At 40.8% G+C, this 144,179-nt stretch overlaps 1 protein-coding gene across 1 annotated transcript; it reads right to left on the bottom strand.

The window, feature by feature from the left end:
* Positions 1 to 44,321: 44,321 nt before the first annotated feature.
* Positions 44,322 to 112,729, bottom strand: LOC148033843 (uncharacterized). The gene is made up of 11 exons (XM_087681848.1): positions 112,580 to 112,729; positions 112,397 to 112,486; positions 94,504 to 94,582; positions 93,570 to 93,638; positions 71,497 to 71,541; positions 71,249 to 71,290; positions 70,843 to 70,955; positions 49,394 to 49,436; positions 49,224 to 49,286; positions 49,075 to 49,119; positions 44,322 to 44,583 (listed from the first exon to the last, which is right to left on the bottom strand). Exons 1-11 carry the CDS (start codon positions 112,666 to 112,668, stop codon positions 44,521 to 44,523), a joined length of 741 nt encoding a protein of 246 aa, XP_087537974.1. The 5' UTR covers positions 112,669 to 112,729; the 3' UTR covers positions 44,322 to 44,520.
* Between the last annotated feature and the right edge of the window lie 31,450 nt (positions 112,730 to 144,179).

Below are 144,179 nucleotides of genomic sequence, written 5' to 3'. Positions count from 1 at the left end.
CTAGTAGGATAATAGCATTGAGCCAAGATGATTACTATTATGCTAAGCATTGCACTTAGTTCAATGAGAATGAGAAATGAGGGGTAAGTTAAGCCTTGACCCTTCTGCCCAATATCACATAGATTCACATTGGCCCTTTGCAACAGTGCTAAATTGGTTCTAAGACTCAACCCTAGGATGGTCACAATTCATAACCCTTTTCCTAAATATTTGGGAGAAGCCACCCAACTAATTGGATCTAGCCAACCATAGGATAGTTTTGTCAACAAGACCATCCATCAACTTCCCATATTTAAACATGGTGTATTTTTGTTTTCTAAACAAGTATGCAATCCACACTATAAAATATATAAAGACAACCTCCTTAATATCATAGCCTAGAATTATTTAACACATTTCTTATGTACAGATATAAAAACATCCCTTTGGAAAATAAGGTATTTACATTATTGTAATATTTACATCCACTCCAAATAGAAAAATCAACCCAAAACTCATGTTTCCACCATATCCCATTCATCCTAGGCATTCTAATGCTAAACCATGTCAAGCTCATACATGTTTTCTTTTCTATCAAAGGAGTGGGCATGAGAATATATCATCCTGACTAAAGCCCTGCCAGTTCTCACCTAGCATAAGGATGAACCTTTCTATACAAACAGCCTTACATATCCACTTGAAGAGATATGTTATAGCTGACTCTAAGTACCTTGTAGGGGCCCATCTAGTGCTATTGGAGCTTAATTAACAACTTTTCAAAGTTTGAATCATATATGCGATGAAGTTGTCACTATAAACTTGGGCTTGTGGGGCTTCCATACACTATAAGGCCATCCTTTGAATCTCATCCAAGAATTTCAAGTGCAAGAGATGGCACTGTAGGGACTCATCATCTCCTAACCACTCTATGAGAGCCACTCACAAATAGGGCAATTCCAAGTCAAAAGGGAAAATAACTTCTATATTGTACACAAATTGAAAGGGTGTCTATCCTATAGTGACCTTGTGGGAGCCTTGGAATGCCCAAAGGGCCTCTATAAGTTGATCGTGATAATCATATCGATGAGCAATAATTATCCTTGGTAGGTTTGAACAAAGGATACGATTGGTGACTTCAACTTGGCCATTGGCTCCGAGGTAGTAGGAAGTTGACTTGTGATACTGGATCTTGTAGATCTTAGTCACCTCTTCTAATCCTTTTGGATGTTAAAATGCTGTAAGGGATATCTTTGATTTGGTTCAAGGAATAGTTACTTCTAGACTTGAGGACTCATCTTCTTAGGATGCATCTAGAAATAACACATAACAAGGACTCATTTAATTTCTCTTTTGTTGTGACACTAACACTTGTTGATATGGTGCATCATCATCATCCTTTCGTGGAAAGGTGGATTAGGATAACACTAATCACTAGTAAAGGAAATATGCTTTTTTTAAATCCCTTTTATATACATCTTCTACATGCTTCACAGAGCATTAATTGACTAGAAGGGTACCATCATCATTCCATCCAATAGCATGGGATCTTTAGGTTTTGAGGCCTTTGGAACTTAATTTTCATTCATATCCTATTTTGATCGGATATATTCTTTCTTTACTATTAGATTCTTGATTTTTTACTTTCGTAATCTTCATCTTTTGATTTTGTTTCTACGTTTGTAGGGGCTCTATAAGAGAAGAACATGCTATTTATTCTATGGCTTTGCATTGGCCATATAAGAGAGACCAATATAACCATTTCTATCTCACTGTCTGGGTTGATTGCAAAAGTCATTTCTACTTCAGGTAGAATATATTTACCCATTGATAGCAACTTTACTTCTTTTGGGAGATGGCTTACAATACCCATTGTTAAGGACTATGCTTCAAATTTCTTTGGAAAATTTTACTTTACAACATCTTCCTCTATCGATTTGCCATCTATGGCTTCATTGGAAGAGTCAAAAAAGACTTCTATGGAAGTGGATCCAAGTCCTCTCTGTGAACCATAGAGCTTTAGTACCACTTTATTGGGTCCCCTACCTAGGGTCAAGTTTCCTTTGAACCAATCCATCATTGCTCATACTTCAAATAACCATGGTCTTTCTAGCAACAGGGGATAAGAGGTCCCATAACATTTTAGCTTCACCATTAGGTACATTATCCAGTAATATCATTCTACAACTATAGTCTTGACATATGAAAGGATGGCTAAATGATTGATTCTACTCTGATCTACTAGTCTAATGAGCCACTAAGCTGGTTGCATACTGTGTAGGCCCAAATCTTTCATCATCACATCAATCATTATATTCATTGAAGAGCATCCTTCTTTCAACACACTTGTGATGAAACAACCTTCTATCTAGATATCTCTCTCTGAAGTGTAAGAATCCATGAAGGAGTTGGCTACATCCACTTCTTTGACAAGGTTTGGGGCTTCATTGGTCTTTGTAGTAGTTGTATAGTGGTCAAATTTTTAGACCATGCCTTGCATGAGAATGCTTTTGAATCTCTTTCTACAACTAGGAGATAACATCAATAGTTGTCGAAATGTCAAATTAGAATGGAATGTATCTAGGTCTTTGACCAAATCACACTCTTTTATAGAACCCACTAGCTTCTCTAGCCAATTGGGAAATGGGATATTATCTACTTTGATTTTTTCTCTTTCTTCAATCAATGGCTACATCATTGATGCTTCTGTATCACTGGAGGTACATCCACCTATTCCATCTCTTGACCTTTGATTCTACGTCTTAGACTATCTCTATATCTTTCTATGGTAGTAGATTGACCTACATTATAATTTCATGTATTGTACTACTCAATGGTTCTATTGGAAACAAAAAACTTAACTTTTTCCAAAGAAACATTTTTTTAATAGACCTATTAGATCTCTTTTTTTGGTTGGGTCAATGAATAAGGGCCTCTATTTTGATTCTGATTCTGAGCTCCTCTTTGGACTATTGGCTATTGATTCTAGTTGGTAGGGTTCCACCATTGTTGCTAATTTTCCATTGATAGAACTATTTGAGGCAATTGCTATTATGGTAGGACCATCATTAGTGGCTACATCCACTGTGAACTTGACGCATTGTAATGAGATACTATAGGCATTTGAGGATAGAGTTAAGGGATAGTCCCTAGGGCTACATTAGGCAAATATGCCATTCCATGCATTAAAGGAGGTAGGGCTCCTCTACCTGAGGTCTTGGGAGAATCTAGTTTCAACTTCATCATATAGCCTTGCACCTTCCACTCTAGCTTGCAAATTAGCTAGTCTTCTCAATTCCATGAACTTTCAAACTTTTAGTTGTAAGACTTTGAGAAAGAATCCCTTTTGAATTCTTTCATCCAATTTATTGTTGGTCTATCTTTTCAGTATGGATTCCATTCTAGAGCATATGCTTTCACTTGTTCTCTAGAGGATTGACTCAAATTCATGAAATCATCTTGCATCCACTCTTTGAAACCTTCATGTCTAAATTTGGTGAGAAAGGCCAAAGGCCATCCCATGTGCCAAAATTTCTTGCTGCTTATATCTCATACTGCTGAAACAAGGTGCCTTTAAAAGTAGTGGGGAATATCACCAACCAATGCTCTAGGGTTCTAACATTGTTGGCCACACATGCTACCATAAACTCAACATGAAGACCATGGTCTTCATTGTATCCTCTCTTGAAAATTGGAAATGGGACTATTTTTTTGGCCTACCATCAATATTTCGAGTATGGATCTACCTAGGAAGGGGAATTGATTTGCCATTGGAACTTCTATGAAGAGTGTCGCAAGGGCACAAAGGAGTCATCTCCTACTTTCTCATTCTCAACTTTGACTTTTGCCTTCTATCTTCTTATGTACCTTTGAATTTATTCTAATGTGTGTCTCTTTATCACATCATTCATCAGGGTCTTGGCTCCACCGGTTTGTTGGTGCTCCAGAAAAGGGAAATAAAGGGGCTCTAGTCCTCGAAAGACTCTCTTTCCAACATTTCTTCCACTTCTTTATTTTCATGTCTTTGAATTCTGCTTTCATGCCATTGCAAATGGAAATGTATTTTGTTGTGAATGTATCAAAGTTTATTCTTTTGAGAATTTGCATAGTACCATTGTTTTGGTAATATCAACTTCAGAGGGTTTCAATGGCATAGTTTATGAAGAACACTTTATCTACTACTTTCAAGTGGATTGCCAATTGGATAAAGAGAAGTTTGTAAGTACAACAAGCATCCCCCACGTGTCCTACTACTACACATCTATGAATAGATTCCATCTTTTTCCATCCTTATTCTTGTGAATCTCCACCACTAACCATGACCCTTGAAGCTTCTTCACAATCTCCAACTTGAAAATGTCTAGAAAATCCTCAATGAAAGCTAAGTCTACCATTAATGATCATTCTCTCTATTCCTACTTTGCCCTTTAATTTTCTAAAAGATAATTGGTTAGAATGATACAACTTTCTATAGCCTCAAAAGATAGGGGAAACAATTAGTCAAAGAGCTCACATCAAGATAGTAATATGTTTTCGCCATTAAGGAATGAACTTCTTGTGAAAAGTGGCTTTGGCAATGAAAATTTGCAACTCTTCAAGGATAGCAAGATTCTACTCTTTCATTGATTTTCTTCATTTTCAACAATATCATTGCTTCCATTTTCCATTAGGACCAAAAATGTTTTAAACACAGCACTTGTAAGAAAATGATGAAGTTGCTAAGCTAGCTAAGGTTTTAGAAGAATGAACCCTCCAAATTTGTGAATTAATACCTAATTCATGAGAGAATATATTATTCATTTAAGAAATCAACTATTAAATGCCTATGGATGTTAACTCATGTCAGGGTCACTTTTCAACCATTATTCTTTCTTGTTGAATGGTTAAATATTCTACTGTAAAATCACATTTGTTTTTTATCTATAGTTATTTGAATTATATCTCTCTCTTTTCTTTGTTTCTTAGCTCTCAGAGAAGTTAATACTCTATTGTAAATTTTCCCACCAAAATCATATCTGATTTTTATCGCCAGTCTACTTTGGTTTCTCTTTATCTTCTTTCACAAATCCTTGAGAATTTGACCAACAATCAAAATAATCTCTGCTCTCACAGGATTAGCACCACTTACTTGAGAACTTAGCTATAGAGATATAGGGCAAAGATCAACTCATTAATTTCAAGCAGATTGGAGTGGGTCGGGACATCCAAGCCATATCTTTACTTTGTCCCCCAAGTCATCCATTCGGTAAGATTTTATTCCAATCAAATACAACCTTTTTTTTTCATCTTTTCAATTTGATTCATAAGAAAATGGTTAAAAGAGACTCATGATGTTGATATAAACTGGTAGGGATGGATATACTAATGATGAATCTCAAGCTAATAGAATAGAAAGTGAAAATTTTCATCTTAATGTTGACATGACACTTGAAAATATAAGATCTTCATCATACTATGTTGTAATGTCAACTTTTTAACAAACATTGATGGATAAGAGAAGGGCAACATATGACTACAAGAAATGAAGTACTTAGATTTTTGGGAGATACAAACATTGATTCAAACAATCGTGCTACTACTAGTGATTCTCCTTCTTTTTTTAATATTTATTGTTTAGTTTCTAGTTTATTAAAATATAAAAAAGATTAACCTAACAATAGATAAAATTATTACTGGTATTGTGCATCATATCCACTTCAAGGCTGAGAGGACCTCATGTGTACAAGATACTATGGAGGATATAAAGGATACAACTTTTTAACTTGATATTAGCTCTTGGGAGTCCTCTCATCATAACCTCAATTGTGATTCTTAATAGCACTATCAGATTTCAATATCCTCAACTATGATTCTTAATAGCACAATCAAATTTCAATACCTGAATGGTGGCTTGATATCATGGGATGATCATACCTATATTATCCTATCCTTATTAGCACTCTCTTAAGATCTCTCCCCTTTATCCATAGGAAGAAATAGAAATGGATTACTCTATTTCTTCCTCTTAGTACTTTGATTGTATAACAAAGTGGTTTTAGGATTGAAAGCATCACTACACTATTGATTCCTTATCCTTGTATATATTTCTTCAAATTTAATATATATCAGTGAGAGTGGATTTTTAGAGGTTGATTTTAAAGTGAAAAAGTGGCCCGAGTGTCAAGATTGTGGGAGAGAAGGAAGGAGTCTCACTTGTAGCTTTCTTGCTTGCACAATGGGGGAATACACACAGAGGTGGAGGCTGAAAATAGTTTTCCTCTTCTTAGTTGTGTAAGCCAAAAGAACTCTCTTACAAAGAAATAGAAGAACCCTATATATGGGTCTCAAACCAAACTCAACTAACTAAGGTGGCATACTAACTGAGCCATGAACTAGAGTAGATAAGGATAGCTGTCATGTAGCTATTACTCATGGGCGGTGTACCAACCGCATCTGCAACTTACAAGTCGGTGACACAAATACACAACGGTCACCCTGGCATATCACGAGTGGAGCTCGATATCTCAACACTCCCCCTCGAGCTCAATCCCAATTCCTGCACACCAAGCAGGTCTTTGAACTTGCGCAGCTTCTCTGCGCCCAATGCCTTCGTGAATATGTCAGCTACCTGATCCTCTGTGCTGACATAAACTAGATCAATAAGACCTAGTAAAACCCTCTCCCACACATAGTGATAATGCACCTCAATGTGCTTTGTTCTAGCATGATAGACTGGGTTATTTGCCAAGTGTATACTACTCATGTTGTCACAATAAATGACAACTGGCCCATCTGTAGGCTGATGCATATCATAAAGTAGCTTATGCAACCAAGCTACCTCACATGCAGCCATTGCTGCGCCCCTGTACTCAGCCTCTGTGCTGGATAAGGCAACTGTAGGCTGTTTCTTGCTGCTCCAAGTGACTGCAGCACTCCCAAAAGAGAACACATATCCACTGGTAGATCGTCTATTAGAAATGCTATCAACCCAATCGGCATCAGTGTATCCATGCAACTGTATCTGAACCCTAGTCTCATAAAATAGTCCATACTGCAATGTGGACTTCACATACCTGAGTATGCGTCTAGCCGCATCCAAATGCGGTTTCTTTGGAGCCTGCATAAACCGACTTACCAATCCAACAGCATAGCTCAAATTTGGCATGGTAATAGTCATATAAATCAAGCTTCCTACTATGCGTCTGTACATAGTAGGGTCTTCCAGAAGCTCACCTGCATCTGCGCTCAGCTTCACATTCTGCTCCAAAGGAACTGAAATAGGCTTACAGCCTGTCATCCCATATTTGGACAGCATGTCCAATCCATACTGCCTCTGCAAGAGCTGTATCCCACTTGGTGATCTAATCACCTCAATGCCCAAGAAATAACGCAGCTCTCCCAAATCCTTCATCTCAAACTTCTACTTCAATAGCATTTTCACATGAAGGATATCTTCATCACTGTCGTCTGTCATAATCAAATCATCAACATAAATGACAAGTAGCATAATACCTTTCTCTGTTTTTCTCACATAAAGTGAGAAATCTGCCTTGGAAATCTGAAAGCCAATAGTGACAAGATACTGTCCTATCTTGTCAGACCATGCTCTAGGTGCTTGCTTCAAGCCATACAAGGCTTTCTTCAACCTGCAAACAAACTCAGGATGAACAGCATGCACATAACCTGGTGGCTACTCCATATATACCTCTTCTTGCAAATCACCATGCAAGAAGGCATTCTTTACATCCATCTGATGTAAAGACCATTCCTTTGATGCAATCATAGCAATGACTGCTCTTACGGTTGCCATCCTTGCAACCGGACTGAATGTTTTTTCATAATCAATGCCATATGTTTGTGCATACCCCTTGACTACTAATCTTGCCTTGTATCTATTCACAGAACCATCTGCATTGTGCTTCACCTTATAAACCCACTTACAGCCAATTGCATTCTTACCTTTAGGCAAAGGTACCAACTCCCATGTAGCATTTGCTTCCAAGGCATCCATTTCTTCATCCATGGCTTTCTCCCATTTTTCTTTTCCCATGGCTTGCTCAAAAGAAGTGGGTTCTGCTTCCTGTATCACTTTGACCATATATGCATAGTGAATGGCTGTAAATCCATCATATTTCAGCCTATCCATAGGATACCTAGCTCTGGTAGACCTACGCAACGTAGGTTCACTCCCAGGTGCTCTCAAAACATCCCTGGTCTTCCTTACTCCAGGTGTAACAATAGAAGGAATACCCAACTCATCATCAATGCTCTGTTCTGAGCCACTGGATTCACCATCCACATAAGAGTGACCTACATTCACATCAAACATGGGCTGATCTACCTTCTCTTTTCCTTTTCGTGATACCTGAATACCACTATCTGCATTGCTTTGAGAAGATTCTCCTGATCTCAATCTGCCTGTCCATGGCGAAGAATGTGAACCACTGCTAGAGGACGCTCCAGGTCCACTAATATTTTGTGACTGCTGCTGTGAATTCTGTGCATCATTACCATTTTGTGCATCTACATCATCAATCACATTTACTGGTTTATACCAACTACTCATCTCATCAAAAACAACATCTTTGCTCACTGTAAACTTACGAGTAGAAGGGTTATAGCATCTATACCCTTTTTGCTACAGAGAGTAACTAACAAAGATGCACTTCTCAGCTTTTGGATCCAACTTGGATCTCAACTCATCTAGCACATGTACATAGGTAATGCAACCAAAAATCTTCAAATGAGAAATATCTGGTTTCCTACCAGTATACCTCTCCTCTGGAGTCATCCCATGTATTGCTGCAGTGGGAGTCATGTTCATTATATAGACTGTCGTAGCAACTGCTTCAGCCCAATAAAAATCTGGCAAGTCTTTTTCGTTGAGCATGGCACGAGATACCTCTCCAATATGCTTGTTTTTCCTTTCTGCAACTCCATTTTTTTGTGGGGTATGATTGCATGAATATTGCTGCTTTATGCCATGCTCTTGCAGGAACCTTGCAAACTCATTTGAGAGGTACTCTCCCCCTCCATCTGACCTTAGGCATTTTATTTGTAGGCATGTTTCTTTTTCAACCATAGCTTTAAGAGTTTTGAAATGCCCAAAAACTTCACTTTTCTTTTTCATAAAATACACCCAAACTTTTCTGCTATAGTCATCAATAAAACTAACAAAATAATGACAGCCTCCAAGAGATGCAGCTTTAGTAGTCCACACATCAGAGTGGATTAATTCCAATGGCTTCTCACTCTCTTGAACATGTCTAGGAAATGGTTTCCTTGCCTATTTTCCAAACTGACAGGCTTCACATACCTTATGCATTTCTACAACCTTGAATTTTGGCAATCTTGCAACAATATTTTGGGCTTGCATTGATTTAAGTCGCTGTACATTAACATGACCAATGCGTTTATGCCAAATATCAATATCTGCAACTACACCAGTCCCATGAGCAAACATTGCTGCACTCAATTCAGACATGTCTGCATCCAACATAAACATTCTGCCCTTCTTCTTTCCTTTTGCTATCAAGCGACCTTTATTTTTCATATCCTCAACAAAGCATCCATGAGGATTAAATCTGACCTGCAATCCCTGCTCAACCATTTGACCAACATAAACCAGATTCTTGGTGATATTCGGAACATGAAATACATCCGACAAGTATTTCTTTTTCCCATCCTGCATAGACAAGGGAATTTTTCCAATTTGCACAATAGGATGTGCAGTATCATCACCAGTCTCCACAAATCCTAGTTTTTCCATTTTCCTTGCATCCTCCATCCATTCTGCATGACCTGTCATGTGGTTTGATGCACCTGAGTCAACATACCATACATCGTTGCTTTCTTCTGCACTTGTCACATAATTGTTCATGTGCTGCACCATAAATAAGTGCTCATTTCTGTCATCACCCTGTCTACTAGAAGATGCATAATTTCCTTGTTGCAATTTCCCATTCATGATGTCATTCTACTTTTTATAGCAGTCTTTAGCCATATGACCCATTTTACCACAGTAGTAGCATTCAACATTGCTGTTTGCATTTTGGCCTCTTTGCCATCCACCACGACCTCTTTGGCTCCCCCTGCCTCTAGAGTTACCACATCCTCCTCCATAGGACTGGTTTTCTTGAGTTTGCTGCATATTCTGATTTCTACCACGGCCTCCAAATTGGCCTCCTCTACCTCTGCCTCTACCTCTTCCAGCATTTGAGTAGAAGACAGCTTCTTTTGAAGTTCCTCCTGAAGAAGATGCACCACCATTTCTCTGCTCCTCGGAAATTAGAAGAGCAATCAACTCCTCAAAATCAGGAAATCTTTCACGAACTGAAATGGATGTCCGAAACTGTGCATAATCCTTTCCTAGACCATTCAAGGTCACGAAAACTAAATCATCATCTTCCACTAGCGACCCAATGGAAGCAAGTGCATCTGCAATCTTCTTCACCTTCATGTGGTAGTCATTGATGCTCATATTTTCTCTTTGCACATTATGCAACTCTTGCTTGAGCTGCATTTTCCTGGCTTGCGTATTTGTGCTATACATTTTTGACAAAGTATCCCATGCCTCCTTTGGCGTACTTGCATCTTGAATATGCACAATCATAGAATCTGAAATGCTGATAGACAGCCAATGCATAACTTTCATGGCTCTCTCATGCCATGCTTTAAATGTCTGCATTTGCTGTTGATTGGGAACATCAGGAAGAACTGGTTCTTCTTCATTTCCTGCAACAAATTCCCAATATCCTTTTCCCATAAGGAAATTCGTCATTCTAAACTTCCATGCTTGGAAGTTGTTATTGTCAAGCTTTTCAGTGACAATCTGTGAAAGAGAATCAGACGCCATTACAGAACACTACAAAAAATTCTGTCACTGCAAAAAACACAGCTTCACCCTCACAAGGGCAAATCTGCAAAACTGGCGAAAGTGGTATTTGACCACACAGTCACTTCCTAGTGACGATTTTGCATAAACAGGAACCAAGGATGATTCTGTAACTCCCAATGTCTCTGCACATAAGCATACGATGCAATTTCTGTGGTAACTTTTCACCGACCTATAGAACAGTGGTCGCACAGCATAAAATCGGGCCTTTTCCTGAGTGCGTGCAGAAAACTTCCGTCTCCAAAACAGGCCCCGAAATGGCCTCAAATCAAGAAAACAAGGTCGCCGAGGGCTAAAGCCTTTTCCCGCAGCATATACTACTCTCTTGCTTCACCGCGAAGGGCGTCTCAACCTGAGACAATGCACTCCTGCACTTTTCGGCTGTGCTACCTGCAGAGATTTGCTCCCAAAACAGAAAATGAAAGCAACACTGCTCCTCTTACCAGAACACTGTGAGCTTGGCTTGCTTTCTTGAGCTCCTTACCACGAACAAAGGCTCTGATACCATGTCAAGATTGTGGGAGAGAAGGAAGGAGTCTCACTTGTAGCTTTCTTGCTTGCACAATGGGGGAATACACACAGAGGTGGAGGCTGAAAACAGTTTTCCTCTTCTTAGTTGTGTAAGCCAAAAGAACTCTCTTACAAAGAAATAGAAGAACCCTATATATGGGTCTCAAACCAAACTCAACTAACTAAGGTGGCATACTAACTGAGCCACGAACTAGAGTAGATAAGGATAGCTGTCATGTAGCTATTACTCATGGGCGGTGTACCAACCGCGTCTGCAACTAACAAGTCGGTGACATAAATACACAACGGTCACCCTGGCGTATCACGAGTGGAGCTCGATATCTCAACACCGAGAGGCATAAAAGATCAAATTTTCATGCAAAATGAAATGATTGCAAATCGATATGCTGGAGTTTTCCTAAATGATTTTGATGCTAGGAACCCAACACAAGTCTTCATCGATCGAAGTCCGTTTGACCCCCCATTTAATCCCTATTGTCATGAATCGCATGGTGGGGGGACTTGCTCAAGATGCTGTGCCGAACACACATAAAATGCACAAGGAGAAGCTCACTCAAGAGACAAGAAGAGAGATGGAGGCCAAAACGTTTTCTTGCTGGTTTCTTCTTCTTCTTCCACACACTTTACAATGTACACAAAGTATAGATAAGATACAACATAAAGGAAAGTGGCCTATTAAGTCAAACAATGCATAACTGACTACACTAGTCGACTGGCATTATAACTATGCCAACTAAATAGGTGTAACATCCTGAATATAATAAGTAATGAGTCAATGGCCATGTGAGAGTCATAATGACCACCGACGTGCTAAGTGTAGACGTGTGGACCCATCTAACCAGGCGGTCCATCATCAATGTCCGCATGTGTTGAGCTTGTCATCTCAACACTCCCCCTCAAGCTCAACTGCATCTTTGCAACTCCAAGCAAGCTTCGAAACTTTTGAAGCTTCTCTGTACCCAATGCCTTCGTAAAGATGTCAGCTATCTGATCATGTGTGCTAACATACACCAAGTCAATCTCACCTGCTAGTACCTTCTCTCTCACAAAGTGGTAGTGTACCTCAATATGTTTTGTCCTGGCATGGAACACAGAGTTCCTAGCCAACTGTATACTGCTCATGTTGTCACAATAAATGACAACTGGACCTTCCACTTGCACATCTAAATCAACCAATAACTTTTGCAGCCATACTACCTCACATGCTACAACAGCAGCACCTCTATACTCAGCCTCTGTACTCGACAAAGCAACTGTAGATTGCTTTTTGCTACTCCAAGTAACTGATGCACTACCAAGAGAGAACATGTATCCACTGGTAGATCTTCTATCAGACATACTACCAGCCCAATCTGCATCTGTGTATCCAAACACCTATACATCTATACCTGCCTCATAGAAAAGTCCATAATGTAATGTGGACTTCACATATCTCAATATGCGTCTGATTGCATCCGAATGTGGCTTTCTAGGTACTTGCATAAACTGACTCACAAGACCAACAACGTAGCTCAAGTTTGGACTTGTAATGGTCATGTAGATCAAACTCCCAACTATCCTTCTGAACATAGTAGGGTCTTCTATCTCATCCCTAACATCAACACTCAACTTTACATTCTGCTCCAACGGGACTGAAAGTGGTTTGCATGTTGTCATACCATACTTGGACAACATATCCAAGCCATACTATCTTTGGGACAGCCATATACCATCATCATATCTGATCACCTCAATGCCAAGGAAGTACCTTAGCTCACCTAAATCCTTCATCTCAAACTTCTTCTTCAAAAAATCCTTGACTTCAGCAATCCCACTATCACCATCACCTGTAATAATCAAGTCATCCACATAGATGACTATGATGACCAAACCTACATCTCCCTTTCTCACATAAAGTGAGTGATCAGCATAAAAAACGGAAAAGCCAATATTGACAAGATACTCTCTAATCTTGTAAGACCATGCTCTAGGTGCTTGCTTGAGCCCATAGAGCACCTTCTTCAACCTGCACATATACGTGGGATGCTCTAAATCTTCATAACCTGCTGGCTAATCCATATACACTTCTTTCTACAAATCACCATGCAAGAAGGCATTCTTCACATCCATTTGCTGCAACCTCCAACCTTTGGTTGCTGCCAAAGTAATCACACATCTGATAGTTATCATCCTAGCAAAACTGGACTGAAGGTTTCATCATAAACTATGCCATATCTCTGGGCATAGCCTTTTGCAACTAGCCTAGCTTTGTACCTACTAATAGAACCATCTGCATTGTGCTTAATCTTATAAACCCACTTACATCCAATAGCTTTCTTGCCCTTCGACAATGATAGTAGATCCCAAGTCTTATTGGCCTCTAATGCAGCCATCTCCTCATCCATTGCTGCATCCCAATGAGCATGACCAATAGCCTCCTCAAAACATGTGGGCTCAACATCCTCAATCACTTTCACCATATAAGCATAATAGTGAGTTGCATAAGCTTCGAAACCAAATATGTTAACAGGGTATCTCACCCTGCTAGACCTGCGTACCACTGGATCACTTAATGGAGTCTTTGCATTGACAGGTGCTCTCTGTACACCTAAAGTCCTCACTGAAGGAATGCCAAGCTCATCATCCAAGATCTTTGAGCCACTGGAGTCTCCATCAAGAACTGCATCAATGCCATCTGACACTTTATTATTTCCTTTATCTTTACCTGTAGTGCTACTAGATGCACCTGAAGATGTAGAGCTCCTCCTTAGTCTCCCATACCAAGGACTACCAGATGATGTCTCTAGTCCACTAAGAGTCCGTGATTCTCGCTTTTCAGCCTACACATGAGTGTCATGATCATCATCATCATCCAATGCATCACCATTAGATGCATACCAACTACTCATTTCATCAAAGATGACATCTCTGCTCACTCTGAACTTACATGTGACAGGGTTATAAAAACAATACCCTTTCTCCTCTAAAGAGTATCCAATAAAGACATATTTTTTTGCCTTTGGATCAAGCTTCTTCTATAGCTCATCTGGCACATGAACATATACAACATAGCCAAATACTTGCGTGCGATACATCAGGCTTCTTGCCAGTAAAGCATTCTTCAGGAGTCATCCCATCAACTGCCGTTGTGGGAGTTCTGTTCATAATATAAATAGCACTATGAACATCCTCAGACAAAAAATGCTTAGGCATATTCTTTTTAGCCATCAAGGCACGTGCAACTTCTGCAATATGCCTGCTTTTCCTTTCTACAACCCCATTTTGCTATGGGGTATACCTGCATGTGAACTGTCTCTTTATCCCATGAGACCTCAGAAAATCACTGAACTCATTCGAGAGGTACTCTCCCCCTCCATCTAATCTCAAGCACTTTACTTTCAAGCATGTTTCTCTTTCAACTGCAGCCTTGAAAGTTCTAAAGTGCTCAAACACTTCACTCTTTTCCTTCATAAAATATACCCACAGCTTTCTAGAATAATCATCAATGAATGTGACAAAGTATGAACTGCCTCCAAGAGATACATTTTGTGTAGGCCCCCAAATGTCTGTATGCACAACATCAAGGATATTTCTACTTACATCTCTGTCATGTGAAAAGGGTTGTCTTTCCTACTTACCAAACTAACATGCTTCGCATATATGAAATTCTGCAACTCCAAATGTAGACAAACCTGTAACCAACCCTCTGGACTGCATTAGTTTCAGCCTTTGTACATTTGCATGTCTAATGCGTCTATGCCAGATTTCAATATCTGCAACAACACCTTTTTCTTTAGCATACATAGCAGCATTCATAGTAGGAATTCCAACATCCAGAGTAAACATACGTCCAACTCTACTTCCCTTTGCAACTAACCTGCACTTGTCATTGAAGTCTTCTACAAAGCAGTCCTTTGCATTAAATCTGACTTGCAGCCCATGCTCTACCATGTGACCAATTGACACCAAGTTCTTTGTAATAGATAGCACATGTAATAAGTCTGAAAGAATCTTTGTCTTACCATCATGCAAGGACAAGGGAACTTTTCCAATGTGTGAAATTGGGCGGCATGAATCATCACCCATCTGCACATAACCTGCATTTTGCAAATCCTGCATCTCTCCAAACCATTCTGCATAGCTAGTCATATGATTGGATGCACCTGAATCAACATATCAAACATCATCATGTGTTCCCTTTCCTATAACAGCATTCATCATATGCTGCATAACAAATAGACATTCATTTTTGTCTTCATTCTGTCATGAAGACGATGCATAGTTTTCTTGCTGCAACTTACTACTATGAATATCATCTTTTTTAGCATAACATTGGGCTGCAATATGACCTGTTTTGCCACAATAGTGACACACAATACCAGAGTTGTTAGAACCTCTGTTCTTCCATCCACCTCTTCCTCTAAAGCTCCCCCTGCCTCTAAAGTTACCACGACCTCCTGAAACCTGTATATCACCAAAATACTAATTCAATCTGTTTTGCTGGTTGTCACTACCACGTCCTGTACCACGGCCTCTTGAAGAGAACCTGCCATGTCCCCTTCCTGAAGTGGAGTAGAAAGCTTGGACCTATTCACCACTTCTTTCATATGTCTCACTCTGCATGTTGATCTCTTCAGTGATCATAAGGGAGACCAACTCATCGAAATTTGGAAATGGCTTTCTGACATATACGGAAGTTACAAAAGACTTCCAAGCCTTTTCATTGTTAAGTCCACCCAAGGTAGACGACACCAAATCATCATCATTGGGCATTGCATCAATCGCTGCCAAGGCATCTGCAATGCTCCTTACCTTCAGTGCATACTCATTGATAGACATCTTTCCTTTCTTCAATGTATTCAACTCTTGCTTGAGTTGAATCTTTCGTGCCTTTGTGTTTACGAAAAACATACTTTCAAGTATGGTCCAAGCTGCATATGAATTCTCTACATTTTTTATATGTCCCAGCATATTATTGTCAATTACTATAAACATCCAATACATGACCTTTTTTTCTTTTGCATTCCATTCCTTCCGTGCCTTTGTCTCTTCTGCAATTGGAGAATCACTCACCTCCGGCTCCTTTTCTTCACCTGACACAAACTCGTAGAGGGCTTTTCCAATAAGGAAGTTCGTGACACGGAACTTCCATGAAGGGTAGTTGTTCTTGTCGAGCTTCTCAATGATGGGGTTTCCACGTTCTCTACCATTATCACAAAACTAATACCAAACACCAAGCAAATCTTTTGCAATCCTCGACCTGTAGTACACAGCAATACACCAGACAGCCTTTTTCACTGTCTGCTCAACAATACATGCAATCTGCAATAGTTTGCAGATAAACCTTGTGTTTATTCGCTAGTAAATACCTTTGAACTTACAGATCTGAAATCTGTAACCTGTGCACCTATATACAGCAGACACAGTTAAAATTGCAGGGTATCTCGAACTGCTGTCCGTAACCTTGCGGCTCTAAAACGTGGCCTGAAATGACCTCGGATGGCCAAAATAGCAACGCACTAGCCCTAAAGGGCTGTTCTGCAGAATATACAGTGCTCTTCGCGCACACCAAATCTCATTGCAATCTGAGATTTTTGCTGTGCCCTGCTTCTGGTGCCTCCACAGGCACTGTCCAAGAGAAAGAGTGGAAGAATGGGAGAGCTTCTTACCCGTGGCTTGCTTGCTCGAATCTTTGGCTCCTCTCCTTCGCTTCAGCCTTCAAAGCCAGCCTCAATCAATGGTGCAGCTCTGATACCATGTTAGGAATCGCATAGTGGGGGGACTTGCTCAAGATGCTGCACCGAACACACACAGAATGCACAAGGAGAAGCTCACTCAAGAGACAAGAAGAGAGATGGAGGCCAAAACGTTTTCTTGCTGGTTTCTTCTTCTTCTTCCACACACTTTACAATGTACACAAAGTATAGATAAGAAACAACATAAAGGAAAGTGGCCTACTAAGTCAAACAATGCATAACCGACTACACTAGTCGACTGGCGCTATAACTATGCCAGCTGTAAATAGGTGTAATAACCTCAATATAATAAGTAATGAGTTAGTGGCCATGTGAGAGTCATAATGACCACCGACGTGCTAAGTGTAGACGTGTGGACCCATCTAGCCAAGCGGTCCATCATCAATATCCACATGTGTTGAGCTTGTCATCTCAACACCTATAAGGTTTGGTATTATAAAGCAGCTATCTGATTCAGGAGCCGAAAACTGTGGGATGGAGGCCAGCATTCTATAGATTTTGACATCACGAAGCTGGCCATCCAGTCCGTACATGAATCAGAGTTCGTTCGAGCAATGAGAAACCACTTATGCCAAGTGCAAATATGAAAGGTAGAACTAGTTTTATGGAGAATTAAAGCCTTAAGCCTTGTTTAAGGCTTGAGAAGTGAAGAGCCACAAAAACATGAAACGTGGGGAGGGGGGGAGTTTTGGCGCCCTCGAAATGATTAAGAAATGGCATTTCTCAGCCTAGTGGAATTGAGAGGAATGGAGAGGGCAACAAGATACTCAATTTCTTTGCCATCCATCACGAAAAATAGATCAGAAAATTATGCACCGAATGAAGATTTTTTATTTTACTCTCTCTCTCTCTCTTACTCTCTCTCCCCTCTATTGTATGTTTCCATAGGTTAATGTATGAGAGAAGGGGGTGGTCTAAGCTGAAAGATTTTGATCATACAATGATGTAGAAGTCCAAAGGAGCATAGATTGGGGATGAAAGGATCATTAGCTGCTATTGGGTAGTGTTAATGGGTCCAATTACAAAATATGTATGTCATAAGGTGCGATTTCATGATTAAGTTGTAGATTTCATGATTAAGTTTTATGATAGATTTTGATTGGAAATGGTTGGAAATGATTGTGTTTGGTTTCGAATGCTTTGATTTATTTGTAATATTAAAGTAATCAAGAAAAATTAGTCGTATAATAATTCTATGCTAAACATGCAAAATCACAACTTTGAAAAATTATGTGTTTTTTGGGATTTTGTCCAACATATAGTGTTCCTATAGATTCAAAAATGATAAGGAAATCATTTTCAATAAGATCAATCAATCTAAACCAATAAATATGAATAATAATCTATAAATAAATAATAAAAATAAGACAAATAGAAAAAAATAGAATTTTTGCATCTGAAAAATAAAGAAAAATGATATTTATATTTGTGAATGTATGGTAGAGCTAAAGCATGAGGTTTAGCCTCAGTTCAATCCTATGTCTATGTTAAAGTGGGTTTTAATTACTTTTATGAAAGAAAAATACATGAAAAATATGCCTTAAACCTACCAGTTAATGCATAACTTCAAACGGTAGGGAGGAGGGATTGTTGAGTGCTTAAAGTACACTGAATTTTGATGTTTTATGATACATGTCATATAGGGTATGTTTTTTTCTAAAATTAAAAGGGTCTAGTAGGACAAGAATGCTTGATACTAGCCTTAAGCAACGCAACCATTGCGGTTTAGAAGAAAAGAATGGAAATAACTGTTCTTGCACTTTCACAATGTTGATTGTTAATGAATAAACCTGTTTGAGCACGATAGTCATACACAATTGCATTGCACACACCATATGGTATCATCTTGGATGCATAGCAATTGTTTTTATGAGCGATGACTTACGTTGAGTGTGAGGTACCCTGCACTGTAGGGTTAGAGGTTTGGTTCCTTGGGGAAATATTCAATGAGGATAGTCTATTATCTATTGATCAATCAATTAAAAGAGTGGAGCTTGTTTTGAATGTGCTTTATGTGTTCACAACGCATCTTGGGCCAATCCTTGAGGTGTAGGCGATTTGTAGTGGAATTGTGGTAATCAACTAAGAGGCACTCCCTTGGTATGTGCTTACGTGGTGTATAATACCGATATGTTTAGGGAATCCCTCTAAGGAGTGTGGAAAAGGATTATCCATCGGACTACAATCAGTACAAATGTAAAAGTTATGTATTGAAGGTTAGGATAGTATGCTCCTTAGATGCTACTAGCCATTGCGAGGCCGTGTGGGGTGGTTTGAGGTGAGTAGTAGAGGCCCAACTAGTGCCATAGAGCTAGTGGTCCATTTTAGGTCTTGACAAGTGGTGCATTTGCCGGGAGCCACTGATAAGTGGCGGTTTCTGAGCCCTGACCAAAAAGGGACTTAAAATCTATAATCTTATTCATTAGGACCGTGCTAAAGTATTTGTAAAATGGGGTTTTCCAAGGTATGCACACATGCATACACGATAGACGCATAAACTCTAAGTGTCCCTATTTGTCACAGAACCAACCAAACCACTACAAATTGATTCTCTGCAAAAGATATTTTGGTTTGGGAGCTGCCTGGCAACCTGCCCCCTCGGCCTCCCGGAGTCTGGGCCATATCTCAATGCATGAATTAAAGCAGATACTAGAGTAGGATGCTTATGGATATGCATAACTTTTTTTTTTGGGTCAATAACTGAGGTGAAATCATAGATCCCACGTACATTTCCTCACCAACCTCATTAAGAGTGTTGGCAATGGTCCATGAGATCTAGCTTTCTGCCAGTTTCCAAAAACATCCCTTGTACGAGAAACTGCTTCTAGAAGAAGATCTACCCGTGGCTAGCAAGCTAGGAGTAGGGAGCATAGTACTTGATGTCAAAAAAATGATATTTGCATGTATTACCCCACTTGACTTCACGCAACATCATGTCCTCGATCGCTCATTTTCACTCACCAATGTAGCAACGCTTTGGATATCCATCACAGCGTTGTGCTGGCTCTCCACCATTGATACCTTTGTGTATAAGGCTTGGGCTTCTTTCGTGGTCTTCTACAATATTTGTAAGTCCAAACCTATCCTTGGCATTTTCTCTTGACCTTCTTGTTTCAAGCATGGCCTCACTCATTGGTTCTCTCTGTTCAATATATGCATGTATCAACTCCTTCAACAAGTCCTTGTTCTCATTACTAGGCTTGCGTGGTATGTCAGAATGTTTCTTGTCTTTCCCTCAAGGTTTGATGAGGTCACCCTTGCTAAAGATTGTGATTATCCTCACACCCGATAGTGTCAAGTGTATCCTCCATGCTACATGATCGACTTCACACGTTGTCACCCTTTTGAAGGGTCTTCCCAAGAGGGTTTCCTTTCCATAATTAGCACTATTTGGAGGAACATGGAATAGGATAGGCAAGCTTTCAATTTCAATAGTTAGAAGGGTTTTGTGCTTCCATGTAAGTGCTTATGGTCGTCCCCCATAAGGACTAAGAGTTGCATTAGTCGGTGTGAACTCTGGTTGGCCTAGTAAGGTCCATGCTTCATAGATCAAGATATTAAAATATGCTCCTTCATCGATGGGAGCATCGACATTGTGCTCTCTTTTTGCGGTGAGTTTGACCCTAAGATAAGTAGGCAATACTATGTCTTCATCTTCCGGGTCTTGGCTTATAAATTCAAGCCTTCTGATATATGCCTTTGAGTCCCCAACTGCTTAACCAGATGTGGATTCTCCACTGATGTCTTGGGTCGTCTGTGCAATGCCGGTCAAGGTGCATTTATCATCAGGACTGTCATGTCTAGTCATCCTTGCAGTTGTAGCTTGATGTTGTTACATTCCACTTTGACTAGATGCAATCCAAATGCAACATATACATGTTTTTATCTGTGGCCTTTTTTCCCTTGTTGGCTAGATTGGTCCATTGAGGTTCTAGGGTCTCTGTTTGTCTTTATTCAAGTATGGGCTTTTGGTTGTTGTTTTGCAAGTGAGAGTATATGCTCATGCAAAGCCATTACTACACAAGGATCTAATTTGGAGGACCTATTCCTGACATGTGTTTTCTTTCCAACCTATTTGGTAGATCCCCCTTGGCCCACATGGCCGTTACGCTGAATACCATGCATGATTTGAAGGGCCATTCATAGCCAAGTTTTGAACTACTTGCTCTAGATTTCAGCTTGATGCTAGATCTATGTTGTGCTTTTGGCTCTATACAGTCTCTAGGTCGATTTCAAGGCTTAGATATGTCAAATTTGTATTCGTATGTTCAATACATTTGTGTCATATTTCAGTATCTACAATGACACCTTTGCACAAGTATATAAAGCAGTATTTATAATGAAAATTATAGCATCCAAAGTAGACATGTGTCCAACTTTGCTTCCTTTTGCAACCAACTTACACTTATTATTGTAGCCTTCAATATAAAAGCCCTTTGCATTTCTAACATGTAGCCTTTACTCTACCATTTGACTAACAAAAACTAAATTCTTTATAATGGATGGCATACATGAAATATTTGACAAACACTTTGTTTAACTATCATACAAGGACAAATGAAATTTTTCAATCAGATGACACTAATCATAATTCATCTTTACATAACCTAGATTTTGTAAATCCTACATCTCTCCAAATCATTCAACATGGTTGGTTGTATGATTAGATTTATCTAAATCAACATAGCATACATCATCACATGTTTCCTTTTCTATAATAGTATTCGTTATATGGTGTATGACAAACAAATACTCATTTTGTCATCATTTTATCTTAAAGACATTGCAAAATTTCATTGCTACAATTTGCCACTACCTATATTATTCTTCTTATCAAAACAATGGGCTGCAATATAACCTCGTCTTCTATGATAATAGTAGACAATACCAGAATCACTAAATCCTGTATTTTGCCATCCATCTCTTTCTCTAGAGCTCCCCTTGTCTCTAAAATTATAACAAGCTTGCAAAATTTACTTGCCTTCTTATTATTAAGGCCACCCAAAGTAGACAAAATCAAATCATCATCATCATCCAGCATTGCATTAATAATTGCTAATGCATCTCCGATGCTCCTCAACTTCAAAACATGCTTATTTATAAAAATCTTCCCTTTCATCAAAGTATTTAATTTTTACCTAAGTTAAATCTTAGTGTCTCTATATTTACTAAAAACGTATTCTCAAAGGTTGTCTAAGCTATATGTGAGCTTTTGTATTTTTAATATGCTCTAACATAGTGTAATCAATTACTACACACAATCAATATGTTATCTTTTTATCTTTTGCATTCCATTCTTTCCATACCTTTAATTCTTCTACAATCTAGAATTACTTAGCTCTTGTTCCTTTCCTTCACCTGAAACAAACTCTAGGATGCCCTTTTTAATAAGGAAGCTCATCATATGAAACTTCTATTATGGGTAGTTGTTCTTGTCTAGCTTCTCAATAATTGGATTTCCACTATTCTCATCCATTATGACACAATTGAGTACCAAACAACAAGCAAAACTCCTGTAACCCTTCACAAGGTGTGCATACCAATAAATCAGAGAATCTTTTTCATTGATTACTCAATAATATATATAATCTACAACCTCTTTGCAGGTATTTCTTCTTAACAAACACTGCAAAATATACAAATTTAAAATCTATAATCTATGCACCTCAGAATGGCTCACACAATTGAAATTACAATATGCTCTGAAAGTGCTATTCGCAACCCTATGGAGCTAAAACATGGTCTTAATAAACCTCGAATGGCCAAAAACATAGAGGGAAAGCCAAAAAGGGCTTATGAGTACAATATACAACATTTTTCTTGTATACCCTCTCACAAAAATTTGAGATTTTTTCGCCACCTTGCACTATCCAAGGGAGAGAGATAGAATATGAGATCTTCTTATCGATTGCTTGCTTGTTTGAATCCTTACTCCTTTTCCTTCACTTTAGCCTTCAAAACCAATCTCTCTTAGTGGCACCTCTCTAATACCAAGTCATAAATCACATGGTGGGGGGACTTGCTTGAGGAACTGTGCTGAACACCAAATATACACAAGAAAAAGCTTAGTTAAGAACATGGTGGGGGGACTTGCTTGAGGAACTATGCGATGAACACCAAATACACACAAGAAGAAGCTTACTTAAGGACACAAAAAAAAGAGATGGGGACCCAAACACACACACATTATTAAAATTTAATTTGAAAATAAAAAATAAATTTATAATAATTTTTAAAAAACACACAAACAAAAATAAAATCTGGAATTTTTTTTCAATATCATTTATAAAAACCCATAAAAAATCCAAAATTTTAAAATCAAAATCCCACATAACAATTATCTAAAAAATAAAAAAATAAAAATGGATAAATCCATTAAATTTAAAAAAATAAAAAATAGCTAAAATTTTAGAAAAATTCAACCATCCTTACTACTGATTGGTCACAAAATTTGAAACTTCTTTATTTTTCACAAATCAAAATGATTTTTTTAAAAACACCCATACACACGATCACAAACTAATACATGTCTAATTCAAAATTGAAAACACACAAACTCATGAGATAAAAAATTTAATGACATCCAAGCCCATCATGACCACATGATTTGAGTTAAAACAAAAAAATATACACACAAATCATCAAAATAATACAAAATCCAAATAAAAATCAAAAGACAAAAAAACTCATAAACATCACAAATGAATAAGAAACAAAAATAAAAAGAAGAAACAAAACCCCATCCATCTCCATCATTTTTGTTTCATTTTCTTTATGCATTTTCACTAGCCATTGTTGTTTTTCTTAGTGTCCACATTGTCAGCTTTTTGCTAGTCAACACGTTGTCCTCCTATTTGTGGTCGTTTTTTATTGATTGACGAGGATTTTTGGGATTTGCGCTTTTTGCCACTGTGTCATCAAACCTTGTGGGTGTCCGCACACTATTAGGTTCCATTTCTTTTTCCTCCTTCACGTGTACCATAACAAACAAAAAAAATTTAAATAAAATTAATCCAACAATTGCATTCACCAAACTTACATAATGTATTTTGGAAATTCTTAAATTAAAATCCACCCGATTATTAAACTGTAAAATGAACACCCGCAATTGCACAAGTATATGGCATAATAACCCATGTAATTTTGTAAATTGAAATCAACCCCATATTCATGGTGCATGTGCATATGCACTCTCGAGGGATTCACTAGGTGTGTGTGTGTGTGTGTGTGTGTGTGTGTGTGTGTGTGTGTGTGTGTGTGTGTGTGTGTGTGTGTGTGTGTGTGTGTGTGTGTGCGCGCGCGCGCGTGTGCGCATGTGTGTGTGTGTGTGTGTGTGTGTGTGTGTGTGTGTGTGTGTGTGTGTGTGTGTGTGTGTGTGTGTGTGTGCGTGCGTGCGTGCGTGCGTGCGTGCGTGCGTGCGTGCGTGCGTGCGTGCGTGCGTCTGCGTGCCCGTGCGTGTGCGTGCGCGTGCGCATGTGCATGCGTGTGTGCATGCACGCACGCGCTCTATATAACGTGCATTCATGTTCTATTTATAATATCATAATATGTAAATTTTCTTGAATAAAACACAACCTTTTTTTATTCAATCTATAGTAACCCCTTTATATGACACCCTTTTGTATGTTAAAAAATGTATAAAAATTGTATTTTAAAAACCCTTATTTTGAACTCACATTATGCATACATATATTCATGAGTGACCCCCCTAAACATGTCCTACATAGACATTAACTTGTAATTAAAAAGGAACCCTCGCCATCACACATGCATGTGCTTTACGCCAAACATCATATCAATTGTAACAATGAAGTGCATTTGGGGAGACCCATAATCAAGTTAAGTCAAGTCAAGTTCGAGTGGGTTTTGGGTTATGAAATACAACTCATTGTGCATTAAGTGAATAATTTAACATCAATGAATTGCAAACTAATTTCTTATCTGATAAATGGAATTCGTGTAGTTTTCACTCATTCACATCACCACACCATAGTTTGACGAAAATGTGTATGAGGATGGGGTTTTGTCAAGTCAAATATTGGTCTTATCAATCCTTGTTTATTCTGTTTGTTTGTCAATCATTTTGTGATGATTCTATTTTGATTTTTTTAGTCTAGTCCAAGTTACGGATGTATAAGATTGTATTTGATTTGAGTGCTTAACTACGAGGTTTCAAGGTGCATGCATATTTGCATATCATGAAGCTTTTGGTCACACATGTGTATATATCATGTCGAATTTTTTTCATAGGATGTGGTTTGCTTAAGGAAGTTTTGGTCACACATGTGTATATGTCATGTTGAAATTTTTTCATAGGATGTGGTTTGCTTAAGGAAGTTTTGTCTAGTCGTGTCCACCTTCTAGATTCTTCCTTATATTCGTCTTAGTGGTGGATTATGTGGGTTTTCAATAACTCTCTTTTTCCTAGTTTTTGTGTGTATGGGTGTTATCCCTTGTAGTCTAAATGGCATCTCCCTCCATTCCCCCCTAGTGGTTCAGCATACCCCACTACCAATCCACAACTACTCCCTTCTTTAAGAAGTTGATTGTATTTGTCCAACTGGCCTTCATCCGTTTGTTGCCCTCAAGTTTCTACTCATGGATACGAAATTTTGATATTCCTTCATGGCATCTTACAAAAAATATTCTAGCTTCAGGCCATACATTTTTCTTATCTTCTGCTAACATCACTGAGGCATTTTTCTTACCCCTCTCTACTTTCTTTGTGCCTAGTGGTAACCGATTGCTCATAACAAAAGAAATTATTACTCTTTTATAAAAAAGAGACTTCAAGCCCCTTGGTACTTAACAAAGTTATTAATAGGTCTAGAGTGTCAATATCCCATATCTCTTCTCCTCTATGGAAGTAATTGTGTCAATTCCTACAGAATCGTTTCATGTTAGGCAATCAAACCTACATCCAAGTGCCTGTCCAAAAAATTATTCACTACATCTGTCAAGATACTTAAAGTTGTCAAGTTTAATTGGGCGGCATTTTTTAAAGCTAAAATGGATCAATACTTTCAGTATGTCAAGAAAGGTTAGCTTAGAAATGTGTTATATGGATATTCTCTCCAAATGGTTACTACTCTTACACCTCCTCCAAGTGGAGTGCTAGTACCTGATCTTGTCCCTCTTCCGAAGCAACCTCCACCTTGTGTTTCCTCTCCTTCTCCAATGCAACCAAACTCCAATTCTGAAGATGTGCCTCCTATTAAGTTCCCTTTTAAAGAAACATTTACACATAAAGGGTCCTTGTAGTCCTTCTTCTATTCCAAATCCTCCTATACTGAAGTCCGTTTTTGATGTTTCTAGTAGTTCTCTTCCCTCATTCCTTTCGTGTACAAATTTATTTGTAGCACAAAGGAAATGACAATCAGATTTGTAGATCCCTTCCTCATTGCAACAATGTTATTTGGAACCATGTTTTCATAGTTGGTTTCTAGTGTCGAGTATACTCTGAAAATCTCAATCACTTTCTATCTTCAGTCCATATATATAGATGTTTACACCTCTTTGCAAGACAAGGTGAACTCCCTAACTAGTCATCTTAGCGAGGCTTTGGAGGAACTAGCCTTGGAAAAAGCTACCTTGAGTGACAAACATTAATAGATGACTGCACCTACATCATTAATGGATTCACAAAAAGCCACCATTAAACAACTAGAAACCAAGATCACTACTTTAGAGGAGGATAATGTGTCAATACATAAAGAGAAAAATTATACTCTTGAGGAGATAGTAGCGTTGGCTAGTAAGCTTGGCACGTGTGAGGGTTAGTTACATCACACTCAAGAAATTGCAAAGTGACAATAGAAGCTTATTGAAGAACTCCACAGTAAAGTAGTAAAGTAGCTACCCTTTCTGTTCCTCCTCTAGCTCATATGGTATCTTCTATGATATCTTGTGAAGAGGAGCTTGACCAACAGCAAAAGGATAAGTTATGTGGCGGTTTTCTACTATGGCAAAACGCCTTTAGTAGCACATAAATTGTGTCCAATAAGATTTTTTTCATTATGCTAAATTGGTGTCACCTCTACCTTCTTTCAAGATTAAGTATAATCAATAGAGACTTGGCTTTATATATTTATTTGAGTAATGTGGATTTAGAACCTCTAGAGGATGGGTGGCAAAATTTGTGGTCTACAAACTTGCTAAAATATGTGTTTGATAGATCTGTGGATAAGTTGATTTCTCATGAGACAGTTATTTCTTTCATGTATCTTACAAGAGATTTGTAAATCCCTAATGAGGAGGACATGAATGTTTATGTGGGTGTCAATGTGATCTTACAGGCTATCATGCATGTACATTCAATGGAGATGACTTTGGCAGATGGTTTGAGAAATTATCATCAGCAAATATCTTGGTGCAGAGGATATGCTTGCATCCTCCTTTGGAGGATGATGTCATGGATCTATACCATCAACAAAGTGTTTTTCACAAATCTGATATCTAGCTTTTACACCCTTAAGTATTAACACATAGTGCAGATAATTCTTTGTTCATAGATGAATTCTTCCAAACTTTCAAATTCCGTTGTTCTATTTATCCTTCTAATCCCAATGATCTCCTTTCCTATTCCATCATTTCCTATCGCCTACCATCCATATATATATATATATATATATCCATTATCAATTCTAATCCAGATACCATTCCTATCTTATCTTTCACACTTTCCAACTTCTCTCAAATTCCTCATTTTACTAGTTGTCCATTCATTGCAGATCCTATATCTTCTCCTACCCCTTCTAAACCTTCTTATGTTGTTTCATCTATTCTCTCTATCTTTTCAATAGAATCCCTTCAAGAAATTTTCTTATCTTTTCCAAGAACTATACATACATAAAAAATACAAAATACAAAAATCCACATACTTATTGTTATCACTTTCAAGTATGCTCCGTATCCACAAAGGATGATAACCACACAACCTTGTTGTGGTGTTGATGCCTCAAACGTGCCCATGTTGCCCAAACCATGCTATTCAATAATTGCAATACTTTCCTCTTTAAATGATAATTGTCCCTCACAAGCCATTGCTTCATCAAACATTCATTTGAGGATTTGATCACCCTTTGCCAACTTTGTATCTTGGACTACAAAATGAGCCAAAAGATGGAGTTCTACTTCATCCTCTAATACCACTCAGAGTCAACCTCACTAAACTAGGCCAGGGAAACCAAACAATAGCCTTCACAAGACTTTTAACACTATATTAGGGAATTTGGGAATTTCCATGTATTTTGGGAATCCCTCACTATCTTTATTATTTGAGCACATGATCAAATCTTGTTGTCTTACTTAAAGGTGGAGTTTATCCTAAATGCTATATAAGCTACCTTTCCAAATCCACTTTCTAATATGGATCAAGATTTAGCCATGTGGGTGAATATTTACCACTTATTTAAAATTGGAACTTAAAAATTTCCCAAATTCTCTAATATGGTGTTCTTTGCCATCTTCATTGTCACTTCCATTATCATCTTTTTATGATTCATCTTATCCACCTTTGCAATGTTTCCCTATTATTCCATTATCCCCACCTATTGAATATATCAACCTTGGCTTATTCAAACAATGAGCCCTCAGTCCCACTTTAGCCACCTAACCAAAATGGTCAAGGCCATGCAATCATTAGACGAAGGGGTATCCCAAATACCCACTATGAAGTAGTTGAGACTTCACAAAGATATAATGACTATTTGGGCAGTTTGAATGGTGCTAACTCCCAAGCTTTTGGGCTAAATACACAACTTCCTAGAGGCTCTCTACCAACGAGAAGGTTTCATACTGGTTCTCAGCCACCTATTGGGAGAGTTCCATCACATTTTGGGGGCTCCATACCTAGTACTCATGACAAGTCGATTTTAGGACAGCAACCCTTCCATGAAAGAGAGCTGAAAGATAAGATCATTTTGGCCAAGTTCAATGGTCCGTTATCTTCACCATCTGATCTAAAGGAGTGGACCTCCAAATTGGAATCTTACTTTAACATATTTCCTAAAACTGATGATATGAAGATTCTTTTTGCTTCTTTGCATTTGGAGGGATTTGCACATACTCAGTGGAGGTGTATTAAAAAGGAAAACATACTTATAGAGAATTGGGAAGCTTTCAAGACACTTATGGCTGAATTCTTTATCTTCCCTCTTGAAAAAGAGAAATTGGCATGAAGATGGTATGGTTTAGAGCAAAGAGGCCTAAGTATAAGAGAGTATACCAATCAATTCCTCAATCTGACCATGTATGTAGAGAGCATCAGTGATGACGCTAAGCTCCACAAGTACATGTATGGCTTAGAGCCATCCTTATCAGCTGATGTCATGGCATAAAATCCTACCTCTCTTTTCAAAGCTATTGAGCTTGCAGAGCGCTATGGAAGGAAATATAGAAGGGAGTCCTCATTTCAGCCTGGTTATGGACAACCAATGACTGTTTTAAAGTAGGGACAAGTTGGTAATGTTTATAGTAGCAATCATACACCAAGTGGAGGCTTAAGGATATCAACTTATCCATCGTTCAATGCTTCAAGTCATCAAAGTAATTTCAGGATAGCAAGCAGTCCCAGACTTGACTTCAAACAAGGGGATGGCAAGCATTAATCTATTTTAGCCAATATGAATCCCAAGTCTATTCCTATGGACCTCTATAAGGAAAGGAAGGAAAAAGGCTTATGCTTCAAGTGTGGGGAAAATTATACAGCTGATCATGCCACAAAGTGTGTATGCAAAAATGCAAAAGCCAAGGTTCATAATATATTAGTCTTTGAGAATTCTAAAGATAATTGATGAGGCTAATGCAATTGCACCTAATGTTGAAAATGATGATCTTGAGAAAGAAGTTGGACAAGAGTACTTTTATGATCCGACCAACTCTTTTCCTTTTGATCCAAGTGGGAGTGTTCCTTTTGATCCAAGCGGGACTTATCATGAGCCACTTGAGAAAGAAGTTGGACAAGAGTACTTTTATGATCCAACCGACTCTTTTCCTTTTGATCCAAGTGGGAGTGTTTCTTTTGACCCAGGTGGGACTTATCATGAGCCACTTGAGAACTGATTTTTGAGCCAGAGAAGTGCTTAAAATTTGCCAAAAAATCTGAATTTCAAGGGAAAAATAAACCCCATCGAAGGCAACGGATGTATCAGTTCGATTTTAAGCAGCAAGTCAGAGACAGGTGCCAAATGTGCTTTAAAGACCCAATGAGCCACGATTGGGAAATTTTCATAATTTCTAGAGATAACAAATGCACCTTCTGGAAGTGCTAAGTAGTGTGGGACCCTGAGACAAATGTGCCGGATTTTTTGGACGTCGAATTGTGAAAAGGGCTGTGCCCAGAGCCAAAGACCAAAAGATGCCAAGTCTAAAAAGACTTAAGGGATAAGAGGGGGTGTGACTTTTGGAGCCACCCCCCAATTTTTCACACAATAGCAAGGCAGAGGGGGGCTTTTTTTTTTGCAAAAAACAAGGGGAGAAGGCGCCATGGCGACAGCAGGCGATGAAATGGAGAGGACTTGTTTTTGTTATTTGATGGCTTAAATAGTGTGCACATGGAAAGATAATTTACATGAATCTTGTTTGCATTATGTTTGAGAGCTGCACATGAAAAAATGCAGACCCTTAGTCATACGTGATCGTAATAAATAATTTAAAATCCAAAATGCGATTTTCAAGGGTAAAATGATGGTTTTGTTGTTTCGGGTGAGTGAAATGTATTCATATGGGAAAAAATGGAAAATAAAATTGAATTTTAGTATGTTGAAATGATTGGTATATGGAAAATCAAAAAATAATAGTGATTATTGTCAAATAAATATTAAAAATAAGGAAAAATAAGAAAAACATAGAAATGCACTTCATAAAAATTTAAAAAAATACAATAAGTGTTTGTGAACCCCTACACGTACGCAATGGAAGCACTATCTAAAAATAGGGGGTGGGATGTTTTAATTATGCAATTTGGGTGTTGTTTATTGCTGATTTTGCTTATGCATAGCATGATATAGCGTTTGTTATATTTTAATTAAGGGGATAATAGCATGAGCATTGTCTCGGTGCTATCCTTACATCGTCGTAACGAGTTAGTAAGGAGCGTTGGAAAGCCTGGTTATGCACGACACGTTTCTGATTGTAAATTATATTTGAGAACATTAGAATCATCCACTTGTGCATATGCATATCAACCATGGTATCAGAATATGAAGAACTGGATACAAAGCACCTATTTTCCGTTATGATGACCTACGCTTGAGTGTGTGAGACAACCTAATCTGTAGGCTAGTTGATCTTTTTTTTTTTTGAATTGTTTGGTAAGGACACATGGTATCTTTTGGAATATGTTCAAAATGAAAGAGTAGAGCTTGTATCGTGTGTATTTTATATTGGAGCAATGCATCTTGGGGCCAATCCTTGAGGTGTAGAAGAGTCGCAATGGAGCTGCGGCAGTCAACCAAGAGGTGCTTTCCTATGTTTGTGCTACGAGGTATTATACCTATGGTTATGGAATCTCCCTCTGAGGAGAAGGGATGGTAAATGTTTGACTAAGATCTAATACAAACGCAAAATCGACATTAGCATTTAGTGTAGAGTGAGTCTTAGACACTCCTAGCTACAAGGCCATGTGGTGGGGTTGTCTATTGTGTGCATGAGGTCCGACTAGTGCCATAGCTAGTGCCGGCCCATTTTAGGTCCCATCACCACTTGCTCTCACTAGTTGTTCCATTTCCATGGATTCTTGGACAAGTTCTAAGAGCCCTAATACACTCCGTATGGAGGGTAACATTCATGAAAAGACTATGTTCATTTTGATAGATAGTGACAGTACACATAGTTTTGGGAATAAGCCCATTATGGATAAGATAAATTGTCTTCCCACTAACTTACAGCAGCCCATAAGAGTTCAAGTGGCCAATGGTGAAGAAGAAATCAACACACAAGTATGCCCACATGTTTCTTTACTGGCTAAAAATTTTGAAGCAAAAGTGAACATGATTACCTTGGAAATGGGGCTTATAGATATTGTACTCAATTGTGATTGGTTGATGACCTTAGGCAAAATCACTATGGATTTCTCATAGTTGTATATGGAGTTTATCTTTGATGGAAAGCTCATCCATTTACAAGGAATCCCTAGTAGATCAGATTTTCAGCTTATCACTATTCAACAACTCAAAAGGGAGTACAAGAGGCATTCACAAATATTTGTTTTGCATTTGAATAAAGAGATTGAAGATTAGTCCATAAATTCAGTAAGTCATCTAGCCTTGAAAGATTTTCTTAAGGAGTATAGGGATTTGTTTGAGGTGCCTACTTCATTGCCTCCTAAGAGAGCAATAGATCACCCTATTGATTTGGAGCCTAGCTCAAAGCCAATCAATTAGCCACCCTACAAATTGTCCAAGTGCGAACGAGAGGAAGTAGCCAAGAAAATCAAGGAACTTCTTGATATGGGATTCATTGAACGTAGTTCTTTACCCTATTCATCTCTAGTCTTGTTAGTAAAAAAGAAAGATGGATCTTTTAGGATTTGCATTGACTACATGGATCTTAACAAGATCACATTGAAGAACAAGTATCCAATACCCAAAATTGATGATTTTCTTGATGAGCTTAAGGGGACTAGATTATTTACAAAGATTGATTTGAGATTAGGGTATAATCAGAGGGTATAATCAGATCCGCATGTATGAGGGTGATGAGATCAAGACTGCTTTTAGGACTGATCGAGGGCTCTATCATTTCCTAGTGATGCCTTTTGGGCTTACAAATGCTCCAGCTACCTTCCAAAGTCTGATGAACAAGATTTTGTAGTCTTTCCTCTTTCAGTTTATCTTAGTCTTCTTTAATGACATTCTAATTTATAGTAAGATCCTTCAGGACCACCTATTACACATGAGGAAGGTTTTTTATGTATTGAGATATCACAGACTTTTTGCTAAGAAAAAGAAATGCTCTTTCATACAAACTAAAGTGGAATACTTGGGACATATTGTTAGTTAAAAAGGGATACATGCTGACGCCAAGAAGATGCAGTGTATTAAAGATTGGCCAACACCACCTACTACTACTTCTCTTAGAGGATTTCTTGGTCTGTCTTCATTCTATTTCCGATTCATCAAGCATTATGCGGCTATTGCAGCTCCTTTGACTGACAGGTTGAAGAAGGAAGCTTTATTTTGGGATGATCTTGTAGATAGTAGCTTCAACTAGTTAAAGGAACTCCTTACTTTTGCTCCTATTCTAGTATCCCCGTATTTTTCGAAGGAGTTTACCATACAGTGTGATGTGAGTGGCCGAGGCATTGGATCTGTTTTATTACAGGAGCATGGAGTGATTGCCTTTGAAAGACATAAGCTTACAGATAAAGAAATGGCCATGAATGCTTATGACTAAGAGATGTTGGCTATCTTCCATGCAATAAAGAAATTGCACCATTATTTGTATGGCAGTCGATTCAAAGTTCAGAGTGATCACAAGGTCCTTAAGTATTTTCTTACTCAGTCCAATCTTACTCCTAACCAGTGTAGGTGGATAGCTACACTACAAAATTATGATTTTGACATCACTCATACAAGGGGTAAAGACAATATAGTGGTTGATTCTCTTTCTCATATGTGGGCTTGCAAAGTTTCAACAATGACTAAGCTACATAGTGATTGAATTGAAGAACTACAGGAGGCTTATCTTTTGGATGAAGAGCTTGGTCATATTTTTCAGAAATTACACCAAGTTCTCATGGAAGTTAATTCGCATTATCAGTTTAAAAATGGCATTATCTGGTTAAATGGCAATATTGTTATTCCCTCTATTTCTTTTACTTGAAAATTTATGGAGGATTTACATTCTTTGCCTTTCGCTGGACATCTTGGAGTTTTCAAGACCTACGATAGGATCAATAAAAGATTCTATTGGAAAGGGCGTGGAAAGATGTTAAGGACTTTTTCATGCAGTGTATGCCTTGTCAGTAGAATAAGGACAGCACCCATAAGCCAGGAGGTTTGTTGCAGCCATTACCCATTCCTATAGGCAAATGGATGCACTTTACCATGGACTTCATTACTGTCTTGCCTACTACCAAAAAGAGATGGAATAGTATATATGTGGTAGTGGATAGACTCACTAAGGCAGCCAATTTCATTCCAACCAAGACCCAGTTTACTGCTTCTCAAGTGGCCAGTCAGTTCATGGCACAGTTTTTTGGACTACATGGATTACCGCATGTGATTGTTCATGACGGAGACTCAAAGTTCATGAGTAACTTTTGGTAGGCAGTATTCACATCCCTGGGCACTAAATTGGCTCCTTCTATAGCCTATTATCCACAGACTAATGTATAGATAGAAAGTGTAAATAAGTGGTTGGATACTTATCTTCGCCATTTCTGTTATGATGTCCAAAATTCATGGGATTCTTGGTTACACTTGGCTGAGTTTGCCTACAACAACTCCACCCATGCTAGCATTGGAGTTTCACCATTTGAGGCCATGTATGGCTATAAGGTGTCTAGCATCACTATTTTCTTGGAAGGAGATTCACACTAGTGACGAATCACAAAATCCTCAAGTGAATTTTTACCCACAAAAATCTCAATATTAGATGGAGAAGATGGATTGAATTTCTTCAAGAATTTGATTTTGAAATCAAATGTTGACCAAGGAAAGACAATGTGATAGCCGATGCTCGTAACAAGAAAACTTTCTTGAATTGATACTAGAGGAGCCCATAAGCAAAGGATTTCTTACAGGTTTGATTTCTATGCCTAACAATCCTATTATGGAGATTGTACTTGCCAAAATCCCTAATGATCCTATCTACCTCAATATAAAGAGGACTATGCAAATAGAAAGAGAAATCCTAAAGCAAAAAGACCAAGTATAGAGAATACCACATAGAAGGAGAGCCTTTGTATTACTAGCATAGATTGTGTCCCCAATAGTTAGAATCTTAAAAGAAGATCATATGGGAAGCACATGACAATCCACTATCTAGACATCCTAGTTATGGAAAGTTGGTGATACTCTAAAAAAGGCTACCATTAACTAGGAATGAAAGTTGATGTATTAAGATAATGTAGCTCAATGTTTGAGTTGTTATCCAGTCAAAGATGAAAGGATTAAATTGCCATGAGAGTTGCATCCACTTGATATTCCACAGATAAAGTGTGAATATATAAATCTAGGTTTTGTGGTTGGTCTTCCAATTATGCAACAAGGATATATAACTCAATTCCAGTGATTGTGGATATGTTGATAAACATGGCACGTATCGTTCACATAAAACCTACATTCAAAGCATCTAAGATCACTACATTGTTTACATTGTCAAAGAAATTTTTTGATTGCATGGTTTCCCAAAGAGGATTGTCAGTGGGACAAAGATTCATTGTTCACTTCCAAATTTTGGGCATATCTCTTTCAAGCTATTGGTATTCAACTATGCTTTAATGCAGCCTATCATCCCCAAATTGATGGGCAAACTAAAAGAGTCAAAGAAGTTCTGGAAGACATTCTAAGGACCTATTGCAATAGGGAGCCAAAGAAATGGATTGAATACCTGTTGCGCTAATAGAGTTTACCAACAATGCTTTATATAACAAAACATTGGCATAATGTCTTTTCGATTGTTATAAGGGCAAGAATGTATATCCACTCTAATTTTTTCCAATCCTGCCATGAGGATCGAAGCATCCACGAAAATATTAGAGGAGGTGAAAGTACAAAACAAAGCTATCTACTAGGATATTAAGGTAGCTCAAGATAGGAAAAAAATCATCCGTAGATCCCAAGAGAACTCCATAGACTTTCAAAAAGAAAGACATGGTTTTCTTAAGAGTTTGACTAAAGAAAAGTTATATATCTCTTGGCAAATTCAAGAAGCTCCATCCAAGCTATTGTGGAACTTACAAAATAGTCAAGTGTCTTGGTAGAAATGCTTATAGGCTAGAACTTTTACCTAACTCAAAGTATGCAATGTATCTCATGTAACCCTCCTAAAAGCGTACATCCCTAATTTGAAACATGTTCTTGATTATGAACAAATTATAGTTCCAACTCAAGGGATCCTTGTACAACCTAACAAAGTTCTAGAATTAGGGACAAACTCTACTCTTAGAGAATATCTTGTTCAGTGGATAGACTTCTCAAGAGAAGATGCAACATGAATCAAGGAGTCCATTCTTTCAAGACACTAGCCCAAGTTTCTCTCGAGACAAGGATGTCTTGATTTCTCTTAGGGAAGAGAATGTAATATGTTAGGACTTTCTAATCTTACAACAATTTCATTTATGCATTCTATCAAAAAGTTCATTATATTCATGGGAACTCGAGTCAATTGATAATTGCATTGAGATACATGTAATTTGCAACCCGACTCAAATGAGACCTCAAAACTTCTTATGCACACAAACCATGGCCAAGCCTAAGGAACAAAGAAAAACAAATTGAATGATTTGACCTTAGCTTAAAAAGGGGTAAAGGGCAATAAGAAAAAGGGAAGAAAGTAGCCATTTTTTATGTTGCTAGGTTGTCATCCCCTCAAAATCATTTTTAAATATGAAAATTTTTAGTAGTCCCCCCTCCCCCAATGATTAAGGGGGGCCATTAAATTGTCACACCACACCTCTCTACATCCATGTCTCTTCCCCTCTCCACTCCTCCCACCCTCCCCCGACATTGAGCACGAAGAGAATGAGAAAAAAAAAACTCTCCCCCTCCTCTTGCCAATAAAAGGCAATTCAGACCCCCCCCCCATCATGATGAATTAAAAAATCTTTCTCTCTACCTTCCTCTTCAGCTAACACCTCAAGATGCCCATGACATCATGGGATCTCCCCTCCTCCCCTCTTATAAATAGAGGCCATATGGCAAGACAAGAAACTAAATCCAAGCCAAAGGGCTACTAGAATGAGACACGAAGAGAGAGAGAGAGAGAGAGAGAGAGAGAGAGAGAGAGAGAGAGAGAGAGAGAGAGAGAGAGAGAGAGAGAGAGAGAGAGAGAGAGAGAGAGAGAGAGAGAGAGAGAGAGAGAGAGAGAGAGAGAGAAGTGAGTGAAGGGAGAGTTCAAATGGGGAGGTGGAGGATAACAAGCAAGCGAAGGCAAAGAAAGGAAGAAGATGGCTTGAAATTGACTAGTGAAGGCAATGTAGCCAAGGCAAGTCCCTTTTGAACTAGGTGTACATGATTGGAGACCCTCTCTCTTAATTTCTAACCCTTCACTCCCTTTATGTCATGCCTCCATGTAAATGTATTGATGTGATGGGATCCTTTCTCTTAATTTCTAACCCTTTACTCCCTTTATATCATAGCTTCACACAAATGTGTTGATGTGATGGAACCCTCGAATGTGACGAGGCTCTCATTGGCCATCAATGACACAGCTATCCATGCTAATGCTTAGAATAATGAAGTCCAGGCACCTTTCACATCTTATTTTAAATATATCGCTATGAACAAAACTAATGAATAGGAAGGATTACAAATAATATGCAAATGTGCTAATAATAGTAAGATTTAGACACGTGAAAAAAATTGAAAAGATAGAAGATTTGTTAAGTTCTTTTCTAAAATGCATTAAGAAAAATATGTATATGTTTAAATATATTCGATAAGAATTGATTATGATGACATATTATGCTTTTTTTTCAAAAGATATTCACTAACAATTGAGTAGGATGGATTAAGTACTCAATCATTATCGTCAAAAGAGAAATAATTAGATATAGTTTTACCTAATGAAATTATGTTACATCAAATTGTAATTTTAGAAATAGAAAGTGAAATTACTAGCTATAACTGACTGAGATAATATTAGATACCAAAATATTTTCTAATTAATCTAACAAATAGTCATAAAAACTTAAAAAATCACAAATGACTCAAATATGCTTTGTGCAATTATTCTTAACCCTTTTTTTAATATATTTTATATAGGACTAAGGATCGTTTCAGACAAAGAAGATCTCTCCTCTCTTGGCAAGTAACATGCATGAAGATGGTAGTAAGAAATTGATTGGATAATAGTAGGACCTAATGGCTTGCCCACAACGTAATCCCTAACATTTTTACATTGAGATAGCTCTAGCCCTCATAAAGGAGAGTTCTTACAAATCCACAACACTTATGAAAACATAATAGTAATTGAGGAACTGCAATGTGGAACAAAGATGAAGGACACACTTGCAAAGATGAAAGCATTCAAAAGAGCTTAGCTTATCAAGAATCAAAGTAGCAATTTAAGAACCATCCTAGATTCTAACTTATCCCGAATAGGTAGAACATATGATGTCATCAAGGAAGAAACTCATTGGTAAGTTTATTATTAAGTACTTAGGCACTAAAAAGTGTAGCATAATCATATCTTGGATTCACCCCTTCGTAGATGGGAAAGAGTGTTTACATATCTAACCGTGGTAGAGAGATTGGTGAAAACAAATTTCACATGAGTGCAAGACTTCAAACCTTCTTACATGATTGAGAATACATGAGGCACTAAAAAGAGTAGCATAATCATATCTTGGATTCACCCCTTCATAGATGGGAAAGAGAGCATTTACATATCCAACTATGATAGAGAGATTGGTAAAAACAAATTTTTCATGAGTAGAAGACTTCAAACCTTCTTACATGATTGAGAATCTAGCACCTATTACGTAGAGATTTTCATATCAATTTATAGCACAAACTAGAAAACTAATCCTTTTATTAGCTTTATTGTTGGAGATAGTCAAAAATCGAACATAATTAAGGCAAAGTCAAAATACTAAAGTATTGAAACAATAGTAAAAGATGGTCACATAAGATAACTAATTTTTTCGTGAGGAACACAAAGTCATTGTGTAGTTTTATACTCATTTTATAGCATTCAAGTTTATATCAAAATCTAATGTGCTTCAAGCTACAAAATTATGTTGAACTAGATAGGCGAATTTTATTAAGACTAGAAAAAAAGTCCAACATGCACTTAGATAACCCCAATATCCATCTCCAATACTTAGGTGAGTCAAGATAGTTCACAAGGCAAGAAACATAAATAGACTCATTAGGAAAAAAAATAACTTAGAATTATAAAAATCTCCTATAAAGATAGCAAAACTCATTGAAATAAAAAAATTATTTTATATTTTAACATGATAAAGAGTTGCAATCTCTTACAAAAATGTTGTCATATAATAATGCAAACACTGCTTGGAAAAGTTCATTACACGTACTTGATAAAAACTGATAATGGTTTATAGCTACAAATATTCTAAAAATAGTTAGTGACCTAAATACCAAAAAGAATTGATAAACATTGTGTCTCCCCAAGAGCAACAACTAGGGGCTTTTAACACGAGCCAAAGTTTTACCTACGTAGGAGCGCTTGACCAATATCTAGGCAAGAGGTCACATACAAAAGGTTCCCCCCCTTATGGCAGCATGAGAATCACGAGACTCTCGTCAATTTTGATAATGCTCGTACTTGGGCCTACTAGGGAAGAAACCTGCACGAATACAGTGTAACATGCATTAGGAGCCCAAGACTACGAGCAAGATGAATGCCCTTCAACAAGGTAACTATTTTGTATCTATGGCTCTTATAAGCGAAATTGACACTTAAATACTAGACTTATGAAAACAATTGCTTGGAAATAAATGCATCCTTGATTTCATGTACATACATCTAACCAAAACATGGAAGGAACCCTATGCTAAGGATTTATTAATGAAGTTCATTATACATGTCAAAATAGCATATGTAGCATATTGTGTTTAGATAACTAAAGAATGAAGAGATGCATGTGGCAAATGGATAAGTGATTACCCACTGGAATGCTTGATGAATGGGTGGCCTCAACATATCAAGTACTTTATACCAACAGAAATTAGGATAGGCACAATGATAACTTTCTAAAGTCTGGTCTTAGGTCCCAACTAAGCATCATTTTAGGGGGTTGAAACTAAGATTTTGCCTTGTGGGCACAGGGGTTGAGTCCAACCCTCCCCCCTATCTCTCACTCTTTGAACTAAGTGCACCGATTAGTCTATTATTAGTCCCTCGACGATTAGTTATAGTGTGGTCATCGTGGTTGAATGTCACGAGGACGTGAAATTTTGAGATGCTTTAATCTTACCGATAACATTTAACTATGTTACTAATCAAATATGCAAGGTTGTTTAGGATATGTGATGCACATGACAATTATTCCATGGTAACAAGCCAAGGACCCCAAGGATGCAGTGGTGTCAAAGGTAAAAGTTGTGATAAGTTATGCCAATAGAACTTTAGTGGTCAATTAGTATCAACCTTGACCTAGGACAGTTGTTTAGCCAATAGGTGACATTGGTGATACTAGGGACTGGCATTCATTAATTAATTAATGCTAGTCTAAGGGTCAACAAAGGTTGGGGACTACTCCAGGTTGCAAAGGGCCTAGCCACTTTAATTATGAATAGACATGTTTAATTTTGGTAGGGTTTGAAGGGTTGAAATTAGCTTTGAAAATTATTTAATTTTAAAAAGTAATTTAACTGTATAATGTTGAAATTTGGGTTTAGAAGATTGCCACTTCACAAAAATACCCATACAAACTAAGAAAACTGTTGTAGGGCTTTGGTCTTAACCGTTCATATAAGTTTTCAATTGGAGAAGAGAGAGAAGGCTACTAGTCCATTTGCTTAGCAAAAAACAACTGGTGAACCATCTCGAGCCATCAACAAGTAGCCCGCAATAGAAAAAGGCCCATCAAGGGCTAATGACATCATCAACTAGCTGGCAACAGCAATTCTAATGCTCCCTAGTTGCAGGTGATTGTTTTGTTACTAGTTAAAACAAATAGCACGTAGATTGAAGGGTTTCTCCACGAGAAATCTCTGAATTTTCTCTTTAGCATTCTCTCACCTCCTTGAGCCAATTTGCAGATCTCACCTTATCTCAGCAATTTGGCATAAATCTCAGCGAAATTTGATGGACAACAAAGAGAATTCTACTATAAATCCTAAATTTCTATGGAAATTAAGGTTTAGCAACCACCTTGGGACTCATGCCATCAGTAGAAGACATTGTACACTAAATTCACCAACTAAAATTGTGAAATTATCAAGGAATTCAAATACTAGTCCATCCATTGTGAATTTTGGGCAACGTTTGGCCTTTTGGGATCCAATTAGAGCAAGTCTTTGGTGATATACAAGGGGCAATTGGCCAATTTTTTGTGTTGATTGATTTACAATAAGGGGCTTTTGAATCAACTAAGGATATTGTGAAATCTCAACTTGTATACAGTCCATTAGTCAATAAAGATAAAGAAATACTGAAAATGGCTTCAGGACTAACAAGTTGTCTACTCTCCAAGAATTTTAAGAAAATTTGTGCATTTTTAGTTTATGTTTACTTACTAATTGTTGTAATTACGTGCTCGATCAAGAATCACCACCATATTCGAGAAGAAAGGATGATTTCATGGTTCCATTGCCAAGACACCACTCAATCCCTTGTGGTATGTCCAAGGCACCTGATTGCAAGTCAAAGCTTTGTGCTAGTGTCGCTTTTTTCATACTCAACTAAGAAATTACAACAATATGTATTCATACAATGAGATGGAATCAAGCAATGATGATGTCTCTCAATATGGAATTCACAAGGGGAAGAAGAAAATGCAATGCCTAATCTTGACCTTGGACGACAAGCTAAAAATATTACTGTTGGGTAAGATGCAGAGCCTTCAAGGGATAATGAGGCTAATGTGACCAGCAAAGTGAAGGGGAATTCGATGACTAGTTCAAGAATTGGATGGAACACTAGTAAATCTACTTATTGAATTGGCAAAGGATCCTCAATTGACATGATTCTTGAATGTTGTGAAAAAGGATAGCAAGGATAAGAAGAAATCATCTTCTACACCTTCTAGATAGCAAGGTGCACGAAAGGTAATGCCAAAGTCTTCACTTAAAGCTGCTAAAGATTCCAATGAAGTAAAGCAGTTGGTAACTACAAGACAAGGAATGCAAATGTAAAGCGAATATGAATGTGCCAATCTAATGGATTTTGGACAGTCGAGCATGCATGTTATGATGGGGAAACCAAGATACTTTGGTGGTAGCATGATTTTTCATATTATGGTTGGACAGGGACTGCATAGGGGAATGTATGGCACAAATACGTATGGTATACAACACCAAATACATGATGTGCAAGGCCCAATGTATTCGAGTATGGCTAAAATTATGCAAAACCCTATGTATGGCGGCATTGGTTTGATGTGTGAGACACAAAGTAGTATATTTGGTAATGCATATGCATCCTTTAATGTTTATAGGACTCAAGGAATGAGTGTAGATCATGCAAGTGTTGTGTTTGGTGTTGGTTTTGAAGTAAATTCAGCAAATGCAGTCTTTTTGTAGTAGCTAGTATATGACAACTTAACACACAAAGGAGTAGAAAAGACCTATGATGAGGGTGGAAAAGCAATGAAGTTTTGAGCCCTTCAATTGTGCACAAGATAGGCTAAAAGGTTTGATTTTCATTTAAGAGTTTGATGCACTTCACCAAATCCTCAAAAAGGCAACTACTTTCTTTAAGGAGAATGCATTATAACGGTTATCTACACTTCATGTAAGGTAGAGAATCCTCAATATGTATACAATTCAAGCAAATGTTTGTATCAAATCACTTGATAAGTTTCTTTAAGGTGGAAACCATGATAGCTTGGAATAAACTAGATATCAAGGAATGTAAAAATTTAAAGCAATATAATAAAAAGTTTTGGAATGTATTGTTGCTTGTCACTTCTTATCATCCCGTAGCCCTTCATGAGAAAGTGAAAAATATGTTTATGTACTGCCTAAAGGAAGCAAGGATTTTTGCATTAAATCCACTATCTCTAGTATATCTTAGCTCATAGAGACTACTACTACAATAAATAATTTGCTACATAGGAAGGATTCAAGCTTCCTAAAGAGTGGGGAGAAACTAAATAAAAGTCGTTTAAGTTTGAGAAAAGGGACAAATCTGAAAATCAACCTAAAAAGAGACCAAAACAACAAAGAAATGACTCAAAAACATTAGCACAGCATAGAAAATTAATGGTTGAAAATAAATCCTACTGATATGTAGGTTTGGTGCCTAACAGTAGCCCATAGAATAAGCCATCCTACAAAGTCAATGTAGCGCAATAGAAGATTATCAGCCAAGTGAATGAGCTATTAGAAAAATGGTTGATTCAACCCAACTTATCTTATTTTTGTTCTCTAGTGCTTTTGGTGTAGAATGTCACAAGGACCTAAATTTTTGAGATGCTTTAATATTGCTCATAACATTTAATTAAGTTACTAATCAAATGTACAAGGTTATTTAGCACATGTGATACATATGGCAATTATTTCATGGTAGCAAGCCAAGGAACCCAAGGATGCAATGGATGTCAAAGGCGAAGGACCCCAACTATTAGGTCTATACGATTCCTTAGATTCATCCTTGTGGATCAAGACTAGGTTCTTTGTTGCAATATAGACTACTTAGTCAAGTCAAAATCTCACAATTCATATAGAGTACAGATTGCAACCATCATAATGTGATCCTAACCAACTATCAAACATTAACTTATACTATGAAACAACGAGCACGTTTTATATACATTATTACTTTAAATAAATGATTACTGATTGCAACATTGATTAGAACACTAATTCTATAGTTAGCATATTAGAAGCCCAAACCCACTAGTATTGCTTTTTCCACTTAAACCAAAATCATGAGTCTCTAATGGATAGACATTTCAACTTCAGACAAATTTGAATAACGAGTTGAGCCTGTGTTTCACACTTTGAAAGTGAAATACCAACCCTTGATGGGTCTTTTTTATAGATGGTGTTCCCAACTTCAACTCAAGATTTGACATGTTTACTTCTCCCATCCAAGATCTGAGATGTGTTAGCAACACACGTGTATACCATCCCCTTGTGTACCCTATCATTGAGTTAGCGGGGGACACTATGGACCTCTAACATGTGTACGTCACACATACACACGCACGTGTACATATATATGCACATACAACATCACATGGTGGGTTATTTCCCCTTGCTCAATAATGCCCTTAATATAGCTATACAAAATAGCACATGCAAGGGCTTTCCTTGTATCAACCTGATTCAATTGGAGTTCTTCATCACCTTCATCTTTTCTCTTCAAAGTTTTTATCTTCTATTTGTGTGTTCATTCTTCCACTAACATTCTAACACAAAATAGATTATAATACACACTTTTGTTTACCTACAAATGCAATAACTTATATTGAATGTCTATTGACTTGTCTTGTGTGCACTTGGAACTTCAAAAATAAATAATCAGAGTCACTTTGATATTTTCCAAGTTTGTCACAATTAACAAATTTTCTAAGAAAATGATGATAGAGTTTTTTAGTCATATTTAAACTCTCTTCCTGGTAGAATGATCATATAAAATAACTTGCTCATATTCAGCTGTTTCAATCTGCAAGAGCCAACATCGTAAATAATGAAAAGCAACCTATAGTAGGAGGTGAGTTCCATAAACAACTACTAGAACTTTCTTTTAGTTTGGTAAAAGCATTACTAAACAAGTAATGAATATGTGTGTGTCTATGTGTATATGTATGCATGCGCGTACATGTGCATGTGTGTGAATCCAACTACTCCAAGTGCAATCTATAGTAAGAGGTTAGTTCTTGAAACAACCAATACAACTTTCTTTAGTTAGATAATGAATCATTACTAAACAAGAGATGGGTGTGTGTGCATGAGAGAGAGAGAGAGAGAGAGAGAGAGAGAGAGAGAGAGAGAGAGTTTGAAAGAGAACGATGTTGACTTGTGCTACATGTAGCCTTGTGCGCTGCCTATGGGGCACCTAGCCCTGACCTATGTATTCACTGCTCCATGACCTACCCTATGCGCTGCATGCTCTCCTGTAGGCGCATCCACCCACTACCCCTAGAGAGAGAGAGAGAGAGAGAGAGAGAGAGAGCGAGAGAGAGAGAAAGAGAGGAGGGCCGCCGGGGGTTGCTATTATTTTGCCCAGCGTGCCCCTTCTAATGCACTGATAGACCTGTGCATAGCCTTAAGACATCCACAAGCCTCTGCACATGTTGTCTTGCCTGATATACTTACTGCTCCTGCACATCAGCGTGCATGCTATACATTGAGGAATACTTGCCTGAAGCCAGAACTCCTACACCACTACCAGGGAGGTGTGATCAACCAATGGAATCAAGAAAGGAATCAACCATGCTAGAGTTGAATATTGCCTTCATTGATCAGGTTGTGGAGGATTTGGAGTACGCAGCTCGGATATGGATGTAGAAGAAATGGCCCCTTGCACTGAAATGATGACGCCTTGTCCAGAGGTGTAGCCAGGCTCTAAGGTTCTACCACCAAGCACACCCTTGACACCATGATGGTGGATTCTAAAGCCCTCTACAGTCTGAGCATCAAGAATGTTCTTACATACAGGTTACTTCAGTTGCTAATGATTCCCAAGATTTGGACTTGGAATATCTATTGAAGTTCGTCAATAAGCTGTTGGGTAAATATGGTCAACACAATCGGCAATCCTTCTTGGATCAGGACGAGGATTTTTGGATCCCACTGCGGATACTCAAACCATGTTGCACTCTTTTTCAATCTTTTATGAAAGAGGGGCCACCCTCTTCTTAACCAGCAAGATTCTAGTGCTTTCTTAAATCTGTCAATGGTTGCACTCCATATTACAAGGGGATTGTGTGGAAGAGATTTTTGTTCACCGGAGAGAGAAATAATAGTCTATCTGCTTTGCTAGAGAGCTTTGGAGCCAAAAACTAGATAGAGTAGGACTTGAGGGTGCTCTCTATAGATTCAACTTTCCTGAGAGTAAATAACATGGAATTAGAATGGAAATTTGACAAGAGAATTTCAAGATCACACTAAATTCCCCTCTTTAGTCTTATTAAGGTTATTAAAACTTATTACTAAAGGCTTATCCACATTGCATCCTGAACTGGTTCAAATTTCCTTATGCTCATATTGGAGAAAATAGATCAAATGGATCACCTAAGAATTACTTTCACACTCAGCTCGCCTTAAGTAATCAAAATTGGTGTGCAATAGGCTGACATTATGGCATCTATCATGCATCTCTTTGTAGGCAGCCTTCATAGGTTGCTGAAGAAATCTTGGCTTTGATCTCTCTTTATTGCTTCATTCCTTGGATGATCCGTTTTTGCTTCCATTGGCTACAACGCTAATGAATCTCATTTATCAGGTCTAGTTAAGATCGTACCAGCAAGCCAAACTGAAAACTTTAAGCAAAAATTTACAAGATCCTTCATGTAAGTCTCATGAATTCTTTTGAGGATTGCATGCCTCTCCTACTCGAGAGAATATGGTTAGACTTCAACATGCAGAGGATCGGATGATTATGGATCCACAATCAATTGTGCATATATATAGCAGTTACTTTCTACACCTTCTTGGTTCTGCATCTCCTTCTACTAAGTAGATTACCCATGCCCATTCCGCTTTTTATGCCTTGGTTGGAGATCAGGTGTCAGCGAACATTCATGTTGCTTTGAAGAGTGATATTCAAGAGGATAAGATTATGAATGTCTTGTTGCATTTGCCCAAGGACAAATGGGATGGCTTGACTAATGAATTCTTTGAGGCTTATGCTACTCGTTTGGCAGAACCCTTGAAAACTATGTGCCAACAAGTTTGGGAGATTGGATCATGCCTGCATTGTGAAAGGCAAGAGTTATCAAGCTAATTCCAAAAGTCCCTCACTCTCCGTGTTGAAACAATGGAGACCAATTTCTTTGATGGGATCTATGTCTAAAATCTTCTCGAAAGTGATGGTTAATTGCCTTCATAAGCTTCTCCCTAGCATTGTGCAACCTAATCACTATGTGTTTATCAAGGGTAGAAATATCTTACATATTGTGTTGAATGTTCAAATGGGCATTGACTATGCTAAGCACTCTAAGCAAAAGTCATGCTAGTTTAGTTGGATCTTGAAAAGGCTTTTGATTACTTGGATTTTGTCACTGAACTTATGTACATCATGGGTTTCAATCCATACGTCTTATTTCATATACATAGCTAGTGCAAATGCCTCTTTGCGGGTCATGTTGAATAGCGGGGTCAGTAAGCCATTTACTCTTGCACACTCAGTCAAACAAGGATGTCATTTGAGTCTCTTATTCTTTTGCCTTGGTGACCAATGCAATCTTCTCCATGTTATCTCATTTGGTGGGCATGAGACAGCTAGCTGGCCTTTATCTTTCTTTTGGCCAATGGCCTATCATTAGCAAATGACAATTTTATGATTCTCAAAGCAAAATGCGATAACCTCCACAAGGCATTGGACATTCGGAATCTTTTCAAACATGCTTCATCTTCTTATTAATGTTGCCAAGTCCTCTGTTATTGGTTGTACTGAATCTGATTTGTAGTCCTCGCAATGGCAAGTTATGGTGATTCCCCGTGATAATGTTGCAAAGCATCTAGGATATTTCTTAGATATTGATGTTCCATCAAAGCAATTGCTATTTTCACAAATTAGAATTCAAGTTTATTTACTGGAAATCACAAATCTGGTCTTTTCCATATGCACCTTAAAGTGAGACAGTCCATTGTGCTACACATGCTCACTTGTTTTTTTCCACTTTTGCCTTGGATGGTCGCTACCTTGAAGGATCTTACTAGACACATTCGTTTTATGTTATGGAAAAATGACTCTCTTCATGTCAGTATCTCTTGGAGCCATGTTTACACCCCTTGTACATAGTGATATTTGTGAGCCCATGCATGTCAAATCCATCAAAGCAAAAGTATTTGCATGCTTTAAAACCTTCTTGTTCTTGGCTGAAAATGGCAGTGGATACAAGCTGATTACTCTCTATATACATCAAGGCAAGGAATGCATATCACAGTGAGTTTAACTCTCTTTTGCTGAAAGGTGAACATCAATGTACTATGCCTTACCTCAACAAAATGGTGTGGCTGAAAGTAAGAATCGGACTTTGATGGAGAGAGCACGTTATATGCTTTCACACGATAAGTTGCTGCCAAAGTTTTGGCTTGATGCTATACATTCATGTCTTTGGCCGTTTGGCATATACTTTGATGCAACAACCACAAAGACATAAGTTGCAAGACAAGAAATTCAAGTGCATTTTCATTGGTTACAGTGCAGAAATCAAGGGGTACCACTTGTATGAACCCTCTACAAACAAAGTTTTTGTGAGTAGAGATGTAGTACTCACTAAACATTTTGGCCTGCCCTTCATGGACTGCAAAAAACAGCCCAATGTGGGGCCTATGGATATGTTTGACAGTTTGCTACTGTTGTTTCAGCAAAGTACACCTGAATTTGATCAATTTCAGCAACCTATTGAGCGTTTACAGCAGCAAACACATGCTGAATAGCAGCTTGATTTTCAATCCATTGATCAAGGCACTGCTAATGATGAAGTGACCAATGAGAGGGTTGGTATTCGGGAGGCTAAAACAGTCCCTAGATGGCTGCTGGATGCATTATGGGACAGCAAACAGTCCATTTCACTTGCCAGTAGAACTAGAGCAGCTACTCCCCATGCACAAGGTAGCTTGGTTTTGCACAAGCACTTGTAGCTATTGCATTATGGTTTGGTTTATTGTGCTTGCTAGATAATGTTACTATTCCCTTCAGTACATGTCTAGTGTGTCTAGGTGTTTCAACTATGCATGGATTAACATAAGACATGCAAGTGCAAGTTTAGATACACTGAAAGTCCAATTACATAAATCTGGAACCATCCAAGGTGCCAATCCGCTTTGAAGGAAAATGAAATAGAAAGAAGTCTTAGCTCTCTCCAAAGCATATTTTTCAAAATCTTTCAGCTGTTAATGCTTCTTACAAAGAATCCTCTAATGTACAGATTTTAGTGACTGTAAGAGATTATGAGAATGAAATCGACATAAACCAGGTTGATACCATTGTCCGAGTGGAATTATCCCCTGTCTCTCCATTAGGGTCAACCTGTTGTGAGGCATTGCTTTGTTAAAAGATCCCATATTAAACTGCCAAGAATTTGACTCAAAAACAGCTGATCATAACTATGTTTATAAAGTCTTGAGAGTTACATTTAATATCTTCCTATCCTTCTTATTTTTGAACATAACTCCATCTGCACTATCAGCTACAACCTAGATGAAATTGTAAAATGAACTTCAGAAAACACTACTGCTAAAAGAATTAGAAGAATACTAAAAATTATTAAAACTGGAAAAAAGAGAACAGGATGTAACAGAACCTGAAAGTTTGATGAAGAGTTTGCATAGGAGTTCAATGTGACCCTACCAATGCCAAAACATTATTAATGTTTTTTTAAGACGAAGGCAATGAGACAAAGGAGAGAAAAGGGAATGTGAGAAAGAGTTACATGTTATCCAAATTAGGCAATATCTGACTAAGTGCCATGTATACGTGTCATCAAAAGAACAGCTGCGAAAGTATAGGTCAACAACATGGCACATGGAAAGATCATACACAACCATGCAAAGCACATTGATTTGCTTGGCGAAGGCAAAATTTGTTAGTTTTGGAGCACCCAACAACAGCATAGCCAAGATGGTGTACTACTGAAGCCATGGTGGACAATGGTGATAGGGTACCATTAGTGATTAAAATAGGTGCTTAAGTGAATAATTAGACTGCATTTTTGTGCACATTGTAGACTCAAGATGGGTAGAACAAGGCTAAATGTTTCTTGATATGAGTGCTTGCTGATCTAGGCACATACAAGCATTTAGATCATCTATGACATCATGTGAACTTTGTTGAGCTAAAATACCACTACATGCTGAATTAGCCTCTTAAACAGCCCCAAAAATGTGTCAAAACCCTAAAATGGTGCACAGTTTGAGGGAGTTCAAAATGGAGTGCCATACAAGGTCTTGAAACTTGCTATAACTAGGCAGGCTGCCCTCCATTCAGTTCAATCTTGTTTATACAGGTTTCAGGTAATCTAGCTTCACTGCCCACGTCCCATTCAAGGAGGACATCTCAGCCGAGGCTGCCAACATTGTCTGCATCCATCTGGCACCTATTTCCAGCCTCCATCACATAGTCCACACTGTTTTTGCTGCATTTATTGCGTTTGCTACATCATCTACAGCCGGTGACCTGCCCTACTGCTACGTGTGTGATCTGTGGCTGTTGTACAAACTAACACGTCATCATACCTATGTTTTAACTACCGTTAGCCTGGCACGTCATCATACCTGCGTTTTTGCTGCCATTAGTTTACCGTGTCATCAGCAGCCTACTGTGTTTGCAGTTTTCTCTCCCCTCTACCTATCCGACACTGATCCGCCATCACCCTTGCTGCGTTTGCTACTATCAAACATCTTGGATGTTGTCTTGCTGTGTTTCAGGATCTGTCAAGGGTACAACACACTCCCGCTCATCACCTCTGCCTGAATCCTCAAGACACAAGAGTTCAAGGTACAGTTTTCACTCCCTACACGGTTTGTTTGCTGCATGATCATTGTATATTTAGTATTCATTCGTTCATTTAGATTTCCACAGTGTTCATTGCAACCAAGCTTCCTTCAGTGGATGGATCGTAATTCTCTAATTACAACTGAATTACAGCACTAAGCATTTATTTCAAAACCGAAAACACAAATTTTACCTACTATTCTTTGGACAATGGACACCAGTTGGCCCCAAAAATGGTGCCCCTTTTGGTATTTCTTTAGCTTTATTAAAGTAGAAGTTGATTTACAATGGGATTCTCCCAATCCCCTTCACAATCCAAACTCCCCTTGTTGTCCAAAGTGACCGACAAGTCCGTGTTCACCCACTTCAAGAAGAGTGGAAATGCCCCAAAATTTATGGCCGGCTAGTCCTCCACCTGATTTCAACTGAAAATCAGCTTCAACCCTAAATAATTCAGGTCTTAAGAGTCTTCAATGTTTGGCACACTTCCCGAGGCAGCTGCTAAACCCTAATTTTTGCTTAAATTAGGGTTTACAATAGACAAAACTGAAATTCCTTAGCCTCCAAGGGTCTAAATGTTGAGAGCTTAGAGACTAGGGAATGAGAGAGAATGCTACGGAGAGAAAATTCAAAGTTTTGCCACAAGAAATGACTGAAAAGTTAGTCAAATAAAGCTATTACCCAGTCCTGACAGCAATAAATGCTGTCGTCTACACTCGGAGGCCCAAAATCTGCTGACGCCTTCAACCTGGGCATGTCGCCCGACTGCCTACGATCTCATGCAATTGTTGGCTGCTCCAAATCTGCAAACACGTGCTGGTAATGGCTGAAACTCAGTTCACGATGGTTATTCCAACTCCTCACGATGTATTTCAAGCAAGAAGGAATGATCCTCTCTCTCTCTAAGCTTTCATTTTTTCTCTCCCAGTCTTCTCCACGTTTTTCCCGACTTCCCTTTAGAAAATATAATAAGTGGCAGCCTTTCCAAATGAATTTTCAGCATTATCCACATTATTATATTAATTTTTAGTGTAAAATTACTAGAATTTAATATAATAATTATTTCAATGCCTAGAAAAATAGTATAACCAGCTAGTAATTAAATTGGCTAGGTCATTTCATCTCACAAGTATCCCTATGCCATTTTTGACCATCGGATCAGTATTTAAGTACCATTAAACACCATATCTCTAGCATCACCAACTAACACTTATGGCCAAGTAAATGACCTAGGCCAATAACTACACCAAATACCACCTAGTATTTGTACAACATAACTAACTACAACTTTTGCCTTTGACATCCACTGATTCCCTCGGGCCCTAGGCTCATTAAGTTGCATTAACCTCAATTGCACCTCACATGTGCAACATCTATTAAACATCTGATTAAAAATTAATCTATCTTGATTGTTTACATCTCCGCGAGGTGAGGCTTGCAAAAATACATGTCCTCATTATATTCATTGTCTCTAAGTTATCCTAACCTTGTGTTCTGTTGAGTTTATGCTTTATCATATGCTTTCATTTAAGTTTCTGTGTTAGGATATTTCTGCACATGGTATTTGAGCAAGGTTCTCTTTGATGAAACCTCTGCCTTTAATCTGAAAGCCCTTCACAAGAATCAGAAACAACAAGAGGGCAAGATGACTTTGAACAAATCTTCACCATATCATCATGATGCTCCCAAAACTAGAACATCGAGACACAAGATTGAGTGGGCTTCACACTGTAAAAAAATTACACAGCACAGCGAACAGAATCTGAGAAAGAGATAGAGAGTACACAATAGATAAGAGGAGAATCAGTAAATTCTTTAGCTCCAAACAACTGATACAAAGATGGCTTTGTCCACCCGTGCGCTTCCACTGTGTGAAGCTTAGATGGCGATCTAAACAGAAGATAGGTGAAGAGCTTAAGGCTAGCTGGAACAACAACTCTGACTGGGTGAAAGATGAATGATGGATGGCTATGAAGGGGTTTAGCTTTTATAGCCCACGAAGGCCGTTAGGTCGGCCTGACTGACCTACCATATAAGCCTCCACTAGTCGGCCAGGGAATATTCCCGAACCCCAAAATAGGGGCCCCTTTTAACTCCCTTACCCCGCAACTCGATGCAATGCGCCTCCAGCTGCTACCAGCTTAACCACTCCGTCTAACCCAAAGATTAGACCCACAACGGTCACCTTTTTGCCATCCGATCACATAGACCTCATCTGCTATACAAGTCAAGACTCAACCAATGTCCGGGCTCACATTTGGCTTCTCCTCATAATGGGGGCCTTACAACTTTAAGCACCATGGATCATTGGTGGCACCTAATGAGGGTGGGATATTGATCATATCTAACACCCCTCCTCAATGTCCACCCATAGGTGAACTATCTCCTCGGCCCAATGCCGAGTCTCTGAAGATGAACTTGAAGCAGATCCTTCATAAGTGCTTTGGTGAAGATATCTGCTCCATTCTCCTCTGTTGGATAGTAGACCAGTTCCACTATCCCATCCTCCATCAAATCACGCACATAGTGATACTGGATCTCTATATGTTTGGTGCGTGCATGAAACACTAAATTTTTGGCAATGGCGATACAACTCTGATTGTCACATCTCACCACAGTTGGTTCTTCATCCTGCACTCCCATATGCCATAGAATCCTTCTCAACCATACAGCTTCACATGCAACAAAACAAGTTGCCTTATACTCTGCTTCGGTAGAAGACAATGCCACTGTTGGCTACTTCTTACTAATCCAAGAGAAATTTCCTGAACCCAAAGAGAAACAATAACCAGAAACTGACTTCCTAGAATCACTGTCTCCTGCCCAATCTGAGTCAATTCCCTACAAGAGAAGTTCCAAAACTGTATGTGATACCATAGTCAAGAGTTTCCTTCAAGTATCTGAGCACCCGCATCCCAGCCTTCCAATGACTCTCATGAGGTTTGTTTGAGAACCTGCTCAAAACACCAACAGCAAAACTGATATCTGGTCTGGTGTTACACAAGTAGATCAGACTGCCAACCAACCTCCTATACCTCCCAATGTCTGCTAGTGTTGATGTATCCTCGACGGATAACTTTGCATTCACCTCTATAGGTGTAGCTATCTCCTTGCACTCGGTCATGCCAAATGCCTTCAAGATCTCCCATGCATACTTCTTCTGAGCAACTGAAGATCTTTCCAGACTTCAATTCCCAAACAATAGTGTAGCAAGCCCAAGTCTGTCATTTCAAACTCAGAACTCAAAGCCTTTCGAGTTTGGTTGATCATATCTTCATAGTCACCTGTAATAAGAAGGTCGTCCACATATAGGACAATCACTACAGACTTTTTACCATCCCTGTAAACATACAAGTTAGCATCTGAGACATATCTTTTGAAGTTTAGGTTTAAAAAGAACTTATCTATCCGCTGGTACCATGCTCTGGGGGCTTGTTTCAGCCCATACAATGCCTTCTTCAGCTTACACACTTTGTTCTCAAAATGGGGGGCCTTAAATCCTGGTGGCTGAGCCACATACACCTCCTCCTTGAGGTCACCATTTAAGAGCGCTGACTTAACATCCATTTGGTACACTGGCCACTTCTTGTGGGCAGCCACTGCAAGTACCGTGCGAATAGTGGTCATTGTGGCAGTTGGGGCAAATGACTCTTGAAAATCAAACCCTTCAACTTGTGAAAATCCTTGGGCAACTAGTCTAGCTTTGTACTTTTCTAAGGTACCATCAATCTTGTACTTTACCTTCCAGATCCACTTGGTGCCAATAACCTTCCGCTTTGCTGGTCGATCCACTAGCTCCCAAGTGTCATTCTTCATTATGCTGTCATACTCCGCTTGCATAGCAGCCTTCCATGATGGATCTGCAAGTGCTTCTTCCAAGTCAGTTGGCTGCTTTACTTCTCTCATGATCTCAACCATCAAGGCCATATTGACTATGTGAGTAAAAGCCCTCCTTTGCTCCTCTATTCTCTGAGACCTCCTTGGTCTGTCTGCCTTCTCCTCAACAGATGCAGACATAGGATTATTGTGGTCATAGAGCTGCTTCACCCAGCGCGGCAATGGCTTTTCCGGTGGGGTGATGTCAGGTTGGTGAACTTTTTCCTCATCATCTGAAGATGATGCTTCCTTTCCCTTAAGGATAGGGACAGCTCTCGAGACAGGTTCATAGTGGACTACTTCTTTGCTTGATGATAAAGTGGAAGAACTTGCATTCTCCTCCTCCACTGTATGCGGCTCCTCCTTGAATACCACATCACGGCTCGCGATGATCTTCTTTGCCTCTTGGTCATATAATTTGTAAGCCTTCTGCTCATCACTATAACCCAAGAAGATACATTTTCTGCTTTTTGGTTTTAACTTGTTTCTCTTCTCATCTGGAACATGTGCATAACATTCATATCCAAAAATTCTAAAATGTGAGACAGATGGTTTGTTACCAGTGTAAGCCTCATGAGGTGTTTTTCCCTTAAGAGCCTTTGTGTAGCTCCGATTTAGAATGTAGACTGTAGTATTAACAGCTTCAGCCCAAAAATGGTTAGGCAATCCCTTGCCCTTTAGCATGCATCTTGCCATCTCCGCAATGGTGCGATTCCTGTGTTCCACAACACCGTTCTGTTGAGGTGTGTGAGGCGTCGTCAATTGACGCTTGATCCCTTTGCTCTTGCAAAAGTCTTCAAACTCCTTTGAGTTGAACTCACCACCACCATCTGTTCTAAATTTCTTCACACTTTTCCCTATTTCACTCTCAACAAGTTTTAGCCATTCTTTAAACTTACCAAAAGCTTGACCCTTAACACAAAGAAAGTACACCCACATCTTCCTACTGTAGTCGTCGACAATCAACATAAAATAAGAAGATCCCCCCAAGGCCTGTGTAGGCATCTTACCACACAAGTCAACATGCACCAACTCTAGAGGAGCCTGTGCTCTATTCTTGCTTTCTTGTGGAAATGCCTTTCTCTGTTGCTTGCCCATCATACAAGCTTCATATGGTTCCTTCAATTCAGTTATTGTAGGTAGATGAGCAACCATACCTTGCTTTTGCATCTCCTTCAACACTGCAAATCTGATGTGTCCTAACCTTTCATGCCAAAGCTTACTTGTGCCCACTCCAGCGGTGGCTGTAAGAGCACTTAGCTCATACAAGTTGTTCCTTCTTTCTCCTTTGCCAGCACTATCAAGAATTTCTGCACCTGTTTTCTTGAACCTCACTTCATGACCAAGATCAGTTATGGCAGCAACCGATAACAGATTTCTCCTGATTTCGAGAACATACAACACATTTGAAAGCTTTTTGACTTCACCATTTGCAGCAACAAAAGAAATAGTACCTGTGCCAGCAGCAGGGCATTTAGCATCATTTCCAACCGTCACAGTGATGGATTCTTGTAGAGGCTGCATAGAACTGTATAGACCTTTCTTGTTGGTCATGTGACGGGAGGCTCCACTATCCAACACCCATGAGTCAGTGGTAGATTCTTCTTGCGCAGAGGAGCACACTTCCTCAATGGTCACCATGAATAATTCCAACTCTGCTTCAGCCGTATTGGCTGTCTCTTTCCCTTTACTTTTAAGGGTACCATTCTTTTCATCTGCCTTCTTGACACGACAATCTGCAATTGCATGTCATTTCTTCTTGCAGTAGAAGCACTCTCCTTGAAACTTCTTCTTGCCGCTCTTCTTCTTTTTGTCACCATCATTTTTTGTGGAGGAACTACCTTTGCCTTTTGTATTGGCAGAGAATGCAGCATCTCCATTATTGCTTCCTTCTCGAGCTTTCAGCCTCAACTCCTCCTCCATCAATAATGGACAAAATTCCTCAAAAGTCAAAGCTTGAGATCTCACCTGAGTATTAAGGGCAGTTACTAGTCCATTAAACTTTTGTGGACAAATCCGAAGACACCTCCGAGCTAGCTCTTCGCTAGTCTTTTGTATCCCAGCGCCAACCATCTAGTCACGCAAATTCTTAATCTGAGTGATGAATGCTTCAACCGTCTCTCCTTCAGCAAACTTCTCCGCTGCTAGTTGATTCTCCAAGTTTTGAATCCTTGTTTGGTTTCGTGTTTCATACTCACTCCTTAGTACATTCCAAGCCTCTGACGCTTTGGTTGTATGTTGAATCAAAGTCAGAATACTGTCAGAACAGCTTGTAACTAAGGTACACAATGCATTTGCATTCCTTCGTTTCCAAGCTCGTAGAAGATCTGCATTCGGAGGAATCATCACACTAGAATTTGATGGGTCGGGGGTAGGCTGTGGTTCTGCATCAGTCCCCAGCACAGTCTCCAAAAGCTCATAAGAATCAAGGATAGTTGTAATTTTGAACTTCCACAAGGTGTAGTTTTTACCATCTAACTTGCCTTTGCTGAAGGTTGGTGGACGAATCCTCAGTGTTTGAATAGCTGGTACAGCAGCACCACCTCCTGCACTGCTTCCTGATGCGCCAGAACCGCTTTCGGAAGTCAACATAGTTTCTATTTGCTGTTGAAGCCTTTGCCTCTTACACACTCTCCGATCTCTAGAGCTCCCTGGGCTCTGATACCATGTATAAAAAATTACACGGCGCAGCGAACAGAATCTGAGAAAGAGATAAAGAGTACACAACAGATAAGAGGAGAATCAATAAATTCTTTAGCTCCAAACAACTGATACAAAGATGGCTCTATCCACCCGTGCGCTTCCACTATGTGAAGCTTAGATGGCGATCTAGACAGAAGATAGGTAAAGAGCTTAAGGTTAGCTGGAACAACAACTCTAACTGGGTGAAAGATGAATGATGGATGGTTATGAAGGGGTTTAGCTTTTATAGCCTACGAAGGCCGTTAGGTCGGCCTGACAGACCTACCATATAAGCCTCCACTAGTCGGCCAGGGAATATTCCCGAACCCCAAAATAGGGGTCCCTTTTAACTCCCTTACCCCGCAACTCGATGCAATGCACCTCGAGTTGCTACCAGCTTAACCACTTCGTCTAACCCAAAGATTAAACCCGCAACGGTCACCTTTTTGCCATCCGGTCACATAGACCTCATCTAATATACAAGTCAGGACTCAACCAATGTCCGGGCTCACATTTGGCTTCTCCTCATAATGGGAGCCTTACAACTTTGAGCACCATGGATCATTGGTGGCACCTAATGAGGGTGGGGCATTGATCATATCTAACACACACCTCACTCCTCATTCTAACATGGCTGGAGAGTCTTCAAACTACCATGGAATCCATAGATCATACTAGATCTCACAAATACGATATCATCCTTGTGTATTAAGGTCAACAATAGATTAAAGACAATTTGAGTTTTCCCCTTTAGATTTGGTACACTAACCTAATGATTTTGCAAGAAGGACGGAAGGTCCACAAAGGACTAATCGCATTGACATGAAAATTGGCATGGAGTACAAACCATTTTCCTCTCTACCACAATAATCTCCATCTCTACCTCTTTCATCTTTTCCATACACTTCTCACTTTCATTTACTCCTATGTCAGGTATACATCAATACTTCTCAATCTTTTGAATTTACTTCCTCTTTTCCACAAGATATTGGTGATGCTCAAGATGAAGGAACTCTTCATACTAAGTATTGGTTCATAGGCTCCAAAGACTACAGATTTTTCCATTTGAACTCCAAAAACGGTAAGCAAAATTTGCAAGATTCATTGGTAAGTGCTTCTTCTTTATCTATTCCTTCAACCTTAATCTCATGGTCAAATTGATTTTGGTGAATCATCTTTTTCTCATTTGTATTTAATGGAAAAAAGGAACCTACCTCATTTCCCACTACTATACAAATGACAAATCCATTTAATCTTCCATCTATCCCACCCACTAGTTTTGCTAGCTACACCTTCCTTTTAGCCTCCATTAAGCGCATCTTTCATGTCTTCACACATCACACCAGGGGATCCTTCACCCTTAGACACGCCCTTTAGAACCTCATCTTTTCCTCAATTGGGTGGTGTCTCCGTGATGGATGTTCATCCCCCCATCCATACACTTTTAGGTTTTTCACGGCTTGGGAATGCCACCTAGCCATCACTGAGTATGGATCAATTGGTACCACAATTTGCCTCCATGGCATTACCTAGTGGGCCTTCTAGTCATTATGTTATGCCCTAGACAACTATTGGACAAGGGTTACAAGTCTCGGTGCCTCCATCTCCACTAGCACTTTATGGTAACATTCATGTTCTAGTGCCTCCGCATCTATCAATACCCATATGCCCATTGGACATTTTCAGCTTGTTTCTACCTGCCCACCTCCTTCGCCTCCTACTTATCTCCCTCCATCACCTCTTTATCTATCTTATTCCACTTATCCAACACCTCACCATTCTTCCTCCTAATCAGCAAACATGTCTTTAATGGTACTACTCATTTTAACAAGTCGAAACTTCACTACTTGGTCAAACCTGATGAGACATATCCTTGACTCACAAAACCTTTGGAATCTTATGCAAGGGTTGGAACCCTAACCTAATCCCACACTTGTTCTATACAAGATTTTCCGCTCGTGGAAAGCTAGGAATGCTTCCACTATTGTCAAGTTGATGCAAGGTCTATTACCTAAATTTCATCCATAGCTTCAATAGTTTAACTTAGCATCCAAGCATTGGGCACACTTGAATGACCGTTATGCGGCTCAAGATAGAACCCGTTGAATCAATTTGAATCATGAGCTCCAAAACTTCAAAATAACTGACTAGGGTGACTTGAAAGTCAAGTGGGCTAAATATCAGTACCTTCTCGCCAAGTTCTCTACCACAGGAGCTCCTAAGTCCTCGGATGATTAGGTTACATTGTTTCTAACAAGCTGCTGAGGAAATACTTTCATTTTACGCAGTAGGTGATCTCACCACCCACTATGTCTACATTGTATAAATTTGAGTGTCAACAACTACGTTACACTCAGCTATTCAATGTTTGACCTCTACAAAGGGGACTGTCATTGCTTCTTCTCAAAAGGGGCAGCAAGGAAAGGGTAAACAAAATCAGAACTCCAATCCAAATTGAAAAGAAAAGCAGAGTCAAAATCAAAATCAAACTAGTGAGACCCAAGAAAACTCCCAATCATCTCTAAAATCCGAGTGGCAAAATTACCAAAGAAAAACTGGTATTGTTAACATTGTCAAAAGGTTGGCCATTTTGACAACAATTGTCGATCAAAGGCAAGAGACACAGTACCAAAAGCTAAGACTCAAAACCCACCCCTTGGTCGAGTAACCCCTAGCAAGGGAGATAGGTGTTGAGCTAAAACACGCCAACTGATTAGCATCTTTAGGCAGCCCCAAAACATGGTTAATTAATGAAAAATGCAAAATTTGTGTGCAGCTCCAAAAAATTTCACTTGTCCCCCAAAACCCTAAGTTTTGGAAATAGACAAGCTACCTACCATTTAGCCTCATCCTGTTTTTGCACATTCTCACTCCTCTACTATGTTTGATCCGTCTACCATGGCCAACCCACAAACTACCTCCTCCTTGCATTCACACTCTCCATCAACCAGGTAACACGTGGTACCCCTCCCTCATCATCAAGCATCAGCCATGCAATCTGCGTTCCGGCCTTTTCTCACCAAGGTAGCAACTGGCAACCATTATCTACCTACTAGCGACCATCTTCTACCTACTCGTAGCCATCCTTCAGCTACATTTGCAGCTTCCTACTGCCACCTACTGCTCTAGGCTTGGGATCCGTCTCCAGTGGACGTCACTCTCTGACACTCCATTGCTTTGCCCTTGGACATTCTGTATACTCTTACATTCATGTATAGCATTCGTTCACTTTAAAGTTTCTTCTCTATGTATCTCTATGTTTGAGTTTTGTGTTTTATTATTTGTGTTTAGGGTTTGAGTTTTGCTTGTCATTGTCTGAGTCTTTGTGTTTCATCCTTGGTCGTACATGCTATGTTTTCTCAGTGCAAACCCTAGAATATCTTCACATGGTATCAACCGATGCTCTTCTAAAGAGTATCTTCTGGTGTTTATCAAGGCTAGTCTTTGCTCGAGACTCAAACGTGACTCAATTCTAACTCATAATGTCTCATACACCTTCTTTGGATCCTATGATGCCTATTACGCTTCTCTATCATTGGAGACTCTAAGAAGGCATTATGGTCTCAAGTAGAAGGCAGACACACCTTCATCTTTACCATCTTCTTCGCATTTTGGTCATCTTACTACAAAGGAAGAGTTTTAAGAGTGCTTGCACATCATGTACAATTTGATTTACACTCCTCCAACGAGTGCTACTACTCCGTCTAGACCGATTGATGAGACTAGCCATCTCTCTAATCTTGGAGAAACTATGACATTCAATGTGTCTGGCGATCCATCTCCTTCATCTCAACTAAGCCTTATATCAAGTTCGTATAATCCTTTTGAATCATATGAGCCAAAACCCTCTCCTATTTCTTCTTTTGTTGTGCAAGATCGGATGATTTTCAGTATGTCAACTTTAATAGAGGAGGCTCTCGAAGTAGATACCCTTTATTAGGTATATGTCTACCATCTGTTTCAATTGAGAAAGTGAGTCACACTCCTCAACTCCCTCCCATCCCACCACTATCTTCTCCACATTCTAACCTACTCACATCTTCCTTCCAAAATCTTGGATTATACTCCACTTCCGCTCAAAGCATGCTAGGGGTTGGATCTTCCAGCTCCACTCCTAGCACTTTCTCTATCTCCATCCCACCATCTACCTACTCTCCATTCACTGCACCTCTCGGTGCATCGTTAGGGGAATACTACCCTCTAACACTGTACCTTTCAGATACCCCCACTTTTCCGCATCCTTACTCTCTAGGACGCCTGTGAAGGGCATCCCCCTCACTACCCCCGAACACTCACAATCCCCCACACACCCTTTCAACTGCAAGGATATCCATATTCTACTTATGAACTGTCATCACACATTCCTTGGGTCACTCCTGTGCAAGGATTTCCATCCTTTGCTCCACGTGTCTCTATGCCTCTGCCTTGGGCTCCTTAAACAATTACCATGCCCATACCCAATCCACCCATGCCCACATTTGGATCCATTGTGCACACTTCTCGTATACATGGTGGGCACTCTGGGATTACTTCCCAAGTGTATTCCACTCCTCCACCCTAACCCCATTACCCACCTTCTCTATCTCCCATCACTACCACTCCTATTGCAACGGCAAAGAATGCCTTCATAGATAAGGCTCATTTTAACGGGTCAAATTTCACCACTTGATTAAACTTCATACAACAAGCACTTGAATCTCAAGGTCTTTGGGACCTCGTCGTTGTTGTCGAGCCTATGCCAACGGACCCTGGATTAGCTCACCCTAATCACATCCGCCAATGGAGAGCCCGCAATGCCATAGCCAATGTTGAGTTAACGCAAGGATTGCTTCCTAAGTTCCACTCTCAATTACAACATTTTCCCCTCACATTTGAGGATTGGAGACATCTAGATTCTCATTGACCACTATGCAACACAAGATTGCACTCAACATATCAATCTTGATTTTGAGCTTCAAGAGTTTTCCATTAAGGAGAGGGATGATTTGAAAGTCAAGTTGACCGATACAATGGTTACTTGCCGAACTTGCCACTACTAGCTCCCCAAAGTTAGACAACAATCATGTCATATTCTTCTTGAACAAGTTGCCCGACAAATACTCCTGACCTAGATTACGAACCTTCTACAAGTTTGAGTGTCAGTTCTTGTGTTAGGCATGACTGCACGATCCACAAGAAAACCTGCACACAGCCTTACTCAAAGAGACGAGGGTTGGTTGCCTCTTCTTTATGAGGAAAAACCAATAGTGGCAAGAACTCATAAGATGTGAAGGCAAGCCAAAACAAGGGTGACACACCTTCCTCCAATGGAACCAAAGAAACACAACCCCTTTGGCAGCAAATTCCTAAGAAAAATAGGATTTGCACATTCTGCTAGAGGTTGGGGCATGTGGATGAGCAATGTTATACCAAGGACTAGGGTCTTCCACCTAGAAAACCACCCGCAAACTATTGCAACTGCCTCCATGCCCATTTGCTAGTCTAGTGGAGCTACGCTTCTTGTTGCTGCACCATCTGCCCCAGTGGCTACTAGACATGTGACACATGGAGTTCGAACAACCTTAACAATCTATGTCTTTAACTACTCCTAAAGAATTGGCTGATTGGTCTACTAGTGGCTCACCTATTGCACTTTACGCATCCATTCCTAGGGCATCCACCACACCTTCTAGGACCACTTCTCCACCTTGTTGTACACATAATGGTGGCCAAACACTTAGCCTTTCCCTTTTTAGACTTCTATTGAATACTTATATACTCTTTGCATTGCACTTAGCTTTGCTTTTCTTTACTTCTAGTTTTATTTTTTGGAGCATCTCACTACTCACCTCTGTGCTCACAAAATTTGATCTCTTTTGCAGAGTTTTGTATTTCAGTGTAGAGCTCACATGTAAGCTTGCACCAGTCCTTCTTGAGCTGGAGATAGGAGCTACACGTCGTTCCTTTCATGGTTCCATCTACTAGCAATATGAAGGCGTCCCCTCCCGTGGTGGATCATGTAGCATCTCTCTTGATGCTATTATGGCAATGACTTCTATCCTTACTATTCCAATAGGGATGCTTCATCATCTTCATCCACATGGTTCTCGGTACCACATAAAGACCGACATCCTCGGGCTCCTCTTCCTTCTTCAGCATCAACATCCAAGTTGAGAGGAGATTGGTACCCTTCTTGGTATTCTATAGGTTTCAGTACTTGTCTTCAACATCCGCCTTACCCCCCTGTTGTTTCTTTCCCTCTACGTTGCATGATTTCATCATCTTTGAAAGGGCACTTGGACAAGTGAGTAATTTTCCCAACAAGGGACACTGTCCAAGTGACACCCACTGCATGAGCATTCTTCAACATAGCATACTATGCATCCCATTATGCAAAGCCCCACTAGATGGATCCTAAGTTGTTTCCACCGGCAGATTACACCACCATCCTTCTTCACATGATACTTCATCACCTTTCCCTTGTCATTGATATCCTCAAGTGGATGGGTATGCTTGTATTATTTTGTGATGTGTTGGGTGTACCATCCCTACTCTCTTCTTCTGAGTCACTCTTACATAATCAGGAGCCGCCACCCCTAAAATTCACTTTTAATTCCCACAAAAAAAAAAATGCAACGACAATGAAAAAAGAAAAACAAAACAAAACAAAAGTTCAATATGGTTCCATCCGCCTTTATAAGGCTTAATAGGCCACTAGGAAACTGACAAGTACCCTTTGTCTAATGCCCTATCCTCTTTGGGATAACTATTTGGACTCCCTTGTAAGATAACCATCACCTCTGTGGTTGGTCTTGGTAGGCCATTGGGCAGCCAACATGCACCCTTTGCCCGATGCCTTGGCTACTTTGGAGTGGAGCACCTTGCAAGCCTTTCCTTTTAGATCAATTTTAGGCCTAAGAAGAAGTGTTGAGCTAAAACACACTTTAGAGCTGATTACATCTTTAAACAGCCCCAAAACATGCTTAATTACTGAAAAATGAAAAATTGGTGTACAGTTCGAGAGAGTTTTAGTGGTCCCCCAAAACCCTAATTTTTGGGGCACCCTTAAACATCTATAAATAGATAGGCTGTTCACCATTCATCCTCCTCCCATTTGTGTAGGTTCTCACTCCTTTGCTGCATTTGGTCCATTTTCCATCACCAGCCCACAAACTACCTCCTTCCTACATTCGAACTCTCCATCAGCCAGGTGACAAGTGGCAGCCCTCCTTCATCAACAGGCATCAGCCTTGCAGTCTGCATTCAGGCTTTTCTCCCCCAGGCAGCAACTAGCAACCATCATCTATTTGCTGCTGGCAACCATCTTCTCCTTGCTGACGGCCATCCTACAATTGGATTTGTAGCTTCCTGCTGCCACCTACTGCTCCAAGCATCATCCCTATTGTCGGCTTTGTCTTCTAGCTACCCAGTGATCAACTTTTGGTATGCTCCTCATATTCCGTCACTCCAACAAGTGGTCATAGCTCGTGGGATCTGTTTCTGGTGGACGTTTTTCTGACACTCCATTGCTCTGCCCTTGGACATTTTGTACACTCTTACATTCCTTTACTTCAAAGTTTCTTCTCTCAGAGTTTTGCAATTTCGCGTTTTGCATTTTGGATTTGAGTTTTGCTTGTCTGAATCTTTGTGTTTCAATCTTGATCGTACATGTTGTGTTTCCTCAATGCAAACCCTAGCATATCTTCACAACAGGGTGGTAGCAAACCTCAATAGAGACACTAGTGAGGCCAGACCCACGCTGCCACCAATTAGCCATTATAGTCAACAACGTTCTCAATGTCGGAGGGCTTGTCTAACTGGTCTGTAGAGGCCCACATCGTTTGCCTTAGAGACATTTGAGGATGTAAATCTCGTCCACATCAATGAGTTGCCTCCTGACGAGGTGTCGGCAAAGACACACTCATCACAACGGAGTACTTTAACTACTCCTTGGATTGTGGACAGTGGAACTACTCATCGTATGACCCCCATTGAGGACATTTTTATTTCTCAAGCCCCTATAGCCAACAGGCAGGTCCAAGTTGGAAACAACTCCTCCGTCAAGATTCTTATGATTATATTAGTTTTCCCACTGACCAGGGCCAAGATCGCACAACATTGGATGATGTATACTATGTTCCCCAACTTGGGGTGAACTTATTATCCATTCAGCAGCTTTGATCGTTGCATCGAGCAATCTTCTTTACAACGACCACAATCGAGGTCCTTGACTATCAAACTAGTTTAGTGATCGCTTGTGGTGAGGCACAGCCTAGTGGGCCTATACCACATGATATAATTTCTTTCCAAGCCGATTGCCAAGGGCTCTAAGTTCCACCGTTTCCAAGCTTTAGCCATTGCACAGAAGCCTACAAGTACTAAGTATCTTTGGCATTTTTGCTTAGGACATCTTGTATACAACTCTCTTTATAAGTTGTATCATCAACAAATCGTTGATGGCCTTATGCTTAAAGCTATTGTGTGATACATGTAAAGCTTGTCAACTCAAGAAGCAATACCATAACCCATTCCCTCAATAGACTTGGCATAGAGTTGAGACACCTCTTAGATTGATTCATGTTGATCTTTGTGGGCCAACATTCACCATTGCCTTAAACGGCACACTGTACTTCTTTTTTATTGTGGACAATCATTCTAGATACAAGTGGGTATACTTTCTCAAGCATAAGTCTAATGCCTTCACATATTTTTCTACTAGGGTACTGATAATGCATAACCAGACTAGTCATCATGCAAGATGCACAAGGAGTGAGTGTGGGGGCGAGTTCACCTTTCACAAGTTTTTTGAGTTTCTATAGGAGCATAGCATCTCACATTAGCTCACCTCTACCAACTCCCCCTCACAAAATGGAGTCCTAGAGCGCAAGAACTTGATTATCATGAATATGGCACACTCTATGTTGTTCACAGTAGAGCTCAGAGAGCAAGTTGATCCGCCTAGAGTTTATGCCTTCATCAAACAATTTTGCAAACATATTGACCAAGGCACTGGTGCCGCAATATATTCTATCCAAGATCAATCTAGATATGCCCTCCCCTACTTCTTCCAATTGATGGGGGAAAGATTGATTCCCTCCAACTTTCCCTTTCAATTTGAGAGGGGTCGACTTTCTTCTCTTGGTGGTGCCAGAATGGTGTTTACAATTTCATTTTTCAGACGTTATGAATATTGTACTTTGCATCTTCATCCGCATCATCAGGATGACATGATTGTAAAAGGACGCTTGGGCAAGTAAACACTGTCTAAGTGGCACCATTGCATAGCATTTTGCATGAGCATGATCACATCTACATTGTCTCTTGTATAACTCCGGTGCATTGGCATTCTATTCTATAAACATGCATCTGTGTGCATTTATCTCTTTTCAGTCTTTTGGAGTGGTTAACTCTGGATGCACCATATTCATGGCATTGCACATGGCAGTCTCCCTTGCTTAGCTTTGCTAGCTTGCCTTCCATACACTTTTTTGCCTCTCCACATACTCACCATATTTGCTTCACATACCCTTTGCCTATTCCTTTGTCATCAACACCCAATAGTGGTAGGGATATTGACTGCACCAACGTGGAAGAGTGAGCTTTTTCTTACAGTTTTATCCCTCTCTCTCATCTTTTACATGTGTTGTTTTTGTCTGTCTGAAATTTTAGACTGCATCTCTCTCTCTCCCTCCCTCTCTCTCTCTTTCTTGTGTGCCTTGACTCTCAAGTCTAAGTAGCTAATTATTGTTGCACATTTCTTGGACTGAAGCCTGAAATTTCTAAAAAATTTAGAATTTTCGACATTAACAGTCATTTAATTCTCAAATTGTTGACATACACTCTTTTTCCCTTTAGTATTAGCTTAAGGATTTCTGAAATCTCTGATTAGAAATCTGAAATTTTTGACATTAACAGCCATTAATTTCTCAAATTCTTGAGAAGCACTCTTTTCCCCTTTAATATTGGCTTTAAAATTTCCGAAAATTCTGATGTTACAGCTGAAATTGATATTTCAGCAAGGAAACTAGTTGTCATGTCTTCATCTGACGAAGAGCTTCATCCCCATTCTTCTACTTCAGGCCGACACAAATTGGAAGAAAGAAAAAAGTAGAATGGGAATTTGTAACAACTATGAAGCAATGTGGAAGGGACAATTTACATGTGACTGCAAGTGGTGTAAACACACTTGGAATTCTAGTTTTCATTTAGCTTGTTAGCTTACTTAGTCAATTTAGTATAAAATACTAGATTTAGATATGTTTTTACAGTTTTCTAAATTTTCATTTAGCTGTAATGATGTTTCAGTTCACTAAGTTATTTAAATTCAAAACGAAGTCACAACATACGGTAGGCCCATAAAAAATCTAGTGTATTTAACTATATCTTCTTTTTTAATGTAATTGACCAATCATTGATCCAATCAATGCAGTGATTCCATTGATGCTCCCAATAGCTCGTATAGAGCCCTCTGCTATTTCACATGTAGAGCAGATGGGTGGGATCCTTTTATCTTTGATCTAGTATTTTTCCGCTTTCTTCACCTGCGCCAACGTAATTTTTTTTAGTAATGACTATGTCATCATAAATGTAGTTATGAAACCACTTTCTATAACAGGCTGTTGACTATACAGCAAGGTTAAAAAGATGAAAAAAAAAACTTTTTTTTTTCTCCAACAAAGATGACCCCGACTTCGCCTTAGCATAGGGACAAATTATCCGTCTAGCAAAGGGAGACCTCAAGGAAATTAGGGCACCGTATGATTCAGCCCTCAAGACAATTATCCGTCTAGTGAAGGGAGACCTCAAGGAAACTAGGGCAACATATGATTCAACCCTAGGGTGTGAATCATACTCCAATCATACTTCCATACCCATCCACGTACGACGTATGATTGCCATAGGGAAAAACTATGGCTAGCAAAACTACCCTACTACTACCTTGGTGAACTTGGGCTACTATATAGATTGCCACATCATCGTACCTACGTTTCTACTGCCATCAGCTTGCCACATCATCATACCTGCATTTTTGCTGCTGTCAACCTACTGTGTTTGCAATTTTCTCTCCTCTGCCTATCCAACACTAATCCTAGCATCGCCCTTGCTATGTTTGCTGCTGTCAAACATCTTGGAGGTTGCCTTGCTGCATTTCAGGATCCGTCAGGAGTACGACACTCTCTCTCACTCATCACCTCTGCCTCAATTCTCCAGACATGAGAGTTTGGGGTACTATTTTCATTCCTGCACGGAGTGTTTGTTGCATGAGCATTGTATATTCAATATTCATTCATTCATTCAGATTTCCACGGTCTTCATTGTCTTACCCTAACCCTAACTATGTTCTGCTGAGTTTATACTTTGTCATATGCTTTCATTTATGCTTCTACATTAGGGTATTTCTTCACAACCTTTACAATATTCCCTTTTGCTTCATAAGTTGGAATGTCATTGGGGACACATCACCCTCCCTTCTTTAATGAGCGTACTGACTACCAAGTTGCTTCCACAAGGAGCTCATCTCTTTGATACAAGGTTGTAGCATTCCACATAGACTTAGCCCCTTTCTCTATAGTGTTAGCACTTTGTGGAGCATTCTTTTGGAGCATTTCTATAGCTTTTCCACAGATTTCACCTCTTCTTCTCTGCAAAATCTACATCGTTTCAACAGTTTCAGAAATTTTGTTATCCTTCTATGGCATTTCCAGAGGCCTTTAAGAGCTTTCCTCATCTCCAAAAGTTCTAGTACAGCAAAGTGAGCATACTCCTTTGAGGAACCCATCCACACAACATGTACTCTACAGCCAGTTGTCCTATTGAAGATCTAGAAACTCATATTTAATGAGATGATGTTTTTGGGATTGTTTTGAGAGCAAGGAAAATGTGATAATTCATGGCAATTTCCAAGTCACTTAGTAGACCAGATTTTACATCTCTATCATATTGTGCCAAAGACCAAGGAGCACTAAATTTGTTGCTGCCTGGTATACTACAGGATCAGAGGGTGTTTTCACTAACTTTTCCAAGATGGCTTAAGGCTCCTACTCGATGGACTTTCTAAACCAGCACTACCTTGGGTTTTTTCTTCTAGAGCTGCACTGCCACAAAGAGCTCCTCCTTTAAAACAAAGGTTAGTTCTTGTGTTGTTGAAAGCCCAAATGTTCATTGTAACTCAATTATGAACTCCGTGCTTTGGTACCATAGGAGGATCTAATATCTAAGGGAGAACAAGACTGCTAACGAAGTGCACAAAAATACAAACATCATGAGAACAAACATATGCTTTGAGAAATCAAATATGCAAGAATTGATACAATGAAAAACTCAAGGAGCAAAGGGGGCCAACTGCAACGAAGCAGAAGCAAGGGGTAAGGCTCGATACAAAAAGTGGTGAGCTGAAGGTGAAGTTGATGACACAAGAAATCAGTCGGATGAGTGTATCATCACTCCTACATATCCCAAAGAAGAGTAGCCAGCCAAGACTCAAACAAGAACCTTGACTCTTCTATCGAGATGTTGACAATGAAGAAAATCCGTGTTTGGCTGCAGCGATTAGGAAAGGGAATCTAATTCTGCTCAAGCCCAAGTACTTAAGAGGGATGTGCAGTGGGGACGCTATATATCAGTTACGTCAACCTTTTAAAAAGAGATCTTTCACACTCATAGATCATGCAATATCCATTTAAATAGAACAGAAGATAATCAGACAGCTACAGATGCAGGTATAAAAGAACTCTCGGAAGTTCTTAAAAAAGGACAAATTATTTGGCACCATGGACTTCATGAAATTTCAAACACAAGTTTACTGTTATGAAAAAAAAACGATGAGAGGGCATGTTAGATGGAGGATTTGTGAGCTGTGCCCAAATTTGTATTGGCTTCTTATAAGGTCTCTAGTTACAAGGAAAGTAAGGCTAAATTAAATATGTGTCCAGGCAATCCTAGAAAGTGGCACACTTGGAAGCTAGGAATGCTCATCTTCAAGATCTTTTCCTTGTGTGAGGTGTAAGCTGCCAAAAAATAGAATAACCAAATTGCAAAACTACTAAAAGTTAGATGGATGCAAAATCTACAAAAAGCTAGATGGAGGAGCACAAATTTGTATTGGCTTCTTAAAAAAGTTAGGGAGTAATTTCCAGCTACAAAGAAAGTAAGGCTGAACGGAACAGTGTCCAGCCACATCCTAGAAAGTAGGACGCTTGGAAGCTCATTTGACAAGTATAGTTATCTTCTAGATTTTTCCCTTGTATAAGGTGTAAGCTGACAAAAAATAAAGAAATAACCCAATATTGCAAAATCTACTAAAGGTATTGGTCTAAGCCAATCCTATCCATCTATCTGTGGTTAACCTACAAAACTTGCAAAGCTGGAGGCTTCCTAAGTATAGCTAGACCACTGCCTCTATGTACTGGATGTACAGTGATGTCTCTTTAATCAGCTCACTGTCATACAGGTGCAGACTTTACCTACCATTAAAATTGATCTGATGGCCAGTTGGCACCTATATTGTTCAAAAGACTAGATGACTGGTGCAAAATGTTTACATAATCAGACCAATATATCCTGTTGGTGGCAGGATCATAAGAATATTGCAGTTAATATCAGAATTTGAAGTATTCTTGCTCCGCAACTATGCTTAAATTTTAAATCAATGCACTTGAAGTAAAATTGTGAACAGTATAGCTGATTGGGCATGTTGTTTTCCCATAGAGTCGTGGAACACACCAGTTGTAGTAGGATAGGTCATGTGGCATTGGGAGAAGGCGCTTCTTACGATCAAACACAGGCTCAAGATCTTCAGATTTCAAACGTTCTCCATAATCAATGTAGCCAGATATCTTTCCGTTCAGAAATTCCAAATGAAGAAAGTTAGAGTCCTGAGCAATAAAGCAATATGCTACATGATATAAACTTCAAAACAAGCATCCAGCCAGTGAACTACTGCTACTTCAACTTTTTCACCAAGAAAGTACATAGTAGAGAGTTTGAACAAACATAGAAAATCCTAAAACCAAGTCACCTCCACTAGCACTTAGATGGATCAAAAATATTATTGTTATAATAGTTTATGTGCATCAATTGCAACAAATAAGAAAAATCATCAAGAATTATGGATGCTGAAGTGCCTTACCTCATGGCCCTTCCAATTGTAGTCCCGAATAAAGATGATTGTCTTATTACCACAAGTCAAGAACTATATTGTTCAAACACATGTTTATGTATGTTTTCACTCAGCTCATAAAGTACATGTAGCCATTACTTTTCTGTTAGGCATTTTCCATGTCTACTTCATGGTGCTCCACATTTTGTCTTAATCTTATAAACTGTTCTCCCAGAAAAATAGTCTAGCTAAAGAGGTTTAAAAGCATAGAAGGATACAGCCAAAGTTCCATTTCGTACAGAATGTTCTCTTTCTGCAAGGGCCTGCACAACACAAAACCCTTTAAACTAGAACTCTACAGCCCACTTGATTTTCCATCTTTTCTCAAAAACAATCCCAATTCTTTTTCGCACAGTCTTGCTTGGTAAGTGATATGCTAAATGTGTTAATAAACATAACAATGACAACTGAAACAGAAGGAAGAAAAGGACAATAACAATTGGCAAGCAAATTTGAGATAAAACTAAAACAACTTTTTTCCAATACAGATACACAAGTTACATAAGCCACCTAAGCAAGCATCAAAACTGTTGTCGCTGCTTGATGATGTAGCTACACAAGTTACATAAACCACCCAAGCAAGCACCAAAGCTGAAATGCCACACCAGAGTGAGAAAGCACAAGTGAGTGAGATGTGACAACACACTGCTCTTCATATAGGCCATAGATAAAGGCAGCCCAGATAATGTCTTCATTGCCACAAGTTTGGACATCAAGTCTCACAGTGTACACGCTTCGGGAAGAAGGCCACGCAGCAGGCAACAACACAGGTATAGGATGACAGCTTCATCAGCGGCTTCATCAGAGTCTGATGACGTCAGGGCGGCAGGAGGCAGCCAGCAGACCACACAGCCCTAGCTGCCTCAGTCAGGAGTGGATGGTTGCAATAGTGCCTCCGGCAAGCAAGGCCCCTCACAGCAGCAACCACCCCCACCACAAGAGCGCAATCACACTCCTCCCACCTCCACCCCCACCTGCTCAGCCCCAACCCCCTCTTCCTCGCCCCCATTATTGTGTTTTAATCATGTTCATACATTCTGTGGTTTCTTAGTGCAAACCCTAGCATACCTTCACACCTACTACCACCTTGGCTCTCGAGTCTCTATGCCAGCACACTCATAGCACATTGGCCAACTGCTGCCTTCACTCAATGAGCTCTCCTCCACCAACCTTACTCTCCACCTACCACTTCAACATAATCACCTCCGCCTTATACAGGCAGCATCCTCATGCTGTAAAGCACAAGGTGCTTTGTCCATTTCTCCCATAGCTAGTTGCCATGGCCCAAAGAGCCTATGTGCTACAATAGACATCATTAAAAAGCATCCGTACCTGTTGAGCTAAAAATGCATTAGCTTCACTTAAATAGCCCTAAAATGAAACCAGCCTTCCTCCTCATATAGGGTGGTAAATAACCTGATTAAGCACTATTTACAGCAATTAACAAATTCACAAAACTGAAATGCACACTTTACTATATAATCTTGGACATTGGACAACACCCTGTTGGCCCCAAAACTAGCGCCCCTTTCAGTATTTATTTAACTTAATTGAAGAAGAAGTTGATGTACAATGGGATTCTCCCAATCCCTTTTGGTATTCCAACTTCCCTTGCCGTCCAAAATGACCAGCAAGTCTTCGATCTCATTTGCCCCTTGATTTGGGCAGTCAATTGGCCTTCACCCACTTTGATGGAGACGGAAAATACCTCTCTCCACCGTCTAAAGACATTTTTCAATCTTGCATGGGCATTTTTGACAAGTGACAACCTTCCCAAATGGTTTTTCCAGCATTATCCATAATTATATATCAATTTTCTGTCTTTAAATACTGAAAATTAATCTAATAATTATGTTGGTGCCCTGAAAAATAATTTGACTCGTCAATAATTAAATTGGCTAGGCAACATCCATTCTCGAGTGTCTTTGCACCACCTTTGACCATCAGATTGGCGTTATGTACCATTAAACGCCACTTCTCTAATGTCACCAAAACTGACACTTATGGTCAAACGAATAACTTAGGCCAACTATTGGCACCAGATACCACCAAGTAACTCTAACCCCAGTTACACCTCACATGTGCAACATTCACTTAACCATGTGATTAAAAATTAATCCACATGTTAAGTGAGGTTTCAAAAATATGTGTCCTCATTATACAAAACATGCTTAATTAATGAAGAAACCTTGTTTATTTAAAAAGAAATGCATTCCTAGAGAGTGTCTATATCCCATAAGCACATTCCCACTTGGGAGGGCCCAAACTTTCTATGAATAGATATGTTGCTCTCCATTCAGCCTTACTCTCGTTTTTGCAAGTTTCAGGTGTTTTCAGCTTGCTGCCTATACCCCATTCGCACAGGACATCACAATCCAAGCTATCCATTGTAGTCTTCACTCATATGGCGCCTATTTCCAGCCCTCTATCATCAGTTTACTGTTGCTTCTAGCTAGGCAACTGCTATTATCGACCATCTAGCTATTGTACAGCCTACCACGTCAGCATATTGTTGTGTTTGTAAGGCCTAGCAACTACCTTCCAGATTTTCTCTCTCCTCCAGTTGTCGCCATCATCTCCTCAGCTTGTAGCTGTTGTTTTCTCTCATGCAGCCTACATTTGTTGTTTTCTCTCTCCTCACCTACGTTTTTAACATTTCTCTCTCTTGCATTGTTGTCTACATCAGATCCAATCTTCTTTGGCTGCATTTGCTGGTGTTTGAAATCCGGAGACTGCCTTGCTACAATTTGGGATCCGTTCGGAGTACGACACACTCTCCAACTCATTACCCCTGCCCTAATCCTTGAGATACAGGAGTTCAAGGTTCAATATTCATTCATTGCATAGTGTGTTTATTGCCTGAGCATCCTATATTTAGTCATCATATCACTTCATTTATTCTTTGTGTTCATTGTCTCTGAGTTACCCTAACCCTAACTGTGTTCTTCTATCAATCAATGCTTTGTTGTACAGTATTATGTGTTTTTGTGTTAGGGTATTCCTTCACATGGTATCATAGCCGAGTTCTCTGAGAGAAACCTAGGCCTTGATCTAAAAGCTCTATACAAGAAGCAGGAACAATAAAAGGGCAAATGACTTCGAACACTACTTCCGCACCACTTCTCATATCTGAGCTAAATCCATCGAGGAACGAGTCAGAGTGGGCCTCACAGCTTGCTTCACAAGCTTCCGATATGGTCGGACATACATTGGACTACCATGGAGTTCCACGACCTTACGAGATCCTTGCAGCTGAGTACGATCTCATTTTGATGCATAGAGCCCAACACCAAATAGAAGGTAAGTTTGAATTTCACCCTTTAGATTCAATGCACCGATCTACTGACCATGCAGGTAGGGCGAAATCTCCACTTAGAACTGACCATCCGCAAGTGGAAACTGGCATAGAGTACACTCCATTGCCTTCATACTTATTCTCTCCGAGGCCAGGTATATCTAGCATTTCAAATTTTGTTAATGATGATTCCTCTTCTCCTATTGGTATGGATGATTTTCATAATGAAGAATGTATGCAAAACAATTTATGGTTTATGAGTAATGAGAAAGACAAATATTTATTTATGAACTCAAGACTGGGTAAGCCATTGAAACAAGAAACTGTGAGTATTGCTTTCCCTTATTTTCCTTCAAATAATTTTGTTTTCAAAGGTCAAAATGAAGTAGGTGTATCTAGATCATCATCATTTCAATTTAATGCATTTAATGGATAAAAGAAACCCACATTATTTCCCACATCTACACCTATCACAAATCCATTTAATCTCCCTTCCATCCCACCCTCTTATTCCACTGCCACATTCTTTCAACCTCCATTAAGTGCACCGCATGTTGCATCTCATGTAGGATCACATGTGTCTTCATTCACCACACCGGTGGGTTTTTCAAACTTAGGCACAATCGTTAGGACCTCATCTCTTCCTCACCCGAGTGGTGTTCCACCTTTTCCTCACACTTTCAAGATCATTGCAGCCTGGGTATTTTCCCCAATCTCTTCCGAGTATGGACCAATTGGTGCCAAAGTTTGCTTCCATGGCATTACCTAGTGGACCCTCTCGTCATTATGTTGTGTTCCAACCGACAATTGGACAGGGCTTACGTGTCCCAATGCCTCCACCTCCACCGACACCTTATGGAAACATCCATGTTCCAGTGCCTCCGCATCAATCAGCACTCATTGGACACTCACAACCTATTTCTGCCTACCCACCTTTTCCCCCTCCTCCTCCTTATCAGACACCTCCACCACTACCACCACCCCCATCTTATCCTCCACATTCATCTTACCTCACATTTCCGACACCTCATGGTTCTACCTCATCTTCTGCCAAGCATGCATTCAACGACAAGACTCGTTTTAACGAGTCAAACTTTACAACTTGGTCGAACTTGACAAGAGATGTCCTTGACTCATAGAACCTATGAGATCTTGTGCAAGGGTTTAAGCCCCAACCCGATCCCGCACTTGTTCCATACAAGGTCGTCCGCTTATAGAAGGCTAAGAATGCCTCCGCTATTGTGGAGTTGATACAGGGCTTATTGCTTGAGTTTCATTCTCAGCTTCAGTATTTTGACTTAGCGTCAGAACAATGGGTACACTTGACTGACCGCTATGCGGCTCGAGATTGGTCCTGTTGAATAAATCTTAACCATAAGCTTCAAAAAAATTTTGACCGGGATTACTTGAAAGTCAAGTTGGCTCAGTATCGGCATCTCCTTGCTAAATTCTCCATTACAAGGACTCCTAAGTCTTCTGACAATCAGATCACATTGTTTCTTAACAAGCTACTACGTAAATACTTCAATTTTGTGTAGTAAGTGGTTTCTCTGCCTAATTTACCCACATTCTATGAATTTGAGTATCAACTATTGTATTTTGCATGGTTGTTCGATCAGTTTCATATAAATAATCCCTCAGAGGGGACTTTTATTGCTCGTTCCTAGAAGGGGCAACAAGGGAAGGGTAAACAAAATCAAATATCAAATCAAAATCAAAATCAAAAACAAGCAAGGGGATCACAAGGAAACTCCCTGTCTCAACTTAAACCCAGGTGGCATAATGTACCTAAGAAGAATAGGCATTGTCAACATTGTCAAAAGGCTAGCCATTTTGATGACAAGTGTCGATCAAAGGCAAGAGGCACAGCACCAAAACCCAAGTCACAGACTCCTGCCCCTCAGTTTGGCCACCCCCCTCTAGGGAGGCAAGGTGATGGCAAGGAGCAATGGAAAGGTCAGACTCACACTACCCCCAGTCAACCATCTCATTCGACAACAATCTCAACTCCAAAGAGCTTGTTTAACTGGATTGCAAAGGCCCACATCATCTCTGTAGAGACATCCGTTGCGAGTCTCATCCACATCTGTGAGTTGCCTTCCGACGAGGTTACCGCAAAGGCCTACTTGTCACAGTCGAGCACATCAGCACTTGTTTGGATTATGGACAGTGGAGCTACACATCATATGACTCCTATAGAGGACATCTTTCGTACTCGAGCCCCTGCAGCCTGGTGGATCCGCGTAGGAAGCAACTCCTCAGTCAAGATCCAAGCCTAAGGTTGCATCAATTTTGCCATTGACAAGGGCCCGGATCTGGCTTCGTTGGACAATGTATACTATGTCCCTTAGCTTGGGGTGAACTTGTTATCTATTCAGTAGCTTTGCCAGTTGGGACAAGCAATTTTCTTTACAACAACTACAGTCAAGGTCCTTGACTCTCAAACTAGTTTAGTGATTGCTTGCGGTGAGGCATAGCCTAATGGCCTATACCACACGACCCATTTTGTTACCAAGCCAACAACAGAGGGCTCCGTGTTCCATAGCTTCCAGGAATTAGCCACATCTTAGGAGCCTACGAACAATGAATGTCTTTGGTGTTTCTACCTAGGCCATCTCGGCTATGACTCTCTTTATGAGTTGTCTCACCATGAGATGGTTAAGAGCCTTCCTTGCCTGAAGCTAGCTCGAGATGTCTGTAGAGCATGTCAGCTCGGGAAGCAACACCGTACCCCACTCCCTCAACAATCTACACATAGGGTTAAGGCACCTCTTAGATTGATTCACATTGATCTTTGTGGGCCAACATCCACTGCCGCCTTGAACGGTGCACTATACATCTTTTTTATAGTGGATGATCATTCCAAATACATGTGGGTGTACTTTCTCAAGCATAAGTCCAATTTTCTCTGCTTGGATATTGCTAGTTCATAACCAAACGGGTCATCGTGTTGGTTGCATGAGGAGTAATAGCGGTGGTGAGCTCATCTCCCACAAGTTTTCCGAGTTTCTACAACAGTATGGCATCTCTCACCCGCTCACCTCTATCAACTCCCCCTCTCAGAATGAAGTCGTAGAGCATAGAAACTAAACAATCATGAAAATGGCACGCTCTATGTTGTTCGCAGCAAAGCTCCCTGAGCGCCTTTGGGTTGAGACTAATAACACTATGGTGTATATCCTCAACCGGTGCCCAATTGCAGCTCTTTCTAGGAAGACCCCGTATGAGGCATTTTTTGGCTCTCGGCCTGTCATATCTCACTTCAGAGCCTTCGAGTATTATGCATATATACACATGCCTGATGATAAAATAGGGAAACTTCTTTGGTTAATGTGACATTAAAAGTGATATTTAATGTCACGTTAAGGTCATAAATATGGAATGACATTTAATGTGACATTAAGGTTGTGACATTAAAAGTGATATTTAATGTCACGTTAAGGTCATAAATATGGAATGACATTAAAAGTGACATTAAATATCACTTTTAATGTCACATTAATGTCACAGTTAATCTCTACTAGGCGAGACTTAGCTTACTCAATCGACATTCACAGTCAGTATTTCACAACACCCAGGATGTCACATTGGATTGCATGTCTTCGTGTGTTGCGTTATTTACAGTGTACTTATTCTTATAGCCTCACTTATGGTTCTAGTTTATGTTTGCAAGGGCACACTGATTCTGATTAGGGACGAGATCCTCACACCCGGTGTTCCCATGGCACCTACCTTTTCACCTTGGGCACAACTCCCATTTCTTGGTCCAGGCATAAGCAAGAGACAATGATGTCTTTCACAACCGAGGCTAAATATAGGGCTCTCTTCGATGGCACCACCGAGGCTATCTACCTGGGATGCTTACTAGTGGCGCTTCGCTTCCCTTGTGACTCACCCACCGTTTTCTACTGCGACAACCAGAGTGCCATTGCCCCTGTGGGCAATCTGATCATCTCACCACAAATGCAATATGTGGGAGTCCACTTTCACTTTTCCAGAGAGCAAGTTGAGCTGGGCACTATCCGCCTAGAGTTTGTGCCTTCATCATACAATTTTGCAGACATTTTGACCAAAGCAGTCGACCGGCTAGTTCTTCAGTACTTTCTACCCAGGATTAGCTTGGGTATGCCCTCCTATACTTCTTCAGATTGACAGGGAGAGGGTGCTTCCTCTTGCTTTCCCTTCCAGTTTGAGAGGGGACGACTACTTCTCTTAATCGTGACAGTGATGATACTTACAGTTTTTTGACATTCATTTATTCTTTTGTATTGTACTTATGGACATTTGTAACTTCATCCGCATTGTCATGATGACATGATTGTAAAAGGGCACTTGGACAAGTAAACAATTCCCCTGCGAGGGCACTGTTCAAGTGGTACTGTTGCATTGCATTTTGCATGAGCATGACATCTTGCTTCTCCCTTTGCATTACCCCATGCATTGACATTCTGTTCATGTAAGCATGCATCTGTGCACATTTATTCCTTTTCAGTCTTTGGGAGTAGTCAACTCTGGATCCACCATATTTGTGGCATTGTACATGGCAATTCTTCCTAGCTTGCTTACTTGCTTTGCTTGTCTTGCTTGCTTCACATCTTTGCTATATTTGTGTCACCCACACCTTAGTTATTTTCCTTCTTCATTGGCACCCCGTAATGGTAGGGATAGTATGCTTGTTTCGAGAGGATCTTGGGTCTTGACCATCCCTTATCACTCTCCCGTTTGGAGCACAGATACTCAATAGGACAAGAAATCAAAACTACAAAGCCCTCAACAAAAAAAAAAAGTTCATAGTTAATTCAATCCGCCTTTGCAAGACTTGGTAGGCCAGTGGGCAGCTATCGTGCATCCTTTGTCCGATGCCCTAGCCTCTCTAGGGTAATCACTTGGGCTCCCATGGTATGATTATCATCGTCTCTGTAGTCTTAGTAGGCCATTGGGCAACCAACACACACCCTTTGTCTGATGCTCTAGGTGCCTTGGGGTAAAAGATAAAGAAAAAAGGGCTTGGCTGGGCTACTTCTCGTGGCGTTGTTGTTGGGCCTGAGAGGGGGTATTGAGCTAAAAATACATTAGCTTCACTTAAACAACCCCAAAACATGCTTAATTAAGAAAGAAACCTTGTTTATTTAAAAAGAAATCTATTCCTAGAGAGTGTTTGTATCCCATAAGCACATTCCCACTTGAGAGGCCCCAAACTTCCTCTAAATAGATATGTTGCCCTCCATTCAGCCTTAATCTCGTTTTTGCAAGTTTCAGATGTTTTCAGCTTGCTGCCCACATCCCGTTCGCAGAGGACATTACAGTCCAAGCTGTCCATTGCAATCTTCTTCACTCATCTAGCGCCTGTTTCTAGCCCTCCGTCTTCAATTTGCTGTTGTTTCTAGCCAGGCAACTATTGTTGTCTATCATCCAGCTGTCGTACAGCCTGCCACATCAACATACTGCTCCGTTTACAAGCCCTAGTTTCCACCCTATAGATTTTCTCTCTTCTCCACTTATCGCCATCATCTCCTCAGCCTGTCGCTGTTGTTTTCTCTCTCCTGCAACCTACATTTGTTGTTTTCTCTCTTGCAACCTCCTTTGTTGTTTTCTCTCTTGCAGCCTCCTTTGTTGTTTTCTCTCCTCACCTGTGTTTTTAGTATTTCTCTCTCCTCACTTGCGTTTTTAGTCTTTCTCTCTCCTACACTACCGTCTATATCAAATCCAACCTTCCTTGGCTATATTTGTTGGTGTTTGACATCCGGAGGCTGCCTTGCTATGATTCGGGATCCGTTTGGATTACAACACACTCTCCAACTCATTATCCTTACCCTAATCCTTGAGATACAAGAGTTCGAGGTTCAATATTTATTCACTGCATAGTGTATTTGCTGCATGAGCATTGTATATTCAGTAGTCATATCACTTCATTCATTCTCTATATTCATTGTCTTTGAGTTACCCTAACCCTAACTGTGTTCTTCTATCAAACTGTGCTTTGTTGTACCATGTTATCTGTGTTTGTGTTAGGATATTTCTTCACAACACCACCATTATGCTTCCTATCACTTCGCAAAAAGTAAATGTAAGCTTTGTTTAAAGATTATTAAGCTTTTTAAGGTTCATATATAAGACCTTATATAAAAAGATAGGCCTCGTTTACATGCATTAAGACACGAGGTTCCTTGGACCCTATTCACATAGACTTTGCCTTGTCTTTTTACCTTTGCCTTATCTTCCATCAAAGTGACCCATCCAACTTTCTTGTCAATACCCAATTATAAGATGTCCCAGCTACAGATGTTGAATGGCCATGAGATCTTATAGCCCTACTAAGTGCACCTTTCCACTATCAAGCTAAGTCTATGATAATAAACCTATCCTCAAGCTCAAGTCAAACCTAAAACCTTGGATTAAACCCATCCACATCACAGTCTATACCTTGATTTATAATTGTCATGGTGCTGGGTAAAACCCTCACTAGTTGATAGGGAAGGCCATGGCATAGAGAATCAAAAACTTGTTGTGGCAAGACTTTCCCAAGATTTTCCTTGCCTTGGACCACACAACCTCCTTAGTCCTTTCTTCCATGAGCAATCAATGTGCCATTACCTCATCCCTAGATCCATGCAAATCCTTAGAAAAATGTCTCACACATCTACTCTACTTGTAATCATACCCATCGTGTTAACTTGACCATTAGCTCCAAAAGTTTAAAATCACTGCAGGGTATGACTTAAAAGGTCAAATTTACTAAATATCAAGGATTACTTGCCCAAATTGCCACCACTAGATCCCTTAAGTTAGATGATGACCAAGTCACTCTGTCCTTAAACAAGTTGTCACCTAAATATTTTGTTTGATGCACCAAACAACCTAGTAGACTCAGCTGCCAACCTTCTATAAATTTGAGTGTCAATAATTATAGCTTGCAAAGTTGTTCAATCAAGTTCACAAGAGGTCCCCTTTGCCATCTTCAAAAGTTAGCCCTAGTTTCTACTCCACAAAAGGGAAGCAAGAGAATGGCAAGAACACTAATAAATCTAAAAAGACTAGTGAGCAACAGAGTAACTCCCAACCAAGATCAAAACTAGGATGGAAGAGCATACCCAAGAACAATAGGTTTTTCCAACATTGTCAAAATGATGGCCATTTCAACTATGAATGTCAATTTAAGGCCAAGGGAACCCAACCCGAAAAACTCCACTCAATCCTCAACTCCATTTGGTGCAACTAGTCCCCCTTTGGTGGAGGCAAAGCAATAGCAACAATTTAGTCTCTTCAAATTCAAATGGCAAACAAGGCCAATGGAGACCCCAAGTCCATGTGGCCATAGGACAGCCATCACAGCCTTCTTCCTTCACTCTAGAGGGGATGTTAGATTGGTCTACCAAACCATCAATCGACTTCAGTCCATAAGCCCACCTTGTCTCTTGAGAGACTCATGAGGATAAGAGCTTGGTCCACATCTACAAGATGGCTCCAAGACAACGAGTCTACTTTTGTAGATGCCCACCCACTCTTCTACGGGTCCATAAGACCAAGTGGATCATGGATAGTGGAGCTATGCATCATGTCTCTACTTCGAGATATCTCACATGAGCATACAGTTGGACATGTAGGTTGTGATAACTCCTTGAACAAGATCCAAGTTATTAGGATGGCCAAGTTTGACTCTAACCAAGGCCCAAATCTCACTATAGTAGACAAAGTATATTACATTCCCTAGTTAGTTTCTATCTATCTAACAGTTTTGCCTCCCAGGGATACCTATTTTCTCTAGTAAGACTATGGTTGAGACATTGATGATACTTCTAGTGTAGTGACAGCTCAAGGCAAGGTTCAACCTAATGGTCTCTATCTCATGTCACAATTTCTTTCCTAACCAATTGCTGATAGCTCCAAGTTTCATCGTATACACGGCTTGGATATACAAAGCTCCTTCCAACGAGGAGCCTTTGTGGCACTTTCAACAAGGACATCTTGGATAGAACTCTCTTTTATGAGCTATCTATACACCAATTGGTTGGCTATACATAGTCGCAAGTGATGAAAAATGGAATGAGTATGGAGGACCACAGACGAGGAGAATTTGTCATCACTTGTGATTATACATAGTCCCAAGTGATGCAAAACGGAACGAGTACGGGCAACCAAGGACAAGGAGAAATTGTCATCACTAGTGACTAATAGTCACATGGAATGGAATGTGGAATGGAAAGAAACTACCGTCTGCGCAATCTTTAGGTCCAAAACTGACCCTCACTTGTGACTATGGGTTGATGGCCTCCCATGCCAAAAACTAGTTCGCAACGTGTACGAACCGTGTTCAATTGGGAAAACCACACCAAACCCCTTTCCAAAGCATGCTACTTATTGAGCTAAAGGATAGTAAGATTGAGTCACCTTGATCTTAGTGGTAAGTTAAATACTTTACAGTATTAGTTTCTTATAGTGAATGAATTCCCTCACTACATATGGGTTTACTTTCTTAAATAAAACTCTAAAGTTGTTGCACACTGCAACCAGCCTTCCTTCTCAAATAGGGTGGTAAATAACTTGATTAAGCACTAATTACAGCAAGCATAAAATTCACATAAGCTGAAAATGCAAGTTTTTACCACTTTAATCTTGGACATTGGACACCATATTGACCCTAAATTTGGCACCCCTTTCAGTATTTCTTTAACTAATATTACAAATGGATCAAGTATGACTGAGATCCTCTGATCTTCTCCGCTAATCAAAGTGCCTCTTACTGTCAAAATTGACTTGCAAGCCTTCAAACCTATTTGCTCCTTGGTTTGCTTGGGGATTGGCCTTCACCCTGCTCCTTAAAAGACAAATTCAGCCCCAAATCTAATGTTAACTGGCTAGACTCCTAAATCTCCTTGAAATTCCTCTATTTTAGCTGTTGGAATTTAAGTCCTAGGCTCTTAATTCTAAGCACACATCCCGAGGCGGCTGCCAAAACCCTAATTTCCATGGTAAATTAGAGTTTACAACAGTGATTGACTGAAATCTCTTCCTCTGATGGCTCAAACTACTAGAAAATGTTGAGATAACTTGAGAAATGGTTGGGAGATAAGAGAGAATGTTGTAGAGAGAGAAATTTCAGAGTTTCATCGTTGCCCTCCTTTAAGGGTTCAAAAAGTGCATAAACTGAGGATCATTTGCCAATTACATAAACATTTCAGCTATTGTCCTTAGCTGACCTTTGAACTAGCCATCAAATTCCTCTTCCTTTTGCTGATCATCAACTTCTAAAGGACTAGAAGGATCACATTTTGGTCTAAACTGATATTATCAACTTGTTGTCCATGTTGTGTGCCTTATTCAAGATCAGGCATTGCATTTTTCCCAACACTTTATAAATCTTCAAATTGAGAGGCATCATCCCTGCTTGATCCCATCTCACTATCCGATGATATTCTTATTGTAATGCTTAGCTAAAAACAATTTCAACACCAAAGCAAAGCTTCTGACCTTCAATCACATGCATCCGGCCCACCAAGTCAAGGGAATTGATGGTATCCCAGCAATGGAACCATGTAACCAACCTTCCTTCTCAAATAGGGTGGTAAATAACCTGATTAAGCATAAAATTCACATAAACTAAAAATGCACATTTTACAACTTTAATCTTGGACATAAGACACCTTATTAGCCCCAAAACTAGCATCTCTGTCCTTATTTCTTTAACTTATATTGCAAATGGTTGGAGTACAACTGAGATCCTCTAACCCCCTCTGCTAATCCAAGTGCCTCTTTCTATCAAAACTGACCTACAAACCTCCAAATCAATTTTGCTTGGAATTGGCCTTCACCCTGCTCTTTGAAAGACAAATTTAGCCCCAAATTTGATATTGACTGCCTGGCCTCTTGAATTTCCTTGAAATTTCTCTATTTTAGTTGTTGGAATTCAAATCCTAGGCCCCCACTTCTGTGCACACATCTCGAGGCTGTTCTCAAAACCCTATTTTTGTGGTAAATTAGAGTTTACAACAAAGATTGACTGAAATCTCTTCCTCTGATGGCTCAAGCTGCTAGAAAATGTTGAGATAACTTGAGAAATGACTAGGGGTAAAAATTTCAAACTCTCATCATGAGAAATGCTGAAAAGTGATTCCATTCATCAGAGCTTCTGCAACCACTGCTTCTATAGCTTTTAGCCAAAAAAGGCACATTACTCCACCATCGTGCTGTTGCTGCCCTCCATCCCTGCTCGAATTGCCGCTGCGCCAGTCCTTCCCTCCCCCCGCCTATGCCAGTTCCCCCCCCCCCCCGCCCTACGCCAAGCATCCTCCCTCCCATTCGTCACCCCTCCCCCCCCCGGGTTCGACAGTCCCTCTCCCTCCCATTCTCCCACCTCCCGTTTCGCTAGTCCTCCCCTACCCTCTCGCCAACCCTTCCCCCCCCCCCCCGCCCTGCAACTGCCTGCTCGTCCGCCACCTGGCCTGCGCCCCCTCCTCCCCGCCCACTCCGTCTAACGCGCCATCCCCGACTGCTCACCCCTGCCCTAATAGCTTACGCCCGCCCCGTTGGGCTGCTGCCAACATGCCCCTCTGCTCCGCCCGTCGTCTTGGGACACACCTCCCCATCCGCTGCTAGCATAACCCGATATCCGTAGCGTCCAACACCTCCTCCACCGCCAAAACAGCAACCCCCCCTTCGCCATTCCCCCACCCCCCCACCCTCCAGTTGCTCCCTCCATCCGTAGCAACTTTCCCCCTCAGGCAGCACCGCAACCTGACTCGTAGCTTTTCAAAAGGGACACGCAATGGAAGCCTCTGGTTAGACGCCGGCGCACTCAACGAGTGCTCCCCAGTCAAACACCTTGAGCATCGTCCTCTCTGAGGAGCAGCTCCTAGCCGTCCGGGCTAAAGAGTTGAAGCTAAAGGAAACAGCAATTTATGGTCAAGTAGTAGAACATTTCCCATCCAGGGCCCAGCTTCGGGACTGGCTTCACTCCACGTTGCGCATTAGCACAGTGCAGACCGTGGAGGCAGCTCTAATGGGCCAAGGGATCTTCATGGTTCGGCTAAGCTCGGCAGACGCAGCTCGAGAGTTACTTGGCCTGGCGATAGAGTATCGCCAGTTGGTGGAAGACTTTGGACGGCTCTTCGGCACGGTTCTTCTCGCGTCCTTCCCAGACGCAGTGACTACCGCAAGAGTCCCCAAGCACAGGTGGCAGTGAAAGAGGTTAAAAATATCCCACAGTTCCTAGGGATTGAGGCAAGCGGACACTCCTTTAGGCAGCAGGTCATTGTGACTGGGCAGTCAGGGCAGTGCATGCATTGCCATGACTTTGGGCACTAGGAGCAGAGTGTACGCACTTCAATGCTAGGGTGGCTCTGCCGATAGGCCCATAGGTGGATGTGGACAGTTTCACACAAGTACAGAGATGACAGAGAGAGAGACGACAGGGGAAAGGGATGCAGGGAGTAGGCGGGCGAGTGACCCCCCTCGTAGAGCACTCCACAACACCCCCTGCCCGTCCCACCCGGCAGGACTGCAACTCCCCATATCCACCACCCGCGCCACAGACTGCCTCGCCTGAGTTCCCACAACCCCCACATCCACCCACCTCTACATCTCATGGCCCCCCCCCCCCCCACTGACCCTGGCTCACAGCCCCCCCTTTCCAAGGCCACCAATCCCCCCATACACCCGCCATGCATCCCCGTCCATCCCACCATCCCCCGATTCTCTTTTCCCCCCACCACTTTCCATACCGAGCACCCCCCTTGATCCACACCCGGTTTAAGTTGTCCCCCCCAATCCCACCCCCCATCCTCCCACAGGAGGTGATGACCCACACACACCTACTTCCTCCTTGCACCAGCAGTCCTCCCCCTCCCATACAGCCACCAGCTCATCCGTCCCTACCGCCCGTCACACCTTCCCGAGACAAGCACAGTTGTTCCCGAGACAGGCATAGTTGTTGCCACAAGAGTTCTTCCGCAGTGGCCCATGGTCCTACCTGAGAGCTTCGAAGCGCGGAGAGTTCCCACTACCTCTAGAGGTGGGGATCTTCGTGGTTCGTAAGTTTAGGAGGGGCAAGGTCCATCTACTAGCACCACCGGATGGACCAAACTACGCATTTTTTCTTCAGTCCTTTCACTCAGGAAAGTGGACAACACAGATAAAGGAGTTAAAGAGTCAAGTGGCGGATCGCATCTCACTCAGTCCTCTCACTCAGGGAAGTGGACGACTACACAGATAGAGGAGTTGAAGAGTCAAGTGGCGGATCACATCTCCCAGTGGATGGAAAATGAAGGATTAGCATTGTTTGCACAGCAGTGGCTTGGGTGCATGATGGACATTAACTGGTGGGCTGGTGCCGAGGTCCCACACTTGAGCATTATCTTTCAAGCCCCTCCACAGTGGAGAGCTCCAAGGACGTGATCAAGTGGCCCCTGGCACAAGCGGCCCATTTCTACCAGTGTACCGAGTCACGACTCTTAGCATGGCTGATAGATGCATTGATAGTACCACCTGGAGCATCTATCACCCCTATGGTCCGGCCGAGGGCCTCCATGGGGGACTAGAGTTCACCGTCTAGACCAGTGGTAAAGCATACTTGCATGCCTCACAGTTTCTCCTCCTTATCAGCAACCTCCACACCAAACAGATGCCTATTCGGTCAGTCACAGGTTTCCCCATGAGTTTACACCTAGCACCTGGAATGTGAATAGCCTCCACTACAATGGGGCATGTGGTTCCAAGAATTTGAATGTTCAGCAAGAGCTACAACTTGTCCTGGCCGGATGGATCGGCATCTTGCTTCTACAGGAGCACAAGCTCACCCCCACCTAGGCCCAGTGGGTAGGGAAGGTGCTGCCGGGCAGCTTGCACACTTACTAGGAGCACGCCATATGTGCCCACGGCAAGAGTGGAGATGTATGCACCTCTATTGGCTCAAGTCTCACCGCCTATGTACAAGACCATAAGACGATAGTGGCAGGGAGGGTTCTATGGGTTAGATTGGATATTGGGGACTCGAGCCTTGGAGTCCTCAATGTCTATGCCCCTACAGAGGTTAGGGCACGCAACAGGTTCTGGGTGGAGATCGCGGATGGACTCCCAAAGGTAGATTCCTGGATCGTTGGAGGAGACTTCAACAATCTGGAGGCTTTGGAGGACCAGTAGGGCAAAAGCAGTAACTACCAAGGCATGGCTGGGGAGGAGCAGGAGGCATGGGAAGTCTTTTTGCTCGCAGTTGGAGCATGCGATGCCTGGAGAGACCCTGCCTTCCACAGGAGGGAGAGGTCATTGGACTTCTCTTGGGGATACAGGTGGTTAGGTGGAGTTCTCCTGGAGCAATTGGACAAGTTTTATGTGGGAGAGTAGGGAGGCTCTTGTGGAGGCCAGATTGAGCAATTGGGAGCACGTTGTCCAATCACTGCCCGGTTCTCTTGACACTTGACCCCCCAGCATCCACCCTAGACACACAATCCTGTCGGATCCCTGACTTGATCTATAGGAGGGAGGAGGTTACGAGATAGATAGAGCAGATTTGGACTAGAGAGTGGGGCAGGAGGGACCGGATAGGAGAGGAGGTTACAGAGGTCCTAGCAGAGTCGAGCAGAATCTGCCAAGAGGCAGCCATACAGGCCAGGTAGCAAAGCTAGAAGGAGGAGAGAGCACTCTCGCAGGACCTTGCAGCCACGCAGAGATTATTGCAGGAGGCACCAGGGGACCCCACCCTCCACACACAAGAGGTGCACGCGCGAGCAGCCATTGCTGGCCTAGAGGACAGATGCTCGAAGTTCTCTTTCCGAACCTCAGCAGCCTTCTGGGCGCGGAAGGGGACGCGATGTGCAGAGAGTTCTTCCAAGTGCACCAACACATGGAGACTTGGTGATGGGAAGTTGGCTTGCCCAGACGCAGGAGGGAGGTTGTAAGTGCTACACACAGCAGCCTCTAGAAACCCCAAAGCACTGCCTTTGGTCATGTGAGGAGGCGCAGCTCATGTGGAGAGGAGCATGCTGCATCCTTCACCGTACAGTAGTTATTAGCACTTAGACCGATATTAATTAATGCCTAGTCTCTAATATCACCATTGACATTAGTGGCTAATAAATTGGTCTAGACCAAAATTTGACACCAAGTACCACCTAGTACCTATCAGACATAACTTATCACAACTTTTGCCTTTGATACCTACTACATCCTCGAGGTCCTTGGTTTATTACCATGAAATAATTGTCATATACATCACTTGTGCTAAACAACCTTGCACATTTGATTAATAACTTAATCAAATGTTATTAGCAAGATTAAAGCATCTTAAAATTTCATGTCTCCGTGACATACACTTTGTTACTTGGTGAGGTCAGTGACCAATCAAATGGATACCTGCATCAAGACAACAAAGAGAGACGATGGCGGTAAGTTTGTCTCCCGAGAGTTCTCTAAGTTCATACATAAGCATACAATTCAATGTCAACTCACCTTGACTAACTCCCCTTCTCACAACAAAGTAATTATGTTACGAAAACATGAAATTTTAATGCTTTGCTTAGCATTTGATTAAGAGTTAATCACATGTGTAGATCTGACTTGCACATATGAGGTGTAAGTTAATCATTTTGCACTGTGGGACCACAAGACCCCAAGATATTAGTTGGTGCCAAAGGCAAAAGTTGCAATAAGTTATACTTGATAGATACTAGGTGGTACCCAGTGTCAAAACTTGGCCTAGAACAACATTAGTGTTAGTGGGTGACATTAGGGAATTGGCATTAATTAATTAAAAAATGCTTAATGCCGATTTCGAGCTAATGAGTGCTCGGGGTTACTTGAGTGATAAATTGGCCTGGCTACTTAGTTATTGGCTAATCAAATTATTTTTTTAATCCATAAATAAGTATTAAATAAATTTAGCTATTGGCCAATCATGTTTTTTTATCCATAAATAATTATTAAATTATTTTTAAAAATAATTTAATTGTGCAGAGCACCACTAGACAAACCCCAAGTTATTTCCATCAGCGTCTTACACCACCATCCTTCTTTCCATGATACTTTATCACCTTTCCCTTATCATTGACATCCTCGAGTGGTTGGGTAAGCTTGTACTATTTTGTACTATGTTGGGTGTACCATCCCTACTCCCGTCTTTTGGGTCACTGTGACTTAATCAACCATCACCCCTAAAATTAAATTCCACTAAAAAAAACCAAACAAACAAAAAAACAGTTCAATGTGGTTCCATCCACCTTTGTAGGGCTTGGTACGCCGCTAGGCAACCAATGAGCACCCTTTGTCTAATGCATTGTCCTCTCTAGGGTCACTACTTGGACTCGCTTAGTAGGATAACCATCGCCTCTTTAGTCTTGATAGGCCACTGGTCAATCGACATTCACCCTTTGTCCGATGCCCTAGCTACTTTGGGGTGAAACACCTTGGGGTGAACATTGCAAGCCTTCCCCTTTAGGCTCAATTTTAAGCCTGAGAGGGGATGTTGAGCTAAACCACGCTTTACAACCAATTAGCATTTTTAAATAGCTTCAAAATACACTTAATTAATGAAAAATGAAAATTTGATATGCAATTCGAGAGAGTTTCAATAGTCCCCCAAAACCCTAATTTTTTAAGGCACCCTTCAACATCTATAAATAGACGGGCTGACCACTATTCAACCTTATCCTTTGGTGCAAGTTTCTCACTCTACCATACAGATTTCAACCATCAATCATCTACCATCTACTATCCAACCATCACCGACTACAACCCATTACTATCTAGCCCTAAGCGGCCTATTTTTAACCATCGCCCTGCTATTTGGAGATCTCCATCTACTGTGTCATCATCACACTTGATCAACCTGCATTTTCAGCATCTGGTGCCAGGCAATAGGCTGTTGCTATCTCTCCCACCAGGCGACTGCTACAGTACCTGCTTTTTATTGTCCAGCAGGCCGTCTATATCAGCAAGCACCTCTCCTGTTGTTGCCTGATAGTTTCCGCCTGAAATGATCAGTTTTCAACCTTCCTCTAGTAGTACATTGCTGCGTATACTAGATTTCAGTCTCCAACTAGTGTTTTGGTGACCAGCCTACTGCCCTTCATTATTCAGCACTCTCTCATCTCCGACTAATGGTTACTACACTTGGGATCCATCTCCGGTAGACGTCACTCTCCGACACTGCATTGCTTCGCCCTTGGGCATTCTATACGCTCTTACATTCATTTATAGCATTCATTCACTTCAGAGTTTCTTCTCTCTATGTTTGAGTTTTGCATTTTGTGTTTAGGGTCTATCCGAGTCTTTGTGTTTCACTCTTGGTCGTACATACTGTGTTTCCTCAATGTAAACCCTAGCATATCTTCACACCCCATGTACCTTGAAACAATGAAGACTCATTTTTGTTATGGGTTCCTTGTCCAAAATCTTTTCAAAAATCATTGCTAAGAAATTATAAAAAATGTTTCTGCAGTTGATTCATCCATGTTAGTATGGTTTCATTAAGAGATGGAATATCATGCAAATATTTTGTATATTCAAATGGGGATCGATTATGCCAAAGCCTCTCACCAACAAGTTGTATGATTCAACTAGATATTGAAAAGGCTTTTGATCATGTTAGTTGATCCTTCTTATGGCAACTAACGTCTACATGGGTTTTGGTACTCACATGACTTCTCTTATTGATACCATTAGCAGAGATATTGTGGCACACATTGCACTTAATAGGGGGGTCAAAATGAGATCGCCTTGTCTCATTCTCTTTATCAAGGGTGCCCTCTTAGTCCTTTATTGTTTGCATTGGTAACTCACCGATGCTCTCTTTGCTGGATAGGTTGGCTCATAATGGGGAGATAATTGGTTTGACTCTTCCTAGTATTACTCAACTTTTGGGTCAATCTTTAGCTGACAACTCCTTTACGTTTCTTAAGGCTGGCCAGACCAATGGGTAATGGCTATTTGAAGTTTGTTTGGTTTACCTTCAAGGCTTCATATTGATGCTCAAAAAATCTACATCAATTTCTTGTATGGAGACTAATTTGCAAGTTTTGGGTTGGTAGGGAGCCATTGTTTCTAAAGGTGAAATTACCCAGCACTTGAATATCCCATTGATGTGGATGTGGCTCCTTGGGCCTTGCTTAATTAGATGTTCTCCTGAATTTATGGTAGGTTTATGTATTGGAAATCCCAGGGTTGGCCTCTTCCTATGCGGCTGAAAGTGGCTCCATCAATCATGATTAGTATAGTCTCATATTTTTTACCTCTTGCTTCCCTAGACCAAGGAGTCTCTCTTGAAACTAGTGCATCCCATCAACTTTATGTTGTGGAAAAAGAAAGAGAATCATTTGGGTCAAGTGTGGATATCTTGGCAATATGTTACTACTCTAAAACAGTTGGGAGGGACTACTTTGTCAAATGTCAATCTCTGTATGATAGCTTTGAGAACAACGCTTTTGCAAGCTCTATGTGTGCAAATCATTCTAAACTTTTTTTAAAGAAGACTCACATCTCACATGTTTGTGAAACCATACGATTTTTTGAAAAGGTCGGCTAATCGAATATACCTTAAGATGGTAGAGAATAAGAGATGTGTCATTGAGAAAGCTAATAAAGTAGGGCTTGTTTGAGATAATGAAGGGAAGTGGTGGGATCGATTTCTCCAACTATGGTGAGATAATGAAGGGAAGTGGTGGGATCGATTTCTCCAACTATGAAAATCCAAGATTCCTTAACAAGGGAAAGTTTTCATATGGAGGCTACTTATTGGGGTTCTTTCCTAAGCATGGCTATTGTATCTTTTGCACTACGTGTAATGAGACCCCAATTCATCTCTTCATCTCTTGCCTTGTTGCGAGACATATTTGGAGCATTGTCTCCTGTGTGTGAACCTCAGTGACTCGGCAGCGAAAGCCCATCCATTCTTGGGTCATGGGCAAGATGCTTTCTTTGCCCACTTTGCAGTCAGATCATCCTTGTCTCTTCCATTTCCTCAAATGGACCTCTCTAGCACATTTGGTGAAACTATAATGCCTTCATTTGTGATTCAGCCTCGGGTATTCATGGTCATGTGGCCCATGTTCAAGGATTACTGTTATGGCAGATCTCTTCCATGGTTTTGATGGACCTGGTCCTCCCTAATGTGGCTGCTCAGTGGACCTGGTCTTCCCTAATGTGGCTGCTTCTTGGCTGCATGTTGTTCACTCCACAATTCAAACTTATTCACAGAAAAAAATATGTTTTTTGGTACCTGACTTTGGCTCTAGTTGGTTCGTCAGACAGCACTTTGTACATATTTGTTATTCACAAATTCAACAACCTTCATAGGAAGAAAGAAAAGAGAGATCAAGATAAGTATCTAGAGTAAACGATGGTCCTCCCCAAAAGTATAATTAGAAATTATTTGGAGGATTAGAAACAGACATCAAGCATGATCAAAGTTAGATCAAATCAACAGGCCAGCATATTGGTGGCGATAGCAGCTGCCATGCTGGCATAGGTAAAGCTAAATAGTTTCAATGATCACAGCCAGAAATACTTACAGTAGCCCCTCAGACTGGAGTACACATCATCCCTTTCTGAGCGATGGAGCCTTTGTTTCCGTCAGTCACACAATACACATTCCATAAAGAGCCCTAGGTTTTACAAAGTAGACCCCAGGAAATGTTGGCAGCACGCTCAGTGTCTCTTTGTTTGATTATAGCCTAGGTACCAGCCAGTTCTAGCACCCAGACTCACAGGCCTTTATCGCCTACATGACTTTCTTTTCTTTCAGTGTGAGGCTGCCAGGTGTAGAAGCTTTTAAAGTAGAAAAATTTTTAGGAAATGTGCACAGAACATTAGACACAGGATATATGGATCCTGTCTTGCTCTCAGATCTATTAGTTCCCATTCTGACTTTTGGAGCTCCTTGACGCCAAGGTTGTTTTGACATGGACATTGTTCTATATTTTATTCTAAGTTTCCCAAGAAAGGATGTACAAAATCTTGTTCATATAGCAAGACAGTAAACCCCTATCACTACATAGAAGTAAGAACCCGTACCTTTAGAAATGGAAACCCTTCAAGATCCTTTCCTGCACTAAAGATCTTCTTAGGTACCTTTTGTAAAGCCTGAAAACAGTAAGATAAATGGCTATATCAGATTTTGTAAAGCCTGAAAGTGATGTGGTAAATGGTTTATATCAAACCACTTTAGGTATGATCTCTTTATATAAGAAGGATACTAAACAGAACACGATATTCACAACTTGCAAAAGGTATCATATGGCGAGCCACTACCACAAGTCAAATATTTGGTGAATAGGTTGAAACATGTTAAGATGCCAAGAAGTGCAGTCAATGTGTTGTATAGGCTTCAGCATTAACCCTCTTTGGTCTTTGACGTTCACATTTTCACTTTTTTTTCATTGAAAGATAACCAAAATATACAGAAGAAAGGCATTCAACCAAACAAATGTGTACTTTCTATTGAGAAGATGCATTTTAAATGCCATCGAGCTAACTTGCTCAATATCCTCAAGTTGTAAGTGTCCTCTATGTAAGAAAGTCTCTCCACTAATCTATAGTCACTGTACTTTTGCAGTTCCAACACCTTTTAGCATGAGAAATGCCTATGTTAAAATACAAGAGATGGTTGGAGGTTCTGCTTGTGCAAGATCCCCAAGGATTGCATCTTGCCAATTTGATAATCCAAACAATATATATATAGTTCCCTCGGAGAGATGAGGACCTCAACAAAACCTCTCTAAATGGGAGATACATGCAGACACAAGAGATAGTTGGAGGGTATGCTGGTAGTTGTATTTTCAGTTAAATATCTAGACAAGCTAAATATAGTTCTGTGGGACAGCCGAGGACCTCAGCAAAACCTTTCCAAAGTGGAAATGCATGCGGTTTTCTTTGCGAGATGAGGACCTCACATCAACTCCTCTAGAGAAGAAGATTTTCCATAATATGCAAAACAAGAAATCAGAACCTGCAACCGTGCTTGTTCTACTGCTGCTTTTTGAGTCGTAAATTGCTGCCTAGTCATTATTTCTGCATTGCTCCGATAACTGTTCTGTTCATAAAGAAGGTAAATGATTACATTTTATCCAGCTTCCAGCAGCATTCCATTACATTCCAAGGTGGATGTTTGGAAGAGAATGCTTATTAGAACATAACTTTTTGCAAGTATATGCTATGTAACTTGACAGGGGTTGCATGGCAGATACTTAACTCATGATTACACTTAACTTTATATAACTAAATCCTCAAAAATGAACACAAAGCAAACATAGAATCAGAAAATAGAGATTTTCCTCCAACAAGCTGAAGTCTTTCAAAGACACCACCTCTAGATCCAATATCCAAAATCGACTTAGAAAACAGTCCCCCATCCTCTAAGTACAGCCACAAATGATTTCAATATATGCATGGATTATTCATCTCTTTGGGCCCGGGCGAGATTCTTTCAAATTCTATCAATGCAGCCTGGACATATGTTAAGAGTTGGTCCATAATCAAGTTGCATATAAGTGGGCACCTACTTTGGATGCAAAAATTTCAAACGATGATGTGGAGTATGTTGTTGCATCATTCTTATAGAAAGAGTCTAGATCAACATGGCTTGCGAAAATGAAATGTTCAAAGCTTACATGAAGGATCTTAAAGCTCCCCTCACTCTCACATGTTAACATGTGCGAAGGATAGGTGTTGAAACCATCCTTCCTTCCATGGATGGGTGGTAAATCCCTGATTACAACTCAATTACAGCAACAAACAATAAATACAAATCTGAAAATGCAAATTTACCTACTAATATTGGACAATGCACACCCGATTGGCCCCAAAATTGGCACCCCTTTCGGTATTTCTTTAGATTCATTGAAGAAGAAGTTGATTTACAATGGGATTATCCCGATCCCATTCGCAATCCAAACTCCCCTTGTTGTCCAAAGTGACCAGCAAGTCTTCAATCTGTTTTGCCCCTTGATTCGAGCACTTAATTGGCCTTCACCCACTTCATAGACGATGGAAATGCCCCAAATTCAATGGTTGGCTAGTCCTCCACCTGAATTTAGCTGAAATTCACCTTCAGCCCTGAAAAATCCAAGTCTTGGAGCTTCCAATTTCTGGCACACTTCTCGAGGCTGCTGGTAAACCCTGATTTCTGCTGTAAATTAGGGTTTATGCAAAGAAATTTGCAATTTCTCAGCCTCCAAGGGTCCAAATGCTGAGATCTTCGGACCAAGGCTATGAAATGGGTGGGAGATGAGAGAGAAAGCTATAGAGAGAGAAAATTCAGAGTTTGTCGCGAAGAATGACTGAAAATCGGTCAAATGCAACTGCTGCCCTGCCACAACAGCATTAAATACTATCACCTACAGCTGAGACATCCAAATTAGCTGTCACCTTGTGCCTAGATGCAATCGTCCAACTGTGGAGGGTCCGAAACTGCAATCGCCTCCTCAAAACTCACTCATGGCTGGCTGCAATGGCTGAAAATAGGCTGGCCATGGTTATTCACAGCTCTCCCACATTTGCTACAGCCAGAATGATCTCGTTTTTCCTCTTCTTCAACCTTTTACCAGCCTGTATGGGTAAGTCTGCCAAGTAGCAACCTTCCCAAATGGTTTTTCCAACATTATCCATCATTAAATATTAATTTTCAGCCTTTAATTACTAAAAACTAATCTAATAATTATTTCGGTCCTAGAAAAATAATCTGACTGGTCAATAATTAAATTGGCTAGACATCTTCCACTCCTGAGTCTCCTTGTGCCATCTTTGACCATTAGATCAGCATTAGGTACCATTAAGTGCCACATCTCTAGTATCACCACAACTAAGACTTATGGCCAAATGAATGACCTAGTCCAACAATTGACACCAGATACCACCAAGTACCTCTGCAACATAACTTATGGTAACTTTTGCCTTTGACATCCCGTGATTTTCTTGGATCCTAAGCTCGTAAATTTACTCTGATCCCAATTGCACCTCACATGCGCAACATTTACTTAATCATGTGATTAAAAATTAATCCACATGTTAAGTGAGGTTTCAAAAATACATGTCCTCATGACAGCCCTCAACATACTGCTCCTTCATGGCATCCAACTCAGTGTGATAAACCATACTAACAGCCAACAACTGAGGTTTACCTGACAGTGCATCAACCACTACATTCTTTTTGCCATCTATGTATATAATCTGAAAGTGAAACGATAAAAAGTTTGTCCACTGCATATACTTCACAGATAACTTTATCTGAGTCAAAAAGTAGCGCAAAGTCTAGTGTTCTGTCTGCACTGTGAAATCAACTCCTAAGGCCATGCATTTGTTGTGCTAAGAAATGCACTTAGCCACTTAAACAACCCCAAAACATGCTTATTTTAGGCTTATTTTAGCCAAAACCCTAAAACGGGGAGCAAATCGAGAAAGTTAAGCGGGAGAGAATCTAGGACCCTAATTTTCTATAAATTGACAGCCAGCCCTCCACTCTTCCACAATCTCGTTTTTGCAGGTTTCAGGTGTTACCAGCTTGCTGCCCACACCCCGGTCACCGAGGACATCTCAGCCCTTGCTGTCCATCACTCTTCCCTACAGCCTGGCGCCTGTTTCCAGCCCTCCACACGCTGATTGCTTTTGTTTCTGCCTGGCGACTGACTGTTGTTTATTTGCACTGTTGTCGTACAACCTACCACACTAGCAAACTACTACGTTTGCAGGCTCCAGCTACCGCCCTGACAGTTTTCTCTCTCCTGTCTGCAGTCGCTCAGTCTCTCTCTCCTGCAGGCTCCGTTTTTAGTCTTTCTCTCTCCTCACTGATGCCTGCATCAGATCCAGCTTCTCACTGTTGCATTTGCTAGTGTTCAACATCTGAAGGCTGCCTTGCTGCGATTCGGGATCCGTTCGGAGTACAACACACTCTCCAGCTCATTACCCTTGCCCTGATCCTAGAGATACAGGAGTTCGAGGTTCAGCATTCATTCACTGCATAGTGTGTTTGTTGCATAAGCATCATATTATTAGTAGTCATATCATTTCATTTATTCACTGTGTTCATTGTCTCTGAGTTACTCTAACCCTAACCCTAACTGTGTTTTTTTTATCAGTCTGTGCTTTGTCGTACGGTTTTTGTTTATGTTTCTGGGTTAGGGTATTTTTCTTTACATGGTATCAGAGCCTGGTACTCTCTGAGAAACCTAGGCCTTTGATGTGAAAGCTCTTCGCAAGAAACAAGAACAACACTAGGTTCAAATGACTTCGAACACATCAACACCGATTCAGTCTCCAAATCAGCCTATGCCGAGAACCGAGCGAGAGTGGGCCGATCAGCTTGCTCCACAAAGTTTCAATATGGTGGGAGAAACATCTAAGTACATGGAAGAAAAGATAGGCAAGCTGACCTCTAAGGAATATAAACTGATTATAGCCTATCGACAAAAGAAGATTGAGGAGCTCAACCGAAGGATTGTCCTTCAAGAAAAGCTTCTAAATGGTATGCATGGATTTCACTCTTCAGATGTTGCGCGTAAGTCTGATGATGTTGCAGGGCTGTCGAGACCTCCATCAGGGATGGGCCCCCCTCTTGGAGAGCAAGATCCGGAGTATGTCCCATTTTTTCATACTCTTCCGTCCTCTCCGGTGCAAGGTACTTTTGATTCATCTTTTGTGCCTTCTTCTTTTACCTCTTCTGTTTTGCAATATACTGGTAGAGATCATGTGGAAGAAAGAGTCCAGTCTGTTGACTACGGAAAAGGTCCTCTAGAGGACCAATTCTTGTATGTTAACACACGTTGCAAGGATTATAAGAAAAAGCCAAGTAACTCTTCTTCTATCCTTCCTTCTTTTTCGTCTACTTCACATAATCAGAATGAATTTGGTGTTCCTTTCACTTCATTACATGGTGTATCATCATCTTCACAGTTTCATTTTCAGTCTTTAAATGATAAAAATGAACAAAAAGAATCTGCATCTCATACACCTCACTTTCAAAATCCACCCATCCCACCACATTCTTCCGCTGCTTCACCATTTCCATTGACACCATTTACATTTCCATTTCAGACACCTCATGTCGCAGCGCACATCATACCAGGGGATTATGAAAACATAGGCACATCCTTCAGGACCTCATCCTTCCCTCAGCAGGGTGGTATTCCACCTACCTCATATACACTTTCGAGATCACTGCAGCTTGGGTATCCCACTCAGTCTCTCCCGAGTGTGGATCAGTTGCCTCCACAGTTTGCCTCCATGGCATTGCCTAGTGGACCTTCTGGTCATAATGTTGTGTCCCAGCCTTACTTTGGGCAAGGCTACTATGTCCTAGTGCCTCCATCTACACCGGCACCTTATGGAAACATTCATGTTCCAATACCTCTGCATCAATCGGCACTCATTGGACACTCACAGCCTACTTCTGTCTATCCACCTCTTCCCCATCCTTCTTACTCTTATCAGACACTCTCACCTCCACCATCTTTCCCACCATCATCTTACTCCACCCACCCGATACCTCATGGTTCTAGCTCATCTTCTGCCAAGAATGCATTTAATGACAAGACTCGTTTTAACGGGTCAAACTTTACTACTTGGTCGAATTTGATGAGACATGTCCTTGATTCACAGAACCTATGGGATCTAGTGCAGGGGTTGGAACCCCAACCCGATCCCACACTTATTCCATACGAGGTCATCCGCTCATGGAAGACTAGGAATCCCTCCGCTATTGTCAAGCTGATGCAGGGCTTATTGCCTGAGTTTCATTCTCAGCTTCAGCATTTTGACTTAGCGTCAGAGCGATGGGCACACTTGACTGACCGCTATGCGGCTCGAGATAGGACCCGTCGTATTAATCTTGACCATGAGCTTCAGTTTTTTAAAATCACTGACTGGGATGACTTGAAAGTCAAGTTGGCTGAGTATTGGCGTCTCCTCGCTGAATTCTCCACTACAAGGACTCTCAAGTCCTCTGACGATCAGGTCACATTGTTCCTAAATAAACTCCCCAAGAAATACTTCAATTTTGTGGAAGGAATAGTTTCAAAGCCTACCATGCCTACATTCTATGAATCTGAGTGTCAGTTGTTGCGTTACGCACGGTTGTTCGATCAATTTCATATGAATTCCTCTTCAGAGGGGACTCTTCTTGCTCATTCTCAGAAAGAGCAACAAGGGAAGGGCAAACCAAACCAAACCTCCACTCAAAATCAAAATCAAACTCAAAAGCTAAATCATTCTGGGGATTCTCAAGGAAACTCCCAATCACAACTCAAACCTGGGTGGCAAAATGTGCCTAAAAAGAATAGATATTGTCAACATTGTCAAAAGGTTGGCCATTTTGACGATGAGTGTCGATCGAAGGCATGAGGCACAGCACCAAAACCTAAGTCTGAGACCCCCGCCCCTTAGTCGAGCAACCCCCAGCAGGGGAGGCAGGGTGATCGCAAGGGGCAGTTTAAAGGTCAGACTCACACTGCCACCGCATAGTCATCTTAGTCGACAACGTTCTCAACTCCAGAGGGCTTGTCTGACTGGTCTGTAGAGGCCCATATCATCTCCATAGAGACATCAGATGCAAGTCTCGTCCACATCTGTGAGTTGCCTCCCGACGAGGTTACTGCAGAGGCCCACACGTCACAGCTGAGCACTTCAACTCCAGTTTGGATTGTGGACAATGGAGCTACACATCACATGACTCCTATAGAGGACATTTTCTGTACCCGAGCCCCTGTAGCCGGGTGGGTCCGTGTAGAAAACAACTCCTCGGTCAAGATTCAGGCTCAAGGTTGCATCAGTTTTGCCACTGACAAGGGTCCGGATCTGTCATCACTGGACAATGTATATCATGTCCCTCAACTTGGGGTGAACTTGTTATCTGTTCAGCAGCTTTGCCGGTTGGGGCGAGCAATTTTCTTTATAGCGACCACATTCAAGGTCCTTAACTCTCTGACTGGTTTAGTGATTGCTCGCAGTGAGGCACAGCCTAATGGCCTATACCACATGACACTTTCTGACCGAGCCGACCGCCGAAGGCTCCATCTTTCATAGCTTCCAAGTATTAGCCACATCTCGGGAGCCTACGCACAATGAGCATCTTTGGCATTTTCGCTTAGGGCATCTTGGTTATGACTCACTTTATGAGTTGTCACGTCGTGAGCTGCTTCCACGCCTGAAGCTAGCTCGAGATATCTATAAAGCTTGTCAGCTCGGGAAGCAACACCCTACCCCATTTCCTCAGCAATCTATACATAGAGCTGAGGAGCCTCTTAAATTGATTCACGTTGATCTTTGCGGGCCGACATCCATTGCCGCTTTGAACGGTGCGCTATACTTCTTTTTTATAGTGGATGATCATTCTCGATACATGTGGGTGTACTTCCTCAAGCATAAGTCAGATGCTTTCACATATTTTTCTGCTTGGGTGCTACTGGTCCATAACCAGATTGGTCGTCATGTCAGGTGCATAAGGAGTGATAGCGGTGGTGAGTTTATCTCCCACGAGTTTTCCGAGTTTCTACACAAGCATGGCATTTCTCGCCAACTCACCTCTACCAACTCCCCCTCTCAAAATAGAGTCATAGAGTGTAGGAACCGCAGAGTCATGGAAATGGCACGCTCTATGCTGTTCGCAGCAAAGCTTCCTAAGCGCCTTTGGGTCGAGGCTGTTAACACTTCGGTGTACATCCTCAATCGATGCCCAACTGCAACTCTTCCTTAAAAGACCCCGTATGAGGCATTTTTTGGCTCTCGGCCTGTTATTTCCCATTTCAGAGTCTTTGGGTGTCGTGCGTACACATGGCCAGTGGCCACGCCTCTTGATCCTACTGTCCACTTGTCGAAGGATATCCTAGGACAGCCCTTCAATGCACACACCTATCGTTCTGTTGTAGAAAAACTTCTTTGGTTAATTTATACTAGGCTAGATTTAGCTCACTCAGTTAGCATACTCAGTCAATATTTCACAGCACCTAGGATGTCACATTGGTTTGCATATCTTCGTGTGTTGCGTTATTTGCGGTGTACTTTTTCTTATGGCTTGACATATGGTTCTGGTTTATGTTTGCAAGGGTACATTGATTCTGATTGGGCAGGAGATCCTGACACCCGGCATTCCCATGGCGGCTACCTCTTTACCTTGGGCACGGCTCCCATTTCTTGGTCCAGCCGTAAGCAAGAGACAGTGGTGGCTTCCACGGCCGAGGTTGAGTACCGGGCTCTCTTCGATGGCACCACCGAGGCCATCTATCTAAGTTGTTTACTGGCGGTGCTTCATTTTCCATGTGACTCTCCCACAATTGTCTACTGCGACAACCAGAGTGCCATTGCCCTTGCGGGCAATCCGATCATCACACCACAGACACGGTATGTGGGAGTCTACTTCCACTTTTCCAGAGAGCAGGTTAAGCTAGGCACTATTCGCCTAGAGTTTGTGCCTTCATCAGATAGTTTTGCAGATATCTTGACCAAAGCAGTCAACCGGCCGGTTCTTCAATACCTACTACCTAGGATCGGCTTGGGTATACCCTCCCCTACTTTAGCTTGACGGGGAGAGGGTGCTTCCCTCTTGCTTTCCCTTCCAGTTTGAGAGGAGGCGGCTCCTACTCTTGATCGTGACAGTGATGATGCTTACAGTTTTTTAGACATTACATTCACTTATTATTTTGTATTGTATTATGAGCATTTGTAACTTCATCCGCACTATCAGGATGACCTGATTGTAAAAGGACACTTGGACAAGTGAACACTTCCCCTAGGAGGGCACTATCCCAGTGGCACCGTTGCATAGCATATTGCATGAGCATAACATCTTGCATCTCCCTTTGCATTACCCTATGCATTGGCATTCTGTTCATGTCAACATGCATCCGTGTGCATTTATCCCTTTTCGATCTTTTGGAGTAGTCGACTCTAGGATCCACCATATTCGTAGCATAACACATGGCAGTTTTCCTAAAGGCAGTTTCCCTACCCTTGCTTGCTTGCTTTGCTTGTCTTGCTAAGCCCACCGTTTTTTTCGCCTCTCACATATTCAACACATGATTGGTGCACATACATTCACTTTTATCATCCTTAGGCACTTATCCTCGTCAGTGCGAGGGATTGGCTTGCTAGTTTTGTGAATAACTTGGGTTTAAAACTCTCTTTATCTTTTCCTATTTGTCACTTAATCGGCCGCTGCCCCTATATTACTTATGTATTTTCAAAACACTTTTGAAAAAAAAAAAAAACAAAACAAAACAAAACAAAACAAACAAGTCTATTGTTGATTCCATCTGCCTTTGTAGGCCTTGGTAGGCCCTTGGGCAGCCGACGAGCACCCTTGGCCCGATGCCCTGATCTCTCTAGGGTGATCACTTGGGCTCCCTTGGTAAGATATCCATCGCCTCTGTAGCCTTGGTAGACCACTGGGCAACCAACAGGCACCTTTTGTTCGATGCCCTGGCTACTTTGGAGTGGGACGCCTTGGGGTAAATCAAAATTTAGACTGGCCTACTTTTCTCGCCCTGAGAGGGGGTGTTGTGCTAAGAAATGCACTTAGCCACTTAAACAGCCCCAAAATATGCTTATTTTAGACTTATTTTAACCAAAACCCTAAAACGGGGAGCGGATCGAGAAAGTTAAGTGGGAGAGGATCTAGAACCCTAATTTTCTATAAATTGGCAGCCAGCCCTTCACTCTTCCACAATCTCGTTTTTGCAGGTTTCAGGTGTTACCAGCTTGCTGTCCACACCCCGGTCACGGAGGACATCTCAGCCCTTGCTGTTCATCACTATTCCCTACAGTCCGGCGCCTGTTTCCAGCCCTCCACACGCTAAGTGCTGCTGTTTCTACTTGGCGACTGATTGTTGTTCATCTGCACTGTTGTCGTACAGCCTGCCACGCCAGCAGACTGCTGCATTTGCAGGCTCCAGCTGCCGCCCTGACAGTTTTCTCTCTCCTGTCTACAGTCGCTGCAGTCTCTCTCTCTTGCAAGCTGTCCTACCTGCGTTTTTAGTCTTTCTCTCTCCTGCAGGCTGTCTTGCCTCCATTTTCAGTCTTTCTCTCTCCTGCAGGCTCCGTTTTTAGTATTTCTCTATCCTGCAAGCTATCCTACCTGCGTTTTTAGTCTTTCTCTCCTGCAGGCTCTGTTTTTAGTCTCTCTCTCTCCTCACTACTATCTACATCAGATCCAGCTTCTCACTGTTGCATTTGCTGGTGTTCGACATCCGGAGGCTACCTTGCTGCGACTCGGGATCCGTTTGGAGTACGACACACTCTCCAACTCATTGCCCCTGCCCTGATCCTAGAGATACAGGAGTTCGAGGTTCAGTATTCATTCACTGCATAGAGTGTTTGCTGCATGAGCATTGTATTATTAGTAGTCATATCATTTCATTTATTCACTGTGTTCATTGTCTCTAAGTTACTCTAACCCTAGCCCTAACTGTGTTCTTTTTATGAGTGTGTGCTTTGTCGTATAGTTTCTATTTATGTTTCTGTGTTAGGGTATTTTTTCTTTACAGCATTTGCACTTGTTGCCCCACGAATATCAACTATTTATGCTCATCAAGCATTTTGGGCTCTTCTAAAGAAGGCTTAGGCATTTCCTTCGGTTCTTGTGGCTGTCCTAAAGCTGTAGAAGGTGTCTTCTTCTCTTTGCCTTTGTTGTCCTTCTTTGGGGCATTCAAGAATCGAGTAAACTGGGGATCCTTTGCCAATTTAGCAAAAAGATTTGCTGTTGTAAGCATTCGATCCTTGAAGCTATCATCAAATTCTTCAGCCCCTTACTGGTCATCAGTCTCTTTATGCATTGAAGTGCCAACATTTGGGTCATTTCCCACATTTTCAGCATGTTGTCCATGCTAAGAACCACGCCCAACATTAGTCATTGCATTTCCCCCTTCACACTTGATTGACCAAGAAGTGATGCATCCTCTCCACTTGATCCTGTATCACCATGTGAAGACATGCTTGCTGTAATTCACTGCTGAGAACAATTTCAGAAATAATGCAATAGTCCCAAGTTGCGATCAAGTACCACGGGCCCACCAACTCAAAGGATTTGATGGTATCCCGGCAATGGAACCATGAAACCAGCCTTCCTTCCGTGGATGGGTGGTAAATCCCTAATTACAACTTAATTACAGCAGCAAACAATAAATACAAATCTGAAAATACAAATTTACCTACTGCTCTTGGACAATACACACCCGATTGGCCTCAAAATTGGCACCCCTTTCGGAATTTCTTTAGCTTTATTGAAGAAAAAGTTGATTTACAATGGGATTATCCCAATCCCATTCACAACCCAAACTCCCCTTGTTGTCCAAAGTGACCAGCAAGTCTTCAATCTGTTTTGCCCCTTGCTTTGAGCATTTAATTGACCTTCACCCACTTCATAGACGATGGAAATGCCCCAAATTCAATGGCTGGCTAGTCCTCCACCTAAATTTAGCTGAAATTCACCTTCAGCCTTAAAAAATCCAAGTCTTGGAGCTTCCAATTTTTGGCACGCTTCTCAAGGCTACTGCTAAACGCTAATTTCTGCTATAAATTAGGATTTACAACAAAGAAATTCGTAATTTCTCAGCCTCCAAGGGTCCAAATGTTGAGATCTTCAGACCAAGGCTATGAAATGGCTAGGAGATGAGAGAGAAAGCTGTAGAGAGAGAAAATTCAGAGTTTTATCACGAAGAATGACTGAAAATCAGTCAAATGCAGCTGCTGCCCTGCCACAACAGCATTAAATGCTATCACCTACAGCTGAGACATCCAAATCAGCTATCATCTTGTACCTAGATGCAATCGTCCAACTGTGGAGGGTACAAAACTGCAATCGCCTCCTCAAAACTCACTCGTAGCTAGCTGCAATGGCTGAAAATAGGCTGGCCATGGTATTCACAGCTCTCCCACATTTGCTACAGCCAAAATGATCTTGTTTTTCCTCTTCTTCAACCTTTTACCAGCCTGTATGGGGACAAGTCTGCCAAGTGGCAACCTTTTCAAATGGTTTTTCCAACATTATCCATCATTAAATATTAATTTTTAGTCTTTAATTACTAAAAACTAATCTAATAATTATTTCGGTCCTAGAAAAATAATCTAACTTGTCAATAATTAAATTGGCTAGGCATCTTCCACTCCCGAGTCTCTCTGTGCCATCTTTGACCATTAGATCGGCGTTAGGTACCATTAAATGCCACATCTCTAGTGTCATCAAATGAGACTTATGGTCAAATGAATGATCTAGTTCAATAATTGACACCAGATACCACCAAGTACCTTTGCAACATAACTTATAGCAACTTTTTCCTTTGACATCCCGTGATTTTCTCGGATCCCAAGCTCATAAATTTACTCTAACCCCAATTGCACCTCACATGTGCAGCATTTACTTAATCATGTGATTAAAAATTAATCCATATGTTAAGTGAGGTTTCAAAAATTCATGTCCTCATGACAGGTGATATGCCTTCTAACTCAAAACTGCCCTTGATACATTACTAGTTGAAGTCTAGCACCAATGGGGTTTAAGCACTACAAAAAAAAAATTACATTGTAAACACTGTATAAAATTGTTCAAGGTTTTGCCAAATAGGTTACAAAAAAAACTCCTCTCACCTCTTTATCGCTTGTCTTGGTGGCTTCTTCTATGTTACATATGTTGGATAAGCTTACCTTAGGTGGAGATACTTGTTAGAAGTGGTGCAACAATGAAAACATAGACAAGTGCTAAAATAAATTGCTAAAAACAAAACAAAAGAAATAAAACAAAAGAACATTGCAAAAGAAGAGAACTCAGAGATGTGCTTGAGAAATGGAATCCACCACCTAAAGAATGATGATGAATGAGTAGGAGGAAAAGCCACAAAATAAATAGGCATAAAATAGGCCTAAAATGGCAATTCGTCAGCCAGTATTAACTAGCATAAAAAGCCACAAATGCCACACAAAAATCACTAAAATAATGCCTAAATAGAAGGCAATGTAACCAGCCTTGATAGGCATGCAAAGACTCACACTTGAACTAACAAGCCTGCTAACACCCTCTCTCAAATCATGGGTGATCTGATACAATACAATGATACAATGATAAAGGCTAATCATAGTCCATACAACAAAGAACCACCAAAGTAGAACCATAGATACCTAAGGAGTGGGTGATCAAGCCACCACCTAGGTACCTCGAATAGAACCCAATGTCAATGTCGATTGTACCAACTCCTAAAAATAGAAAAAAGTTATAACAGATCTCCGTGTCCGTCAACAATGTCTCACATGCCTTTAAACATAGGTGACTATGGATTCCCCGCCTTTGGCCAAGACCACCAAAGTGTCCCCTCAAGTGAGCTCGAACTGGGAGCCAATCCCGCTCTCTATCAAATAACAATCAATCATGAGCCTAAATGTCAATCCTAGTTCCAAGATGTGAACGTGCCAGACTTTGGTCGATACGTTAGGGACATCCTCTCTAAAACTTGTGCACCTGTATACCTATATAGATGAGGCTTGGCAACCCCACTCACCATCTTCTCACACTCCCTCTCTAGCACTGAAAAGTCATAAGGGATGACCGCATCAACTGGACTAGAAAGCAGCAGAGAAAAGGGCAATCAAGCCCTTCCCTTGGTCTGAAGAAGTGGACCCCTTCTGCACTGTGGGCTTCTCCTTAGCTGAAGGATCGTAGTCAGAGTCTGAGGAAGAGGATGACTTGTCAGAGGAGTCTACATCCCGCTTCTTCTTCTTATCCTTCTTCTTCCGTGAGACTACTAACTCCTTACAGTCCTTCCGCAAGTGTCCCTTTCTTACCATAGTGATAACACTGGGTCTTTGACTTCTCCTTCCTGTCACCCCTCTCTGAAGCTGTAAAGGCCTCACTAAAACATCCATAAGGAGACGGAAGCCTCCCTTGTAAATGTAACAATGCGTCATACTCAAGCAGTATCGAGAACATATGTGTGAAGCTCACAAGTGTAGATAATGTCTACATCTACAAAGCATTCGCCACTCCATCAAACTCTATAGGGAGCTTGTACAGTACCATTTCCATGAGATGTGGCTTTGAAAGGGGAGATTGCATGTGCCGAAGTTGATCCTATATCTATGTAACACTAGAGCAAAAATGGCTAAATGGTGTCCCTTGCCTCGAATTTCATCTGTTAAAGCTATTCATAAAGGGTCACTAGACACATAGTGGAAGGTGCTTCATTCATTTGAACTTTCGACCATATTTTTAGGGATTACCTGCAAGAGGTAACTGTCAATAGAACTTCTTTAGAAATACATCGACGCAGTGCAGAATACGCACATGCATCGTCCAATCCCATATAAGTACAACTTCCTCGTGGTTGTCCTTATCAAAATCTTCAGGAAGGGGAAAAGGCCGTTGAGGCTGAGGAATAGCTCCATATACAATGTACCAAATCTGCTTCTACACAAACCAAGCTTTCATCATAGCACTCCATGTAAGATAGTCAGGTCCATGTAACTTATCATCTATAGAAGTGCATGGAGGGGCCATCTAGAGAGAAGAAGAGAGAAGATAGAGAAAAAAGGATATAGGGAGAGGGAATATAGCCAAACCACAATCACAAACTGCACAAAATAGAGCTCACACAGAATATTCACAAGCTGATCGCACGAAAACACAATGCTGTCTCAGCACCAAAATTTCATGAAAACAGGCAGAAACTGAAAACACAGCAACAAAACAGCAAAGGACAGGTAGGCAGGGAATGCCAGACAGTCACAGCCTGTAAACGTACAGGCTGGAGGTGCTGACGCTAGCAGTCGCTGCAATAAATGCAATAAACACAGAGATATCGGCCAATAAAAAGGGCACGGGGCAGCAGCAAAGTGACGCCCAATCAGCAAACTGAGACAGAAGACCTATAATCAGCAGAAGCACTCAGCATGAGCATAGATCCTGCAATCTAATACCATGTCAGAAGTGGTGTAGCAATGGAAGCATAGACAACTGCTGAAATAAACTATTGAACACAAGACAAAAAAGAGAGAGAACGGAAGAACACTGCAAAAGAAGAGAACTCAGAGATGTGCTTGGGAAATGGAATCCATATACCAAACACGAGAATTACGCGTACAACAGTGAATCACTTGCTGTGTGGGCACCGGCACTAGCTCCTCTCTCCAACAAGAAGACCACCTAAAGAATGATGATGACTAAATGGAAGTAGGAGGAGCCAGAATAAATAGGCATAAAATAGGCCTAAAATGGCAGCTGGTTGGCCTAATAAAGTGCCACAAATAACACACAAAAATCACTAAAATAAGATACAGCAATCAAGGCTGTCGCCAACAGGTTGAGAGGTTATGCCAGTTGCAATGATGACATCAACAATAGCAATCGCATGAGGATTATTTTATTAGCCAATTTCGTTGGGGATCAAATGGTAATGTGAAGGATCTCCTATTAGCAATGCCAAAGGTTCATACATAAAGTGACTTCATTTCTCAAGCAATAGAATGTGATAATTGCCTATTTGAGAAACACCAAGAAAAGCGCCATGGGGCTTCATTAAGTCTAGATACCACAACAACAATGACCTCCCACAAGGAAAATAAGAAACCAATATCGAGCCTATGTAGATTGATTCAGCTTGCTTCAAGCCATTGTCAGCTCAAGAGAAGCAACGAGATCATCTTGGATTATGTTCCTACTTGTAGCTTATTATTAGGACAACAATGAGCAATATACCTAGGTTCTCTAGAGTATGAGGTGCAGGGTAGTGATTTAGAGTGGTGGATTTGGTCGGTAACTTTCAGCCAGTAGTTTCTAAAGGGATAAGATAGGTGGCTAAAGTTGCTTCACACAATGCAATGGGTGTAGGGAGACTCTCCCTTTATTAATGGGTACAAACCATAGATAAAATAAATTAGGCTAGGCAGTGTGTGCCTCTTGTGCAATGTCCAAAGTACATCATGTGTTTGTGATTTTAACAGGACTAGGCTGTTCAAAATCATTGCCCAAGTAAATCCAGTCACTTATCATCTCCAATTACCACAATCCATGAGAATTTACCTAGTATTCCGTGTCTCAATCTTGGAGCCTTGCCACACACTCAATAAAAGGGAGGAATTTACAGCCATCACCATCTATTGAAATCAAAGATCTCGCAAAGTACGAAGTTGAGACTATCCTTGATTCTAGAATCTCTTAAAAAAGGCTTGAATATCTTGGTCATTAGAAGAGCTATGATACTTAGTAAGCGAACATGATAACCAATCTCCCACCTTTGCCAAGCACCTACGAAAGTAAAGAAGTTTCATCAACGGCATTCATTGAAGCCAAGAGTCTTACCAAGAAACCCCACCACTCCTCGTCGAACTCATTGCTAAAGGAGGGGATAATGGCATGGACCAAGAAACCTAGTATCTTCTAGCAACTTCTAGAAGATTCGAGAGGGTTCTAGAAGCTTAGAAAAGCGCTTGCATTAGCACTTACATCAGTAGTGCTTATGTTATTGCTTATGTTAGCAATGCTCATGTCATCAATGATGTCATCATCTAAAAGCTTCCTTTAACCTTCTCAACCCTAGTATAAATAGGGGCCTTGGGCTAGAAGCCTTTTAATCTTGCCAACACAAATTGTGAGACTCCTACAAGATAAGTCCTCTCTAGTTCCAATTCAAGCCAATGTATCCCTAGTTCTTGTCTTGTCTTGTCTTGTCACATCTTGTATTCTCTCTAGTCTTGTATTGAGGTCTTGTCTTCTATCAAGGATCTAGTCCTGTTGTAAACACCGTTGTACCAATCTTGAATATCGTTGGTATTCCTAATCTTGAATATCATTGGTATTCCTAAACTTGCAATGAAGAATGAACTTCTTCTTCTTCTTCTTCTTCATCTTCTTCTAGTTAATTCCTTGTAAGTTGTGACGTGACAATCCTTGTCCTTGCCAAGTTATTATCACCCTCAAAACACTAAGTGCATTTCTCTTTCGAGGTGGTCCATTTGACGTTGGCTGACCTGTATTTTTGGCCGCATTTAATGTAGCTAACTGATCATTACGATGTATCTATTTTGCTCCACTCCTCCATCGTTATTCACAATCATACACATACTCATACACATACTTTGCTTCCTATTGAAGAGATAGAGATTGCAGTACACTACTAGTTGCCCACATCCCGTGCCTTTGCACGCACTCTTAAGCCTTGGTATATGGATTCCATTTGTTGATTCTATTCTCTTTTAGTTCCATTCGCTAAGTTCCATTTGCATTCCATTTGTTGAGTCTTGTGCACTCAATCCACTTTTCTTTTTCAGCAAGCTTCCTTTCCTTCAACCTGCTAGTGTTTCAGCTTGTTCTCAACACAATCAAAGGCAAGATTAATTGTGTTCATTGTCGAGCTTCCATCACTACACTCTCTTCATATCTATTTCTCTCTTTGAACTATTCTTTCTGCTTGAACTATTGAACTCTTGGTGTTGCATTGTTCATCCTATTCCCCTTACCTTATCTTCTCTACATTTGATCTACAATGGCTCCTCCATGCTGCAGTAATAATAACAAGCTTAAAGGACCTAACTATCTAACCTAGAGTACCGTTATGAAAGCTTGGTTTGTGCAAAAGCAACTTGGGTACATCATTTCAAGATCTACCTTGAGTCCCCAAAGGCACTCTCCTCTTCCATTATATTGGGACAAAGATAACTAAGAGGAAGTAGTCTGTGATCAAGGCAACACAAATGTTAGGCCATACTCAACTCTCCTTCAATGCATCTCGAAGAAAGTCCTTGTTAAGCTAAAAAAGCATTACACATTAAACCTTCATTAGCTCATTAAAGCACCCCAAAACTCAAATGCACTCAATATGTTTCAATATCCCATAAGCAAACTCCCCACTTTTTTGTTGGTTCATCATCTATATAGAGAGACTATGCTAGCTCACTTGCATTGCAATCTACCCTAGTTCATCCTCTATCATTACAAGGCTTTCAACAACTCCTCACTCTACTTTCCACTCACTACTCATAATCTTAGCTAATGCCGTGATCCTCCAAAGGCTGTCCACACCTACATTTGGTTCCAACTATTGTTGCCATCACTCCAACCCTCTATTCAACTACTAAGCCCTTATTCGAGTGTTCCCAACAACTGCTGCCCTAATCATTACAACCTACTGAACAGCTGTGTTTTCACCCCTATAGGTTGCCTTGCTGCTGTTCATCGTGTTTTTTCAGCACCAGCCTCATCTACGTTCGCATCCACATCAGGTTGTTTTTGCATTTTCAGCACTTTTCTTCATCAACCTTGTGGTTGGCTATTGCACTTGGGATCCATCTCCAATGGATGATGCACATCAACAATTCCCTCAGCCCACTGCCCGGAAAATGTCACTGCAATCTCAAGCAAGCGCAAGTTAACCTCCAAGTGAAAGAAGTTGAATGCAAATTGTATCATGTCAATAGAAATTTTATTTTCTGATCAAGCCACTTTGCCAAAGTCAAGAATCAACAGAAACATACATACAATATCTTGCTCATTATCTCTGAGGCAATCGACATTCTCTAGAACAATTAAGGAACAATTTGACATACACTCTTGTTTAAAACAGCTTCACAAGTTTCCGTAACATACTTTAACAACTCAAATCTCCTGCAACAGACCCTTTCAACTCTGAGGTCTTTCCAATCAATCAAGGTTGTGTCTGCTCAGAAAATCATTTTAGTATTGGTTTGATGGATAGTTTAAAGATTGCATTGCCTCTATATCTGCTGATATAGTGATTTCTCTATAAGGACTGGATTGAAAGGTAAGTGGTCGCTGGAGTCTAAGGTGACCTTTTTGGCAATTTCAAGAAAAATGTGGGTGAGTTTTCCTGCAATTTTCTTTAAAATTTCCAACATTTGGGTCCATCCAAAGTACCCACCCCAATTCCACCAACTGCCTGGCCAAATCGATATCTTCAAGGTAGAAAAGATCCGTCGAAGTGATTTGGCTGTCAAGGTAGTCTTCGTATCTGCAGAAAACGCTCACATTTTGATACAGCTTCCAGACCTCGATGGGTTTATTGATTTACTTACTTTTCTGTTCATGTAATTGATGTTCTTACGTATCAAATGATTGCACAATGCTGTCGCCATACGACCCAGCAAATGTTGGAAGAGAAACAGTTGCTCTTCTTCTGATGCTTGTCGCCATGTATTCTCTCTCTGCCTCCCTCCCGCTAGAAAATATATTTCCTCGTTTGTAAAATTTGTTTATTTAGAGAGACAACTTCCGGATCGCTCTATTTGTAAATTGCCATCTTTACATTTTCAGTGTAGGGGGCACTTGGGACCTATTCCCACCATGCCCTGACTTGCGATCAGGTTGGGACATGTTCCCATGGCTTTCAGGTTTGCAACAAATTTGTCAACCACAACCACAACAGACTATTGGAGATGGCATGGTCTAGGGTGGTTACTTGACAAATCAATGGAGTAAGTGGTAAAAGTGCCACTTTTTGGACACTCGGTTACCATCGAACAAACAACCCATTTCATTGACCTTTCACGTTTTAAAAATTCTGAAACTTTTAATAGAACAACCTGTCAATTCAATCCATTTAATGCTTTTTTGTCACTCAATCCAAGCCAAAAGTAGTGCCCCTACTAAGGACCTATTTGCAATGGGTTGCTTTGAGTGTCGTAAACTTAGTGAAGAGTTTAGACCACATTTTTTCTTAGATCACCAATTAGAAAAATAAAAGTAAATAGCAATCCCACATCATTTGAAATCTCATTGGAATGCTTTTGTGTATCGAGAAAGTAAGGATATGCATGGCTATGTAGTGGAGGATAGCTTTTGAAATATTTGAAGTGGTTGAATGTGCAGTTACAAGATGATCAATTGAATGTAATTAGAATTTGAGTGCGTAACTCAATGGGAGGAGAAGCAATGCTTGCCCTCACATAATGCAAACAACGGCATCATAGTGCTTGCACTAGGTGGTGCTAGAACCTAGCATCCTCATATTTTACAATTTCTCACATGTTCTCAATCTAATCTTGACCCTTGCCCCCCCCCCCCCCCCCTTTTTTTGTGTTGATCTCTCTTTCTCGATTCAGGCAATGACATGTGCACATCAAATGCCTTCCCTTTTGAAATTTGCATTAATGCACAAAGAGAAGTGCCTAGGATATTTATTCATAGTTACAAACAAATGTATACACACCACTCGCATGTGCATACACACAAACACATTTAACTAGTACAATAAATCACTAAGTCAAACATTAATGACATAATTAAAAGGAAATTTGGTAAGTTAAAAAAGCTAAGGAAAGAATATAATGAAGAGTAAACAACATTAGTCATTGCATTTACTCCATATATGCCATCGTCAAGTGCATTAACTCGCAACATTGTGTGGTGCACTTTAACTCGCCACATTGTGTGGTGAGTCCATGCATTGTGATGCATGGAAGCTCACATGAGGAGAATCAAAATCGAGATATGGTCATGTCAAAGGGTGTAAGCAAGCACACATTAAGCTATAGCATATCTTCGATGGAGCTAGTCCCACAAGTGTTAGGGGTAAAGGCGCCTCCACCTAGCCGCCCGTGTATTACTACACTGACAGTCACCGCCACTGCATACTGCAGGTGGCAGGCTCCCGTCATCATCACTTTATTCTTTATTCTTTTAGTGACAGTTTGAATAAAGGAAGGCCCCGTCACACATTGTGACTATTGGAGTTCCCATTTCTAGTCTCTCCCTTTCTTGCTCTTGCTCTCCTGCCATAGCTCTCGAGTCCAATCTTCGATCCGTCGCTCCCTTTCAACTGGTATCAGAGCTTTGCTTTCCGACTCTTGAGCTTGGTTCATGGCATTCTCAGCTTCCCATCGACTCCCCACTTGCATTGGGTCTCCTTCCCGGCAGCCATATCTGACTTCTTCGAGCTCTTATCACTCCCCGGCTTCCCCAGCACCTTCCGGCATTGTTGGGCACCTTCAGAGCATTACATCAGAGGTATTTGATCATTTTCTTCAGGGTTTTACTTCAGTTCTCAGGTCTCACATGCTGTAAACAAGTTGTGGGTAGCCATAGCTCACACCTCTTGGAGCTTCCTTCACCTGGATCTTGCTTCTAGCCTATCAAGGCTTGCTGAGGCTTAGTATAGGCCTTCTTTGGCCCTCATTTGTGCCCCCTTTGGGCCCCATTGTTGACACATGGGACATCACCCCCCCAGAATGGTTTGGCTGAGCGGATGAATAGAACCATCCAGGAGCGTGTACGCAGTATGCTTAGCCATGCAGGCCTACCACAGAGCTTTTGGGCTGAGGCAGCTAGTACAATTGTGCATGTCATAAACAGATCACCCTCTAAGTGGTTTGGATTTCCAGGTTGCAGAGGAGGTATGGACTGGAAAACCTCCCTCTTATGCGCATCTCCGTGTCTTTGGATGTGAGGCATTTTTCCATTTGTCCAGGGACAAGAGAAGTAAGTTGGATCCTAAGTTCCTTGGTTATGGGGATGCAGGTGAGATAGGTTACCATCTTTGGGATCCGCAAGCGTGGAAAGTCATCTGCAGTCATGATGTAGTCTTCCATGAAGACAAAATGCATAGGCAGCCTGAGAGAGTTGTTGAGATCCGCAGGCTCATATTTCAGGAGGAGCCGAGAGCTCCCACATAGCCAGTTGGACAGCCTACAGCTGCAGCAGATGCTCATGGTCAGGGTGTTGGACAAGGCAGCTGGGTAGGCAGCAGAGCCTGCCGTGAGATGGTCTACTAGAGACAGACGTCCACCTGATAGATTTCAGCCCTCGATGCATTATGTCTTGGTTACAGATACAGGAGAGCCTTTCACCTATGATGAGGCTATGCGCAGGGGTGACAGTCACTCCTGGCTATGCAGTCTGAGATAGACTCCCTGCATAAGAATGACACTTGGGATTTGGTTTCCTTGCCTACGGACAAGAAGGCTTTGCCATGCAAGTGGGTGTACAAGCTAAAAGGTACCCCTGGACACCCCCAAGCCGGCATACAAGGCTAGATTGGTAGCAAAGGGTTTGAAGCAGCAGCATGGTGTGGACTTTGATGAGGTCTTTTCTCCTGTGGTTAAGATGACCACTCTGCACTTAGTCTTGGCTTTGGTTGTTTAGCTTGACTTGGATTTTATACCAGATGGATGTCAAGACGGCTTTCTTACATGGGGACTTGCATGATGAGATTTATATTGAGCAACCTAAGGGCTTTGCAGAACCTGGCAGGGAGCACCTAGTGTGCAAATTGAAGAAAAGTCTTTATGGCTTGAAACAGGCACCTAGGGAGTGGTATCATAAGTTTGATGCCTTTATGCAATCACAGGGCTACAGCCGGAGTGCTATGGATCCGTGTCTTTACACAAAGAAAGCTCGTGATGGTTCTTTATTGATTTTGGTACTCTATGTGGATGATATGTTGATAGCAGGGAAAGCTCATGATGAGCTAGATGCTCTTAAGGCTCGGCTCAAGAAGAGCTTTGAGATGAAAGTTCTGGGATAGGCCGCTCACATACTTGGTATGCGCATTACATGCGACAGGCATCAGGGACTCCTCTACTTGTCACAGAGGGAGTACATTCATAAAGTCCTTGAGCGCTTTCACATGTAGGACGTAAAGCCTATTGGCTGTCCATTGCCTTCTTATGTGAAGGTATCACAGGCTGATTGTCCGCAGACAGAAGAGCAGAAGGCCGAGATGGCCAAGATTCCTTATGCATCTGCAGTGGGCAGTCTTACGTATGCCATGATAGCCACTCGTCCAGATATTGCCTTTGCAGTTGGTGTTGTGGCACGCTATATGGCTACACCTGGCAAGAAGCATTGGGATGTCGTGAAGGGTATCATGAGGTACCTGAAAGGCACTGCAGATATGTGCATATGCTATGGCAGCCAGGATATAGGAGTCATGGGGTACACGCTCTGATTATGCAGGACATGCAGATAGTAGGAAGTCCACTTTCGGCTATGTATTCACATATGCTGGAGGTGCTATTTCTTGGATGTCCAGGGTGTAGAAATGCACGGCCCTTTCTACTACAAAGGCTGAGTATGTTGCAGCCACTAAGGCTTGCAAGGAGGCCATTTGGTTGGGTCGTTTGGTTGCTGACCTTGGTATTGATGCTATCCCTACACTGCATTCGAATTCTATGAGTGCTATTCAGTTAGCCAAGAATCCGGTCTTCCATGCGAAGGCGAAACACATTGAGGTGAGGTATCGCTTCATATATGGGGTCATTGAGGACACGTGTGTTGACCTTGTCAAGATCTCGACTGTGTTGACCTTGTCAAGATCTCGACTGACCAAAATCTTGTAGATCTGCTCACGAAAAGCCTCTCTACAGAGTGTTTTGCCTTCCTCAGGAGATTGATGGGTGTGGGATGAGATGACGTTTCCTCATCCTGTTGTACATGTGTACATGTTGTACTGTCTTTTTTTCTTTTCTTTTTTCTATTTTCACTTCTCACTAGGGCAGATTCACCTTTAAGTGGGAGGTTGTTGGGGGTAAAGGCGCCTCTGCCTAGCCGCCCCTGTATTACTACACTGACAGTCACCGCCACTGCACACTGCAGGTGGTGGGCGCCCGTCACCGTCACTTTATTCTTTATTCTTTTAGTGATAGTTTGAATAAAGGAAGGCCCGGTCACACATTGTGACTGTTAGAGTTCCCATTTCTAGTCTCTCCCTTTCTTGCTCTTGCTCTCCCGCCATAGCTTTCAAGTCCAACCTTCGATCCGTTGCTCCCTTTCAACAAGCACAAATGCAAAGCAGAGCACACAAGTGATAGCAAAGAAAATCTTGAAGCTGAGCAAGAGATCAAAGCAAAACAAGAGTCCATTAACACAGAGAAGGACTGTAGACTTTGGCTCAAAAAAATTTCCCAACTAATTGCTAATATCGTGGCATCGGCCCTACAAAATAACAGAGAGGATAATCATGAAGGTACAATTAAAAAAATCACTCTAGATTCCAAAAATGTGTGTGCAAGAGTTGTGATTGGTTTTTCCACTAGTATACCTCAGAAGCCAATGGAGTTACTTCTTAGTTCAGCGACACCATACTTAGTGGCAACATATCAATGAAACGAATTTACTATGCACGTAGGGGACTTTTCAAAGTGGTATTTAGCTCTCTAGAGGCCATGTGAAGGATCTAGGCCTAATGAATATATTTTTGGGGTGTCAATCTTGTTTATATCTGGAGTGCCAACCTATGGAAACAAGAAGGGACTACTCAAGAAAGGTTGCCCGATTTAGGAGCTTCTAGAACTCCCAACATATGTGTAGAATATGTTGCTAGAAATTGCAAAAGGCCTAGGTAAGCCATTGTATATGCTACCCCCCCCCCCCCCCCCTACTAGTCCATTTTGTAAATGAGTTTTCATGTTATAGGATACTAGGGAAACAAAAATCAAATATGGTGGATTTGGAAATTCCATATATTGGTAGTTTCAAACTCAAATTGGTCTCCCACACATTCCACAATTGTGGTATGTGGGGGCATTACTATAAAGAATTCTCACAAAATAAAGATGTCAATAAGGACATAAAAACAAATGCCAACAAATCATCTTGGGCAGATACTGTCAAAGATAATCAAAATGTTGACAACAAGTAGGCAACATACAAGTTGGTGGAAGAATGGATGAAAGTTGGCAACTCATGGGAAATGGCAAGGAGAAAAATCAAGTAAATAGAAAAGAGGCAAAAAGCCCACCTGGTATGGGATGGAAACCTTCACCAATCCGAGTTTTCTAGTCAAAGGAAACTATTCCAAAGGGGAGCAAGAGCCATGTGAGCTCATTCACAAACCTTAATAGAATATCCTTGGAGCACGTGGACAAGGAATCTGTGAGCATCAATGCCAAAATCTACATGGCATTGGTAAGAAGATCCCATCATCAAAAAAAAATTAAAACTCATGAGTTGGTTTGCAGCTCACATTAGTGTGGAAGAAGGAAATAAATATGAAAACAAATTCAATTGATGGTTTAAAACTAGAAACACATAAAAAGAAGTGAGAAAGGTTATGAAGCATCAATACTTCAAAAAATATGTAGGATGACAATGCCAAAGGAGATTAATTTTGCAACATTTAATGTTAAAGGCATAAACGGTAATGCAAAGGGACGCCTATAGTACCTTTATCTATTAGGGATACCTACTCATCACTAACCCTTAGGATATATGTACACACTTGTTCTTTAATCTTTGAGTGATAATGCGATAAGGTGTTGCTCATAAGAGAGCTGTTGGAGGCACCACAAGCATAGTTTCCTCTGTGTGTGTGTGTGTGTGTGTGTGTGTGTGTGTGTGTGTGTGTGTGTGTGTGTGTGTGTGTGTGTGTGTGTGTGTGTGTGTGTGTGTGTGTGTGTGTGTGTGTGTGTGTGTGTGTGTGTGTGTGTGTGTGTGTGTGTGTGTGTGCAACCTCTATTCTCTTTGTAGCTCAATCAATAAGTAGGAGAACTAGTGGGAGTCTCCAGTCCTTATATTGGATATGCCAAAGCCTTCATGATAATTTATAATTATCAATGTCCTTATTAGATTATAAATGACATCTTGTAAAAAAAATTGGGCAAGAGAATGGTAGACACATGATACATACACCCACACCCACAATGAAATAACATCATATGCAACTATATTGCATCTATATGTGATGCAATGTTACATACAACACTTTAGCATTTGATGGCAAAAATAATTGCCTTGCAATTGTTGAATTTCAAGGAATGCAAGCACTCAATGAGCATATGCATTATGTGTGAAGCATTTGTTTTTTAGGGTATAGAGCAAAGTTAAAAAGTGGAGTTATACTTGGGAGCAACTTAAATCAATTTAAAGTGTAGAAATAGTAGCAACAGTAGTGGCAACAACAACAACAGTAGTAGTAGGAATAGCAATAGCAATAGTAGTAGTAGTAGAGAGAAAGGAAGAGCTCCAAAGAGTATGGGTGTATGTTTGCACTCAAGAAAAACCCATTTCCCTTTAGACCCAACAACACAGGTAGTGGAGCATTGGTGCAAGGGAAAGAGAAAGCTTATGATCTAAACTGAGCATGGTCCCAAATTTCAAAGTCCTAATAAGGGGGGGACTTTAATATTGTCCCTTAAATCAATTTAAAGTATAGTAGTAGTAGCAATAGTAGCAGCATCGGCAACAGTGGTGGTGGTGGTGTTGGTGGTGGTGGTGGTAGTAGTAGTAGTAGTAGTAGTAAAGGAAGAGCACCAAAGAGTATGGGCATATGTTTGCACTCAAGAAAAACCCATTTCCCTTTAGACCCAACACCACAAGTAATCACTAGTGCAAGGGAAAGAGAAAGCTTATGGTCTAGACAGAGCATGGTCCCAATTTTCAAAGTTCTAGTAAGGGGGGACTTTAATATGGTCCCAAATCTAGCTAATCCAAAAGACAAAGGACTAGTTGAATTGTTCCAATCTTAGAAGAGAATTCTTTGCAAGAAGTGAAGGATCAAAATCATCTATACCAACTAACCTAGACACAAATGTCTATTGGTTATGGGACTCGTATATTACCATTATTAGAGTTGCTAAGAAAAAGGACATAGCATCTAGTAAAAAAAAACATGGCTTTTTTATCAATGAAGTAACAATATTTTAGAAAAATGTAATAAGTCTAGCTACTAGCTATCCAAAACCAATAAACTTGCTTAGCAAGCAATCAAGATGCAAATTAAGCAATGGAAGTAATGGAGGCCTAATAACATTGTAATCACTCAGTCATCGATGTAATCATATTGATAACACTGTGATAGATTTGGTAAGCAAGGATTAAGCATGTGTTTGAAGGGGAGAATCTACAAGTCACATAGTCTAGCATTCAATTGAAGCTTTGATGCTGCTTGAGTATGTTACGTAATGTTAGTAATATTACTACTCATGCAAATTTAATAAAGTTATCCATCTAGTTTAACTATTGATTTCATTTTGTAATAACAATATTTATTATTACTAATACTAAAATATTATTTTGCATCTAAAATGGTAAGTCAAACATTAGTGACATAAGGGTAAGTGAAGTCTTTGTCTCATGTGCTAATGGGGTTGTGGTGTATTGGTTTGGGTGTGGGTTGGGTTATAAGGGTGTGTGAGTTCAAACCCTATGCCCTACATCCTCAAAGGGAGTACTACTTTTTGCTTTGCATGTTTATTATGTTGAAAATGAGCCAAGGTGTTCATCCATCTCTTGGAATCTATAGTTATAAGAATTTTATGGGATTGAAGCTATACCTTAGCCATTTTAGATCTTTAATGCATTGTTTGTGGTTTAAATTCTCTTACCTTCAGGTTGATTGAACAAAAGGGTGTGCAAATAGTGCACATAGATGCAAGTGTATGCTTTCCCTTAGGGCCAATAGGAAGGGGCTCCCCTATTATCTTCCCTCCACATAATCTCTTAACATTAAGTATTGCATAAAGTGCATGCTATTATTGATAAACATGCATATCTATTTTACTAATGATGTTTCATGAATTAATGTGAACTTCCATCAACTCAATTGAGTTTATTAGAAGCTTGGTTATTTTTCTCATCTCTACCAACAAACCACTAAATCTAGCACACAAAAGTCCATTCTAGCCTAGATGGTGTCCATTGAGTGATCCTAAGGCCAAACCAAGCTGACATGAGCATAAGGGTGCCAAGATAAGAGTAGATACAAGGTTCAAATGCTTCATTGAATAAAACAAGAAACCACTTGTTGTGCTCACAAATATGACTTATCCACTTTATTGCATATGTGGTCAATGAGTTCTTCTTCGGAGAGGTGCATACATGCATACATATATCACATTTGACATTGAGGTAATTAGATTAGCACGATCACATTTGAAAGAGCCCATAAATAATGGAGAAAATTGACTTATTGGGGCACCAATAGGGATTTTGCAATCCTTGATGGCTTAAATTTGTGTTTTCTTTCATTTTACCATGGGACATTGTTGAAATCATTGCTAAATTTAGGCCAATAAATTTTTAGTTTTATTCTAAGTTGTCCTTGTTGAAAACATATCGCTAATCATGTGCTAGCCAACCTACTTAACATATTAATGTCAATATCTTATTTGGGATGTGTGATCATAAATTGAAGTTAGAATGAGAGAGAGAGAGAGAGAGAGAGAGAGAGAGAGAGAGAGAGAGAGAGAGAGAGAGAGAGAGAGAGAGAGAGAGAGAGAGAGAGAGAGAGAGAGAGAGAGAGAGAGAGAGAGAGAGAGAGAGAGAGAGAGAGAGAGAGAGAGAGAGAGAGAGAATCATGAGGATCTAGCTAGAGGGACGTTCTCCTTTATGTGTGAGGCCACGTGCTCAAGGGGATGATGGCCTTAGAGGGTTCTTCCTTGGGGAGAAAGTGGATGGAGACATTTTTCCTTTCCAAGGGTGACACTCACTCTTATGTAGGTGGGTGACTCTAGTTTGGGTGATTCCGTTACATACACATTAACTAGTACTAGTATTTACATGTGTAAGGAGTTCGTGGTGACACTCTTTCCTAGTTGGATGATGTTTTATGCTCATTGTGATTATAATTGGGCAAGTTGGCAAGTTATTGTGACATTGAACTGTCCAATAGCACTTTTGTTTTTAACTTAGGTCTTCATGTATATCATGGGTTAGCAAAAAGCAACCTATAGTAACTTCTTCTACTTGTGAACCTAAGTACAAGGTAGCCTTCATAAGTACAATTGAGTATGTGCCTCAAACCACTTGTTTCCACCTTCAATCATCCCATTACCACTAAACATGTTAATAGTTAGAGTGATTTGGCAATTCTAAATAATCTAGTCTTTCATGCTCATACAAAGCACATCAAGGTGCATTATCATTATGTATGGGAGATCAACTTGGTCTATGTTTTTACACATCAAAGCTTCACATGTCCCTTCATGAAGGCTCTCATTCATGAAAAGTTTGAAGCTTTCGAAAAAAATCTTTAAACATTTTATCATTCTCACCCTGATATGCCATATCACCATAATCACATCATCACACCTAAGGGGGATTTATAGCATACACTTTAAAGTGATATGTGAACACAATTAACACAATCGTGGTCTTTTCCTTTCTTAAGAATGTTTTTCCCTTAGGTTAGTACACACCTTATCTCACTCGTGAGAAGTTTGAAGCTTTTTGCAAATCTTTAAACATCTTATCCTTCCCACCATGATTTGCCATATTGCCATGCTTGTTCAAGTTTATCACTCCTAGGGGGGATTTGTAGCTTATAATATAACAATGATGTGTGGAAACAATTAGGGCCACCTGGTTTTTTCCCTTCTTAAGAGGTTTTCCCCCTTAGGTTAGTGCTTACACACCCTATCCTAGTCAAATTTATGGTTGTGTACTTAATCTTTTGTATCTTCTTCTCTTTCATTATACTCTTAATTACTCCTCTATAATTTCTTATTACTTCGCACTACTTCATTGTTTACAACAAATAAGAGAGAAGAAAAGAAGGTAAAATACTCAAGGGAGAGAGAGAGAAATTCTCACTTTCTCATACTCACAAATGCAAGCAACCAACCTTTGACTCGAGCTCTTACCGTGGAGGGAAGAAAGAAGGAGACAAAGAGGATAGCCACAAGCTTGCACAACATCTAAATTTTCGTTACAAGAGTTTCAACTTTAATATAGTCTAGTTAGGAATTCCACCTCCATTTATCCCTTTAGGCTATTCATATGCCATCTTGTTAGTTTAGGTCTTCACTATATTTCGATCAGATCTAACAATTTACATGAGAGAGATCCCAAACTATGCTTGCAATCCCTTTTGATGCATAAATTTCTTTCCTTATCCATATAGGATAATTGACCGTAGCCTTCATTCAACCTAAAATCACATAGCCCTTTTAGCCATTTGTGTGCCATGCTCTTGGCTTAGGCCTTCACGATATTGCCATGGGATTAAATAATGTGCATGGGAGAGATGTCATACTATGCTTGCAAGCCCTTTTGATGCATAAGTTCCCTTCCTTGTCCATCTAGGATAGTTGATCTAGCCTTTACTCAACCTAAAATCAATAATTTCCCTCTTTGTATAATGACATGCATTGAAACCACAATCCTTTTTTATGTACAAATTTCCCCTATACATGGCTTACTTATGTAAACTCCTCTACCTATGCTAGCACACATCCTTTACATATGCACCCATGTCTATTCTTTCTCATTTAGCGATTTCATGATTAAATGAATACACATGATTACTATGACTATTACTATAAGCATTAGTTTACTAATGCACTAATTTACTTTCCAATACTACCCTTACAAGTAGCATTGATATGAACAATGGTTCAATTCTCTACATAATGTCATCCATGGATACTTAAATTCCTTATACACAATTTTCTAAGGATAGTCTGCACAACTACTTAAACTGAGTATCACTTTGACCTATGTGCATTCCCCTCTTCCTTAAGAATAACAACACACAAAATAAAGTACTAAGCATAAACCTTATCTCTCTTCATGGACCTTTTAATGCTCAAGAGAAATCATGCATGGATCCATTTCTATTTAAGGATGACTATGCATAATGGTTTCGTGCATGCAGGGAGTTTTTTCTATGCACACTTCCTCTTGCTTTTAGGGTGGAAAACATTATGCAAAAGGATGAATTCCATTATGCCATTAACATCCCTATTGTAAGCTTCACATATATAAGCCATTTAAAGTACACATCCCTTATTTCCATGTGCAATGCATCCCTCATATCCGTACGAATTGAATTATCTTTACCATTCAAAACTTATTCAATTATTTTTACACTATTATGGCATACACTTAATTGTAATCAACCCCTCTCTATGCATATTTTCCCCCCATATATGGTTTCCTATGTTTGTAATCACTCTATGCATGCTTGATTCTTGTACCTCACACATTTATTTTCTTTCAAATTTATCCTAACCATGTGCATGCATGTTGTCAACCTCAAAGAGTGAAGAAGGATGCAAAGTCAAAGCAAAAGCATGCAAGCTAAGTGTCAGTACTATTTTGGAAATGATTTTCTTGTTTGGTTGCATTATATTAATTTAGGCCTTGCCATATGCAATATGCAACCACAATGTATTCCAATTATCTCTTATGGTTGTATTAGTATTTCCTTAACATTATTTGAGAGCCAATGTCATGCCCACATGGAAGACATAGCCTCTTGTGAGCATAGAAGTTTAGAAAAGCTCAATGAACCTCCTAGCCACTCAAGTGAATACCCTATTTTAGCATCACACGCTATCTTTAGTCAAATACATTGACTCAATTGCATATCCTTTGACATCTATGCTCATCCCTTAGCATCATATGGCCTAATGTAGGCTACCCCTTGACCCTTTAACATGTAGATTCCTTAGCATGGTAGCCCGTTGCCTACTATTAGCATTATGGTCAAGCTTTCCTATGGATCATGTCTATTGAGGACCCTTGTCTAGACATTATTCCCCCCTTTTGGAAGAGTTTTTGTCCTTGAAAATAAAAGTGGAAAATGTACACAAACGTTTGCCCAAGCAGACCCTTCTTCATTTTATCCTTCTACTTGACCAAAACTTGTTTACTAACATGATGGCATGTACAATACTCATGAAAATCCAAGATCCATTTTAGCTCACGAAGTTGAACTAGTGGTTCAAAAACATATAGTAACACTTCTTAGTCTACCATTCTATCATTATTACCAAGTTCTTTTCTCAATTAATTAATATGAAAGACTAGATGGATTGTACTTGAGGATGATGTATATAAGTTGTGGAAAACTTTACCAACATGTTTAAGGATTGTGAATGGGCTATACTACTTTGGTGATAGCTTGAGAACCAGTCTAGACTTTAGAAGTTTTGAATGTTTTAGAACCCAAAAACAAACTTTGTCATCCTCTTCAAGAGTGACCATATGTCTATGCTTATGTGCATACTTCTTATAGCGATTTTAAGCTTGCTTAACATTCAAGCATGCTACTTTAATTATATCAAAATGAAATTTTACATGTTATATTTTCTTGTTGGCCAATCCCACCCTAAATAGTGATCAAGGTTGAAATCTATATGTAGGCATGAATGTACTAAACCTTCTAGTCACATACTTAGATCGATTGTAAGCAAAATTAAAGATGGATAGGTAACCTTCCCAATCCCACCCTAGATAGTGAATGTACTAAACCTTCTAGTCACATACTTAGCTCAATTGTAGGTAAAATTGAAGATGGGGGATAGATAACCTCTCCAATATATTTTGTTTATTTTTGCTCACTTATGCTCACAGTATATCTTCTAGGACTTATTTTACATTTTCTACTTACCTATGCTCATAGCATATCTTTTGGAACTTAGTTTACTTGTTTAGTTTCCCCATCCATTTGAGGGTGATCAGGGATACTTAAATTGACCATTATATCTAACCTTTTAAATAATGTGATGAGCCCACTTGAAACCTCCTTCGTAAGACGATTTAGTGGTCTATCAAGATAATTTTTATAGGTAATGCCACTTGGTACTCTTCTGAATAACACAGGGTTTGCTACTTTGACTCTCTTGAGTCCATCTTGCGATGAAAGATCTTGACCTTCCCCCACAAGAATCGACATGAATTTCAATTTCTAGGCAAGCTAAGGTCTCCTATTTGGAGTTAACTAGTGTCGGTCTTCGAGCAACACCTTGTGGTAAATTGCTCGTACTGAAGCTGATTCATATTGCACTTGGTTCAAGGAGAGTGAGAAATGAGGGGGAGTGTGAAAATGTCTACCCGTCTACCCATAAGGTAAAGTCGCACTCCGTTCCCCTAAAATGATGCGAAGTCAAGGGTCCTAGTTGATTAGAAGGCCAATTTCTCCTATATTCTAATGCAACAAATTTGAGAAGCTCTCGGCTTATAGAGACTACCTTGCCTTTGGAGCCTTTGGGCTAATCCGTTTGGGATCACACCCTCCTGCTTCCCTCGATTGGGTAGTTTTTATTATTTACTTACCTGACACATTTAAGTTGTACACATAAAATCGGCTTCCTTAATTAATGCTTTAAATCACAGTGTTTGTTTATGTAATTTAAAAATCACAACACACAAACAATGAAAACAAACCCTTGAAAGATAGCTTCTTTATTTAAATAAAACTTTTCTTATACAAATGTTTACCTTCCATCAGTGCGAAGCCATTATTTATCCAAGATTTCCACTCCTAGTTAGTATTGGGGCCTCAAGAAACCCATCTTGAGTCACATAGGAGTTTGGGTGATTCTTAGGAGTCTAAGAGTTTATCATCCAGACCCCACCTTTGCACCCTCAACTCCTCTTGCCCAAAGACTTCCTATGGAGTGACCTCTCACTATCAGGGTTGGTCCAAAAACTCTCCGAGAGGTGGTAGTCTATTCCCTCCTGGAAAGGAGCCCGCAACTAGCCTTGGAGAAGGTCTAGTGTGCTTTCCTTTTTATCCAATTGTTGCAAACTTAGTGTATTAGGATTTTTCATTATTCAATCAATTTCCTAAGTGCATTGAGTCAAACTTATATGCAACGTTACAAGCATTAGCAATTCCTTTCAAGCAATATTTCTAACAAATAAAGAGAAAATTGAGCAAGATCTTAACTTAGAGGCAATCGCTGCCAACTCGGTAAAAAAAATCTTAATGCAACTTATATCTTCCTAACATTTTCATGCAAAAAATATATTCTTAATGTACCTTTTATCTCTTCATGATTTATAAATGTAAATGAACTTACTCTTGATGGAATTGTTTGTTTATAACGAACTTAAGATAATTATTCAATGTGATATTATACAATTTTTACTTAACAATCCTTACATGTACCATTTCTTTGTTCCTAGCCATGTATTGAATGAGCATTAATTTATGAAGGAACCTAATCTTGTGCCATGTGAGGTGTCATGTCGACGACGTTTGTGACTGTGCTAGTAGCTCCCGCACTCCTCACTCCAGAAAATCTTCTCTTGGGGACCATTGCAAGAAGGCGTCCTTAGCACTAACTCTGAACTTTGACATGGTCTTAAGCTCCAAATAGATTTGGTAGCTCCTTGTGGGATCATGATTTCACTAGGAGAGAAATAACTTGTGTCGAAAAACTTGTGGTTGGAGTGGTGCTCCTCTTGTGATCGAGGATGTATTTCTTTGTTCTCATTTCTCCTCTTTCTTTACTCTCCTTTCCCTCTATCCTTCTCCACCTTTTCAACTCTCCTCCTTCTCTTTTCCCTTCTCTTTACCTCCTTTCTTCTTCCCTTGCTCTTCTCCCTTCTCCTCTCTTATTCTTAACTTCTTCTTCTCTCCTTCACTTTCCTTCTTCTCCTCCCTTCTCCCTTTTCTTCTCTTCTCCCTTCACCTCTTATCTTTTTTCTTCTACTCTTTCTACTATCTCTCTTTCCCTCCTTCTCTTTTCTTCTTCCTCGCGCGCGCGCGCACACACACACACACACACGCACACGTACACGCACATGCATACACACACACACACACATGGATTCTCTCTCTCTCTCTCTCTCTCTCTCTCTCTCTCTCTCTCTCGCTTTGTGCAACTGGGGGGGAGGGAGGAAAGAATAGAAGTATTAACCTTAGCCTAAGTAATGGATTAAGCCCCTCCCCCTTGACACATAATTCAGCTCACACTTCCTCTCGATCTTGCCTAGCGATCTAGTTCTTGGCGAGCCACGTCTCCATAGAGGCATGGTGCAACATACAAAAGCAATTCACCTTCTTCTCCATTGAGGCATCCATTCTTTTTTCTACCCCATTTCCAACCACCACATCTCCAGTTAGTCTATTATCGTCCTTCAGCGACCATAGCATTTCATTGTCTAGATCCATCGTTGGTAGCCATTGTGAAATATACACTAGCGCCTCAAACACCAACCAACCTTCAGCCATGCTACCTTCTGGCTGAGCTCATTGTTGCACAAAGCCTTTCAGGGTTTTCATGAAGCGCTCCAAGAAGAACATCCATCGCATATGGACAGGTCCAGCAATCTCCATTTCATCTACAAGATGCACAAGAAGGTGGATTTGTATCGTGAGCATGCTGGTGGGCAAGTATTTCTCAAAGAGATAGACTGTCTCCACTGCTCCCCGCCTCGTGGATTCAATAGAGGACGTCTTAATCTCCTTCTGTGAGATCCATTGCACCAAAGTCGACAACCTGTAAATGGCCCCGCATATTTCTGGAGTAAGACATCTTGCGATCGCGATCGGTAGTACAAACTGCCACAAATGAGAAAGCATTATGAATAATGGCTACACTCCAAATAGAAAAATGCGCACGCCAATTACAATCCATTCGTAGTACACCTGACATATCTTATGCTAATCATGGGATTTTAGCCATGATAATTGGTCGTCTTTAGAAAATGCAGACCTGAGAGAACGCATCATACCCGTCGGAGTGCGGATAGACTTGACTACTTGCTTCACAATGCGCTCTTCTTTAGTGGACAAAACCCAAGGAGCACGAGGTAGCTGCACACGACCATCAGCACTCGACTGCGGCCAAAGTGCGTCCATCTTACCTACTCCTTCAAATCCATTCGTGCCTATGTAGTGTCTCTCTTTCATGTGATGTGGTCCCATAGTAAGCTGCCCACATTCTTCAAAATATGCATGGGATCCAACAAGTGGTTGACATGTAAGTGGGTCCAATATGGCAACTCGTAGAAAACTGAGAACCGCTGCATTCTGTTTGGATGTGATTCCATGTGGACCATTTTCAGCTCGTACCAGCTTGCAGTGTTCATACGTATTGGAGGTCATCCAAGAAAACCTTCCCTGAGTTCATGATCCTCTAGCGAGAAAGCAGCGTGTCCTTGATATACCATCTTCTTCATGGTTTGTGACCTTCGGGAGTCTAACTATGGCCTGCACAATGGACATGCATGATAACCTGAGGTAACCAGACCTGTTTCAACACCATGACCTAGTGAATACTTGCTTGAACTAGATAAAATATAGATATTACCATCGAGAATGGAGACCTGTTCACCTGAGCACTCTTCGAATCCCGGAAAGTCATGCATCATCCACATGAGAATGGCTCGAATATTGGCTGACTGCCGACCATCGCACGTGCTTATATCTTGCACAGTGACCCCCTCCTCCCACAAAATCTTAAGCTCATCGACCAATGGACAAAGATACACGTCCATATTTTGACTTTGTAGCGGCCGGGGACGAGTAAGCTAAGGATGAGATGTCCTTTCTTTGTAGAAAGCCATGGAGGGATATTGTAGTTGACAAGGACTATAGGCCTCACACTATAAGAAGTTGAGCGCAGACCGAATGGGTTCATGCCATCCATTGTAAGACCGAGCCGAAGATTCCTTGGCTCTCGGGCAAAGCCTGGGAAGGTAGAGGCAATGTGGCTCCATGCGCATGAATCCGCTAATATTCATTGAACTCCATCCGTGGACCTATTCTGCGTATGCCACATTGTCAAGCTCGCCATGCCGGAGGTATGAAACATGTGGTTTATGCAGGGGATAAGCGAAAATTGTCTGAGAACTTTTTGAGGGATGGTTTGCCCTTGCAAGTCCTGTCGATGCCTGTGAGCACCACACTTTGGATATGACTCCATAGTCTCGTATTCTCCTCGAAACAGTATGCAATTGTTGATACATGCATGGATGTGGTTGTAGTCCATGCCAAGCTTTCGTAAAACATGTCGTGCATCATCACGAGAATCAAGCATGGTATTTGCAGGTGGTAATATATGATATTTCAATAACCTGAAAAAAATCATAAACACCTTGAAAAAGCACAAATGTTTTTAATAATAGTGCCGAAAAAAAAATCAACGAAGCGTATGTACAAGGTACCTGAATAACTCGGTCACACTCGTATCGCTTCACACGTATTTTGGTTGCATACTTAAGAGTACAAGCAGTGTCTTCAGGCGAGATACTCGACACCCATCATATAATGGTATGGATGCTTCCTCTCTAAGTGGATCAGAAGTCTCAACATCCATGGGAATCAATGCATCGATCATTGTCTCCATCTCAAGCTCCAAGATTGTAGGTAGGTCTGGAAGGTTGCCTGTCTCCTCTAGCATTGACAGTATAGATTGGCCTTGCAAGTGGTGGATTGGCTCATGCACTCCATCCATCGCACGCCCAAAAACTCTTGTAATTGGCCGCAAAGGGTGCACTTCTCCTTGGGACGAGACATCACCTCCCTGGATAGAAAATTTGCCAGCGAGACCCAATCTTATTGTATATGGTATTCAATTAGCTTGCGAGTACAATGCATGATTAATATTAACTTTTCTTACCGTTTGCTAAAAATCTGCAATCGTCTGATCAATAATCTCAGATTGAAACTCGCCAAATCATCATATGTGTTCTATAGACAATCGGCGTTTTCGTCTAATTGTCAGCTTGCATTGAGAGTAAGGACATGGGACATGCTGATTAAGATACGCCTCGAGATCTTGAACAATAGGACCTTCATCGTTTTTCATTTTGTCTACATTTTACAACAAACAATTTGTTTTTGTTATCATTCTTTTTTTTTCTTAAATTGTTATCCTCTCCTTCCATCTCTCTCTTTTTCTACGACCACGACTACGACCACGACCACGACCACGACCATGACCATGACCACGACCACGACCACGACCACGACCACGACCACGACCACGACCACGACCACGACCACGACCACGACCACGACCACGACCATGGCTATGACTATGACCACGACCACGACCACGACCACCACCATGACTATGACTACGACGACGACTACTACTACGACCACGGCCATGACCACAACCACGACTATGACTACGACAACTACAACCATGACCCACGACCATGACTACGACTATGATGACCATGACTACGACCATGACCATGACCACGACCATGACCACGACCACGACCACGACCACGACCATGACCACGACTACGAATACGACTATGACTATGACCACGACCATGACCACGACCACGACCACGACTACGACTATGATGACCACGACCACGACCATGACCATGACCATGACCATGACCACGGCTATGACTACGACTACGACCACGACCACGACCACGACCACGACCACGACCACGACCACGACCACGACCACGACCACGACCACGACCACGACCACGACCACAACCATGACCATGACCATGACCATGACCATGACCACGACCACGACCATGACCACCACCACCACCACCACAACTACGATTACGACGACGACTATGACCACAACTACAACTACGACCACGACCACGACCACGACCACGATCACAACCATGACTACGACTACGACGACCACAACCACGACCCACGACCATGACCAGGACTATGACGACCACGACCACGACTACGACCACGATCACAACTACGACCACGATCATGACCACGACCACGACCACAACGACCATGACTATGGGTAGGTTGCACTCACTAAGAATAGGATTTGCAATTCACCTCATCTTCTCTCCATCATCAATAGAATTCTCCTTTACCATTTACAACTCACCCATCTTCTCTCCACACTATTGCACACTACAATCTCTATAAGAGCATGAGATTGGGATCTCCACAGATACCAAAGCATGATCTCTAGCTTGATGGTTGCATATATACTACTACTACTCATGGAATAAACCTTAAAATAGTTATTATGCTCAAATATATGAGGGTTAGGGCATAAATTTGTTCCTAAGACTATTTTAAGGAAGAAAGAGGGTTAATGATAAAAGAGTGTCCTTCCTTGCAAGTGATTTTATATTATATTTATTAATTAAAATTGATAGTTGAAGATGAGTTTCCTAAGAGATCTTGTGGTGATGCTGTTTTAGTTTTGCGAAGCATATATATGAATGATGTTGTTTTAATTTTCTGTATTTGTCTTTTAAAGAAGAGATTGATTTTTATGGAATATCCAAAGTTATTTTTGGGATTACGTTATGAAAAATGAATGTTTTTCATGCTGATAGGCTGATTGCCTTCGTTGTATATTTGCGTGGTGGAGGCTAGGACAAGCCCCATGTATGAGAAATCTCTTTGCAAGAACATTATGCTAGGAGGCACAAGTATGCTAGGGCTCTCTAGCCATATATCCCCTAGGTTTGTTGAGGATCGACCTAACCCCTATGAGCCTAGGATGAGCTTATTGTAAGGTCCTATTTACTTTTCTCTCTTTCTCTCCCTCTTTCATTTCCTCTCCCTCCCTCACCCTGACCCTCTCTTTCTCTCTTTCTCTATTAGATTTAACGATTTTTCTATCTTTTTCTCTCTTCTCTCTCTCATATTTATTTTTCTCTCTCCTCTCCATCTCTCATTTCCCTTTCTCTCTTTCTCTCCCTCTCTCACCCTCACCCTCTCTTTCTCTATTAGGTTTAATGATTTTTTTCTCTTTTTCTCTCTCTTCTCCCTCTCTCTCGTTTCCTCTCCCTCCCTCACCCTGACCCTCTCTTTCTCTCTTTCCCTATTAGGTTTAATGATTTTTTTCTCTTTTTCTCTCTCCTCTCCCTCTCTCATTTTTTCTCTCTCCTCTCCCACTACAAGGAATTGGGCAATTAGCGACGCCGATTAGCGACGGCGGATATCGGCGTCACTATTGGCGTCGCTATTTGCAACGCCAGTTGCGACGCTGCAGGGAAAAAAGCGCAACCGAAACCAGAGTGCCATTTTCATTTTCATTTCTTCGCCTTTTGAGAGCGAGAGCGAGGGAGAGAGCGAAGGCTTTGTGAGAGAAGAAGAGGAAGAGACTTGCTGCCGTCGCCGCCACTGCCGTTGTTCGCGAAGGAGAGGAGGAGCCCTCGTTGCAAAGAGAAGCCACCCACGCTCGCCATATCTCATTGGTGAGTCTCCTCTCTCTTTCTTTTGCTTGTTGAAGGTTTAAATCGTTCTCCTTTACTTGTTTAGGAGAGGAAATGAAAGAGAAGGAGAGGGAGAGGGAGAGAGAGGGAGAGAAAGAGAGGGAGAAAGAGAGGGAGAGGGAGAGGGAGAGGGAGAGAAAGAGAGGGAGAGTGCATTCTCTCTCTCTCTCTCTCTCTCTCTCTCTCTCCCTTTTGCTTGTTTAATGTTTAAATTACTTTCTTTTTTGCTTGTTTAGGAGAGGAAACGAGAGAGTAAGAGAGAAAGAGAGGGAGAGGGAGAGGGAGGGGGAGGAAATAAGAGAGGGAGAGAAAGAGAAAGAGAGGGAGAAGGAGGGAGAGTGCATTCTCTCTCTCCCTCTCCCTTTTGCTTGTTTAATGTTTGAATCACTTTATTTTTTGCTTGTTTAGGAGAGGAAATGAGAGAGAAAGAGAGCGAGAGGGAGAGGAAGGGGAAGGAAATGAGAGAGGGATAGAAAGAGAAAGAGAGGGAGAGTGCATTGTATCTCTCCCTCTCCCTTTTGCTTGGAGGATGTTTAAATCACTTTATCTTTTGCTTGTTTAGGAAATGAGAGAGAAAGAGAGATAGAGAGGGAGAGGGAGAAAAAGAGAAAGAGAGGGAGAGGGAGAGGGAGAGGGAGGGGGAGGGGGAGGGGAAGGAAATGAGAGAGGGAGAGAAAGAGAACGAGAGGGAGAGAGAGAGGGTGAGAGAAAGAGAGAAAGAGAGGGAGAGGGAGAGAAAGAGAGGGAGAGGGAGGGGAAGGAAATTTAAGATAATAGACTTATTGATAATGGTATGCAATGTGCTTTGCCATGGGCCACGTACTTCATCAAAATGAACCCAAAATTATTGTTATAGAAGAAGAAACCCTTAAATTGAGTATAGGATAATTTCTCTCAGGTCTTATGACTATGAGTAGAATTGATTGAAATAAATTTTATTATTATAGTTATAAAATTTCATAGATGGCGCGCATTAATTTTAAAATGGATTACTTATACTCAAAGCCGAGATATAACAAATAATTATCTACTGGGACAAACAAATCGTTGAGCATGATACAAGGCCGAGATATAACATCGAAAAATCTCTCGACCTATATACAATGCAAGGTTTATGGTTAACTTGCGACTTGACGTACATCTCCATAAAGCTATCCATTTAAGCCTCGTTTGCTGTAATGTAGATAAGATGGAAAACGAAGAAGGTCTTATTGTTCAAGACCGCGAGACGTATCTTAATCAGTGTGTCCCATGTCCTTGCTCTCAATGCAAGTTGGCAATTAGACGAAAACACCGATTGTCTATAGAACACGTACGACGATTTGGCGAGTTTCAATCTGAGATCATTGATCAGGCGATTGCGGATTTTCAGCAAATGGTAATTTGAAGTTAGCATTTTTCATGCATTGTACTCTCAAGCTAATTGAAAACCATACACAATAAGATTGGGTCTTGTTGGCAAATTTTGTATCCAGGGGGGTGATGTCTCGACCCAAGGGGGAGTGCACCCTTTGCGGCCAATTAGAAGAGTTCGTGGATGTGCGATGGATGGATTGCAGGAGCCAATCGACCACTCGCAAGGCCTATCTGTACCGTCAATGCCAGAGGAGACAGACAACCTTCCCGACTTGCCTACAATCTTGGAGCCTGAGATGGAGGCAATGATCGATGCATTGATTCCCATGGATGTTGAGACATCTGACCTGCTTAGAGAGGAAGCATCCATACCATTATATGATGGGTGCCGAGTATCTCGGTTGAAGACATTGCTTGCACTCTTAAGTGTGCAAGCAAAATACGGTTGGAGCGATATGAGTGTGATTGAGTTATTTAGGTACCTTGCACACAGACTTCATTGTTTTTTTAAAAAAACAGTATTATTGCAAACATTTGTGTTTTTTCAGGTGTTTTATGATTCGCACGCATGGAGCCACATTGACTTTACCTTCCCAGGCTTTGCGCGAGAGCCAAGGAATCTTCGGCTCGGTCTTGCCATGGATGGTGTGAACCCATTCGATCTGCGCTCGACTTTTTACAGTGTGTGGCCTATAGTGCTTGTCAACTACAACATTCCTCCATGGCTTTCTACGAAGAAAGGACATCTCATCCTTAGCTTGCTCGTCCCGGGCCGCTACAAAGTAAAGAATATGGATGTGTATCTTCATCTATTAGTTGATGAGCTTAAGATTTTGTGGGAGGAGGGGGTCACGATGCAAGATATGAGCAGGCGCGATGGTCGGCGGTCAGCCAACGTTCGAGCCATTCTTATGTGGACGATGCATGACTTTTCGGGATTGGGAGAGTGCTCAGGTGAGCAGACCTTTGTTCTCGCTGGTAATATCTATATTTTATTTCATTCAATCAAGTATTCACTAGGTCGTGGATCGCCTTGCAGGTCTCGTTACCTCAGGTTATTATGCATGTCCATTGTGTGGGCCATAGTTAGACTCCCGAAGGTCACGAACCATGAAGAAGATGGTATATCAAGGACACGCCGCTTTCTTGTCGGAGGATCATGAACTCAGGGAAGGTTTTTTTGGACGACCTCCAGCACGTATGAACACTGCAAGCTGGTACGAGCTGAAAATGGTAAACCCGGAATCACATCCAAATGAAATGCGACGGTTCTTAGTTTTCTACGAGTTGCCATATTGGATCCACTTACAGGTCAACCACTTGTTGGATCCCATGCATATTTTCAAAAATGTGGGCAGCTTGCTATGGGACCACATCACAGGAAAGAGAGACACTATAGGGTCACGAATGGATTTAAAGGAGGTAGGTAAGATGGAGGCGCTTTGGCCACAGTCGAGTGCTGAAGGGGGAGTGCAGCTTCCTCGCGCTCCCTGGGTTTTGTCTACCAAAGAAGAGCGCATTGTGAAGCAAGTAATCAAGTCTATCCGCACTCCGACGGGTATGATGCATTCTCTCAGGTCCTCATTTTCTAAAGATGACCAAATGTCTGGGCTAAAATCCCATGATTGGCATAAGATATGTCAGGTTTGTGAACAGAATGGATTTTAATTAGCGTGGACATTTTGAAATTTGAAAAGTGACCACCATTATTCTTAATGCTTTCTCATTTGTGGCAGTTTGTCCTACCGATCGCGATCGCGGGATGTCTAACTCCAGAAATTCGCGGGGCCATTTACAAGTTGTCGACTTTGGTGCAATGGATCTCACAGAAAGAGATTAAGATGTCCTCTATTGAATCCGCAAGGCGGGGAGCAGTTGAGACAGTTTGTCTCTTTGAGAAATACCTGCCCACTAGCATGCTCACGATACAAGTTCACCTTCTTGTGCATCTTGTGGACGAAGTGGAGATTGCTGGACCTGTCCATACGCGATGGATGTTCTTCTTGGAGCACTTCATGAAAACCTTGAAAGGCTTTGTGCGACAACGAGCTCGTCCGGAAGGTAGCATGGCGGAAGGTTGGTTGGTGTCAGAGGCATTAGTGCATATCTCACAATGGCTACCAACGGTGGAACCAGACAATGAAATGCTATGGACACTGAAGGACGATGATAGGCTGACTGGAGATGTGGTGGTTGGAAATGGGGTAGAAAAAAGAATGGATGCCTCAATGGAAGAGAAGGTGAATCGCTTTTGTATGTTGCACCATGCCTCCATGGAGACGTGGCTCGCCAAGTACCAGATTGCAAGGCAAGATCGAGAGGAAGCGCGAGTTGAATTCCGACGCAGTACGCGTCACTGACCGATTCGATATCCCGAAGACATGGAGGAGATGCCGCGGTTTATGTCAACACGATGGTTGCATGGAGCCTTGACCGCAGCATCCAGCGAAGGGACAGAGGTCTCAATGGAGGAGTGGGAGTTCTTCTATCCAAACCCCCGACAACCTCGATGGTGGTATGTTATACCTTCAACTCCTTGAGGTGCGAGAGTATATGATCAAAGCGATGTTCCAGGCATAGATGAAGAAAATATGCAAATAGAAGGATCGAAATTACAGGGGTGGAGGCCACTGCAAGCTTGGAGCCCGCATCGGCTAACAATGATGGAAATACAGAAGTCATAGAATTTTTTGAGAACGAGGCAGACTCGTTCTTTTATGGTGACATGTCTATCGACCTTCCAGTGTATGCAGAGTTGTGTCAGGAGATTAACATGGAACCATAGAATACTTCATTCTTGGAGAATTGTATTACTCAATTCGTTGTTTAGATCTTCCATAAAGGTAGATAAGATATGCATTTTAAGAGGGATTTTTCAAAAATGATTTATATTAATGTGCTTTGTATAGTTTAAATTGATTATTCTAACATCATTTTTTATTTGTGCAGGTATCGACATTTTCAGGATGAGTCGAGGGATGAGCGATGAGGAGTTTCAGGACATGATGGTATGCATGTCTCCAGATCAGCTCGTGAGATTCAGAGAGATGGCAGATCAGGAGCTGTCTCGTTCTTCGTCAGGGCGCTCTGCTAGATCAGCTTCAGCGCGATCAGATGCTTCAGCTTCGAGCAGACGATCTCGACGCTCGCGACTTGGGCCAGAGGGAGGGACTGCGACTGTAGGAGGATCAGGGGGTGCTGCTGTGGAGACACGGATGCGGTGTCTCCGTCTCATCGTTCAGCTAGAGTTGCATCACCTCCATGATTTGTCACACCTGTGGGGACGTCCACTCCAGTTACTTCGGCTTTTGCGCAGCCGTCGGCAGATGGTACGCCTTTTGGTGGCACCCCTTTGAGTGGCACTCTGGGAGAGGGTACCCTCGTCGGTACATCGGATGTACAGGGGTCTCCTGGATATGCCCAGGAGCGTGGACGGAGATGGGAGAGGGCCCATCTTAGGCATACTCCTAGGGGTTATGGATACCTAGTGGATGGCAGGTCAGGAGCCATCATCATGAATGATGAGGGGAGGAGGGTGATGGCTCGCATGAGGGAGTTGTGCCAACAAGTTTTTCGGCACAACGTCCTGGATCATTGGAGGAACATACCGGAGGGGAGCAAGGACTACATAGTAGCATCCTTGCACGAGGAGTTCCCGGTGCCAGCCGCAGTGGATAGATTCTCTACGAGCTGGATGATGGATTGCATGCGTGCATACATGTCACATAGACGATCCGACGCACGCAAGGCAATCAAGAGTGGGGCTCCAAAGCCCGAGTGGTTAGATGCAGACGACTGGCGCCGACTGAGGGAGGAGGCTACAAATTCGCCAGGACGTTGGAGTCAGCAGCGGGAGGCGGCGAGGGCACGAATCGAGGCCGGATCGGTACATCATCTTGGGAGTGGCGGCCACAGGACATATTTGGAGGACTTTGTAAGTTTCTCTTTTGTTTTGCTTATTTGTTTTTTTGAGATATTCTTTGTACTGACAATCATGTTTCTAACAGTTAGCATTTTGTTTTCTTTGCAGCACTCCGTTACAAATCGCGATCTGCAAGGCCTTGAGACTCGATATGCAGAGAGTCACGGTTTCAGGGCATTGATCGACCGATTGTATAGACGCGGCGGCCCTGTAAGTCACTCATCTTTCTTGTTCGTAGTTACCATGAGATATTTGAATGTATTATTGTATGGTGGATTGATATGTTGTTTCTTTTTCTGCAGAATCCGTTTGATGCTCCTTTGCAGTGGGACGAGCTTTCGGGGGACGAGGATTTGTAGCTCGCCCTTGGATCCTTAGAGCTCACACACCTTTAGTTTTTAGTCGCTCGATCTATGTAGACATTTTCTATGTATTAGTGATATCGTTTCATGATTGTACCAATCGCATTTTATGCGATATCATGTATTTATTTCATGTATCAGTTTTATGATTTTAGTATACATTCTTTTTGTTTGCAAACGCTTTGTATGCAGCAGTGCAGAAACTATTTTGTATGGCTCTCATCACAATTTTTTTTTTCTCTGTTACCGTCGCTATTTGCATCGCAAATTTACTGCACGCGTCGCTATTGGCGTCGCTATGAGTGTCGCAAATTCTCTGCAACCGTTGCTATATGTGTCGTATTTGCGATGCATATAGCGACGCATATAGTGACGATTCTATGGCGTCATCAATAACGACGCTTTTTGCGACGACGGGGGCAAATTTTGTTGTTTGTATTTTCGTCGCTTTAAATGTCGCTATAAGGTCTATATCTTGTAGTGTCCCTCTCTCATTTCCTTTTCTCTCTTTCTCCCCCTCTCTCGTTTCCTCTCCCTCCATCACCATGACCCTCTCTTTCTCTCTTTCCCTATTAGGTTTAATAATTTTTCTCTTTTTCTCTCTCCTCTCTCATTTCTTTTTCTCTTTCCTCTCCCTCTCTCATTTCCCTTTCTCTCTTTCTCTCCCTCTCTCATTTCCTCTCCCTCCCTCACCCTGACCCTCTCTTTCTCTCTTTCCCTATTAGGTTTAATGATTTTTCTCTCTTTTTCTCTCTCCTCTCTCTCTCTCATTTTTCTCTCTCTCTCCTCTCCCTCTCTCATTTACATTTCTCTCTTTTTCTCCCTCTCTCATTTCCTCTCCCTCCCTCACCTTGACCCTCTCTTTCACTCTTTTTCTATTAGATTTAATGATTTTTTTCTCTTTTTCTCTCTCCTCTTCCTCTCTCATTTTTTCTCTCTCCCTCTCCCTCCCTCACCCTGATCCTCTCTTTCTCTCTTTCCCCATTAGGTTTAATGATCTTTCTCTCTTTTTCTCTCTCCTCTCATTCTCTCTTTTTTCTCTCTCCTCTCCCTCTCTCATTTCCCTATTATGTTTTCGTCTCCCCCCCTCTCCCTCTCCCTCTCCCATTTCCTCTCCCTCTCTCATTTTCCTATTATGTTTAATGTCTCCCTCCCTCTCCCTTTCCCTCCCTTTCTCTCTCCCTCCCTCTTCCTCTCCCTCCCTCTTCCTTTCCCATCCTCCCCCTCTCCCTCTCCCTCTCTTTTTCTCTCTCTCCCTCTCTCATTTCCTCCCCCTCCTCCCATTTCCTCCCATTTCCTCTCTTTCTATCTCCCTCTCTCTCTCCCTCTCCCTCTCCTTCTCTCTCATTTCCTCTCCCTCTCTCAATATATATACACAAATTATATTAAAAAAAGTAAAAGAGAGAGAGAATACACTATCCCTCCCTCTCCCTCTCTCATTTCCTCCCCCTCCCCCTCTCTCTTCCTCTCTTTCTCTTTCTCTCTCTTCCCCTCTCTTTCTCTTTCTCTTCCTCCCTCTCCCTCTCCCTCTCTTTCTCTCTTATTTCCTCTCCCTCTCTCAATATACAGAAATTAAACCCTAAACAAGTAAAAGAGAGAGAGAATGGACTCATCGTAAATATTGCGAGGGTTTGGCGGCTCCTCTTTGCGACGACGGCTTCTCCTCTCCTTCGCGAACGGCAGCGGCGGCGGCAAGCCTTCTTCCTCTCCCTCTCTCACCCTCTATGCAAAACGGTCGCGCTCTCTCTCTCTCTCTCTCTTTCTCTCTCTTGCTTTCCCTCTCGAAATGTCTCACAAATGCACGAAATGAAATGCGCTTGGGTTTTCGGCCCTCTTTTTTTTCCTTGTGGGGCATTGCTATTTGCGTCCCTAATAGTGACGCCGCTATTCTTGCATCACTACCTACCGTCGCTATACTTGCGTTTCCTTGTAGTGTCCAAAGGTCTTGGGAAGTTTCAATTTCCTTAAAACAGTCAAGAAATGCCTACTTAGTTGCTTCATATTCCATGGAAACATGAGGATTTATCAAGTTGATAGTTTTCTCATAATCCTCAAACCAATTTTAACCTTCATCCAACAATTGAAATTTTAGAATTTGGAGTTTCAAGGTTGAGTCGCTAGATTAGTACATCCAAGCTCCAATTTTTCGAGTAATCACTAAGGATCCTCTCCTTTTCTTCCATAAAATTTAGGAAATGAACTAGCCATAAAAAAACAATCTCAAACAAGAAATCAAACCACAAGTTATACACAAAATCAACTTTTTTGGCACTCCCCACCAGGGGCACCAAAAAAAGATGTTAAGCGAGCGGTGATCGAGATCAAGCTGGATCCACTCTCTACTCATCTCGATAACGAGACGTTAAGGAGTGCCCCATAGGGTATTGACTTTGTTGATGAACAACACAAACACGAAAATACTTTAAAGTTTTACAAAAATCACAGAACCCACACGAATGTTCAAAAATGCAAACTTCAAAAAAATCAATTGTACTATATTCTCATACCTCATAGAACCTTGTTACAACACTCAACACTTTAGCATCCAAGTTCTCGATCACTTCAACTAGCACAACAAGATTCCACTCTCTTACATGTGACCCCCCACTTTCCTCACACAAGATACAAACTTGAATCTCAAGGGTAGGGCACCTCCTTCAGTGCTCTCACATCCTTAAATAGGTTTTTTGCTCGACTAGCTATGTATGCTTTGTGCGAGGCTCTAAAAGCTTTCTAACATTTAACACTTTTTAACAAACTTACATAAATAAAGGTTTTAATCGAAAAAAATGGGAAAGCCTTAAAGGCTATAAAGCTTTTGTTAAGCTTTTCGTTTTTTTAAATTGCCACCTTTCGTTCAGTGCCGTCGAGTCCTCTCTGCAGTCCTTCGTTGCCATGATCGTCGTCAAGTGTCTTTTATCATTCTTTCATCTTCATTTGTTGAAGCTTTTCATCGGTGAAAGAATTCCAAAAGGGACTTGTGTCTTCTTCTTCTCCATACCCACATTCTTTTGTAGCATTCAACGACCTCTTCGAGTCTTCATCTACCCACTTTTTTTTAAATTTTCCAATCATCTTTTCATTTTCAGTTTTCTATCCACTAGCTAAAGAGGATGATCCCCGAATTTGGCATTCCCCACCCATTTGTTTTTTTACTGTGAAATATATTTTCATCCTGGATTTTATTTAAATGTTGATATTGCTAGATAGCCTACTATTCTCTCCTTGTTATTTGGCAAGTTATCTTCAAAGAGAGAAACCCATAACATTTTTTCGGCAAAATTCCTAGCCATTGAGTTAAACCAAAGATCGAATCACTTGCCTTACTCAAGAAATCCAAGTAGACTTTCTTCACTTCAAACCATCCATCCCTTCTTCGATCCTTAATCATTTCCAACTTTGCAAGATGAAGTGCATCTAGTAGTCATTTCCAACTTTGCAAGATGAAGTGCATCTAGTAGTGAGACCCTTACCCCACGCTTTTTATATATAAAACACCGGTTCTCATTTAACAAGTTGAACTGTTAACTAGTAATCTTCAAATATTGATTTTGTTTTATGTGGCAAATCCGTGTTCCAAACCACAAATGCTTCATCTACTTTCAATTCTATCCTTAGAGCTTGATGTGCATGCTGACATGATCCTCTAGTAGGGTAAACATGCTGCATAATCTCGTGTCAAAGAAAATCTCCATACCATCTATCTTTCTAGACTGTGACTTGTGCTTTGGGTTGATCTCTTCACCAAATGCTGTAGTGCAATGTGTCCTAGCAAGAATATGCTATTGAAAATATACTCCGTGCTCAGCCATTCAGATGAATTGAAGAAGACATGCAAAGTCAAATCGATGCTATGCAATCAAACAAGTGATGTTCCACACAAAAATATTGTTACACTGAAAAAATTGTGCCTAGCCTATCTACATGCGCCTGTGCGTTATGCAAAATGCAAACACAATTCCTTGATCAAATTAAATCCTTAACTGCACCTCTCAACACTTAAGAAAAAAAATCATTGTACTTGGCTCCTCCCACCCCCCATAATCTCACTATCACTAAAAAAACGATGGTTCTCAAGATGTTGACCAAGAAAACAACCCATCTCACAACTAGCGGTGCCCTTCACAACCCTCAAACTTACCCAACCGCCTTTCCCATTAAACCAGAGGTTCCTAACTTAGTGATGATTAATATCCCAATTGTTTTGTATGCAAGGAACAATGCATACTCATTAAAGGTGCTCTCTCAAGTGCGTGTGCATCTAAGATTTACCGCATATAGCTGCAGTGAGCCTCATGCCCATGGTAGTGGTCAAGGATGGTGCAAAATGTGCATCAACCCAACCCATGGCATGAAAGTAATTGAAAAGATCAGGAGATGACCCCTGAGTGTAGTGTATGAACAAGAGCAATGTGAAGTGCTCGTGAACTCATAATCCCCGTGATGTGCAAGAGTAAGGACAAGAAAATATACATGTTCCACAATATTTGACTACTATCAACAAACTCTAGCTCCAATCTATCCAAAAAAGTACGAACCTCGACCAAGACTATCAAGTTTCCACACTCAAAAAATAAAAAAAATAACAAAAACAAATCCTAAGCTAGAAAAACATAGAAAATCTAACTACAAAACAACAAAACAAATAGTTACACAAACAATCTAACTATAAAAAAATATAACATAACTACAGTTTTTCTAGGGGTTTTCAGTTTTCACAAAAACACTTGATAATATGTAACTCATCTTGCGAATGTTAACAAAATCAGGGTATTTCACCTTCCATGTCTATGCTTACCCTAGTTGAAGCACAAGATAATAAATTTTTTCTCAAGTAAATCAAACCACCTGAGTTTGATGGTAAAGGAAAGATGTCAAATCGGAGGTAGAAATTTGGATTAATGTAGTATTACTTCGCTACTGGTAGGAACTATTCCTCCAAATTGCGCAATGATAGCTAAACTAAAGTTAACAGACAAAGCTTGACTTTGGTGAAAGCAATGGTGCAAGGACCAAGGAGTTGCAAAAGTAACCATTACTTGAGATAAGTTGAAGGAAGCTGTACTAGGCACTACCTCCTACTAGCCTACCATACATTGAAAATGAATGAATTCTTTAGCTTGAAGCAATCTAGATTAACCTTGGAGGCTTATTATTCCTTATTTGTGTCCCTTCTAATAAAGCATGCTCCACCCATGGATATCACA

This window comes from Lygodium microphyllum, chromosome 7 (assembly GCF_053477565.2).
Source record: "Lygodium microphyllum isolate KBCC chromosome 7, Lygodium_microphyllum_v1.1.10, whole genome shotgun sequence".
In the NCBI taxonomy this organism is placed as follows: Eukaryota; Viridiplantae; Streptophyta; class Polypodiopsida; order Schizaeales; family Lygodiaceae; genus Lygodium; species Lygodium microphyllum.
Note: the sequence above shows the minus strand (reverse complement) of the source record. Positions and strands in the feature narration are given on the sequence as shown.

What these genes read in the sequence shown, in the direction of transcription:
- LOC148033843 (XM_087681848.1), bottom strand. Translation starts at nt 112,668, where the DNA reads ATGGCGACAAGCATCAGAAGAAGAGCAACTGTTTCTCTTCCAACATTT. An exon ending in AGGCAGTTGGTGGAATTGGG is followed by an intron (nt 94,583 to 112,396) that starts GTGGGTACTTTG and finishes TGAACAGAACAG; the next exon opens with TTATCGGAGCAATGCAGAAA. An exon ending in GACCTATCCTACTACAACTG is followed by an intron (nt 49,437 to 70,842) that starts GTGTGTTCCACG and finishes TGGCATTGGTAG; the next exon opens with GGTCACATTGAACTCCTATG.